Genomic DNA, 103,284 nt, shown 5'->3' on the forward strand with positions numbered 1-103,284 from the left:
GCAACTGGTTTCAACTAAACTGCAATTTGTAAAGAATTTTTAGATGTGTGTAAAATGTGTATACGGTTTTCAAGTGACTGAGAAAGCAGGAAAGTTATAACACGAGAGAAAAGTAACTGAATGAACACCCAGAACATTGCCTACAGACTTCATATTTCACTACAAAATGACTATAAGTCTCTATATATAAGGTCTATTGACGTATGCCAATCATCATATCTGGGGAAATACCAGCAGAGGCAGACATTAACATGCACTGTGGTTGTTTGCAGCTCTTTCAATGCACTACTTCACATTTGTTATATTGCTTCTTAGCTGAAATCTTCTTCACCACTGACTTCGGTTTCTGCGGTAGAAACCACATATCAGCAGAGGGAGCCTTGAATGGTAGGGTCTCTGGGGATCCGAGGGCGGAGGTGGTGAAGCCCAACAACAGAGAGTCAGCAACTCATTACTGCGAAAATGCAGCACCCACAGCAGCCGAATCAAGACATCACAGAGTTTTTCCGCAGCTCTGGCAATCAATTATTTATCACATTGGACCTCAGCATTAAGTGCAAACTCTGCTCTCATGAGTATGAATATTCTCTGTGGTTTCTGTATGTAGGGAAAGGGCCTACACAATGCACTCTGGAGCGCCTCAAAGATAACATCATTTATCATTAGTCTAGAACCCATCTTAAATGATCTAAAGACTACAAGAACTACCTAAAATCGAACAATACCTGCCCAATCTCTCTCTATATATATAATTACATATAGCTTGGTCTCTCTATTCTCATAACCAAGATTATAATCTTGTAGTAAACCATCTTAGGCCATTTTGGTGCATTGATATATTTATGGTAGGCCATTATTCTTTGCCTATTTTATATCCTCAATAATTGTTTTAAATTATTTCTCCATTTCTTTTGTCTTCTATAAAGTTGTATTACATAGCTTAAGTTTATGACTGCATCTCAACAGTTTGTTTTGGTGCAGCTTTGATTGGACCTGGATGAATCTCTGATTGATTACTTCAGATTTTGTAGTTTCACGATAGTTTGCTACTGGCACTGGCCCTTGTGTGGTCACAGAATTGTTCCACTTTACTGGCTGCAATCTAGACATTATAATATATACAGGTATTGGGCATGAGCCCTGCCTCTTCAGGGAATTGTACTAGGCTCTTGATTTCATCTTTGACTTGCTTTTACAGTTAAACGCTTCCCTTTAAATTCCCCATTACATTTCTGTGTTAAACAGGTGTGAACTAGGTAATTGTTTAATCTCAAATACAAAGTACTATAGTACAGAGCCAACAGCTGTCATTTGTGTCCAATTACACACAGACATTTTGATAGTTATAGGACTTATGGGGAAGTTTTAATCAATCCTGAGGGACTACGGCAAAATCACAAGCAGAATGTCTGACAATTTATATTCTCTGTAATCACTCTGCAGTCTCTGACTGAAATGTCCCATCTTTTAAATAAGCCTAACATTGTTCCGTAAACAGGGAATTATACGTCTGTATTATAACCCTCTAATAGCCTACATAATTTCTACTCCTACTTCTACTTATTCCAGAGTACAACATGGAAACAGGCAAATAAAGGGGCATCCATTTCACAGTTCTTACAAGATCTATGTTAGTGATCATGACTGCCTACAGTGACAGCTTCTCTTTTTGGCCACATCAAAAAGGGTTTGTTTAACAGCACTCTTTGAGCCTGTTTGACATTAACATGTATTTTCTATCCAGGTCTACTTTGAATCTACCGGATTCTGTTCACAGAAAGGAGGAGCTACTAACGTCTAGAACAAATTATTAGAAAAACAGGTGAATAACAATGTAAGTACAGTGGCAAGGCTGGCTGGAGAACAATGGAGCAATGATGTATATTGGCATTGAAATGCACCATCACTTCCTGTTAGTAGAAAACGTGTTAGTGTGTTAATATTTGTGTGTTCTAACTTGCCAAACTCACACTGTTAAGATTAGTACATAGTCTGTATTTTATAGTATTAGTGTGTAGTATGCAATGAGGACACAGCCTGAGATCCACAGTAAAATTGTAATTACAATGTTTTTAAAAATAGCTGTTAAAGTTTCAGAGACAAACTGCTAGTGGAAAGACAAATAAATCCTAACCAAACACACCTCTTTACTGTGAAAACAGATTTCTATAAAGTAATGTCAATAAAATAAAATAAAAAATCTAATGTAAAATAAGTGATTGCATAAATACCCCCCCCCCCCCCCCCCCTTAAAAAAAGTTAATTCAGCGGAGGTCCAGGCAATTGGTACTAGTAGTCTCACAGCACTGAATGTGTCTCATGTGACTGTAGTATAAAGACACCTGTCTGAAAGGTCCAGTCACTGGTTAATTAGTATTGCTGGCTACAAATGAAGACACCATGAAGACAAAATATCACCCACTTAACTCAGAGAAAAGACCATTAAGGAGTGTAAGTCAGGGGATGCATGGAACAAACATTGGAACAAAAAATCAAAAGTAATTGAACATCCCCTGGAATTCAGTTAATTCCATCATTAGGAAACTGGTCATCTAGGTCATCTAAACTAGGTCATCCTCACAAATTGAGAGAATGTGCAAGAAGGAGACTAGTGAAGGAAGCCACCTATGACACCTATGACTTCTCTAAAGGAGTTGAAAGGCTCAGCAGCTAAGGTGGGAGAGACACTGCGTAGGACAATTATTGCCTGGGTTCTTCACCAGTCAGAGATTTACTACAGTTGACCCAAGCGTGTGTGGGAGACTCAATGGTCAATAGGAAGAATGTTCCTTGGTCTGACGAGACCAAAATGGAGCTCTTTGGCTATCAGACTAGATGCTTTGTTTCGTGGACACCAAACACTGCACATAACCACAAACACACCATCCATTATTTACACTAATATTGAACTGTTGTGTAACACTTTGACAGTAAAGAGTTTATTTTTGATAAGTCGCTCTTGATAAATTGCTAAATGCCATAAATGTAAATGTAATCAATCAACAGGAATAGTCCACAGCTACATAGAGAGGGTGATTAGTCATGGTAAGGTTTCTTTGTCATGTGCACATCATGTCGGGACTAGAAATGCACTGACACAGATTCATGAACTTTGTGTATAAAAAGGAGCTAGCAGCTCCTCCTTTCTCTGTACTCCTTATATGGAAGGCGAGAGCACCACACTTCTTGTTTGTTATGATATGTGTATCACGTCTGTAAGTTACTCTGAGTCTATACTCAGAGTAACTTACTCCTGAGTTATGAAGCCTAGGATACCAGTGGTGCCAGAATCGGGTTCTGTGAATGGATCTGTCCTGCGGACTAATTATCCGATACCCGATCCAGCAAATTTTATTAGTATTGGGACCGATATCCGATCCTAGTATTGGATCTGTGCATCCTTATTCAGGACATTAATGCACTGAAATGCTTGCGGCGAGGCTCTACAGTGGGACAGCACTAAATATACCAACTATACAGAAAAATTGTCCTATGTATGGAATCCTATGCTATGTACACAAGCTATTAGACAATCAGCCCATTATTACAGCTCTACTCCCCATATAGGAGCACTTCGTAGTTCTGTAATCACAGACTGTAGTTAGCCTCCTTTCACCCTGTTTTTCAATGGTCAGGACCCCACAGGACCACCACAGAGCAGCTGTTATTTAGGTGGTGGGTCAGTCTCAGCATTGCAGTGACACGGACATGATTGTAGTGTGTTAGTAGTGTGTGTTGCACTGGTGGTTTGAGTGGATCAGACACAGCAGTGCTGCTGGAGTTTTTAAACACTGTATTTGTCCATTCATTGTCCACTCTACTGGACACTCCTACCTAGTTGGTCCACCTTGTAGATGAAAAGTCAGAGACAGAAGCTCATCTGTTGCTCTACAGTTTGCATTGGTCCTCTAGTCCTTCATCAGTGTTCATAAAACGCTGCCCACATTACACTGTTGGCTAGATATTTCTGGTTGATGGACTGTTCTCAGTTCAGCAGAGACGCTGAGGGGTTTAGTCCACTCATACCAGCTCAACACACACTAACACACCTCCACCACCGCATCAATGTCACTGCAGTGCTGAGAATGACCCACGACCCAAATAACAGCTGCTCTGTGGTGGTCCTGTGGGATCCTGACCATTGTAGAACAGGGTGAAAGGAGGCAAACAAAGCATGCAGAGAAGGAGATGGACTACGAATTGTACTTACTACACAGAAAGGGAGCCTAAGCAGTAGTTTGGGGACAGTCATTGTGTTACCATGTTAGTGCAGAGAGAGGACTAGTGTATTTTTAATTTATATAGTATACTTATGGTATACTATAATGTATAGTATGTTATAGTGACATTATAGTGTTATGGCCATTGATACGACGAACCGGGATTCTGGGTGGGCCAATGGACTAAGCACTAAGGTGCTGTCACCATGATAAGAGGATTGCTGGTTCGAATACCGGTCAAGCTTCTAGACAATAGAGCACTTCTTTGGAGGGTGACAGGGGCATGGCATGCAAGGGGGGTGGGGGGAATTATGTACAGACACAAATTAACCAGAAGATTCCCTTTACCTGTGTCTTTGATGGTAGACATCGTTCTAGACTAGCAGATAATTCAGCACCGTTACTGCAACAAACAACCAATTACTTTCATAAGTAGGCAGATTCCAGGGTCAGTGCTCATGGAAGAATTTCCTTCTGTGGTCATTTTCATCAAGGTCAATAAGGTAATCTGCCAGTGCAGCTCTCCTATCAGTTTTAAACTGATAAATACACATAGTTTATTACTGTAAACTATTAAAAACACACACACAATCACTTGAAAAAAGCTCAGAAACTATAAAGATCATGTACCTCTTTGAGGCTTATGAGTCTTGAAAATCTTATCAGTTCAGGCACATCAGTTGTGAGGTCTCTTAATCTCAGCGCAATTTGTATAGCTGCTCCACATCAGCACCCAAGTGACCAATTCTAAAGATTATCTTTTTTAAATGAGTTTTCAGAAATCAGACAACCATATAAATCTTTTAGCCATAAATTGATTCCTTAATTTATGCATTGGTTTATATAAGGGCTTGCTTGATGAGATAAACAAAAACATTTACATATACATAACATATATTCATTTCAAACCTTTTAATCTGTAACAAATGCAAATGCTGAGTAAAATGTTTTGTACATACATATATATACAGTGCATCCAGAAAGTATTCACAGCGCTTCACTTTTTCCACATTTTGTTAGGTTATAGCCTTATTCCAAATTGTATTAAATTAATCTCTTTCCTCAAAATTCTACACAAAATACCCCATTATGACCATGTGAAAAAGGTTTTCTTGAGAGTTCTGAAAATTTATTAAAAATCTAAAACTAAGAAATCACATTTACGTAAGTATTCACAGCCTTCGCAATGAAGCTCAAAATTGAGCTCAGGTGCATCCTGTTTCCACTGATCATCCTTGTGATGTTTCTACAGCTTAAATGGAGTCCCCCTGTGGTAAATCCAGTTGATTGGACATGATTTGGAAAGGCACACACCTGTCTATATAAGGTCCCACAGTTGACTGCATGTCAGAGCGCAAACACCAAGCATGAAGTCAAAGGAATTGTCTGTAGACCTCCGAGACAAAATAGTCTCGAGGCACAAATCTGGGGAAGGATACAGAAAAATTTCTGCTGCTTTGAAGGTCCCAATGAGCACAGTGGCCTCCATCATCCGTAAATGGAAGAAGTTTGGAACCACCAGGACTCTTCCTAGAGCTGGCCGGCCATCTAAATTGAGCGATCGGGGGAGAAGGGCCTTGGTCAGGGAGGTGACCAAGAACCCGATGGTCACTCTGTCAGAGCTCCAGCGTTCCTCCGTGGAGAGAGGAGAACCTTGCAGAAGGACAACCATCTCTGCAGCAATCCACCAATCAGGCCTGTATGGCAGAGTGGCCAGGCGAAAGCCACTCCTTAGTAAAAGGCACAAGGCAGCCCGTCTAGAATTTGCCAAAAGGCACCTGAAGGACTCTCAGACCATGAGAAACAAAATTCTCTGGTCTGATGAGACAAAGATTGAACTCTTTGGTGTGAATGCCAGGCATCATGTTTGGAGGAAACCAGGCACTGCTCATCACGAGGCCAATACCATCCCTACAGTCAAGCATGGTGGTGGCAGCATCATGCTATGGGGATGTTTTTCAGCAGCAGGAACTGCCAGACTAGTCAGGATAGAGGGAAAGATGAATGCAGCAATGTACAGAGACATCCTGGATGAAAACCTACTCCATAGCGCTCTTGACCTCAGACTGGGGCGACGGTTCATTTTTCAGCAGGACAACGATCCGAAGCACACAGCCAAGATCTCAAAGGAGTGGCTTCAGGACCACTCTGTAAATGTCCTGGAGTGGCCCAGCCAGAGCCCAGACTTGAATCCGATTGAACATCTCTGGAGAGATCTGAAAATGGCTGTGCACAGACGTCTCCCATCCAACCTGATGGAGCTTCAGAGGTACTGCAAAGAAGAATGGGCAAAACTGCCTAAAGAGAGGTGTGCCAAGCTTGTGGCATCATATTCAAAAAGACTTGAGGCTGTAGTTGCTGCCAAGGGTGGTTCTACAAAGTATTAAGCAAAGGCTGTGAATACTTATGTAAATATGATTTCTTTGTTTTTTAATTTTAATAAATTTTCAGAACTCTCAAGAAAACTTTTTTCACATGGTCATAATGGGGTATTTTGTGTAGAATTTTGAGGAAAGAGATTAATTTAATACAATTTGGAATAAGGCTGTAACCTAACAAAATGTGGAAAAAGTGAAGCGCTGTGAATACTTTCCGGATGCACTGTATATATATTTCATTTAAACAATGTATTGTCCATTTCATTCCAGGCATTTCATCAAACAAAGCTGAGTTACCTGAATTTGCAGACTATAAATGGCATAAAGTCACTCAACAGCAATGCGAAAGACAGGTGGAGAGCCTGCCAAGACATGAAAGCTGTAATTCTTTGCATAATAATTATTACAATTTCTTTGCATTCTTTGAGCAATTGTTTTTGAGCAGTTGTCATTTCTGCTAATAAATGCTCTAAATAGCAATATGTTTATTTGGAATTTGGAGATACATTTTGTCATGTCCATGGTTTATGAAATACAATGCAAATGTTAATCTTAATTATTTCTGGAGCTGTGTATATACACACGTGGACAAAATTGTTTGTACCCCTCGGTTATTGAAAGAAAAACACACAATGGTCACAGAAATAACTTGAATCTGACAAAAGTAATAATAAATAAAAATTCTATAAAAATGAACAAATGAAAATCTGACATTGATTTTGAACCATGCTTCAACAGAATTATTTTAAAAAGTAAACTCATTAAACAGGCCTGGACAAAAATGATGCTACCCCTGAAAATAATGTGACCAACGGGACATGTTAAATCAAGGTGTGTCCACTAATTAGCATCACAGGTGTCTACAGGTATCTGATAAGAACTCTCAAAACTATCAAGAGATTCTAGAGAGAAATGTGCTGCCCAGTGTCAGAAAACTTGGTCCCAGTTGCAGGTCATGGGTCTTGCAACAGGATAATGACCCAAATCACACAGCTAAAAACACCCAAGAATGGCTAAGAGGAAAACATTGGACTATTCTGAAGTGGCCTTCCATGAGCCCTGACGTAAATTCTATTGAGCATCGTTGGAAGGAGCTGAAACATGCTGACAGGAGCTGAAACACACAACGTCTGGAAAAGACACCCTTCAAACCTGAGACAACTGGAGCAGTTGTCTCAACATGAGGAGTGGGCCAAAATACCTGCTGAGAGGTGCAGAAGTCTCACTGACAGTTGTGAGACTTCTGCAATCATTTCTATCCAGGCCTATTTCATGAGTTTTTTTTTTAAATAATTCCGTTAAAGCATGGTTGAAAAGCAATATCTGACTTTCACTTTTTTATGATGATAAAAAAAAAAAATTAATTAGCATTTGTATTTATTACTTTTGTCAGATTCAAGTAATTTTGTCTGTGTGTGTGTGCATATATATATGCAGACAAAATTACTTGAATCTGACAAAAGATATATATATATATATATATATATATATATATATATATATATATATATATATAAAAAAGATTAGTGCAATTCTCTCTTTTTAATAATCTTCCACATAGTTGCATTTGGTAATCCCAATGTTTGACCAACATCTCCAATGCAGGCCATCAGCAGTGGAAGTCTTTATTGGCCTACCGGTCCCATTGCGACAAAAGAGCTCACCAGTGCTGTTTCTTCTGAATGATCTACAAAGTTGCTTTTGGAAATAGCAAAATCTGACTGATGTCTCTAATGCAAGGTTAGTAAGGATTGTTCTGCCATCAGCAGTGGAGGTCTTCCTTGGTCTCTTTGAGATTAATGAGCTCACTAGTGCATTCTTTCTTCTTAATGATCTTACCCACAGTTGCTTTTCGTGATCCCAAGGTTTCACCAATGTCTCTAATAGAAGGTTAGAAAGGATTGCAGTAAAGGTCATCACCAGTATAGGCCTTCCTTGGCCTACTAGTGGGCAGTAGTGGCTCAGCGGTTAGAGCGCCGGGATATCGATAACAGGGTTGTGGGTTTGATTCCCGGGCTCGGCAAGCTGCCACTGTTGGGCCCTTGAGCAAGGCCCTTTACCCTCTCTGCTCCCCGGGCGCTGGAGTAGGCTGCCCACCGCTCTGGGTGTGTGTGTGTACTCACTGCCCCTAACACGTGTGTGTGTGTTCACTACCAGATGGGTTAAATGCGGAGGACACATTTCGCTGTACAGTGACAAATATGTGCACCTTTACCTTTAATCCCATTGCGATTAATGACCTTACCAGTGCATTCTTCATTCTACTTAATGATCTTTTTCTTCTTAATGATTTGGGTAATCTTAAAGTTTGACCAATGTCTCTAGTTTTTGTATTCTTGTTTTCCAGCCTTTCAGCCTAGCCAACTAAACAATGGCAACTACAGACTCCAAAGGTGTTTGAAAGGTTAGGAACCAAGCTCAGGTGTCTTACGCTTGCACTAATGAATGGAACACACCTGTGAAGACAAATGTCTCAAACATTATGGCCCCCTGAAATGAGGGGGACTGTATAAGCAAGGAAAAGTCTTTGTTCAAAACATTATGAATGGCACTGTAAAAGTCTCATCTAAGGCCAATGCTAAGTAAATGTAATGCATACAAATCATGTTGTTTTTTTCTAAAAAATACTTTAATTAAACAAAAAAAATAAGAGAAACCTTTAGAGTTCACACACAAACTGTTGAAAAACTGTTCAGTAGATCTGTTACAACATTACAACGGGGAAACCCACAATCATGTAGTCCATTCAGCTTTAAAGTCCTTGTAATTTGCTGTAAAAAGAAACGCAAAAAGGAGACCAGTCATTAATAAATAATTACACCCCAAAGACTCCCCCCCCCTAACAGCTGAAGTTCACTGCTTTGTAAAAGTAAACTCGCTTTGCAGACAGATTTGCTTAATGCTTTAACAGATCTTTGCAAATGCTGCAAATAGCAATTTACTGACGCTACCTCTGCCGTGCCCTACTAGTTTGCTCAACTTTACTATATGCGAGGATTACGTGATATTGAACATGAACCACATTATGCAAACCACTGAACGAATGACTGCCACCTCACCCTGTGCCAAGTATTTAACAATAATATAAGTGTAAATCAGAAGCAGACCCATAGAGCACAGTCATAAATTAACCAAGCTTTTCTCTCCTACTGGACACTAGATTGAAAGATGGCTGTGTCCGAAACTGTCACAGCAAAATCAAGGCAGTTTAAATAACCACGGCAGAAATTAAGGCAGGCAAATAACCACTTTCCTACACCTGGTTCCATAACACACTCTGCTGTCTATGTTTTCATGCTAGTAAGTTTCTCTCTCTCCTCTCTTCTGTGTGTGTGCACACAAGGCAATAAGAGATATAAGAGAAGTATTGTTATTAGTATTGTTAAGTATTGATATAAGATAAGTATTTTAAAACTAAAGCTAAACAAAGTAAGCTGATTATTTAAGCTTAATTTTATTCAAGTATCAAACAAAGAAGCCTGGTACCTGTCCTCCACGGTTCTGTTTGATGGGTAGTAAACTTTGAAGGAAAAGCCACTTCTTGGAAAAGAGCCCTGTAGCAGTACAACACAGTAAAATAGTTTTCAATGTCAGATTACTTGGTTAATCGTTAGAAGTTTCCAGTAATGCAGTAGCTTATACACTCACTGAGCACTTTCGTCTTACCACTGGCACACTGCTTCGCATTCATGCAATCATTTAATCATAGCAGCAGTGCAATGTGGGTCCAGCAGCTTCAGGTTATGTTCACATCAACCATCGGAATGAGGAAATATCTTGTTGATGAGAGACTTTAACACAGAATGGTCAGACTGGTACGAGCTGACAGAAACACTACAGTATCTCAGATTACCACTATGTATAGCTACAATGAGCAGATGAGCATTTCGGAACGCTACAACACTTTCAGGTTCATTAGCTACAACAGCAGAACCTGTTGAGTTCCATTTCTGTCAGCCAATAACAGAAAGCTGAGGCTGCAGTGGCCAAGGGTTCACCAAAAGTGAACAGTTGACTGAAAAAGCATAGCCTGGTCTGGCGATTCTTGGTATATGCCGAGGCACACAGACAGGTCAAGGTCAGAACTTGATGCCAGCAGCATAATTGCATGGACCTCCATGGTTCGTGTCAACAGTCCAGGCTGGGGGAGGTAGTGAAATGGTGCTGGGAATTTCAAAATACTTTGGGTCTGTCAATACCAAGCATTCAAGCTTAAATGTCACAGGCTAATTAAGGCGCTGACCATGTGCTGAACTTGTTCTTATGGTCTTCTAGTCTTGAGGAACTCAAGCCATCAAGACTTGTTTAGAGGGCAAGGGGAGCCATACCCAGTATTAGTGCAGTGTTCCTAATAGTGCTAAGTGAGTGAGTAAGTTATTAGCATTTATGGCCATCACTCCTTCAATTTTTATTCTTATTCATAATTACAGAGTTGTATTGTAGATCACTGTAGACAGTGCTACACATCTCCTTAATGTAATTTAGTAAGTTAGAACATTCACATGCACTGAAAAAGCAAACAGTAGGTGAGATACCGGATTGATGGAGAGGCATTCCGAGTTAGAGACATTGAAGGGGTCATATTTATCAGCGAAGATGATAACGTCAGGCACAGGATAGACCCTTAAGGAATAGTCATATGCCCAGAACACCGGACTGACATAAAGTGGTAGTGGAGTCAGATGGCCCTGAGACAAGATGGTCTTCACAAACTATAGAAAACAAAGACGAAAAAAAAATTAGTGAAGGGCAAATACAATATAAAAATGTAGATGTGGGCAGAAATACTTCAAACAGAACTTCAGATATTCCCTTTCTGAGTCACTGAGGACAATAACAAACTGTAATTTATTAAATCAAATAAGTCTGACCAGAAGCAGCTTAGCTCAAAGCACAAATGGGTGGGTAACTTGAGGCTCCTGCAGATGCTGTTGCACACAGATGATCGGGCTCTAAATACCTGTGGGGTGTGCAGAATCATTGATTGAGAAGAGGTGGTACAGTGCAGTGAATGTCTTGTTCAATATGTGGTAAATGGGTCAAAAACCAGATGTTAATGACTGGCAAAAATGAATGATTGCATTTGGGCATTCCAAAGACCATAGTGTAAGGGAGGTAGCTTAATATGCAGGTGTATCAAAGTGTTTGGTCATATGGGTCTACCAGCAGCGTTTTACTGCTTGTGAGTAAAAGTTGTTTCGCTTCCAGGCAAGAATTCCTTCTAGAATCCAATGCAGGTCCTTCACAACCAATATCTGAAAGAACACTCCACAAGGAACTGCATTTTTATTCACAAGCCATGAAACCAGCCAGCAGTCCCTCAAGTCAGGTCAGGTTCAGAGGACACTGTGGAGCGTAATTATGCTCCTCCAGGACCAATGGTGCAACATGGAACAGAAACAGGTCTGTCAGTTTTGGCTTTCGGGCACAATTCTGACAAGAATTTTCTTTAGACTGGGATTTTTGCCACTGCTGGTAAACCTGCATGACCATACACTCTGATGCACCTGCAGATTTAGCTACTTACTTTATACTACAGTCTTTGGCACAACCAAATGCAATCACTTCTTTTTGTCAATCATTAACATCTGATTCACAAATCATTATTCACCCATCCAACAAGGCATTCACTGCACTTTACCATCTCTCTTCAATCTATGAATCCCTTCACTCACCCGGCAGGAGCCTGAAGTTACTACCATCTAAAACTATCTTTAATAGAAATAAGTGCATACGTTTTTCTTTTATTCTTTTTATTTACTTTATTTACTTAAGACTTTATTCATTTAGTGGTGCTGACCGTTACAAAATGTCTAACTTGCCAAGGCCTCTTATTTTCCTTTTAGATCCTATCCTATTAACTATGATTAACGACAACTGGTAGCTTCTCTGCACCCACATAAAAAAGGCTTGTTTGACAGCACTCATTAGATTGACCAACACACAGTACACTTGAAAAGTTCTCAGAGCTCAGTGCTAAAGGTCTCCATGCCTGTACACCTCTACTGAACTAGAAGCAGAAGAAAAGTTGGCTCCAATCTGATAAAAGCCAGATAAATACTACTGAAGAATGAAGCATATGCTGAAAAGATTACCCCGCTACAGTGAAGAATATTGGTAAACTGGAGGCCATTGCCAATGGGAAAGGGGCTAGGATGCATCAGGAATGCTGCCAGAAGCTGGTCTCTAGCTTTGCAGCACATTTCCAGGGTTGCAGTTGTTCATTAAAAATGCTATTTAGCGATTAATTAAATGAAAACACTTGTTTAATTAGTTGTGTTGAGATATTTAAATAGGTCCTGTTTGATTGGTTTATGGCAAACACCTGCACATTTGTACGTTTCGCCATTTAACCACATTTACAATGAGAGGTGAATCATTTGTAATGAGTATATGTGAACATGCATCCTGAACTGTAAGTATTATCAAGGTTATTTGAACTGTTTATAAGAAACATGCGCATACACGGTAGAGCCGCCTCCCCCAAAAGAAAACAAAAACATGGGTCGGGTCTTGGCTTCTGAAGTACCGATCCACTTCCAATCCTTTGGTTTGCCGTAACCCCAATTTGGTGTCCTCTAGCTGCCATCAATAGACATGATTCCTAGCTGCTGCAGGCAAACTTCTCATTTTTTGGAAAGCTACCCAGACAGAGTTCATCTGGGCGCTTTTTTCGGTGAGGAAAACAGTTTATCTGAACCGATAAGTGCGACAACGTTAGTTTCTTAGGCTAACTCTGCATTCCACCTTAAATAGTGCCGCAGTTCCATTAAGTCAATTTCAACATCAGAGTGTCACTGCTGCATTATTTAAGGTGGAACAATAAGTTCGGGGAAGAGTAAAAACTTTAGCTTAGAGTTCGCTCAGCGACTCGCATCTGGTAAAGAGTTTGTTAGCTGGTTTTGTCTGCGCTGCCAAAAACCACCCAGTTTCTTGTAGTTCTGCAACGACACAGATATTTTAACCCATTAGATCCATTTGGAAAGATCTAGCGTTCCCGTCATTACTCTTAAATTCCACCTAGATAGAAATCAGACTCAGAAATGCTCTGCTCTACCTCCTATACCAAAGAAAGGAGGAGGCTAATACTAATGCAGACACACACTAAGTGATCTGACTGCAGAGTTGTAAAGGAGCTGGGAGCTGAATGGTCAGGTAAATCTTACTGAACTGTAAGATATTAAACACTACAGAGTTTTAAAACAGTTTAAAAAGTCGCTCCACACAAAGTAGATCAGATTACAATTTAGTCTGATTACAGTACTGGTACTAAGAATAGTGATTTTACTGCTGTTTACTAGCTTGGATTAGCACAGATTACCTAAATTGTGGGGCTGTATTATTTACAGAAACACAAAGATCAGATTGGAATTGGCCTTTAAGAGGCTTGAATCTCAGGGAGTAAAAAACCTTGATTGGGACATCCCTAGTTTTAATTAATGAATTAATAAAATTACATATGAAAGCAGTAATATTACTACTGATAACCATCATAGTAACAAAACATCAAATGACACATTAGGAGGCTCCATGTGGTCTACTGTGCTAAATACATACACACATGGTCACGTTGGTACCCCCCGGTTAATGAAAGAAAAAGCCACAATGGGCACTGAAATAACTTGAATCTGACAAAAGCAATAAATAAAAATTCAATAAAAATGAACAAATGAAAATCCGATCTGATTTTGGACCATGCTTCAACAGAATTATTTTAAAAAGTAAACTCATTAAACAGGCCTGGACAAAAATGATGGCAACCCTAAAAAAATGTGACCAAAGGGACATGTTAAATCAAGGTGTGTCCACTAATTAGCATCACAGGTGTCTACAATCTTGTAATCAGTCAGTGGGCCTATATATAGGGCTACAGGTAGTCACTGTGCTGTTTGGTGACATGGTGTGTACCACACTCAATATGGACCAGAGGAAGCAAAGGAAAGAGTTGTCTCAGGCGATCAGAAAGAAAATTATAGACAAGCATGTTAAAGGTAAAGGTTATAAGACCATCTCAAAGAAGCTTGATGTTCCTGTGACTACAGCTGCACATATTATTCAGAAATTTCAGATCCATGGAACTGTAGCCAACCTCCCTGGACGTGGCCGCAGAAGGAAAATTGCTGACAAATCAAAGAGATGGATAATATGAATGGTAACAAAAGAGCCCAGAAAAACCTCTAAAGAGATTAAAGGTGAACTTCAAGCTCAAGGAACATCAGTGTCAGATCGCACCATCCGTCGTTGTTTGAGGCAAAGTGGACTTCATGGGAGACGACCAAGGAGGAAACCATTGTTGAAAACAAATCATAAAAAAGCCAGACTAGAATTTGCCAAACTACATGTTGACCAGCCCCAAAGCTTCTAGGAGAATGGCCTATGGACAGATGAGACAAAAATGGAACTTTTTGCCAAGGCACATCAGTTCCATGTTCACAGATGGAAAAATGAAGCATATCAAAAAAAGAACAGCTTTGCTGCATCTGGCACAGGGTGTCTTCAATCTGTGCAGGGTACAATGAAATCTCAAGACTGTCAAGGGATTCTAGAGAGAAATGTGCTGCCCAGTGTCAGAAAGCTTGGTCTCAGTTGCAGGTCATGGGTCTTGCAACAGGATAATGACCCAAAACACACAGCTAAAAACACCCAAGAATGGCTAAGAGGGAAACATTGGACTATTCTGAAGTGGCCTTCTTTGAGCCCTGACATAAGTCCTATTGAGCATCTTTGGAAGGAGCTGAAAAATGCCGTGTGGAAAAGGCACCCTTCAAACCTGAGACAACTGGAGCAGTTTGCCAAAATACCTGCTGAGAGGTGCAGAAGTCTCACTGACAGTTACAGAAATCTCAAAAGGTTGTGCAACACAATATTAAGTTAATGGTACCATCATTTCTGTCCAGGCCTGTTTCATAAGGTTTTTTTTTTTTTTTTTTTTTTATAATTCTGTTGAAGCATTGTTGGAAAGCAATGTCTGACTTTCACTGGTTAATTTTCATAGCATTTTTATTTAAAGACATTCTGAATTCTCAATTCTATTTATTATTTATTCTAAGACTGGTCTTTTCTGGGGAAACTCACTCCAGAAGAGGTCACTGTGGTTTTGGAGTTAAAACTGATTCTGACGGTCTTTTAGCCACTTAAAGCAAAACCAACTCACATGGTTCGGAATGTCAATATTGCCACTGGGGAGTCTTACGCAGTTGCGACACATCTTGTTGACCAAGTCCTCTCGGATCACAACTATCTCCTGACTGCAGTACTGAATCCTTTAAAAATAAATAAAATTTGTCATGGGGACATAAAAACACTTATCAACCAGTAACAGAGGAATGATTAGGGGAAAAAAAAAACAAAAAAAAAAACAATCATCAGATCCTACACGTTATACCTGCATGGGTTGGTGGTGAACACAGAGAAAGGCACACGTTGTTTAAACTCCTCAGTGATGTATTCAGCAAGGGGAGGTCTGGAGATGTAAATACCAAACATTATCCTTGCAAGCTTGTTCACTTCAAAGTAACAAAATACAAAGCACATCCATGGGTCACCTCAAAGTCACCCCTTATGAAAGAAATGGTAACCAATCTATCTGAATTTTATTTGGGCATTTTTGATCATTTGTTTCATAGCAGAAGGGATGGTGACTGCTTTTCCTACCCTTGTGACTTCAAACAATAACAAGTGAATATTTTTTTAAATATTTTTAACTTACCTAGGTAAAATGGTGCTGGGTCCGGGGTCCTCAGGACCAGGAACAAACACAAAGCGACTGCTACAGTGACAAAAGACATTACAGCACAGGACACAAATGTTAACCAGTAACTATAAAGCAAAGCTGATGTATGATTTATATTTCCTAAAATGTATATTTTCTGCTTATATGGCCCCCTGGAAGTGCCCTCCATAAAGTTTGGGACAAAGACACATTTTTCTTTGATATGCTCCTCTGCTTCACTGTTTAAGATTAAAATCAAACCAATCAGACATGACTAAAGTACACATTCCAGACTAGGGATGTCACAAGAATCGATACTTTGGCGCCAAGTCAAAACCAGGCATTTTTGAAGGTCTTTTGCATTTGAGTTGGATAATCAGGAAGAAGTTATACCAAAAGCCAGTATGCCAATGGGGTTTACCAGGGTTGACAATTATTGAATTATGCAGTAATTGGACACAAAGATGTGTACTGTCAGGTCATAATACAAGAGGTGTCATTTAAACATGTTGAAACTAAAATGAAGTCATGAATAAATATTTTAATGGCGTCTGGTTGGTTTGAGTTTACAACTGTAAAGCAGAGGGGGGGTATTAAGGGCAAATGTGGCTTTGTCCCAAAGATGGAGGGCAATGTATATGCCTGCTGTGGAGAACGCTACTGTGGTTCTTGCGGAGATCAGAAATCCATCTAAACTCAATCTAAAAATTACACAGAAATTGGTTAATGGGTTTATTATGGCCCATTGTGTTGAAAATGAACTTGGCAAAGACAAAGGCAAAGACATTGTACAATTTAAGCTCATCTTAGAAATAAATAAATAAATACATAAATAAATATATAAAAAATACTTAGGCTGATATTAATGTGACTTTAGCTGCCAACCAGAAAAGCCATCTTTGAAAATGGGCCAAGGAGACAAGAAGAGCAACAGTACACAGAAAGTCACAGTTTAATACAGAAGGAAAAAAAGCAAAGGAACCTTCAAATGCCACCATTTTGAAGTCATTATTTTTAGATAAAAATGCTACAGAATTAGAGGTGGGAGATCTGGTAAAAATGTGATATAAAATATTTTCTTAAAAACTTGTATTCAGTTACTCTACCATTCTGAGTACAGTGATTTCTATTCAACATCCGCTGCTCTTTATCTAATTAAACCAGTCTAATGACACTGTTTGTAATGAAACCTGCAGCTGATCAATGTTCTTAAACCACTAACAGTATCCTCTTAGAAAAGCATATTGTGTGCCAAAATAACATCATAATTTATCACGCCATATTACCCAGCTCTACGCTGAATGTTGCTTTAAAAAGTAAAGAATCAGTTAGTTTAGAAACCTTTGGGGGGGGGGGGGGGGGGGGGGGGGGGGCTATGCATCTTACCTGTTGTGGATGCTTGGATGTTCACAAATTAAATCAGCTAGGGCTTTGAGAGACTCTGAAACAAATATTATCTACATCATGACATGGCCATAAACGTATCAACTGAGACACTTCTATGAAGCGACCGGGAAAAGAATTTGCAATTCTCTTACCTTTAAGTGACTTGACCTGATTTTTGCCATAGGGGGCAGAAGAGAAGTTGCCGCAGAATATGAAGCATGTGGGGGGCGCTGCTGAATAGCCTGGAGGGTGGAAAAAAGGTCTTCAAATTATTTTTTTGGAAGGCATGTTTACTGCGTCTGTGGGTCTTTGCACAACTAGAGACTTCAGACCTGAAAACATGGCCTGAATCTTTTCCAGGACCTCCACACTGTCCAGCCATACATCAGAAACGACAACAAACATAGCATCTTCGTTCTCCTCCTCCAGCTGTTTCAGCTTGGCTGAGGCCTTTACAGAGGTGGTACATGGTCCACCGAAGAAATTGATATTCCCATAATATGCCCTGATAAAGGAAAGCAAATGTCTTCATTAAACCAAGTGCTTTGTTTTGTAAATGTATGCAGACTGAATGTACACAACAATACACTCAGGTTCTAAAACTGACCTGGTTGTAGAGGAGGGCTCAATCGGAGGGAATCCGAAGGCATTGACGTGGAAGACCGAGTCCTCATACCATCCTGTGGGAGACAGTACATGGCTGAGTCAAGTTAAGGTTTATTTGTCCCTTCCACAACATGTCAACACACTCAACACTAAATGTAATGCGCTTGTGATGAGATAATTTCAGGTCATCTTAAATTGAGGGGTGAAATAAGTATCGGACAGTCAAGCTCTTAAAAAAATATTCAAAACTCATTAGTCATGTGTCATCATGACAAGACAACCATAGCTACCATGCGGACATTACTCGGATAACAATGCAGTTAGCACCTCACCCTCAGCCAGGACAAAGCAGGATTCTGTGTAAAGTCCGCTGTGGAACTGGTGAGGAATAGAGTTAAGGTTCGGAGGTTTGCTATTTTATGAAATGAAACCACAGATGAATTCCCTTTTTTGCAATTGCAGCATAAGGATATTGCCTTGGAAAGATTCAACTGCACAGAGCCAGTCAGGTCTTCTAGGAAAAACTTTCCCTGGGGGGCAATTGAGGAACAGAATCAGTGCATCTGCTGCATTCAAGTCACAAATTCTTCAAGTAAAAAAAAAAACCCAAAAAAAAACCCAGAACTCAGCAATCCCTAAACCCCCATTAAGATGAAACGCTGGAATAAATAGAGAAGTAGAGAGTTGCACACTTGCCTCTTTAAGTTGTGTGACCATGCCAAGAACAATAACTTCTCCCAGTTTAGCTGTGCTTCCTAAAAGGGCCTCCACAGTCTTTAACTACAAGGGAACATGCAGAACCACAACAAAAGTAAACTATAGAAACGCACACACCCGGCCCTGGTGCACACCCTTAAATAAGTAGTGCTGCCTTACCTGGAATTTATTTCTCCCTTCATCTGAAGCTGCGCCGATCACAGGAGCAGTGAAAAGTTCATGCCTATGAGTCCGCTAAAAGGTAAAATAGCATTTAAAGATAAACCTCACTTTTTTTATTGTGATTGTTTTAAAGGAGCTAAAACTTAGCTAAATTCAGGGGCTGACCTGCTGCAAGATGGTGTAGCGCTCCCGGAAGAGTTCTGCCTTGTCTCTGGCCTGGCCGCATATAGTGGGTGTAGGATGACTGGTCATACTAATACTGCGAATTAAAAAATATACTGTGATGGTCATTCTTGGATGAATTTCACATACAACAATGTTACTTTACAACACTGATCAGTGGTAAAAATGCACTGTTGCAAAGTAAAAAACTAGCAGGACAAAAAAAAAAAAAAAGGTTTCTTACGGTACAAATTTCTTCCTTTCTGTGCTGTAGATGAATCTAGGTATGTTGAAAGCTCCAATAATGTTGAAGACATTGTCTCTAGAAACCAATGACCAACAGTTAGATCACAGTTCTCGCCCAAGAGAGTCAGTGACCTGTCACCATATGTAAAGAGGTGGAATCTGGGTACTTACATGGTTTCATCACATGACTGACTGCAGTCTTGCACAGCCGTCTCAGCTATGGAGAGCTCGATCATGCTTGACACCACTGTGAAACGAACGCAACAACGTGATTCATGAGAGCATTTTTAGTAGGGCTGCACCAATCCATCTTTGTCTGTTCCAATACAGATACCGATACAAGAACTTTGCGTATCTGCGGATACACATCAGGCTAATTATCCGATACCCAATCCAGCTAAATTTGTTATTATCGGGACCGATATCCGATCCTAGCATTGGATTGGCGCATCCCTAATTTTTAATAATAATTGAAAATTCAGTATTAGCAGAGACTCACAGGGCTGTTTTTCAACCGCGTCCAAGATCTTCTCAAGGACATCGTCCAGCTCAACTTCACTGACAGACTCCAACACCTCCACCAGATACCTGCTAGCTTCACTGTGAAGGAGACATCAACATGTTCATTATCTTAAAGTGTCAGTGGCTGCGGTTTTAAAGGGACTGGAGTATTTTAAGAGACATTTCGGTCGCGTCAGATTCATTGAATGATCTTCAACGAACTTCCTTTCTTATTTGCTTTCGTCCATGGCGACAGAAGACACAGTGGCAATCATGGCTAAGCTGACAGATCTGACCATACTCTAGTGTAGTAGACATATACGTGTAATAAACAAAACTGATGCTAGGTAGCACCTAACGTGGCTATGGCACTAGCTACAGTTGTCGGGACTTATGGTGAGCGAAATCCTCAGCAAGTCAGTAGCGTGTTTTGGTACACTCTCATAACGCGTCGTCATGCTGCTTTATTGACCCAAACAAAACTCTTTTAATAACGAAATCATAGCCTACGGTCGGAGCATCAATCCGCGCATCTTGAAACCAGCGGACACTTTTGTTTTCAGTCTCCGTACATCCATCTTCTCTCCCTCCGTTGGCGCAAAATTTCGGCTTCCGCGCGCCTTCCGTCCAAAACTTCCCTTACGAAAACGCTGCTCCGCCCCAGCGCTTCAAAATAAAAGCCAAGTGGACTACGACTCCCACAACTGCCGCTTTAAATACGTTGCAAACGATCACGGAATACAGCTAGAAACTCAGACTAAACTACCTAAACTAAAATAAGCGTCATTTGCTGTGAGCAATCAAAGGAGCAATATTAGATCTTTAGTATTATGAAAAAGTAAAGGAGAACCCCGACAACGTGGTTCTGTCGCCCTCACGGCGTGCCAGGCCCCGCCCCCTCAACCCAGCTCAGTTATCAGCTAAGTGGTAAACAGTCTAAGGGAGTGCAGAAATAGCAAAGAGGTTCTGGTGACAAATATTACTGAAACGCGATGGCGTCAAATGCCCCTTGCCGGACAGAGACTCTGGCATGGGAAAGGAGCGGACACACGGCCGTGGTGTTAGATAATGTCTTGTTTGTGTGGGGAGGCTATGTGGTAAGCAGAACCCGCAAGTGCCCGCTGGGGACCGCTTTTATGAGACCTTGCACACGTACCCATGCGTTGTTGTTATTATTCATTATTATATTATTAATGATTGAAATATGTACAAATAAATAAACAAAAACTTATGTTGGTCACAAAAATCTGGGACTGGATTCAGAAAAGCTTATTTTAATAATTATTAACTGTCTTTTATGTGTTTGACATTTTCATTTATATCAACAGTGCAAAATAAAAATGTTTATTTTACAGTATTCAGCTAAATCCGTGCTGTTGGAGAGCATCATGGAGGAAAAACAGAAGCAAACTAAGTGTTCAAACATTTTCTGTAAACAAGAACTGGAAGCTGAAATTTCCTCATGTAGAAACTAACAGTACTGTAAGAACAAGATCCACTTTTAAATCTTTAAATCCTTTATCCTACCACTAATTCAAGAATATGGAAAGAATCTGGATCGGAAACCCGACTAGGTATTTTCTAACACCTAAAATAAGAGCAAACAAATTGGGCACCACCAGCCAAGCTGGAGGATGTGTGCAAGTACGGAGGCAGAGCATACCCACATCTTTTGTGAATAAACTTGGTATAATAATAAACTGCAGTCTTTTAGGGAGAGAATATATGATGGTATCAAAGAAATATTGTGTATTCAATCCCCAAACAATGCAAAGTATATCTTGGGGATATAAATAACTTTGTCTTTGTGATAGATATTTAACAAAAAATATGTTGATGGCAAGTAAAATAATATATATATTTGTTATTATATATTTTTTATGTATTTATTTTAAAATAATTTTTCTCTATTATACTTATTTTAGTAATACCATGTTCATTTTCAGTATTAATGTTAAAGATATTGTTATTATTAGTTTTATTATTTGCTATTTCTTTTATAATGGTGTCATGATTGTTATTTTCTTTCTGTATGCACTTACTTTGTGGAAACATAAGATAAATAAACATTTAAGTATATAAAAATAATTTGACATTGATTCTAGTAATTAAATTAATTAAAACAATTTTAGGCTTACTATCTGAACTAAGATAAGTGTGAGGCGGTCGTAACATTAAGAAAATATTTTATTTTTAATTTTAAAGTAAAAAAAAGGAAGAAGTTTTGAAACATAACAATCATCTTAATGTAAACATGAAGTTAATAAAAGAAAGGCACATCTAGAAAGAATTTCTGTCGTAAGACACTTTTGTGAATCTGGCCCTTCTTAATTAATCTACTTAAAGTTGGAAGATGAAAAATACGCAGTGAAAAATAGACTGCCCTCACTACCTTGGAATTTGACTGATTTGGTGTTTTCTACCGTCATGGGGTGTAAAACATTATGCATACTGCATATAATTATTGCATATTTATGAATGTTGAACTGGTCCTCCCATCATTCTGCTCGACAGTGTCTACATTACTTAATCCATTCAGAGATGTGATGTGATGGTGAATCCAACTCTGGTGTGCTCTGCCATCTGAACCCCACATGCATTCAGCGCTGAGCTTCGTGCAGCAGTAAACAGCGCATGGTGGCAGATGTGCAGGGTCACACAGATATTTTGAACGTTTGACAAGACAAACTAGCCTTTCATTCAGGTTGGAGGGACGTCTAGATATGTTAACTGTCCTCCTGTTGGCTGGGCTGAAGCCCAGTGAACATTTTTGAGAGAGGTTGAACACTGGAGGGCGCTCTGTGTATCTGTAGCCAAGCCAGCTAAGCAAAGGCTAGCTTAGCGAGTGGGAAAAAACACTATCAAAATTAGAGAACAGCGATGAGTGTAGCACAGAGAAAGATTACAACAAAATTTTCTGAAGTTTACAACAGTCACCAGTCAGTAGGAAGTGTACAGGCCTTTGCAACAACAACTTGCAGGTGTCTGATCAAATTTTGATCAGTGTTCTTTTTCAAATACCTCATTTTAGTTTTTTATACTGTCATTTAGAATATATGCAACTCATGAAATATGTTTAAAATACTGCTCTTTAACTCCTGTTAGGATAATTTTACATAGGACTACATAGTGACCTTGACATTTAGGAAATTGTGTGTTGTTCTCTAATTTTGATCTCCAGTGTATATATCTATTTGTCCATAGCAACACCCTAGCAATCATCAGACATAGCAGATCAACTTGTCACCAGCACCTTACCAGCTACCTAGTATCATTCTATTAACCACCAGGGACAGCATATACACTGCTTAGCATCAGCATAGCAAACACCTGGAATATCCTAGCAAGTACGTAGCACCCACTTAACAGTACTTTGGGCTGCTGTAGCAACTGCTTAGCAACAGGATAGCCACCACTTGGTACAGCATAGCGACAACCTAGCAATCACATAGCAACCACCTGGGGCACTATTGCAACTGCTTAGTAATAAAATACCAACCACTTGTAAGAGCATAGCACCAACTTAACAACCGCATAGCAACCACTTAAAAGGACATATCAAAAACCTAGTAACACTCTTGCTCGGTTTTTGCATGGCTGTCTGATAAGCTTTTTAAGATCTTTTGTTTGGTTTCTGCATCATTTTTTTGCCACCTCGGACACTACCGCAAACGCCTAGCAATGGCATAACAACCACCTGGGACACCATAGCAATCAACATAGCTTGGAATTGCATAGCATCTGCCTACCAACCGTATAGCAACTACCTGGGATGCCATAGCAACTGTTAAGTGACAGCATAGCAACAGCTCCTAACAGTTACCTAAAATATGATTGCAACCACTTATCAAGAGCATAGCAGCCACTTTTAAAAGCATAGCAGCTGTCTAGCATCCATCTAGCAACCTCATAACAACCACCTGGGAATTGCACAATCATTCTCTTGCATGTATCTAGTTCTCAGTGTTATTATTCTTTATTCATTGTTCCTCAGTCAGTTGCTGATCGTGAAGTTTTCCTACCAAATGATGAAATATGGCTGTATGACCTGGAGAGTGGTTTATGGTAAGAATTAAACATGGAAATGTTTTTTGTGTGTAAATATCAGGCTGTCCTGTACATGCAGTTACACATATCAATTACAAGCATCACAATCTTATGTGAGTGTTATTAAATATTATAGGTGTTGGTTACAGTGTTGTTGTTAAACATTCTTTAGAGGAAATTTCTCAAGTTTTAACAAAACGTTCCTTATTTGGGATTTGTTCAGTTTCCAAAAACGAAGGAATCCAATGGCATAGCCACGAACAGTTCTGCTCAGAATCTGGCATGGATGTTTGTTAGGACTTTCTTCAAGAACAGGACCAATGAGGCCTGTTTTTGAGGAAAAGTATAAGATCTTTGAGGATCTTTTTAGGGGTCCTTCAATTTAAAACTGTGGAGGAACTGGCATGAAAAAGTTTCTAGAAGAAAAAGTAGGGATGCACCAATCCATCTTTTTCTGTTCTAATAGAGATACCGATGAACTTGAACATGAACTTTGCGTATAGGTCGATAGCCAGTACCAGTCCGATATCATTGTTGAATTAATAAACCATATACCTGACCATCTGGGAGAGACATAAGGCATCAGGGTTTTTTCTGAAAGCCGAAATCTTTGAGTCTAAAGAGGAGCTAGCAGCTCCTCGCTTCTCAGTTCTCCTTACATGGAAGACAAGCTGGATTACTTGCTGATTGTTGATGATGGGTCGAGGGCACCGTTTAGATAGGGTTAGATAGGGGGAATCCTGCTGTTTGCTATGATATGTGTATGATGTCTGTAGGTTAATCTGATCCTGGGTTATGAAGCCTAGACAATTCAGCTGTGAGAGAATTGGCTTCCGTGAATGGATCGGTCCTTTGGATCAGTTATCCCTTACCCGATTCAGCTAATTTTGTAAGTTTCGGGGCCGATATCTGATCCTAGTTTCGGATCGGTGCATCCCTAAGAAAAAGGTTTTTTGAAGCATCTTAAGAGGTTCCTCCACAGTTTCACATTGAAAAACCCTGAAAAATCCTTAGGGAACTTCTACCTTTAACAGACCACAATGATTAGCACCTCTTCATTTAGTACTTTGTACTGTCTACTGTTGCAAAGGTAACAGCTCTGCGTCTTCTCCTACGATGCTTAAAGACACTGGAAAACACAAGGCAAGGGCATTCCAATTTCTGAGGGCCACACTTGTGAACTCTCCTCTTTGGCTCATTCCCTAGATGTTCTGTGGGTTAAAGGTCAGAGGGCGGAGATGGCAGTGGCAACACCTTGTTTGTAGTGTTGATTTTGAGGTATTCTTTAGATCATTATCTTGTTGGAAGATTTGTCCATAGGCAAGTTTAAGCTTCCTCTGGTTTTGATTTAATATCTGCAGGAACTTGATGAAGTCCATGATGCTATGTTTCAAACTTGTTGCAAAGGGTCTGTGGGAGAAAATCAGCCCACTTTGCTGCATGGCTACTTTTGTGTGTATACCAGACCCACCTCTGCTGTTTGTTGCAAGAAAGCTTTGTTTTGGTGTCGTCTGGCTATAGAACAATGTCCCCCAAATAATTCCAGTAGGTGCTTGAGGGCTTTGATGGGCTAGTCCATCTATGCAGTGAAGTGTCATGGCGATGATGTCCAGCAGGACGAATTCTGAGGAACAATACTTTCTGCCCGGATTTACTCAAATGCCCCAAAACTAATAGGCTGACACTGCCAGTAAAATGGGGTCACTGTGTTAACTGATGATAGTTAACACAGTGACCCCGTTTTACTGGCAGCTATTCATGCCCATGCCATTACAGCGACTATAGCAAGTTTACAGTTGGTGTGAAAAGCTTCAAACCATCTGTCCAAGCACTTTTTCCCCAGAACTGATATTTTCTTTTAGCTGAAACTGATCCTTCTTAAGTGTTACCTCTATTAAATTGCCTCGATTGTAGGCTTTGACTGTAGACAGTGATGTTCCTGCTTTCTAGAGAGTGTTTTTGATCAGGTGTTGTGAAAGAGTTATTCATCAAGGGAAAAAATGAACTAGTAAAAGGATAAACATGTTACAATATAAAGCTAGCTAAGACATAGAGCGCATAGCTTTACATCAAGTGCAGAGACAGTACAGTATGTGTGAATCTACTGCATGAAATCCACCATGTATTCATATTGTGTTTATGTACAGGGAAAGGTTTGATATGAGTGGTGAAATTCCTCCTTCTATGTCAGGGACATGTGGCTGCATCCTGAATGAACACATGTATATATTTGGAGGTTGTGGAGATGATGGCCAGACCAATGAGGTAGTCTTAGTTTATCAACCTTAGTTAACAAACCACAGAGTGACATTTGTGCATGTATGAATTTTGCGGCATTTCCCTTTAGCACTATTTGGTCAATCTCCATGATGGGAGGTACTTCTGGAAGAAGATAAGACATCACTCAGGGTTACTCCCCTCCCCACGCGATAAGCTTTCCTGTTGGGTTTACAAAGGCAGGTAAGAGAGTGTGTTTGCAGTGTATGTTCTGTATGTTAAAATGTATTTCTGCTGAATTCATAATAATTCCAGTTTAGATTCTGTTCATACATGTTGATCAGGTGTGTTTTGACAGGATTATTTATTTTGGCGGATATGGTCACAAACTGCTCAGCGAAATCGATAACCCTAGGACCTTTATTGTGGATGAGGCTTCTTGGGTAACTTTTTTTTTTTTTAATTTCAACTTTAAATTGAACTCAAGTTGCTTTGAATGTTTAGAAAATGTTTCGACTGTTTTTACCTTTTTTAAGGCAGAGGACATATTTTGGGGATGGAATAATGAAGTCCATGTGTTTGATTCTGAAACCAAAAGTTGGAATGATCCAAAAACATTTGTAAGACATTCATTTAATTAATTTATTCCACTTAATAAACATGTTCTAAATGTTTGCCTTATAAATATTCTGCATGTTTATTAGGGCTGGGCAGTATGACAGTAGTTTATTTGTATTGTCACAGTTCGTTTCTAGTCTCTTGTGGATATTGCTATTAGTCAACTGCATTTTATTAAAAAGAACATCATTAGTTTTGTTTAACAGGAACTAAACGTTTGTTAAATGTTAAGTAAAAATCTTTAAAAGTGGATTTTAGAATTTTTATTAGGATTTTTTTAGGTCTGCTCCTCTTATCAAACATCAGAAAAACTGACCGTCCACAGTGTAGTTTTGCCACATCCCCCGCTATTAACCCCTTAAATCCTTAATACAGCAAGGCTACAAGGGTACAAACTGGTGGGGCTATTCTTTGGCAAAAGAAGTTTGGGCATAGGCTGTTTAAGAGGTTAATGTGTGTTCCACTTACTGTCATGCACTGTTCACACATTGCAGGCTTTAAACACCAGCCATCTTCATACACTATGTGTGACAAACATGTTCTGACATTTATTTTAATGACTATTATTTGATATAGGGACAAGCCCCTGCCCCACGGGCTGCCCATGCCAGTGCCACTATAAGCAGTAAAGGCTATGTCTGTGGTGGAAGAAAAATGGTAAGTCTCCTGCAAACGTCCGTACTATACTTACGTACGTAAACATGTAAAAAAGGAAGACATTTTAATATCACGTTTTAATGATGTGTCGACAGGAGACGAGAACAAGTGATATTCATTGTCTGGATCTGGACACATGGACGTGGTCGGAAATGTATGATTGTATTGTACAAGCCATGGATCTTTATCACTGCTGTCACTAATTATTTTCTATTAGTGCTGTGTGGTGTACACAGGGGCCAATTCTAATGGTCTAATTCTAAATTATTAATCAAGATTTTGGAAAAATATTGTGAAGCACAGTGTAATATACTTCCATGGGCACCATAATCACCCCTCATTGGAACACTCATTGGAACCATATATAGTCTTATGCAAAAGTTGGGTGCTCCTGGTCAGTAAAAATAAGTGAATCAGCCCTTAAAATATATATTAAATTAATGTGAACTCATTAACTTTTAGAAAAATAAGAACACATGTCATTTGGCCAGGGGCGCCCAGACTTAAGATAAGACTTTGCACTTTCTCATGCTTTCCTGTGCTTCCTGTTACTTTTCAGCATACCTACGACAACGGTGCCTTTGGGCCGTTCATGGCATACACTAACAGCAGTGTCAGACAACTCATTCTTTCTCTTTGGTGGACTCAGCATGGATTGCAGACCCATGAGTAAGACATGATGACCTCTATTTCAAGTTGTTGCTCCAGAGCCGTACTGAATTTCACTGATTATTGGTCACTTGCACTGTAGGGGACACATTTTATCAGTGACCCCCTATACCACGTTTGGGTGTCCCTGATTCATCTGATTGCTTGATTAAGTGAAAAAAGTACACATCCTCTACATGGAACACACGTCTCCATATTATAATGCACAATTATTGTTTATCTGTTGAACATATTAGAAACCAATATAGATGATGGCACATTTTATTGTGTTATGTTTACTTAATAACATAACAATATAAGAATTATTAATTGCTATTAATAAAAATATTAATAGCAAATACACACATGGACAAAATTGTTGGTACCCCTCAGTTAATTAAAGAAAAACCCACAATGGGCACAGAAATAACTTGAATCTGACAAAAGTAATAATAAATAAAAATTCTATGAAAATGAACAAATGAAAATCTGACATTGATTTTGGACCATGCTTCAACAGCATTATTTTAAGAAATAAAATCATGAAACAGGTCTGGACAAAAATGATGGTACCCCTGAAAAAAATGTGACCAAAGGGACATAAATCAAGGTGTGTCCACTAATTAGCATCACAGGTGTCTACAATCTTGTAATCAGTCAGCAGGACTATATATAGGGCTACAGGTAGTCACTGTGCTGTTTAGTGACATGGTGTGTACCACACTCAACATGGACCAGAGGAAGCGAAGAAAAGAGTTGTCTCAGGAGATTAGTAAGATAATTATAGACAAGCATGTTAAAGGTAAAGGTTATAAGACCATCTCCAAGCGGCTTGATGTTCCTGTGACTACAGCTGCACATATTATTCAGAAATTTAGGATCCATGGGACTGTAGCCAACCTCCCTGGACGTGGCCGCAGGAGGAAAATTGATGACCAATCAAAGAGACGGATAATACGAATGGTAACAAAAGAGATTAAAGGTGAACTTCAAGCTCAAGGAACATCAGTGTCAGATCGCACCATCCGTCGTTGTTTGAACCAAAGTGGACTTCATGAGAAACGACCAAGGAGGACACCATTGTTGAAAACAAATCATAAAAAAGCCAGACTGGAATTTGCCAAACTACATGTTGACAAGCCCCGAAGCTTCTGGGAGAATGTCCTATGGACAGATGAAACAAAAATGGAAGTTTTTGCCAAGGCACATCAGCTCTATGTTCACATAGGAGGCTCTGTTATGTTCTGGGGCTGCTTTGCTGCATCTGGCACAGAGTGTCTTGAATCTGTGCAGGGTACAATGAAATCTCAAGACTATCAAGAAATTCTAGAGAAAAATGTGCTGCCCAGTGTCAGAAAGCTTGGTCTCAGTCGCAGGTCATGGGTCTTGCAACAGGGTAATGACCCAAAACACACAGCTAAAAACACCCAAGAATGGCTAAGAGGAAAACATTGGACTATTCTGAAGTGGCCTTTTATGAGCCCTGACCTAAATCCTATTGAGCATCTTTGGAAGGAGCTGAAACATGCTGTCTGGAAAAGGCACCCTTCAAACCTGAGACAACTGGAACAGTTTGCTCATTAGGAGTGTGCCAAAATACCTGCTGAGAAGTGCAGAAGTCTCTTTGACAGTTACAGGAATTGTTTGATTGCAGTGATTGCCTCAAAAGGTTGTGCAACAAAATATTAAGTTAAGGGTACCATCATTTCTGTTTCATGAGTTTATTTTTTTTAATAATTCTGTTGAAGCATAGTTGAAAAGCAATGTCTGACTTTCATTGGTTAATTTTCATAGCATTTTTTTTTAATTATTACTTTTGTCTGATTGAAGTTATTTATGTGCCCATTGGGCTTTTCTTTCATTAACCGAGGGGTACCAACAATTTTGTCCACGTGTGTAAATGGGATCAGGCACAGCAACAAAAAGTGTTGTGGTCTGAAACTGATCACTGATGACTGCCACAAAATATCTTACTGTACACTTTGGAGGGCCAGTGCTCAGGCCAGCTAAGGCTAGATCTGATTAATCGTATCCCCTGACATGAATATGATCTCTTTTTTTTTTTTGTAGGTGACGGTTGGTGGTTTGATCTAAAGACAAAAGTATGGACAGAGATGAAGCATTTAGGCATGGATAAACCCCGGTAAGAGAATAGAAGCTGACTTACAAAGAGTATAGCTTCAAAAATATATAAAATTAAAAAAAACCTGTACATCCACCAGGAGGTGTATTAGCTTTTGGAAGCATGATTTAGTGTTGATCTGTGCGGTATTACAAACAATGACACATCTTTCTACTATTTCTTTTATTATTTGTTTTTAGACTCTGGCACACAGCTTGTCTTGGGAGAGATTCCGATGTCATAGTGTTTGGAGGAAGCCATGATTATATCATTTTGGTGGACAGTGTAAGTTTGTGTACTAACCCACCCCATCTGCCCATATATTGTAGTATATATCATGCCCTAATATCATATCTGTTCAGCAAAGCACAGTGTGTACTCTATATATATCTTTGCATTTGCAGGGTCATTGCAATGACATTTTGGTATTCCAGACCCACCCTTACTCCCTTGTACGGTAAAGGATTCTTCATTTCATACGCTTCTTTTGGTGTGATCCTTTTTAGAGAGGTTAAACACTCATCAGACTCTCAGTATCATCTCAACAACATCTCAGAGATGTAGCAGCATCTGACTGTTCGGTAGATAATCAGCAGACTGTTACTGAAGACGTCTACTGAATTCAGCTATTCTTCACTTTATTTAGAGAGTCCATGTTCAGATCTGTAGATGTTCACCTGAGAAATCACTGATCATCCAACAACTCTAATACAGACCATCTCACCATCCTCAACCAGCTGTTATAGACCTGCTGCTCACATCACTCTGGAACTGGATCTTAACTGGATTAGACTGAGATTAAGGGAACAGGGTGAGGACTGGGTTAGGATTAGGTTTTAGGTTGAGGTTAAAATTAAGATTAGAGCCACAATGAAGGATTTGGGTTGAGGTTAAGGTTAAGGTTAAGGTTATGATTAGGTTTAGGATGAGGGTTAGGATTATATTTTGGGTTGAGGTTATATTTAGGATTAGGACCAGGATGAAGGTTAGGATTAGGATTTGGGTTGAGGTTAAGGTTATGATTAGGTTTAGGATGAGGGTTAGGATTAGGTTTTGGGATGAGGTTATATTCAGAATTCAGACCAGAATGAGGGTTAGGTTTTGGGTTGAGTTCAAGGTCAAGAATATGGCCAGGTTGAAGGTTAGGATTAGGGCCAGGATAATGGCTAGGGTTAGGATTTGGTTTTGGTTAAGAATAGCACCAGGATAAAGAATTTGGGCTAAGGGTAAAGTTAGGATTAGGTTAGGATGGGGGTTAGGGTTAGGATTTAGGTTGAGGGCAAGGTAAAGGGTTAGGTGTTGGGATGTAATACAAGTAGTAACGCAAGCTATCTCACCAATTACAGCCTAGTGTTTGTGAAGCAAATCATACTATTGCCTTTTTAAAATTAAATTATTAAATGTTTGCATCTGTTATATCCATACAGGTTATGTGAAGACTTCATTGCAAGCCATACCATTTTCCAGACACAGTTGACATGTTTACCACCCAAAATAAGGCTGGTTGTGGAAAAAAGGACAACTTTTTTCGAGCCAAAGAGAAACTCACAGAAGGTTTTCAGAACTATGAAGTGATTCTTCAGGAGAAACATTAAAGTGTAATGTGATTGTAATATGGTGCTGCTGGACTGACTTATCAACAAGTCTACTTGCTTTATATCACCGAGCACAGAGGTAATATTATTAAAGCTGTGCTATGCTTTATTTTGTGCTCTTTTATTCGTGATGGACTTGTGTTAAAATCTCTGCCATGTTCAGTAAACACAGGAATACGGCTTAATCCTGTAAGAGCAAATGCTTTGTTATTCCGCTGAAGAACTATAATGTTAAACATGAGCACAAGGAGAGAAATTACAACCTCTGAATTCAAAGACAAAAAAGCAGCTAAATAAAATCTGATGATTCATGTCACAAGATTGAACAATGGTAGAAAACACAGTACATATTTTAATGACATCATTGTCTGCAAACATGCCCATTCATTTCTTCTATTTCTTAATATTATTATAATTATTATTAAATAAATAATATGTATGTGTTGCAGGTACATTAAAATGACAGTAGCTCCAAATACCCTATCCAACTTCTCTTGTAGAGCCACCCATTGGGCACTTTAAGAAAGTGACCAAGCTAATTTTCACCCTCACACACACACACATTGCCATGGTCCTACAACTTTCAAGGCCTACTTGAAACACCATATTCATGACATCCAAACTATGATGGATACCCGTGCGCTCCCAATGTCCAAAAAAACTAAAATATGGTCACCCCAGCATTTGGATCAGATGCTGATGATGAACTAGGTGTGTCCAAATGTTTGACTGGTACTGTATATAATTTCATATCACATTTGATACATCTGGAATTTGTTGAAATCTGTAGGTGTATATTCCACCAGGAGGAAAATGTATCTGATCATATACTCTTATTTATGTCATTAATTAGGGTTTTATTAATATTATCTTTTATTTTATTTATCCTTTATGTTTTTATTTACATATTATTTAATAATGATTTAAGATATATAAATATATTATTGTCACACTGATGTTGCTTAAAAACAAAAAACAAAACAAAAGAAAACTTAAGTATCAAATATTAGACTCTTGGCTATACCTCGATGCATTGCGCCCCCTGTCGCAAATCTACCATCACAGCAACAGGGTTAAAATGACACGTTACCATGGCAACGTCAACACGGAAGGGACGGCTTCACATCCTAAACTTTGCCTCAGTTAGCTAGCTAGCTAATATTTCTCCCTTAAAATTATTAAACATAGCCATAATATTATAAACCCCTACCTTAATTGTCTTTTGGAGTATCGAAGGTATTTGGCATAGCTCCTCCGTGGATAAACTAATTAACTAAACTAGCTAGCGCTGGCTAACGCAGTTCCAGGCTTGGAATTCAGCATGGATTTTCGGAGCGGACTGGAAGAACTGGAGCTGACGACGGACGAAATAACCCGTCTCAGCAAAGCCCTCAAGAATGAGAAGTTCCGTGAGATGCTACGCGAATATACCGAGGAGATATCAAACCCCGAGAACAAGAAGCGGTATGAGGAGGAAATCACGCAGCTGGAGCAAGAGAGAGGCGTGGACGTGCGGTTCGTCCACCCCAAACCACACCACGTCTTGAAGACGAGCGTGAACGGGAAAGAGAAGTGCTTCATCAATATCTGCTCCAACGACCTGATCAACAAGCCTACTTGTGAGCCTGGAAGAGGACGGGACGGCGGGGTGGGTCAGCATTGGTCGCTGCCATACAGTCTGGCTGCAGGGAGATCGGATAGAGATGCCAAGGGGAACAAGTGCACGGTATACGACGTGGTTTTCCACCCGGACACTCTGCATATAGCTGGGAAGGACCCCAGGTTTTTGGAGCTGGTTAACAGCACTGCCTTCCAAGGGGTGGAAGATGCCTTTAAAGTCAGCCTGGACAAGATGAATGTAAAGGTGCTCAAAATGCAATACAAAGGGGTGCCTCACCCAGCCGTCATACGTAAGCTGATTTCTGGCCACCCGGGGAAAGAAAAAGCGTTACCTGATGAGGAACCTTTCCCCATTTGCTCCCCATACGTGGATGCAAGTGAAAACCCTACAGCAAAACCCACTACTGGACCCTTCCTGTTTAGAGAGCGCTCATCAGAACCCCAACAGCCCACAAAACCCCACTACACCGTAAAATACAGATCAGTTGTTGATATGCAGGACTACAGATGTTCCAGGGATTCTGCGCCAGGTCCACGACCCAAAGAGATAGTTGTCACCATTGATTTGCCTCTCATCAGATCTGCTGGAGACATTGACCTGGATGTGACCCAAAGGCGTCTTGTGCTCGAGTCTCAAAAGCCGGCCTACAAGCTGGAGTTGCAGTTGTCCTATCCGGTGGATGACAACAAAGGAGACGCCAAATTCGGCAAGGCTAAAAAACAGCTCACGGTAACTTTACCAGTGTTGGCAGCAAAGGGGCCGGCTGGGGTTCATGCTGAGGGAAAGAAGCTTGTAAAGGATGAGAAGGAGAGTGCAGACAAAGTTGAAGAAGTGGTGTGTGAAACACAAGAAGCAGCCTCTGTGGAAAATGATGAACAGAAAAGTAGGAACCTCTCTGATGTTCAGGTGCAGGAGGAAGAACGAGAGCTTGGATGCTCTCATGGCAGCGCAGCCCATCAACCAGACAGTTCGGAACCTTACTGTGGTCCCTCACAGTCACGCAAAGCAGAAGATGCACTGCTCGCCTATGAAGGAACTGACACTGAGACGTCCACATTGGAAGAGAATGGCACAGACTCCTGGTCTAATTATTGCACTTCAGATATGCCCTCCGAACATCACAGCTACAGGTTTCGAGAGGAGGTAAGAGATGTGACGTGGATTAATGTGTAATCATCACAGATGTACGGCTGTACATCTGCCTTGCCTTTAGGCCAACGCTGAACTGATTCTCACCAAAGTCTTGTTTTGCAGGGGGAATATCTCTCAGATGTTGAATCCTCGGCATGTTCCACTGTGGCACCTGTTGCTGCACTTGACAACGGCCCATTAGCCAGACAGCGTCCTCCTCCTGTGCCACATTCACAAAAGGCATACCACGGAATTCCAAATGACCCTATGAGCCCATCCCAACGGCCCATTGGAAAATCTGCAGCAGAGCTTCCAGCAGTCAGTGTAGGGTTTTCCGATCAGAGTTCTACACTGGATGAAGGTACCACAGAGACTGAAGACACTGCAGTGCTGTATAAAGAGCAAGTGGTGAACCGTGGTTCCACCGAACACAACAGCCTTATGCTAGAAGACAAGGACATCCAGCGTGCACCTCTTATAGAGGAAATCAATGTGCCATTGAAAGAGCAAGAGGACAGGGCACTGGAGTCATCTGAACAGAGCCGAAGAGACTTCAGTATCCTGAAAGAGATAAACCCTCAGGATGACAGTGAGGTTGTTATTAGTGATCATGGTACGTCAGCAGCGCTCTCCTTCCAGAATTCTCTGTGGTTTGAACTGGACTAGTAAAGTGCCTTGCTTATCTTGCCAAATGTCTGGCCCGGGGGGGCAGACATTTGGCAAGATGTCCCCAAGATGTCTCCTTAGATGTTTCCCCCCTTCTATTTCCTTTACAAATAGAAACATGATGGCTTATTTGAAATGAATTTACAAAATTACATTAAAAAATGATCAATAATAAAAAAAGTGATTGATTGCTATTATAAATATTGACCTCCTTTAAAGTGACAGGCCTAATTCAACAGAGATTACTAGCAATACTGGCAATTAATGTCTCACAGTTGAAATGGAGATCACCCGAGTGGAGTCAATGTGTCCCACCTGTCTGGAAGGTCCAGTCAATGGTTATTCCGTATTGGCCCCCTAGTCCATGTAAAACTTGCATGCTTGACCACGGATGGTAGCCTGGGCTTTATTTTCCCCTCTGTGTTGCTTGTGACACAGTGTGCTGGGAAGGATAAATCTGTTCAAACTGCTCCAGTTTGCTTTAATACTTTGGCCACATATCAGCTGACCAAAGAACCTTAACTTCATACAGGCTTCGAGTGTCCTACTAATTTACTCATCTGCAAGCTATGAAACGAAAATTTTTTACCATTAACATCAGCCTGCTAGTTTGCTAATCAGTCTAATGGTAAAGATAGACTTGTGTTATAGTAAATGTTATAGTGTGCAGCTTTATTACTATAAACACTGCTACTGTTCTAAAATTACAGAGCCTGGAAACAGCACTTTTAGGTCTCCTGCCCCAAAGATTAGATTAGATTATCATAAATTATAATTAATCCATATATTCAAAAGGTGCCCAACCTTAGTGTTTATTTTCCCCCAGCATCTTCAGCAAATGTGGGGCTGTATTTAAAACCCATTCTTTTAAAAATGTCTCGAGGTCCACTAACCATGTCTTTGGTGGAATAAGACCAATGGCAAATTACACTGCCCACAACAGCGACATTAGGCCAATGAAAACGCTGATGGACGAGCACCTTTGTGGTTCCCCTATTGTTAACCTCAAGATGTAAGGTGGAGCAATTTCAGAGACTCATGGTTCAGTTTTTAAATCAGTTTAATTTATTTATTGCTTAACAACACATAAGTACTACAAATGCTGAAGGGAAGAGCTCACTGCAATGTTCAGTCCAAGTGTCAATGGAAAAGGAAAAAAAAATAAAATAAACGCAAGCCTTGCAAACACATTTCAAACAAAGCCATTTCTCACAAAATTAGGTTTCTTGGCCAACACTGATGTATCGCTACTGCAGTGGTGAATTGCTGCTGTCGCCACAGCAGCACAAACGGCCATGACACACTTAGGCAGCTGATAAATCAGGAACCCAGAACATGGTTTGTAACAAAGGGTTTACTGCAGTGTCAACAAAGCAATCATTGCTACGGGCAATAATGTCTGTAGGAAGAAATCCTGCTCATCTCGTGCCTCTCTGCACACAACCGTCCAAGAACTCGCAGTAACACATGAGGGAGCAGAAATGACGCTGCACAGGAGCCTCTGTACCACCCATGTCGTCCACCAACACCACAGTGTGAGAGACAAGGTGCAGGTTCATATTAACTGACGTCTGGATGTAGGAGTTCAAGCAGGCTTGGCCACAGTCACAGAACTTCGCAAACTCCAGCTCGTGGCACAAGTGGAATGGAATGAGATGAGGTCCATAGGCAAGTCTATTGAGATGGAAATATACAAGATCTATCAGGAATTCTGTTGTGCAGGCATAACACTACTTATCTTTCACCTCAGTGCACAAATGAATGACATTACATTGGATTTAAATATTTAAAGCTTTTAAGCAATGCCAAACAAACAAACAAAAAAAAAGTAACAGTGGGTGCTCACCTGAAGTTAAGCACAGCTCTTGAGGCCAGTTCCAGTAATTTCAGAGGGAATGCAAGGTGGATGGTGTGGTCCAGAGGGTTTGGCTGGGTGAATGGATTGCCGAACAGGTCCAGGTTCTCCAATGACAGCTTCCTGAAGTCTCCAGGGAGCACAGTCAGCTGATTGTGCGCAGCAGAAAGAAAGCGCATTTTGGCAAGCTGCCCAATGCGAAAGGGAAGCCGCAGGAGCTTGTTATCATCCAGCTTCAGATTCACCAGCTCACGCAGCTGGCAAAACTGGGGAGGAAGGACCTTAAGGTGGTTTTGGCTCAAGTCCAGGTGTTGCAGAGAACGCTGGAGTGTGGAAAGGCACAGCGCTTCACTGAAGCTCTCCAGATGGTTGTTGTGGAGAACAAGTTCCGCCAGACAACTGAGGTCACCAATGGTAGCTGGGAGTTTCTTGATATGGTTGTTGCTGAGGTCCAGCCTTCGGAGTGCTTTGAGGGACAACATGCGCATGTCAACTCTGGACAGCATGCAGTAGGACACCTGGAGCTGTTCCAGAGAATAAGGGAAGTTGGAGGTGAGGGGATAGTCCTTTTTGGACATGATAGTGAGCTTCTTCTTGGGTTTCTCCACATCTCGGGCACGGACAGGGGTAAGAGTGGAAAGGGGAAGGCTGTCCGTGTCAGATCCCCTGTGTGCAAGGCGAGCAGCAGAAAGAAAGTTTTTTAAGCTGTTGGCATCTGCCTGCAAAATTCACAAAAACAAGAGAAACTGCTTACACACAGACACTGGTAAACAAAAACAACTGCAATAGTGTTTTATTCATTTATGGCTTTGATCTAGCTACCACAACGCTGAATTACATATAATAAGCAAAAGATAAGTGTGAATTGACATTTGATAATGACATTATAAAAACTACAGCAATGAATGAATGAATGAATGAATAATTAAGGGGGGGGGGGACGACGACACAACAACAACTCCCCCCCACTCAGGCTCGGGGCACTGGTATATGCACTATGTAACTTTGGAGAATAGTGCAGGGCAACGCTCGCGCAAACTGCACAACGCTGCAGTTGTTCCTCTACTGGCTCAGTCCACATGCTTCTTTCATTTTCTCCTTTTATAAAGATTGGAGTGAAATAAATGATAATTGGGTAGATACAATCATTCTCTGGTAGATTGCTAATAAAAAATAAGAACCGTGTGAAGCTGTAACATTGAACTGAATTTGCCTTACAAAACACAGCACGTCCCACTAGTGTTGCACCGATACGGATACTGTTTTGGTATCAGAAAGAGAGAGCACCAATACCATGAAGCTTACTAACGCCCAAATCTATAAAATAAAAATAAAATGTTCAATGAATCAGTAAAAAGCCAGTCAACTTGTTATTACCATTAAACAGACATTTATGTACTTTTTGCTGTTTTTTGGGTTCTGACACCAAAGGTTCAGCCTGTTATAGCAACACAAACTTATACTTACATTAGAGTTGGGCAACATGACAATATTTTATTGTATCAGAATAAATTATGTTATCGTGATTAAATGCTTTTCTAAGCATATCGAGGATAACGTAAGTGCTTAAAGAACACTGGTCAGCTGCAGGTTTCATTACCAACAGTGTAATTAGACTGGTTTAATTAGTTGAAGAGCAGATTATGTTGAGTATAAATCACTGTACTCAGTACAGCAGAGTATCTGAATAGCAGTTTTAAAGAACCTGTTGCTACTGATGTCTGTGATTACATGCATTGTGATCAATACTGTGTATCGAGAAAAAAAAAAAAAAAGAAAAAAAAGTCATATCACTGCTGTCCAATGAAAACCATGTCTCTCAATTTTTTTTTTGATTCACTGTGTGAATAATTCTGGATGAATGGACCAAAAGAAACGCTCGAAATTACTTGAAATAAACTATTATTTTACATCAACTTACATCAATTTACATAAAATTTTCCTGTTCAGTCACCATTTTGGAGATGTTTTTTTTCCATTAGACAGCGATGATTTTGCCACCATTTGACATTTAGTTCCAAGTGTGTTGTAATACCATAGCTTACAAGGAACATAACAGAGTTTGAAGAAAAAAAAAAAGTTAGCAATTAGTAATGGAATACTAAGAGTAACTAATCCAACACTGTTGGAGGAAGTTAAACTCCATGCCAGTAGCTGAGCAGGGGAACTTCTTGGATAAAGTGGTATTACAGCAATCTTGGAGCAAGAGAGCTCCCTGATGCAATAGGTTTCTAAAACACTTTGTAGTCTTCGTACAGCTGCCCGTCACTTTTTCCGTAGGTCAACTCATCCAACCAGTCATGTTAGCTTCCAGTGGGTGCGTTCTTAGGCTGCACAACCAGCACTTCCTAAAGATGCACTTATTACTTACGCTGTTGTGTTGGTTATATTTCTTAATCCTTTTCTTCAGAACTTTCTGGATTTTTAAAACATGGCACAATTAGGTTACCAATTGGGTAGGGATGGGAAGGTGATGTCTCTACCAATATCCAGCAACTACTGAATTGTTCCAAGCAATAATTTTGATGTCCATCAGTGTCACTGTCACTGTATTTGGTACACAAAAGGTTCATCTCGCTTTCTATTACAAGGTCCGCCTCCCTAACAGGACTGGCTTTGTCATTTCTTGCTAACTTGACAGGCTGTGGTTGTAGGATGCACCAAAGCTCTGTCTACTACATGTGCACGTAGGTAGAGTGAGAGACACCATCCAACAGCTGTGTGCACAAAAATCACATCTCTCATTCAGTAATACAGTGCATTATATTTTTGAATGAGGAACAATTCTGTAGGCTATTATAAGGAACTGGTGGCAACCCTAAACAATGTGTGTGGCAATTAGCCTAATCTGGTGATTAGGCTCAGTCAGGATGGTAGCCAGAACAAGAAAGGTGTACATTAGGAGCTAGTTTACAAAATCTCAGTACAGTCAGCAGTGTAGAGTCAGCAATAATGGTAATAATAATTCTCAACAAAGCCATAAACATTTTTGCTCTCTGTTTATATGGCTGCATCAGTAGGTTATTTTGTCAGGTGACAGAAACAACCTGACCGTGTAGTTGCTCAGACAGAGGACAGACAAGTAGGGTCACAAGTTGAATAATGACTTGGCAACACATTGAGAGATTCAGTATTGTGACAGATGTTAGGCTGATGGATCACATCATCAGATGAATGTACATCATTGGAACTGCAGTCAGAAGTTATAATCATAAATTCAGAAAGCCTCAGCTCCCAAGCACCCCCCCCCTTCCGTGGAGCGCTTTCATGTCCCCATCAATGTCAAAATCCTACAAAATCAAATCAACTTTGGGACTTTAAGATTGTGCTTTTTTATAGTGCAGAGTTATTAGTAAATTAAAATAAAAACACCGGTCATACAAACTCTGGAAATGTACAAAGATTCAGATCCTGACCTTATCCAGAGTTACCCTTTCATGTGTAGCATACGAACAGAGATTTTTGAAAAATTGTGGGCAGACCTTAAACAAGCTTTGCATGCAAAGCGATTCAAGAAGAGTGACTCTTAGCATCAACAACAACAACAAAAAAAAACAAAAGCAGAATAACTGTGCACCAGGGTTTGCTGCTGTTCTGTGTTTGGGTGAGGAGAGAAGGATTTCCCTCTTAGAATTCTCTGCTGGCAGCAGACCTTCCCTTTCCAAAATGTTATAAACACATGAAATACATACGATTCACATAAATGGAATATTTATCATTGAAAACACTGAATTTGCATGCAAAGTTTGTTTCCAGTGCACAGGTAGTCTTGACATGTCTTTTAAAAGCAAATCTTTTCAAAAGGCCAACATGTCACCTGCAGTCACCAGAACAAGATGCCTGTACGCCACTGCAATCGCTTTATCACTATTTAAAAATAGCGATACCTCAAGGAGCACAGAGAAAGTGGGCCAATGACTCAGTCTAAAAATTAGGGTGAAACTTCAGAATTAGGTCAGAAAGATGTAGGTCTGTAGCCTCAGAGAAATAAAACCCATAAAAGAGGGGGGTGCACACTAAGCAGTGTGTGGCTTACCAGACCAACAAGTACAGAACCCATAACAGTATCCTTCTGATCCCTCTGACAATATCCTGCACACCCTCTCTATTGTTTTACCAACTATGGGAAGTAGGTGAAATGTCACTACGACCGAAACCCTCAGACTCTACATTTACATTTACATTTATGGCATTTAGCAGACGCTCTTATCCAGAGCGACTTACAAGGTTCTTGTATTACAGAGGTGGGCCAATGTAGTGTTAGGAGTCTTGCCCAAGGACGCTATTGGTGTAGCACAGCAGAGTCACCCAGACTGGGAATCGAACCCCAGTCTCCCACGTGGTGTGGTAGCTCACAGGCAGGTAGTGGTGTTATCTGTTGCGCCAAACCAACCACGACTCTACTCACAACGAAAAACAAAACCAGTGTTAGCCAGACTTTCTGTGCACTGCAAAACACTCATGCAAGAAATACACAATGAAAGCAAGCTGTGCCCAGATTAATTTTCTCAGCACATTTTATTAAATTCTGACACCAATTCAGCATTTAGTTTTTAAACACAAACCCTTGTATACTATATATTGTTTTTCAATAAAGAGTCTGTCCACAAATGGTCTATGATGAGGACAGTGTCATTCCGAAAGCATAAGTTTGTCTCTTTTCAGGTAGTCCCTGGTGGAATTGGAGGCAAGTTCTTGCAAACTGTCCTGTAGAGAGAATCCATCCCATCCATGCAATCATGACAGAAGGACTGCATGGTAAGTGAGCCTAGATTTCTCCAAGGCAATGCAAGAGTGTTTACCAGAGTTATGTCTATAAGCACTGCATGTTAATACTAACATCCAGTGTGGAAAGATCTACTGAAATACCAAAACACAGGCCTGAATCAAGACTTCCACAGAGTGTAAAATCAAAAACAAGCACAATCGCTACTTGCTTTGCTTCTTTAAGCCTCAAGTGCTTCAAGACCTCAAGTGCAGAGCTTACCTTGCTCAAACAGATGTCCACAGCAGGTTCCTTCAGCCGCACTGTGGCTTTACCCTCCTCAACAAACCAAGTGAAGAACTTCTCGATATTCTCCTTCAGCTTTAAAGAGTGACAAAGAAGGATGACAGCCAGTCATAGTCATGCTGAGAGTCTAATAAGTCATTGCAAACTAGTCACAACCTGCATTTACTTTCGTAAACAAGAATGTCAATGCCAGTCTTATCCTAGGAATAAACATAAGACATAGAGAGTTATGAGACTGCAGGAAGACACGCACCTTATATTTGGAGCCAGACCGATCTTTCGCAGTACAGATCAGTAAACAGACACTGCTTCGCTTGGTGGTTTTATCCACATGCTTTCCGATGGACAACACGGCCCTGGTTCCTTTCCCTTTGCCTTTAAGCCCAAATGTTGGCAGCATCCGATTTATAACCTCGACGTCGCACTGCAACTTCATCGCTGCTCAGCGTCCAAGATCACCCACAACGGAGCAGAAGCGTTAAACAGAAAGCGGGGATTGTTCAGCTCCAACCAGAGGAAACACCCACTTACGTGTGATTTACTCCACCACCACGAACAGCTGTAGTTCCAAGCTTAGCTGGCTAAGTTTCCACTTGCATATCAACAGCTAAGTTACCACCAAGCCTCTCCAACACATAAGAGCCGCTGGGCAGTGTGCATCAAAAGTTGGCTTGCTAGTTAGCTAACGTTAGCGACCACTAGTCTCGTTAAATACGCCTAAACATGCTTATGTCCCGGGGAAGGTTAAACGCATCCAACGTTCAAAACAACGAAAAATGTGGTCTGAGTAAATAAGCAACCTCGCTAACTAGCTAGCTTTAGCTTACCTAACGCGAGCTAAAGTTCGCGCGTCAAGGCACAGCAGCGTTAAGAAACAAATGGGCTTCAAAAAGGCGTGATGTTTTCCGAAAAGCGTACGTACATAAACGATTTCCCAGTATAGTATAGCAACGTAAACATGACGATGCAGCTAATTATATTATATTAGCTAAATAAAGAAATGCAAGTAAAAAGGAAAAAAAAACACAGCACAGTACCAAGCTAGTATTTTCATGAGGCAGCCAACCAGCCCGCGTTTGTATGCGCACGCGCGGCTCTTGAGCCAAACTGACCTTACCAACATGGCGGCGTGCTGTTGCCGGAAACCGCTTCTCGCCAGGCCGTTCACAACAGCGTTGCTGTGAAAAACTTCCGTTGAACAGGGACGGGAGAGTCGGCTCTTTTGATTGAACCGAGTCGTTTGACCTCGCAGTCGTTTGTATTAATCGGACGTTTCTGATGACTCAGTTTACATTGTTTCACAAGTCAAGTGAACTTTATTTAATTATTAATTATATTAATAACGATCATTACGTTTAGGTGAGAGAGTCTAATCTCCACTAGCTAAGCTAGCTAGCTAGCTAGCTAGATATCCAGTGATTAAACTCAAAGGGGTTGTAAATATTTGAACTGCTGCTTTGCTGCTTTTCCCTCTTTTTAGTGCAGCGGACGTTTTACAGCTATAGCTTGATTTTGTAGCTCACATATTATTTGATGTGGAAATATATTAGATGTGTTAGATCAAAAACATTTTTATTTAAAAATAACTAAAGAAAATATGAGTAGATTCATAGAGGTTTATCTTAATATGTGACAGTGAAAAATTGTGAAATTCAGAGCTAATTCAAACTGATCAGTGCACCACTGATCAGCCTATAACACGGATGGAAGTTTATGTAAATGATCCAAACTGTCTAAATAGGCGAATCAGTTAGACCGGTTTTTCGAAATGAACCAGTTATAATAACCGATTCATTCACGAGTCGGATCATTGCTAGTATTTGTGGTAGCTACATTCTAGTGCCTTTAAAAGTCCACCAAAGTAGCTATTCCCGTGAGTATATGTTTTTCCAGTGCTGTCTGAGTGATCCTAGAAGATGACGCCGGCAAAATCGGATTGACAACTTTGGTCTGAGGCTGTGCACACGAATTACTGCAGGAAGTCGCTGTTAGTTGCAGCAATAACAACCTGTCTGAAGGGATTCAGCGCGGTAAACAAGAAGCGGTTAATTGTGCAACTAAATCGCACACGAGGTTGTTTGTTATTTCGTATCTCATTTCACCATGAGAGACGAACCTGCGTTTCTCCTTAAAGCGATGCTACTTAACAGCTAACTAGCATTTCTGTGTGGAGTCCGCTGTTCGAGCAGTTTGGAAGAGATCCGAAAACCAGTCGCTCGGTCTTTGCTCCTTGTAGCTATACGAAAATGGCAGATATGGAGAACGACGGTAATCTTCAAGATATTCGAGATGGAGACGACGATGAGTCCGATCAGGAAGAAGAGGATTTCGAATGGGATGCGCAGGAAGATGTGAGAGACTTCGACTGGGTCGAGGAGGCAGAGGTCATTCTGGACACTGACACCTCCAAGTCCTTTCCCATTGACACTCCAGCAGAGAGGAGTGGACATATCGCTGTGGTCGATAGAAACTGCATGTACGTCTGGGGAGGGTACAAGGTGAGCATAGTAGAAGTATGTACTGTTAGAACCTCCGTGTTGTATTCATTTGGCAACTAAAGCTAAAAAAAAATGTTTCTTTTTCCAGAATGCTGAGGCAACAGCGTTCTTCGACTTGTATTTGCCAAAGAATGAAGTCTGGATATACAACATGGAAACTGGCAGATGGTAAATCCTAGTGATGCACTGATTCGTCTGATCCCCCTGAAGGGACATTGTGTGTGTGTATGTATATGTGTGTGTGTGTGTGTGTGTGTGTGTATATATATATATATATATATATATATATATATATATATATATATATATATTAAATACACACACACACACAAAATGTTCATCCAAGCTATTGGCAAAGAGAGAGTGCGGAAATGTGTAATATGCAGAAGTGGCCGATATTCGGGAAGGCCGTTATGGGACTATTTCTCCCTATGCCGATACAGAAGCACAAAATTTTGAAAGTGGGACTTGATCCACATGACTGAGCATTATAGTATATAACACACACATGTCCACTCTTTTTTGGCTCTTTATTCAAACTTGTATTGAAATATTTGTAGCAAACCAAAAACATGGTTTGCTACACACAGATTAATACTTATCTGCATTTGGCAGGAGAATGCAGCTTTCGAAAGGAGACCTCCCCGCCTCTATGTCAGGAAGCTGTGGAGTGTGCGTAGATGGGGTTCTGTATGTCTTTGGAGGCCATCATGCTAGAGGCAACACTAATTTGGTGAGGTTTTGCTTCAGCTAGCGTTGTCGAATACTGCATTACTTTCCCCAGGGCAGTTAAAGTTGACAGTGCAGTGGCTGTGAGGGAGGTTCATGGCTCATGTTGGTTCTCTGTCATATTGTTCAGGTTTATCGTCTGCCTTTGAGGTCATCTTCGTTCTTCTGGGAGAGGATGAAGGACCTAAAGGGCTTGGCTCCCACGTGTAAAGACAAACTGGGCTGTTGGGTGTACAAAAACAAGTTAGTGGTCCTTCAGGAACGTATGTTTTTGGAGCCAAGCACTGAAATGTGCAGTGGTGCCAGTAGAGTTTGCTTTGACGTTTGACGCACAGGTTTTTTGTGTTAAAGTTGTTCCAATAATTCTTGGCTTTATGTTCACAGGTTGGCGTATTTTGGGGGTTATGGCTATGTGGCACAAGCAGGTCATCAGGGCACGTTTGAGTTGGATGAAAATTCACTCGTGGTGAGCAGCAAATCTGTACTTTATAGCTTAGCTTAGAGTAGTGCAGTGCTTTATAGTTAATGTGGTGGCAGACAGTTTACTTGTGCATCTCAAAAAATGAAAATGTCGTCAAAAGGTACATTCTTGTTCGTTATTTAACTCTGTCATATTTTATATTCATTACATAGTGAGATTTCAAGCTTAAATGTTTGTGTTAAAGTCCAGTATCTCAAATGATTGCAATATTTAATTTGCAATTTGAGTAAATTACTATTTAAACAGTGTAAATAGTCTGTGTATCTTAGTCTAGCTCGGCACACACAGCCACAGGGTAAAAACTGCTGACTTGTCAGTTAATTGTCGACACCCTCCACAAGGAGGATAAGTGCATAGACAACAAGAATGCAGCCTTGAGAGGATTGTCAAGAAGAGTCTAATCAAGGATTTGGACTGAGACGAGTCAGTGCATCAGAGCCACGATGCATAGACGTCTTCAGGAAAAGGGGCTACTTTCCTGCTGCTTTCCCAATTTTAAGCCAATCCTGAACCAGAGACTGAGAGTGTCAGAAGTGTCTATTCTGGACAAAGGAGAAAAAGAACTGGACTGGCCTGTAGTCCTCTTTTCAGATCAAAGTAAATTCAAAGTGTTGGAAGTCCGGTGTTCCCACAGTCTGAGATGGTTTGGGCTGCCATGCCATCTGCTGGTGGTCCACTGGTGTCCAAAGTCAGTACATCTGTCTTCCAGGAGATTTAAGAGCACCTCAGGCTTCACCTTCTAAGTATTTAGAAACATGAACAAACATACTTGTCAGAAGTTGGACATTTCTGTGTTGTACATTTTTTGAGATCCTAATAATCGAAATTGAAATTAATCGAAATTGAAATCGAAAAAAATGATTCTCTTCCAGGGTAACCACGCAGGACGGGGCTGGAACAATCACATTCACATTCTCAATCTTGAAATATTAACCTGGAGTCAACCCACCACAAAGGTAGCCAACACTGTGGTTTGTTTGCCCATGTGGTGTATCAACTCTACATCTGTTGCTTGCTCTCAAAACACGAATTTAGTAGTTTGTGTATTTCTTGTCATTTGGCATGTGCTCTTATCCAGCTTGGTTTACAGTTTTTTTTAGGGTACAGAGGTAGGTGATTGTGATGTGACTGTGGAGACCTCTTTGGTATAGCATGGTGCCCTCACCCAGGGCAGCAGTCTTACCTGCTATTCTATACTAACCCCTACATTTGTCTTACAATACTCTTGTCTCATGTATTGCAGGGAAATGCTCCAACCCCTCGAGCAGCCCATGCTTGTGCCACTATGGGGAACCGTGGTTATGTCTTTGGAGGACGGCACATGGTGGGCAACAGTTCTTTTTTCCTTTTTTTAGCTTAAAGTTGTAGGTAAAATCAATGCATTATCATGTAATTTTTACATTATCTTATGCATCTTTCTGAACAGGATCATCGCCTGAACGACCTATACTACATCAACATGGACTCCTGGGAATGGTGTGAAATGTGAGCACAACAACATCGGACAGTTTACAGTAACAAACTTTGGGGAAAAAGTCTTTCCGTCAGCATTCACGTTGGTTTACGCTTTCAGGTCTGTGCCACAGCATGGTCCAGTTGGCCGCTCCTGGCATTCTTTCATACCTGTATCAACTGACCACATCTTCTTGTTTGGTGGCTTTACGACCAACAGAGAAACACTTAGTAAGTAAGATGTAAACAGTTAGCCCAATGGCCTTTATTTGTCTTAAATATTAAATATTCTTTACTGGATTTACTGGAGTGCTTGTCTCATGTAGGTGACGCATGGCTGTATTGTGTGAGTACAAATGAGTGGAGACCATTTGAACACAACCACACAGAAAGTCCCAGGTGCGTTGACTGTCCCTGTACTATTGATTTGAGGGTGAATTTGTTTTATATCATTAATGGTATTTGTGCGTATGTGTGTGTGTGTGCGTGCGTGCGTGTGTATAAAGACTCTGGCACACAGCATGCTCAAGTCTAGATGGGGAAGTATTTGTGTTTGGAGGCTGTGCCAATAACCTGCTGTCACACCAGCGAGCGGTGAGTAGTCAGTCTATAACAGGGGTGCACAACTCCAGTCCCGGAAGGCCGGTCTCTTGAAAATGTGAAAGCTGCCCTACTCAGTCAGTCACTTTGCGTCGTAATTGCGTGGTGAGTTGAATCAGGTGTGTTTAAACAGGGCAACTATCAAACATTGCTGGAGACGGGCCCTCCACGATTGAAGTTGTGCACCCCTGATTTGGAACCTACACAAATTAAAAAGTGACACAGAAGCTAGGGGCATGGCAATGCATAGAATTTTGCTACCCAGTGGCATCAGTCAGCATACAGTTTGGGTGTCCATAATAGGAATGGGCAATATGGTAACAATATTATCATGACATTTAAAGACAATTATATCATGAAACACAATATTTTATCACCACTTTAACTTGCAGACGAAATGCATCAGTAGTGACAGATTCCTAAAAACTGCTATACAAATACTCTCCTATACTATATAGTCCTATACTTAGTCAAAATCTGCTGCACTTCATCCAGTAAAACAGCACTAATTACACACTCTGGAATTAAATGTGGTTGGTTGGTTCTTTAAGTACTGATGATATCCAACCAAACTATCAGAGAGACAGCAGAAACTTAAAAAAATAAGGGAATGCACTGGTGAGTAGAGAAGAAAAAACACTTCATGACATCTAGGCAAGTGAAGAACATTATCGAGGAGGTAGGCATATCATTGTCAGAGTCTAGAATAAAAGGCTTTATCTCAAAATGACCGCCACTAGTAACACCCAAGAACAGAAAGACCAGATTAGACCTGCCCCATGCTAGAATAATATTCTTTAAACCAATAAAACCAAGATTCACTTGAGAAGAAAAGGAAGGGTTTATGATTAGAAGCATACCATATATGGTGAAATCGGAGTTAAGGCATGGGCATGCATGGCTGCCAGTGAAATGTTATGTTATATAAATGCTTTGTTAAAAATAGGAATTATATACATTTTATATAATCTATACACACACACAAAAAATGAACTATAGGTGGGTTATTTTTTTACCACTATTGTGGTAATGTACAGAGACCAAATTAAACTGTCCCTTTGTAAATATGAACCTGACTCTACATAAACTGATAGTGAAGATTTGAAATGTGTGTGTGAAGAACTGTAATTCCAAAGCATAAACGGACATAAAATCATCACACAAAATGTGCTTCACAAAACCATATTCAAATCTGAACATCAGTTGTGGGCACTTATCCTAAAAACCTTAATATGTTTTTGGTCTTGTTTGTTTATTCTCAACAGGCCCACAGCAATGAATTATTAATTTTCATGGTTCAGCCCAAATCACTGCTTCGGTGAGTGCTATCACACTTGCATTGAATTGCAGACTTTTATCTGAGGTAGCTGTTTGGAGTTACGTCTGCGGTTTGTGTTTGCATAGGTCTTGTATAGAAGTTGTTGTGCAGCACAGACAGCAGCTGGAGAGCTTGTGGGACTGCCTGCCCAAACATCTCCTGCATCACATCAAACAGAAAATCGGTACCACCAACACAGGAGGTTCCTAGAGCCAGCTGCACACATGCACACTTGAGCATCATTATGAGGCAGAACAGCTTTGCCTAAACTGCCAGGGTTTTTGTTTCTTTTGAGGAGAAGAACAGTGCCAGGATGCAGATGGTGTGAGTAGGTTAAAGGACCGTTCTTGTTCTTTTTGTTGTTGTTTCTTCTGCTCTGATGCCATTCTTAGAGTTTTGAACCGGAAAACAACATTTGATAAATTGAACTTATGTACATTTGCCTATTAAACCTCTCACCTGTATTGTCCCTGTCCAATAATAATAAAAAAAAAAAAGTATCTCCAGAAAAAATGCTCTTAACTGAATGGACATCAATGTAAAATAACAGTTTAGTCCAAGTCATTTAGAGCATTTTTATTGGTCCATTCATTCAGATTAATTTACACAATGAGCATCTACAGGGCTCAAACCATGGAGAAAACTAAAAACAGACAACAATGGAGACATGGTTTTCATTGGACAGCAGCACAACAGAATCAAGTGCAGTAGGTAATCAGATAATATATGCCATCTTGTAAACTTTGGCTTGTATTTTGCCGCTAGATAAACAAGCTCTGTGCTGCATTTTGGCAGAATCAGACAAGGTGGTACAATTTAAAATTCTGCCACCCAGGCAGAAGCATGTTTCATTCATATGAGACCCATCGAACTGCATGCTTATCCATCTCTAAACCAAGATGCAGCTTAGTGCTAATTTAACACAATTCACGATTCACTTATATTCACTCGATAAAGTATGCTAAGGTTGTTTTTTGTTGTTTTATTTTTATTAAGAAATACCCCTGATAGGAATAATTCATCACAAAGATCCAAGGTTAAAATGTTTTTTATACAGACATTCAAGTTCAAAATTGTAAATACATGTATATGTTGAATTTTAGCTGTCTATTTTTGAGTTGATTTAGTTGTTTGTTTTTTGAGTTGCTATACATAAGTATTACAACATTTGCAGTAGGCTTCATCAGGACCCAAAGAAAACTGCTATTGCAATGTATAAAAGGTTTCGTTGTGTATCAGGTAGACAGTATGATCGTGTCATTTTTCTGTAAATATTTAGGTAAAATATTCTGTAAATGTTTCATTTGAGTGAAAAAATAATAATAAACCGAGTACAAAAGGGTCTTTTCTCATTAACCAGAATGATGTCCTTTTTATTTAGAATGTTTAAAAAAAAACAAAAAAACAGATGGTTTATGAAATTCACATTCTGTACATTGTGAAATGTGAACGTTCTACGGTTGCCCTGTGTTCCTTATCAAATACGTTTTTGTTTTGTTTTTTTGCCATTTGTCTTAAGACATAGCATTATTCAACAATTCAGATGAATCCAGTCTATTTTTATTTTCAAGACTGTGGTGCATATAAGCTGTAGATGAGGTACTTGATCACTTTATATACTTTGGTTCTAAAACCTTTCCTGATCCTACCATTTACCATTTAAAGAATATCCAATGATTTTCAGATGCAATCTCCTCCTAAATATCCTCAGCAATTTAACGGCAGTCTTCCGAAAGAATCATTTTTTCTTGGCTGCCAGCAGGTTTGGAGCTGATACTTTCATTTTTCCAGGCATGTTTCTTGACAGATCTGTGTCCTAGCCATAAAAATACAAAGGATGGTAATAAATAAATAAAAATATATATACATAAATAAATAGACATCATTCAGATTTAACCGCTAAGCAGTGTACATATTACACTTGCATACAGAAGATATTAGGGTGTCTTATACACACATACCTTAACGCTGCGTAAAAGGTCTTTCTCTCTGGTGCTTGTTTCCTTCGCACGCATGAAGCTTAGCACTGCAGTTCGGGCAGCTGAGAGAATCCAAAATTCAGATGTAAGAAGTGATGCAAGTTTCATATCAGCAAGTAAAGTAACTTTAGTCTTTACCTTTCCCCTTTTTCTGTGTGCCAGGAGTCAGTTTCACTTTGTGCCTGGGGAGAACGAGACATGTTTTCAGAATATTTAGTATTAAGAATTCTGTTTTTGCAGCATGTGACTAAAATGAGTAGATTCTCAGTTTTTTTTGAAGGAGTGATCATGTAGTTATTGCACGTATGAGCAACAATTCACTGAAATATGTCAAAATTGCTGTAGACTAGGCACACGAACTCTAAGCTTCTTTGACTACAAGCATGACATTTACATGCAGGTATGTGGTTATAGGTGAATAGAACATGGGAAACATACTTGTAGTTTGAGAGGGCTGTGTAGGGTGCACATACAGGGACGGCAAACAGCAGCACGTCTTCCGGGTGTGGCTGGCCAGTCAGAGAGTCGAGGAAGTTTTCCCCTTCCTATGAAATAGTCAACATATATTCATTACATTACAAATGACAACAGAGGTAACACAGCATAACTACAAGACTAGACAGCTAAATATATTTGTATGGTATACAATATTTATTGCAATATTTTGTCATGTAAACAAAATGCACCAGCAGCGTAATATTTTTTTTTAAACTGCTATTCAAATACTCTGCCATACTGAGTACCGTGATTGTTACGAATCACTCGACACTACACTTCGCCGAAGGACTCTTGGGAGAGGTGGGTCTTCGATTGGCATTTGAAGACAGCAAGTGACTCTGCTGTTCAGACACCTAGGAGAAGTTCATTCCACCACTTCGGTGCCAGGACAGAAAAAAAGTCTGAATGCTTGTCTTCTGTGGATCTTAAAAGGATGGCGGGTCGGTAATTTCCCGACCTAATGTACAACAGTCTAGAGTCTAGAGGGTAGAAAGAGGGTAGAAAGGATAACCAGACTGGTTCTAGCTGACAGAAAGCCTATGGTATCTTAGATATCCACTCTGTACAATTGTTGTGAGTGGAAAAAGAATCTCAGAATGCACAACATCAAACTTTGTGGTGGAGGGTCTGCAACAGCAGAAAAAAAGCATTTTGGTCTGGTGAATCCCTGTTTCTGCTGCTTGCGTCAACACTCCAGGCTGGTGGAAGTGGTGTAATGTTGTGGGGAATGCTTTTTTGGAACACTTTGGACCTGATAACAACAATCAATCATTGGTTGCCACAAATGCCACTGCCAATTTTACAATTGTTGCTGACCATGTGCGTCCCTTCATTATCACAATTGAACTTTTTTTGGCTACAACCATGATAATACATGAATATGTCTAACACCATGGTGTAATACCATGGCGAATGGAGAAAGCAGACGTTCCACTGTCCAGAAAATAATTTACAACTGCCAACATGGCCAGGTCTGAGCATCCTAGTAAGTTCGGCCCAAGAGCAGTCCACAAGAAAACTCCAACAATACTAAAGTGTTATCATGGGATCTACTATGTGCTCTTGCCACTATTGATGTCAAATACTTGCATGTACCATCAGAAGGAGACTGCATGTTTTATTTGCATGTAAGGTGTGCAAAAAGGAAGCATCAGGGAAAGACTTAAGTTTACAAGAAAACATCTAGACAAAGACCAGGACTTCTGGAACAATGTGCTTTGGACAGATTAATCCAAAGTTGAAATATTTAGGTTCAGTAATAAAAGACATGCTTGGCGCAAACCAAACAACATTTTAGCATAAGAACTTCTTACTATAAAGATAAAAATCATTTGGAACTGCTTTGCCTCAGCATTGTATTAGAAAGTGCCTGAAGGAAATGTGACGCCATCTGGCCAAAAAACTTGAAGCTAAAGCTGAGGTGGACCATGCAACATGACAATGACCAAAAACATTCCAGGACATCCACCAAAAATGGCTCAAAGGAAAGAAAGTTCTGGAAGGGCCAAGTCAAAGCCCAGACCTTAATCCAAATGAGATGCTGTGTTATGACCTGCATGCAAGAAACATCTCAAGCATCACAGGTTATTTCAGCCATCTATTAGGATATAGGGTGTCCTAATATTTTTTCACACACAAATTTTGCATTTCTATTAACTGGATTTTATATTAGAAAATTAAGACATTTATTTTTATTTGTTTAGTTGTATTACTTCCATCTGCCAATATAGTTACAACAAAGCTCAAATGTCCATATGTTTAAATTTATTTTCAAGGTTTGAAATGTTTAAGTAATAAAAATCAAGAAACCAAAAATGGCCCCAGCACAATACAAAGATGCTGAGAGTAAGTTACTCTTGTCCTTCATGTATATTACAGACTTATGGATGGTACTTTCAGGTGCACAAGGTATAGAGATTGCCTACCTCTGCCCCAGGATTCTCCTGGTCCAAGTCATCAGCCTCCTGGAGAAAAGTCAATAAGGAAATCATAAACACTGACGACGTGTTTAATTTCAAATGTACATTTTATACGGTTTCTGATGCTGGATAACATACTGTAATCTATAAAAAAGGACAAAGGTATAATGCATAAATTGTTTCGTCAGCCATCCTGAAGTCAGAAACATCCACAAACTAATTTACATAGTTTCAAAATGCCTTAATAGCTTTGAAAATGCAATTGATTGTGCACATAGGGCATACAAGTTTATATAAGGCTGCATTATTTTTTAGCTAAGCTCTCATTAACTTTGAGTGTAATACTCAGGAAGCAATATTTAAACACTAAAATATCAATTAGTCTCACTGACAGACTGCACAGAGAAAATAGTATAAATTTGATTCCTTAAAAACTTGATTGGTTGTGAAGGACCTGCATTGACTTCTAGAAGCAATTCTTGCCTGGAAGCAAAGCGACTTTCATTCGCCCATGCTGCAGGTATTATAGCCCGATTATCCTTGTGCAACGACATCTGCAGAAGCCTAAAGTTACTACCACCTTAAACAAGCTGCTGTGTTATCAACAAGGTGTCAACAACAGACAAATAATAATAAAAACAAACCTTGTCTTCCTGTTCAGTGGTTCCTTCTCCTCCAGGGCCATTTTCCTCAGCCCCCTCAGCCTTATTCCCCACATTCCTAGCTTCTCTGTGCTTCTGCTGAGGTTTCTGGGGCACTCGTTTTACTGGTTCCTCTTTTCCTTTTCCTTTCTTCCCCTTCTTTCCTTTCTCGTCCTTAATGGAACCTGCAGACTGTGGAAAAAGGATTTCAGTTGCTGGTGAATAAAGAGGAAACTTCCCTAATAAACCAGATCAGTAGTTTGCAAACCTGGCCCTTGAGTACCTCTATCCTGCATATCTTAACTAAGTTTAAGTGGGTGTGTTAGATTAGAGACAACATTCTAGGGTTCTCCTGGTCCAAGTCAAGGGCCTTCTTAAAAAAAAAAACAACAACTCATCAACCCCAGGCAGAGCGCTTGGAACCACTAGGTAAACAGCAAGTAGTACTGACCCCAAGCAGTTTCATCATCAGCTCTCGGTCCTCCTCATCTTGATCTTTGTATTTGTCTTTGATTTTCTTCAGTTTGTTCTAAATAGAGGGGCACAGCCATCATGAGATCATAACACCAATGTCTTTTGGCAATTTGGCCCTAAAGTCAAGCTTTAGATAAGCAGGCAGTTCATGTTTTTATATAGAGATTACGCAAGATTCATTAGCATGCTGTGAAAGTAGAAATGATAGTCAGGCTTAACCTTCTGCCCCCTCTTTAGAGTCTGCAGAGGAGCCCCTGCAGTCTTAGAGCTCTGGTTGGTTGCAGAGGAGCCCTGATCCTCCTCTCTTTTGGTCTCTGCTTCTTCATGATGCTCATCGCTTTCCTGTTTTTGTTTCTTCTTTATATCTCTTGAAACCAAGACACATCCATGCCATTTAGACAGGTGCTATACTAGGTTAAGAGCATTTTACAAATCTGAAGCATTTTTACCTTCTCTGCTTAGCGCTCAAGTACTTTTTGCCTTGTGGCTCTGTGCTGTCCTGTCAGAAGGAAACATGTAATTAGGTAGGTGACGTGGGGTATCTTGATATTGAGTATTTGTTGTGTGGTCTTTGTCTAATAGGACACTTCACATGTATATAGTATAGCTCTCCTTTGTGATATACCTGTTTTGAAACTTCTTGCTTGAAACCAGCTTTTGCAATTCCCCTGTGATGTAAAGATATACATTTAATAGCACACAGACACCTTATTTATCTTGTTAAAATTTTAATCAGTGGGTCTGTGGGATGTTTATGTAGACAAGCTTTATGAAAAACAGTTTCAAAACCAACTAAAACTGCTCAAGAACTGCCCATTTCTCATTAAATACCATCCAAAAAGTGAAGTATGGGGGTGACAGCATGTTGTGGGAGTGCTGAGTGTCGAGTTCCTCAACAGTTGACTAGTTGTATTTGAAATTAAATTAGATTTGGAGGATGGATGTATGGATGGTACAACATACAGGAACAAGATTAAATTGAGATTGAATACTTATGCAAGCAAGAAATCTCAGCTTTTAGAAGACTTACAATAACAGAACTGGCTTGAACAACCTCTATAAGTCTTGTTTTGTAATCCAATGACATTTGTTGACTTTTAACTTAGGTTGTTGTATCTGTATAGGTTGTATATATGGTGGTTTGTTGCCTGATTGGAATTAGAATAAGCTAATGAAAAGTATTACCTGTTTGACTGAAGGTGTGTAAGTGAGATAGTGGTGTCTGGAAAACTGAGGTCTGTACTCTCTTCGTCAACCTCTTTTTCTTCCTTGTGTCCTCCCTCGTCTTGCTGCTGTGGCTTTTCAGCCTCAAGCTGTGTCTGGCCTGATGTCTCCTGGGTTTCTGTAAATTCCTCTGCTTGTTCCCTTTTTAAGATATTGTCTTCTCCTCTTTCCATCGTACCATCCTCTTCACCTACATCTTCTCCCTCAGCCTCTCCCTCATTTGCGCTGTCTTCTCCTGAAGAAAACATTGTAATTTGGAAGCAAAAATATACAATTAAGGCTGACACTGTCTTATTTCAATGACCAAAATAAGTTGCCAGAGTTTTATTCCAAAAAGGAAGAGTATTTAGATAAATACTTGTATATACTATAATATATACTATAATTATATGTATGTATGTTCAAAAATACTTTTAAATATATTATATAAAACATTCAACAGCCAACATCAGACGTAAAAATATAGCTGCAAATGTCAATACGCAGGGTCAAGCATGAGGGGCTAATACAAGTTTAATTTTCTTGGGGGATGTTCAAGGACAAAAACTTGCTGTCAAAAAACATCAGAGCAAGCCTGGCAAGCTTTCCATCATAAAATCTACTATGGAATTTTATTGTATCCAAAAGTATTGGTTAAATAACTAAATAGTTTTTGTATTTTTGCAAATAAAAAGTCAATGCAGTTCCTTCACCTGTATATGACCTTTGTTTTTTATAGTAATCCTCCTTTAAAACACTGTTTAAAAAGTATACACTATATTGCATTTATGTGTGTACCTAAATACCTAATAGCTCCTCTCCTTCTTCTAGAAGGTCCGCAGTACTGGACGTCACATCCTCCACATCTTCCTCCAGCATTTTAACCTTCCTCTCCCCCCGATGTCTAAACACAAACTGCTCATCCACCTACAATCATAAAACATTTACACCAATTTAATCAATTTCATACCAGACACGCTTTCTCAAAATGATTGGCAGACACATCACAAGGGTCATTATTTAGCAAATCTAGACTATAATGATTAAATTGCTCTTATTGATATAGAGACTGAGCAGGCTGACTATGCTAATGTCACTAAATGTTGTTAATAACTGTATACAATGTGTGTGTTTTGGTTGCAAATAACAATTGCTGATGTTATGCCAACATTGTTTTTTGAATGCCACGGAAAAGTACAAATATAGCTCAAATTTGAGCAATGTGGCAAATTCAGCCACAAATACATAATTAATTACCTTGAAGAGAAAACTGAAGCCCATAATGAGATAAGAGGGAGGTAAGAAATTCTTCTTTCCTAAAGAAAGACAAAAGGAAAAGCTTCAGCAGCGAAATAACATTTGATTATCTTGTTTATTTACTGAACAATTGTTGAGGATAGAAACCCTGTATAAATCACAGATATTCAAAAGGTAATTTAGTTGTACCAAAAACTATTGTCCCAACTGTGTTGAGAACCCATTTCTGTTTCTGCATTTAGAAAGCTGCCAAACTCAGATTAACACGGACATATTTTAATTTGTACCTCTAATCATGAAGCTTCCTGTTGTTAAATACTCTCCAGTCGGTGCAGTCTTGGACACCTAAAGAAGGGAACACATGAGCATGATGACAACTGTTACTTATAAAACTAAGGTTATATTTTAAGGCAGTCACATTAAAACATGGCAACCTCTTACCTGGTTATGGTGGACCCACCAAGCGCTGGTAATCACTTTGGCATCCCATGCAGCGCTGTAGCACACAGCCATTGTCCCAGCCTCAGTTAGTGTACGGGGAGGGATAGGCTCACCTGCAAAACAGTGGAGAACTCAGCAATGAGATCAACTGATTGTGTTCTTCAATATGACTTTGTGTATACTATGAAGGTGTGTAGTAAGTAGTTACATTTACCTCAAAATACAATAATGTTAATGGATTATGCGTTTTTCTGAATATTTTTAAATGATAGTACTTTTAATTCCTCTCATATCTATAAGCAAAGTAATCTACTTTTTATTTGGTTACAGTTCAGTCATTACTATTTAGTTATTAGCTTATTTTTTTTGTGTTTGATGTTGGTGATATCATCATTGCTTTGCTATCAGTCATACCTCTCACTTTTGTAGTTAATTATTAAATTTTACACCAAACATGCATCACAGGGACACATAATGAGGCTCACATGACAACCTCATAATGTGATCAGTGACATCACAGGGACTGAACCTTTAACCTTTAACATGAAGACCTAACCTTTAACATGAAGATGACATAATACAACACACCTTTTAATTATTAGGAAAAAGAATAAAAAATAAACTAAAGCCACACAGAATACTTGGTAGTCAAATCTCCTGTGTATACTTTTTAAAACTTTTCTTTCTTAAGAAGCGTTAATGCACAATTACATCGGTCAGTATAGCGCTAGTTAACTGAAACTACCTTAGAATATATTTAAAATCTTAAAATAATAAACAAAAAATGGCTATTAGCTGATTATTGATCAGAATGTCATTAAAAGCATTATTAGGCACTAAATTATGATATTAATTGATCTCTACTATGATGTTTTGCTGCCGTTCTAAGATACTACACTCTGACATGTAGTATGACTATCATTGGCAGATCCCATGGGAATGATGAGAAACTCAATGAGATTGACTGTAAAGGTACGATTTGTGGCAGTGTCAGATTATTTGTGCCTTGCTCACCTTTAATAACATGATTTAATGACAATTCAATATTTTGGGAGCTTTTCTTTGCTACTATTATTTTACTTCCATTAATCTACATCCATGCCTGCTCTGAAGTTGGTAGCAATTTTTACTACAATAACAAATCATAACTGCTGACTTTGCTGGTGTGTGAGTACTTTCTTACAAAAACAAATTATGTAATTGGTCAGCCAACAAATCAGGCAAGGAGTAGATGATTCAAAAGACAGCTATCATTAGCTTATTCTTCATCTAACCACTGGAAAATAAACATCTTCAAAGCTTAAAAATAAAAAAAAATAAAAAAAATAATACCAGAAGGATTCTTGATGACGCAGCTTGTGGCTCCATGGAGGTCAGCATGGACATAGATGTCCCCTAAGAAAATATTTTTAATGTGTTTTTTGCATGAGGTTTAAAGTGAAAAGACGAACACAATGGAAAAAACAAACACAGGAAAAAAAAAACTGTACCTGCTCGAAGGTAACGTTTGACTATCATCTCATTCTGCTGCTGATCTCGTCCAGCAATGATGAGGTAGTTCTCAGAGCTGATGAACCAAAGAAACTTCTCAAACCTGGCACCAAAGCAAGAAATTGTCAGAATTGCTTAGGATAAATAAAAGGTAGAACAGTAGGATCAGGTTAATGTGTCAGATAATGGGGCAGTTGTGTCTCACCAGTAGACCTTCCTTGCTTTCTGAATTGTTGTAACTGTCTGGACCTCCTTAAGGGTCTGTTTAGTCTTCTTCTCAGCAGATTTAAAGGCCTAGCGCAAACACATTGCAATATAAACGCAATGCTTTTTATAAAAACATTTACATTCAATATTAAATTTGGAGTTGCAATATCGTTTTACCTTTTCTGCTGCCTCAACAGTTTTCTGTTCCTTTTTGGCAGCACTCCGCTTGTGGTCATAATACCTAAGAGGGCATTACATTCACATTACATTCATATTAAAGTGACAGATTAAACAATGACTATGTACAATAAATAGTCCTGTGATGATCAAATATTTTTTTAATCTTGCATTTATATTAATAATCAGTCTATTAATATTAATACTAATCTAATCCAGATCCAATCTAGATTTTCAGTGTACAGTGATTGAAAAACAAAAACGCTAAAACTAAATCTCATCACAAAAATAAATATTTTTCTCAAAGATGTGTCTCATTATTGTTTGGACCCCCAGAAATTCTCAGTAAAAACTGTATATTTTATTTCTTATTTCAAAAATATGTGCAACATAGTTCATGGACCATAGACACAAGGTTATGCCAGGGTCATCACAGTCCTAATCCCCACAGAAAACCTGTGGGATGAGCTCAAGAGGTGATTCCACAAGTTTGGCCCTCAGACTCTGAATGACCTAGGGAGATTCTGCATGGAGGAATGGTTTGTATGGATTCCTTGCCATGTATTCTTTAATGAAGCATCATCGGAGAAGACTATATTCATGTCATATTTACAGAGGGAGACTGCTCGTATGCATAAAATGAAGGGGTGGCAACAATTGTGGGACATATATTTTTAAGAAAAAATATTCATTTAATGAGATTTCTATATTTATTTCAATCACTCTTGTTAATATTTGGAATTAAAGTTCAAAAGGATAAGTAATAAATTATTTTTACAGGCGCCTACACGGTCAGATGCTGTAACACGTAACATGTAAATCATAAGCCTCAACGCACTTCTTTGCATTGGCATGAGCAGACAAACTGAGGTCTACATCCACCAGGATAGGTTTGTTCTTCTGGATCTTGCCCTTCTGTCCTTTATCCTTATTCCTATTCTTCTTCCCCTTTTGTTGCTCTAAGCCCCCAGTCGTGTCCATTGAAGACTCTTCCTCCACTGCCTCTCCGTCTTCTGAACCAGTATATGGATTCCTGTGGAGAAAGATGTTCCTAATTCCTCTTAGTCTTAAATATTTCAAACTTGCTCTCCCTTCAAAAGAAACACAAGGCTCTTACTTCAGTAGCATAGTGATGTGATTGGTTTGTAGTTTTAGCTCTTTGATGGCACAAGCCACAGGGTCCCCAGCTGCCTGAGCTTCTTTGACGATGAGACCGATTTCTGCCCAGTCCACTTGATTGGCAAGAGCACTTCTTACCACCTGCAGTGCTCTCTCCACGATGGGCAGATTCATCTCCACCAGCTCCCCCTTCAAACGGTCCACCTCCTACAAAACAAGGAGCCATTCCCCAATCTTAGAAACATAAAAATAAGCTTTCATAGAATGTCAAGGGTTAACATAGTGGGCAATTCACTTCCCTTTGCTCCAATTTTTTGTACTATAAGCAGAGCTGTGTTTTCGGAGCACCAGCACGAAGACAAAAATCTGTGATGCCACAGGACAATTTTTAAAGATACAAATTTGCCTACGTAGCCCACTGCTTGCCTAACTAACTGAAAATTAAACATTAAGATTGAGCAAGTGTCATCATCCTCTCTGACTGAGGGTAGAAATAAAAAAAAAAGTGACTAACAAGTTCATATTAAGTCTGGTCTGCAAAATAAGGCAAAAAAGCTTATTACAGAACAATGAATGCATAATGTGTGCAGTAAAATATTGGTATTTCAGTAAAATAATGACTCAAGAAGTGTACATACTAAAAAACACTTGAGAAGAAGCTCAAAAATAGCTTTACAAAAATTTACAAAAGATTTACAAAAGCTTTTCTAATGAACAAAACTAAGAAACTAAGAAGGAGATAAACACCAAGTAGTTAAATATAAAAAAAGTTCTCAAAACAGGAAAGTCTCAAGAAAAGTCCTAATTATGTTCTTAAGAGCTTCTTAAGACACTCCTCATTAGTTTATTATTTAGGCCAATTGTAAAATATTTGAAGCTGCATTTCACAGCTAATGAATCCAATATTTATTTAAATCTGTGCAGTGGAGAGCAAAATAGAGGAAAACACAGAATCAAACAGAATCATACGAGAGCTAGAAGTGAATTTTCCATATGCAGAAACGCATATGCAGAATCTTCACCTTTAATCCTGTTAAAATAGACATTATTCTGTAATTTAATCATTTAAACAGATAATCTTAGAGGCGCATCTTCTGACCTCCATACACTCCTTACACTCCATACACATATGGACCCACCACGTATATCACACTTCTTAGAAATATTGTTGCTACACTAAAAGTTTGGTAGGTCAGTCACTCCTGGGAAGATTCAGGCCTGTTTCATGATTTCTCTATTTGGAGATAAGGGTGCCCACTTTGGTTCGTTTCAGTCCTAAAGCCTAAGAAATTGCTTTGTTATTCTTTTCAGACTGATTATATTTCAATAACTTGCTTTTTTATCTCTTTCAAAAAAAACAATCAGGTTTTAAGGGTTATAATCAGTTTTTATTTTAGATTTAGTTTAGATTTAAACAGAGCTGCCAGTAATCGAGCACTGGTGTGTCTAGTTTTGATCCCAATTATCAAAATTGTTTAGTTATTATTAACTAAATTAGAATAATTAAGGAGATAATTACTTTTTCACACAAGACTAATATGGTGGGTGACTTTTTTCCTTCAATAAATAATTTAAAACACATATTATGTGACTACTTTCTTACTTGAAAACACTCAAAAAAGTACAAATCCATAAACATTTTTATTTTATACATGAAACTGAGCAAAGTTACTGTCCACTACTGCACAACACTCCTAGAATCAGCTCCCCGGATAAAGACATATGAAAAATACAGCACTGAATAAAGATCTGTTAAAAGTTTATTAAAAATATTTGTTTTATGGTGTGTTCTAGACAAGTAAAAATAAGCAGAATTCTAAGTTATGTATGATGTTATGTATGGTGTTTCGTAGTATGATTGTCTCTACAGCTAAAAGGAGGAATGCCTGTTTATGTGCATTGTGTTTATATCATATTGTTAATGTGTTCATTTTTGGACCAGGCATGTATGCACACACTCTTTGGGCTTTATGGTGCACATTTTCAGGTTCTGTATCATTTTCAGATTTTAAAATTCAACATGATTTGGTAAAAATGTAAAAAAAAAAAAAAATCTACAGAGCTCTAATATTCCACAAAGATGTATTTATATACTTAAAAAGAACATGCTGAGCTGTTCTTTAAAATATTCATATCATAATGCAAAAATTGTAGCACATCATCTCAACAGGATGAAGATCCAGGCTTTGACTTCCAGAACTCTCAATGTTTTTCATTTGAGCCATATTTAGGTGAATTTAGGGTCACTGTCATGTTGCATGGTCCACCTCAGCTTCAGTTTTAGTTTTTGGACAGCCTCACATTTGCCCTGGGTACACTTTAATACAATAAAGAATTGATTGTGGATTTCTCAACAAATTGTATGTATTGCATGTATTTTGACAACTGTGGCAAGAGTTACCAGAAGGTCCTGTGATGACAGTTGGAGACTTTTTTACTCATCTTGTGCACTGCTTTTAAGCTGTGGACTTACAGTCCAAGGACTAGGACAGCCTGACCTGGCCATGTTCACAGTATTTTCATCTGTAAATTATTTTGCAGAAAGTGGAAATGCTTGCATCTACAACCTTACTGAAGGCCTCATATAGCTCTTTGGATCTCGCCATGGTGATACCACTGACTTTAACAATAAAGAGCAAACCAAACTTAATGTCTGAGATTTAAATAAGACAGGCTACCCCAAAGTCTAATGAGCTGTAACCGATTCTAATTTTAGGCACTTTATGTAGTAATGTGGTGGTGTTCAAACTGTCTTTCTTCAATTATATTCTAAGTTATATTACATCCACATCTCAATATTGTTAAAATAAAGACCAAATCGATATGTTTAAACATGTTTAAAAAAAAAAAAAAAAAAAAAAGAATAAAATACTTAAGTGGTGTCCTAATTTTCTCACATGACTCTGTAGTCTGAGCAAAAAACAGTTCAGTCTAAGATCATACCTGGGCTTGATGTAGTGCCTCCAACCGTTGCTCATGGTCCTTTTTGACATTCTCCAGTTTCTTCAGGGCTTGTTTCTCCTGCTGCAGGGCTTTAATGTCAATCTTTTGACTCTCCATCTTAGAAAAAAACTCATCGACAGCCTGAAAGCAGAATATTAAGAAGAATTATGAAGGCATTGTTTTGGATGTTAAATAGATACATTCACTTATCCAATTTAGAATAATGAGCGCATGTAGAAATGAAGCACAAACCTTATTAAAAGACTCAAATTCAACATATGGGTTCTTCGAGTGCTGGGAGAAAAGGAATGGGTGAAACTCCTCATACCTATCAAGTCAAAAAGGGTTATATGTTTTTAAAAATATATTTTGATATTTTTTAAAGACATAAGAACAAAATTAACTGATGACCATACGTTAGCAATTCCTCATGTGGCTTGTCTGGAGTCATACTTGGCTTCTTTTCAGTTTTCTGAATTATGTAACCCTTAAAGAATAGGCAGACAGAATTATGTCATTACCATTCCAATTCTAATGTCCATTCAAATTCTGTGATTCCCATAAGTCTTACCAACCTTTCCATTAAAGCTTCCTGCTTGTTCCATGTAGCTCTCTGCCATCTGCAAAGCTTCCAAAATTTTTGGTCCAACTGCAAGTTATAAGTTATAAGTTTTATGCCGTTCCTATTGTGAACTTTTATCCAAGGCATTAATAAAATATGATATAAATACAGTTGCAATTGAAATGATTCAACCTCCACTGCAAATTAGGTTAATTAGCAAAATTTCAGCTGTTTGCCATAAACCAATCAAACAAAAACAATTTAGCTCCTAATCCTCACCTAATAGAACAAAAGCTATCTCCAGAGCTGATTTTAACACAGTATAACACTTTTAATGAACCACTGCAGACTTAGAATTATTCAACTTCTGAATAGAATTCCTCATAAGAGCACACATTTGCAAATCAAGGGCTTCATTAGTGGTATCAGGTTTTCTTGAGATAAAAGACATCAAATACTTGGTCTGGTTTGAGGTTTGTTGACTGTGACATTTGACTACATGCCTGCAGAAATATAAGTCAAATATTGAAAATAAGTCAAATATTGTCAAAAATGTTGTCAGAGAAGAGATCCCTGCTTTGCACCATGGGGAATAGGACAGCAATAAAGCAAAGGCATTGAATGTTCATATAGAGATACAGCTGGAAGCACAGTCCACAGGTTTAAAGGAACACTGGCTACGCTACCTGGGTGTGGCAGAAAAAGAAAGCTATCACCAGCAGCAAGATTTTGTGGCAGCAGGCACTGAGGTTTCAGTTTAAACAGTAAGGCGCTGAAGGTTTCCATGGCTGTACACCTCTACTGACCCAAAAGCAGAAGAAAAGTCTGCTTTAATCTGCTCAAAACCACATGAATAAGCCACAGAAGATTCTGTTTTGTGGAAGGAAACAAAACTGGAACTTTTCAGGTCTATGGATTAGTGGTATGTCTGGAGGAGGAAGAATGAAGCATAGCTGAAAATAACACCCTGCCTACAGTGAAGCATGGCGGTGGCTCGGTGATGCTCCAGGGCTAATTTGCTTCCTCTGGCAGTGGAAACCTGCAGTGTGTGGAAGGGCAAGATGGATTTAATCAAGTTTCAGGAAATCCTAGGAGAAAACATTATGCCTTCTGTGAGCCTTCTGTGTCATTGGGCCTTCCAAGTGGCAGTCACAATCAACTTTCTTGAACCCCATAAGCATGCAAACCCAAACATATCTGTGAACTGGAGAAGATTCCTGAGGAAAGCTGCCAGAAGCTGGTGTCTGGCTATGCAACATGTTTGCAGCAGTTAACAACAGCACAAGGGAGCTCTACCAAGTACTAAAGACCCTTGCCATGAAGTGGTTGAATAATTCTGAGACTACAATCGTCTTTAAAAAATGTTATTGTGTGTTGAATGCGGAGAAAGCAGTTGTTCCATGAGTTGTGTTGAGCTATTTAAATTGGTCTTGTTTGATTGGTTTACTGCAAATGTTTGTTGAATGTTTGTACATTTTGCTAATAAGCAATATGCAATGAGGGTGAATAATTTAGATTGCAACAATCACTGTCATAGACATACTGAATTATTACAACTAGGAGAAAACAAACCATTTGCGATGCTAGACTGACTGTCAATTTTCAGGAGACCAGGAAGACCGGCTTCTATAAGGCAATGTTCAATAAGAGTGCCTCCGTATGCTATGGGGATACAGACATAGAGAAAAATATAAATATCACAAATATATGGTATACGACTATTAAACAATACGTAAAGGATCATCTTATCTTAAAAAAAATACTCTGAACGCTACATTAAAGTAAAACTTACGGAGATGGGGATTTAGAATCCTTTTGACTTGCTCTCCGTCATTAGCTTTGGATACAATCTCTGTGAGCCTACACACAACACATCATTAACACATTATGGTTGACACACAAAAATGTCAACCAGATCATTTTCTTAAAAAAAAAAAGTAAAGTATAAAAGTACAGTAATGGAGAATAACTACTATTGTAGAGCATGTTCAGCATGTTCTGGTTTGCCTGACTCTCTCTCTCACAAACTCTAAATGTGGCTTTAACAAGAAACCGAAGACAAATGCAATGGTGCCAAGACCTGCAATAAATGGTCCCCTATTATTTGATTTACCATGGAACAACCAAATTACCTGTCCAGGCTGAGAAGGGCTTCAGGGGGCCTGGCATTCTCTACAGGATAACGTTCCCTCACTGCAATCTTCACGTCTTCTGCCTCAGCAGTGCGAAAGCGCAACAGGTTCAGTATGGTGTACTCGTGATCTGTTAGGATTATGTTTCCCTGCAAACGCAAACCGTACAAGTTAAACTGCATCTCAATACAAAATAAAAAAGCTCACATTTCTGTTCACACAATGTAAAGTGTGGTTGTGTCTTTTATTTTATGGACACTGACATCTAGAAACCACAAGCTCTCTTACCCTGTCATACAACTCAACTATAAGATGGTAGGCAGCCTCTTCTGATCCAAACTGAATGTCCAAAATCCTGTCTACACCAAGTTGCTTCACGTGCACCAGTCTCCTGGACTTCAAGTGCTTTCGGCACTAAAAAACAATAACGTTTAAAACAAATGTGATGCACTCCATTTGTATCACAAAGGACAAACAGATGATCCATGCATTAAAATGTGACATGCTTACTTTCATGGCAAAACCGGAAGGCATGACATTCTTGGGCCATTCAAACTCTGTGGAGTGAATCCGTATGCCGGACTCAATCAGTAATACTGCTTTGCTGTCCGGCCTGGAAAAGTAAATTGGAAATAATCATCTGAAGAAAACTTCAAGCAACAACAAGGTCTTGACGTTGCCTGAGGTAGCCCTTTAACTCTTGTAAGAGCCTGTCAAAGGAACCTAAGCATTTAGACATTTACAGTAGATACTGAAACACTTACTTTTGGAGCCGTATGAGATAGGTCTTGTTGTCAATGTCATAGATATTGTACACTCGCATCCCAACATAGCTGCAGAACACATGCAGAAAAGAGGAAGATACATCTTTAGGGGGTCTTTTTAAACATACCAACTGCCCATTCGAGTCATTATAAGGATTATGATTGCAGGTGTGATGCTGCGCAATGTGAATGTTGTTCTGCTAGACATTAGTTATTGCTTGGCCCTGTGTGCTTAGTGATATACCTTTACCAAACGCTTGCAGTGCATCTTGTTTATACAAGATGCACTGCATCCGTTCCATTCAAGCCATTTGAACGCTCTGAAGAAACTACTGCATGTCAGTGGGTGAATTTAATGACAGACTTGCATGGAGATTTATGAGCCCAAACAGGCACCTGTTCTTCACCTATTGTACTAAAGGTGACTAAGTGAAGAACAGGTAGCTGTTTGGGCTCGTGGATTACATTAACATGAGCATGGTTAACAGAAATTCTGAATTTGTGCATATCAAAACGACAAGCTAGCATTTTCTACAAACATGCGCCAGCAAGATCGTATAGCTAGTAAGAAGTCACGATCTTCATACATAATCTTAATAATGCATGCCATGTTATTTACCATACCCTATACAACTAAACATTCCTTCACATCCTTATTACACACTGCTCTCTCTTCTAACTTTCATATGCATTATTAGAAAATACACGCAACACCAACATCAAATTCAAGAATTGCTCGAAAATCTTCCTGATTCAGTGGAAGATGACCTTTCCCTGTCAGAAATGATCGCTAGGTATTATGGCCTTTCAGAAACGTGGTCTTGATATCGTGTTGTCCCCCAAAGTCATATGAAAACAACTCGGTTGATGGAGCAACACATGCACTGCGGTTTTGACTGTTGGCTAACTTAGCAATGTCCAGATCCTTCACGATCACTATCTGTTGTGCACAGAAGCAGAAGTCAGTCCTTACTTGGCATTAATCTCGGCAATCGCTGCCCTAATATCCACTGTGTTAAACCTGCTTTTCATCGTGTTGGGAAAAAAACCCAAGTTATACTTTTAGTCTACTCTCCTTCGGAGACGAAGCTCCGCTAACCACCAAACATACAAAACTAGCAGTGCGCATGTGCGTCATATTCTACGGAAGCCTGTTTGTTTCTGCTTCCACATGTGGTCCAAAAAAAAAAAAAGTCGAAGCGCGTTTGGGATTATGTGGAACTAGGCGGTGTGGTCATTTCACGATGCTGTGGACCATATTAACCGCCGAGGAATCACAAGCCGTGTTTTAAGAAGACGTAGCTCTGCCTTTGCCGCAGTATAGGTTTTAATATTTGAGACTGAGGTTTTATATTTGAACTTTGGTTACTGCCATGTTGTTAGAAGCTTGGCAATTACTTTCAAGATTGCTGGCGAAGCAGAAGAAACGTTCCTTATTTGCCGCCCTTAAACTGCAAGGTTAAAAAATATGATAGTGCTCCGGCCACTACAACAAAGGCCGTTCGTTGAGATGGAGGGTCGAAACTGAAAAGTTGACATTTCCCCCAAAACCGCTTGATTGCAAGCTTCTTTTTATACGCTTTTACCACAGACATGCAAAGGTAAAAAAACGGCCCATTTGGTAATTTAGGCACGTCTGCGATGCATCCAATGGACACCGAAAAGAAGCGGTGGGAGCCTGAACTGGCGCTCAGCAACTATCTCACTAAGAAAGGTGAGTCGCTATACGAACAGTTGCCCTGGGTTAAAAGAGGCGTCTTTTTTAAGATGCTCCCGGAGATGCAGCGTGGCCTGGTGGCGTCCTGTGGGCCTAGACGAAACGTTCAGCACAGAGATACGACCGAGAACAGCCGCCGTGTTGTGCGGGAAAGACGTCCGCGTGAGTCGACTTTTCTGGCTCGGCTCACCTCAGGTCAAAGTGGAGGCCGGGCGCGTGCCCCGTTACCAGGGCGACAGTAGCCACCTAGCTAAGCTAACATGGCGGCGCTGGGGAGCCAGTGCGCACTGGTGCGGGGAACTTGTTTGGCTCGTCCGAGTGTTTTTAGCTACTAATGTCTGCTGAGGTGGAATACACAGTGTGTGACCGTCGTTATGTGTGCGCTAAGAAACCTTTATCATTTTTTGTATCTGGTTCTCCGACCCGGGTCGACGCTTAAGAATGGATAGTAAGTCAAAAGTGTTCAAGCAAATGAACCAAATAAAAAGTGTTCGAGGCAGACGAGCCGTGACTACTTTCGCTAGCCCTCTTTTTAGCTAGTCGTGCTGGATATAGCTAGCTATATAGCTATATATATATATTTGATTAAAAATGCAATGGCACTGTGTGGAACATAGGTAGCCTATCTAGTGAATACAGAAGAGTTGGGGGGGGGGGTCGTTCAACGCTCGTTAAGTGCACCCCAGTCCTGGCAGGTGCAGACTTTACGATGCCCTTGTGTTTCTGCTCGTTGCAGGTTACAGAATCATCAAGAAGATCGGGGAGGGGACGTTTTCTGAAGTGGTGAAAGTGCAGAATATCATAAATGGGAAGCACTACGCCTGTAAGACAATGAAGCAGAGCATTAACAGGTAAGCATGGGGAGAAGATGCAGTCGATGGCAGCAGACAGAAGCAGGTGGCAGTTGGATTTGGCCAGACTTTATTGTCTCGTGCGAAAAGCGCAGCAGTAGCCGGCAGTAGCAGGTCTAGTTCCAGTCACAACAGCCGTGACGTGTGCATCTCAGGCTGGCTAGCCCTCTAGCTGAAAAAAAAACAGTCAAAAATTAAAATAACCCAGGGGGAAGAGTAACAACACTTTTATTGAAGACTAGTGAAAAAGAAAACACCACACAACATTTGCACAATGTTTTAGGACTGCATTAGATTAGTAAATTAATTTGCAAAGCCAAGGCGACAACAAAGCAGGTAGTTGTTAAATCCTTTAGTATGTGTGTGTGTGTATACTATATATATATGTGTGTGTGTGTATATATATATATATATATATATATATATATATATACATACACACATATATATGTATAATATAATAATATATATAATATATATACATACATACATATATAATGTCACACTAATAATAACAAGTAGATGCACAACGTTTCTGAACTTAACATCTACACTGACTTGAACAAAATGTTTTAGTGCACTTGACTTGGAAGCATCAAAAACCTATTTTACTGCAAATAACAGAATCAACCCCCAATTTTTGTATATTATATATATATATATATATATATATATATATATATATATATATATATATATAATACTGTATATAATACTACTATGTGGAACTACTATTATTTACTATACTATTATTACCATTACTATTATAATACTATACGTGCATAGAAATAAAGTATTCACCCACTTAGATGTTTTCCTTTTATTGCTTTTAGAAATTCACTTTTGGCCAATATAATGGCTTTAAATAAAAAACTTTTAAATTTTAAAGTGACAACAGATTTCTACAAAGTTATGTCAATTAAATAAAAATACATCATATAAAATAAGGGATTACATAAATAATCATCCGTCCTCAAGTCAGTATTTAATAAATGCACCTTTGACTGCAGTCATGGTCTGTGTGAATAGGTCCCAATCAGGTTTACACATATCGACAATGCTCCATTTATTCCATTTCTCTATGCAAAACTGCTCAAACTTTGTCAGGTTGCATGGGGATCAGGCATGGACAGCCCTTTTCAAGCCCAGCCACAAACTATCTATAGGATTGAGGTCTGGGCTTTGACTGGGCCACTCCAGACCATTTACAATTTCTGTGTAGCCTTTATTGTATGCTTTGGGCCATTGTCCGACATTGACCAGGCATATTTGAATGGATCAGTTCAGTGTCTTTGTTTAGCCACTGTGTTCATGTAAACAGTCAGTTCTTGAAACTGATGTTAACAGCAAGAAAGATGGGCAGACCACAGACCAGATTGCGATGGCTAGATGACTGGATTAGAACATCTCCAAAACATCAAACAAGTCTTGTGGGTATTTCTCTGGTATGCTGTGATCAGTACCTACCAAAAGTGCTCCAGGAAAGGACAAATGGTGAGCCGATGGACAGAATCATGAACACCTAAGGCTCATCTCATTGATGCAACTCATCAACCTACTCAGTATTCGGTGTGTAGGTGTATATATATATATATATATATATATATATATATATATATATATATATATATAATATATATATATATATATATATATATATATATATATATATATATATATATAATGTATTTTCCTCAGATGATGTGATGTGCTCTGCGTCTTGTGGGGGGTTGTGGGGTGTCCAGTGTAGTATCTTTTCATGGGGCCCAAAATTCCTGGCAGCGTCTCTGGTCGTAGGTCCATTATTTTTGGACTTGATCCAAGTAATGAACCAACAAAATAGATCTGAGGTTAGGTGTGTTAAGAGCTTCTTCTACATGCAGGACAGTCGCCAGTGCTCGAGGTGGAAAAATAGGTTGAAGGTTATGTAATTATTATGGTGATAATAATGACTACATTATAAAATAATGATAGTAATGATGATGATCATCACATGCCTACACATGATCTGTACACTCCAGACCTCTACACAGGTTGTGTCTGTCTGGAATACAATGATGCATATGACTGGATGAATGATTGGATTTGTCAGTTTGTACATTTGTTTAAATGCTCTGCTCCTCTGTACCCCCTAAAATGAATAATGCTTACAAGCCTCACAACTCACATACTGAACAAAAGTGACAGATGTATGTCCCCCATTCAGCCTGGAACAGGCACACAACCTCCGTGAAGTTCAAGCAATGAAGAGACTGAGTCCACACCCTAATATACTGCAGCTTCATGAGCTAATATTGTAAGTATACTACAACTTCTAGAGGAAATTACCAGATTACCAGTGATCTACTAATACAAATGTCCCCACAACTCTATTGTGCAGAAAAGTGATGCCAGTTAAATGCCTTTTTATTTCAGTGACCATGACAGAAGGACCTTGTCCTTAATATGTGAACTAATGGAGATGAACATCTATGAGTTGACTAGAGGTAAATTACTAGCGTCCCCTGATATTTTCTGTATTTACTGTTCACCTTTACCTTCAAGTGAAGCTCTTTCGATTATGCTTACCCTGTGTGATTTTAAAATGTAATAGTACATGATGGTTAACGTTGGCTGTTCTGCGACCAAAATGGCTCCCTATTTACAGCGAGTGTCTGAATCGCGAAGTGGAAGGCTAAATGGGAGGCTAACTGATTCGTTAACAGTGTACTTACTCAGAATTAATTTTGCATATATAAGGAGCTTTAACAGCTCAGCCATGGCTCATGTGTTTGTTAATGTGACGCATGATGAAGATGAGGAATCTGAATTTACTTAGTGCTGTATATATCACAATACTAATGAGTAGGGATCCATTTCTGCCGCAGCCACTGTCTTCAGTTGTAGTTTACACATTTGGTAACTGTATAATATTTATGTAAATGTAGGTAGGCAGTATCCCTTGGCCGAAAGCAAAGTCAAACAGTATATGTATCAGCTTTGTAAAGCTCTGGATCATATGCACAGGTATGTTCTATTATTTACTCTTGATTTAAATGATGCCTGCTTTTATATTTCAACCCACAGCACAAAATTGAAAGGGCCACTATTATAATGTAAAGACAGCATTTACTCAGTGTAATTGTAATTAGGGCTGCACAATATTGGAAAAACTGACATTGTTATTGTAAATAGGCTTTGTTCTGCATTAATCTGCAATTTTCACCAGATTCCACCAGAAGTCAATGACGCAACATGGCATGGTAAAAAATTGATAATGCACTCAGGGTATCCAAGACTAGAGTAAAGCAAATATTTTTTTAAAATTCTGATTATCTCCCCAAGTTGGATTGCCAATTACCCAACCCATACATATTCTCACCATTACATGCAATGCTCCCGACACTAGGATGGAGAAGGCCGGCACACCTCCTCCGACACATGCGCAGTCAGCCAGCGCCTCTTTTTCCGAAGTCACCGAGCCACCAACGTTGGGATGTGTACCCAGCTCTGATGTATCGGCCAGCAGACTCCAGTGTCAGCCAGTATTGCACCTGTGATGTGGGGAGAAAGTGCCATTCCGGAAAGAGCAAGGCCAATTGTGCTCTGCCGATGACTATCAGCATGATTGTAATTTAAACCAGTGATCTGTCATCTGGTCATAGTCACAGCCCCTGGTTCTGCTGGCCCACTCAGGGCCCTGCAGATTTCCCTTTTGTACAAGTAGCAAAAATGTTGTGGCATGACTTATTTGATGTAGTTTAACAGGGCACCTGACATGATGTGGACAACCTGCACAACCTTTGATGTGGCTTTTGTATATGCTCATGTTGCGATTGCGATACTGAAACGATGCAGTCCTAAAGTAATGATCAAATCAGTGTAATTCGTTTTTGATTACATGGTGGGTTATGTGTGTACAAATTAGCATGAAACGTGAGTGGGAATGAAAATAATTTTACTTCAAAATATACCACTTGTACTAACTGATCAGACTGTGTTTTTTTTAAGCAATGGGATTTTCCACAGAGACGTGAAACCAGAGAATATCTTGATCAAGGTAAGTAAGCTTCATTAACTGTTTACTTGTAAATGCAAACCACCAATATGCAGCGCTGTGGAGAGCAAAAGACAACAAAAAAGTGAAGCGGCAGTTACGACCTTACCTATGGCCCGTTTTCTTCATAGCATGACGTCTTGAAGCTGGCAGACTTTGGCTCCTGCAGGAGTGTGTATTCCAAACCTCCTCACACAGAATACATCTCCACACGGTGGTACCGAGCTCCAGAATGTCTATTGACAGATGGCTACTACTCCCTCAAAATGGACATATGGAGTGCAGGCTGTGTCTTCTTTGAAATCATGAGGTATCTCTGCTGAATTATAGGATGTTCTGTGTTTAAAACATCATTCTGAATACCTTTGTGCTTTTTCTTTTTGTTTTCTGATCAGTCCCTTTATTTCACTGTTATCCAGCTTGAACCCCTTGTTTCCAGGAAGTAACGAGGTGGACCAGGTGTCCAAGATTCATGATGTTTTGGGAACACCAGAGAGCACAGTCCTCCAAAAATTTAAGCAGTGAGTTTGCATTGGCATTACTTACCTATCCTGACCAGCTGCACAAGTACAGAGATGCACTCAATGCTTCGTATTTCTCCTCCATTATTAGCAGAGGTAGTGGTAAGTCCAGAATTTTTTCTTCCATAAGCAACATTCTTAAGCTATGTAAAGCACCCACCCCTGTCTCTCAAGCTCAATGTGTGTCTTTCCTTGACCTTGAGAGCAATTTATTAGCACTTTCTTGTACTCATCACTTAGTCTAACCCCTGCTTTAGCCTCTCTTGTTAAGGCATGCTGCTCTAGTATCTTCTGCCTCATTGCCACCCTATTAAAAATATTTTAAAAGTGCAACTTTCTCTATACCAACCAGGTCTGTGATCATCAGTCCGGGATCTTTCTGGTTGATTTCAGTTTGTATCTGTAGGTAATCATTTATCCTATACTGTCAGTGCAAAACAAGGAGTCACTCGTGGATCAGTACTCGGCTCTCTCAGTTTTACCAAAACAGTCAAGTGAAAACATCAGGACACCCCATTAATCCACTTTCTTTCAAATTTCACAAAATATCTGTAAATAAATAGAAAACAAACAATGAGACCATTTTTTTAACCAAAAAAAGTTAGGATACCATATGGCCTAATAGCTGGTATTTCTCCCATTGGCTGAGATAACCTGCGTACTCTATAAACGCCTTTTGTTAATAGGCCAAATTATTTAACTTTGGATTCGTCTGTTTAAAGCACCAGAAGTATTTTAGTCCTAGTGTTTAGGTGTTCTCGGACAAATGTTAGTTTTTTGTTTTTTTGTTGTTGTTGTTGTTGTTTTTTGATAGCAAGGGTTGCCTCCTTGCACACCTCCCACAAAAATCAAACGTGTGCAGTGAGTGTCTTTCCAATAGTAGATTTATGTACTGCAACATCAACTGTGGCTACCTGTAAAGAGCTACCTTTAGGTCTCGTGATTGACAAGATTGACATCTTTCCGCATGTTACTCAGTGTTGGTTTCCACTGTTATGCAGGTGATTCACAGATTTACTTCAGTACTAGGTCTATCACAGCACTCCCTCTTTGCATGTGAAAATGACCTGAAATTATGGATGAACTCCAACTTTCTTAAGTTAAATGAACTTTTACTTGTTGGCCCAAAGCTTGATACTCTTACTTCTAAACTCTTGCTCAAGCTTTCATAACCTCAAGCCTAGACTACTGTAACTTCCTCTTCTTTGGCATTCCATGGAAAACTGCAGTTTATTTAAAACTCAGCTCACCTAAGCTCTCAACACACATCACACCCATTCTGTGTCATTTACACTGCCTTTCCCTTTAAAGCAAATTAAAGCTACCCATCTCTCTGAAGAAGCACTAAATGGCCTCGCCCACCTTACATTTTTGAGCTTTTCAGCTCTGTACACATTGTAGCCCTACCACGTCCACCAATACTGGTCTACTGGACACTTAGATGCTCATACTTTTTCTCTCCGAATATTTACAGTGAGGAAAATAAGTATTTGAACACCCTGCGACTTTGCAAGTTCTCCCACTTAGAAATTATGGAGGGGTCTGAAATTTTCATCTTAGGTGAATGTCCACTGTGAGAGACATAATCTAAAATAAAATGCTGCAAATTAGTATTTGAACACCTGTGAAAATCAATGTTAATATTTGGTACAGTAGCCTTTGTTTGCAATTACAGAGGTCAAACGTTTCCTGTAGTTTTTCACCAGGTTTGCACACACTGCAGCAGGGATTTTGGCCCATTCCTCCACACAGATCTTCTCCAGATCATCCAGATTTATGGGCTGTCGCTGAGAAACACAGAGTTTGAGCTCCTTCCAAAGACTTTCTATAGGGTTTAGGTCTGCAGACTGGCTAGGCCAATCCAGAACCTTGATATGCTTCTTACGGAGCCACTCCATGGTTATCCTGGCTGTGTGCTTTGGGCCTTGTGGAGCCTTGTGGAGGTCTACAATTTTGTCTCTGGTGTCTTTGGACAGCTCTTTGGTCTTAGCCATGTTAGTAGTTGGAGTCTTACTGATTGTGTGGGGTGGACAGGTGTCTGTATGCAGCTAACGACCTCAAACAGGTGCTTCTAATTTAGAATAATAAGTGGAGTGGAGGTGGACTTTTTAGAGGCGGACTAACAGGTCTTTGAGGGCCAGACTTTATGCTGATTGGAAACTTATTTGCAGCAGTAACACACAAATAAATTCTTTTTAAAAATCATACATTGTGATTTCCGGATTTTTTTTTATAGATTATGTCTCTCACAGTGGACATGCACCTAAGATGAAAATTTCAGACCCCGCCATGATTTCTAAGTGGGAGAACTTGCAAAGTCGCAGGGTGTTCAAATACTTATTTTCCTCACTGTATGTCTTATTCATAGAACTCTTGTTTTTTGTGTGTATGTTTCATAACTGTGTTTGCAAAGCAGTTTTTTATTATTAATATTGCTATTTGTAACTTTGTGTGTCACCACACAAAAACAAGTTTGTTTTTGTGGGTGAGCCCACTTAATTTATTTTGTTTAGGTTAGATTGTTGGTGCTGAGATGGGAGTGCTGGACAAAGTGGTGTCAATCGAAATTGATTAATAATATTAAAATATTTGGACCACTTGTATATTAGGGTAGATAGACCTTAGTGTTTTTAGGTTTAGTTTTTTTTATTAATTCCTTGCTGTATAAAAATGTCAGGATATAAAAGTAAAATCATATTTTTTCCCCTGAAACTGAACAGCCTAATAGAAAATACATTTGTAATACCATTTGTGACACAGATGGAATTTGCCATTCGCCTTTTACCCATCCATGCAGTAAACACACACACAGTGAACAGGGAGCTGTGTATATCCACAGTCTGAAAAACAACATCTAGTATTACAGTAAATTACAGAATGAAGATCTGTACAGTTGCGCAGAAGGGCATTTATGGCATAGAGTGGAGTCCTGGGCCACAGTACAGAGGGGACTGTAAGATACCTCTTAAAGTCTGATAAACTGATGAGTTGTTCTAGCTGTTAGTAAAAGTATTTGCTGGCTTTAATAGTCCTGAGTCTTCTACCAGAGGGAATGTGGTTGAAAGAGGTGATGTTAAACAGATTATTTTTTCAACATCAAACTCAGTTAGGTCTTTACGGACTACGTTTTGTGCTCAGGGGGGATGAAACGGTAAAATATGTCCTCCCAAAGTACACGGTTTTCTATAAAGTTGTTATATGCGGTAGCATTTATATTTCCCTTTACTGGAACCATGGGAAAACAGCCATAGACCATTATTCCTCCTCCACCAAGCTTTACAGGTGCACTGTGCAGTGGGTCTGATTCTCCTGGAATCCTGTAGTCATCGGTTAGACTGGCAGATGGTGAAGCATAAACATAAGTGGGCTGTGAAACTTTATGTAAAGCTGCACAAATTATGTATTGCAAGAGTAAACCAATCAAACATCAGTTCGATACAACATGTTCAAGTAACAGTCAGTTAGCTAACGATGATGATGCTGTTCCACAGAAAAAGAAAAAAATTACCAGTAGATGCAATTCATACCTCATTAAATGGATTTTCTGAAGTATAAGCAGATAACACAATTAAGAAGACTAAAAGAAAAAGAACATTTAAAAAAGTATATAAATTAATAAAAGAGTTTTCCTTTGGGCCATCATTCTTTCTAGGTGCAAAAAGGTTGGTCTTCATATTATAAAGGCTTGAGAAGCCCTACACCACTGCAGCCACTGCTTGGCATATTTCATGGTGTTGCACCTGAGAACAGCACCTCAGTCCTGTTCTGTGAGCCTGTGGGGACTACTGTTTAGTAGCTAAGCTGTTATTGTGCCTGTGCACGTCACAATAACAGTTGACCAGGGCAGCTTTAGCTCTGTGACATTGCCATGGTGAAAGTCACTGAACTCTTCAGTGTGACCTATTTTACTGCCAGTGCTTGTTTGTGGAGATGACCTGTCTAGATGCCTGGTTTGATGCACCTGTTAGCAATTGGACTGAAATGGCGAAATCCACAAATTAGAATTCACATATGATTATAGTGTCATTTGTTTTAAGTTGAGCACTACAATGAACTCATGATATTTTCTGTGATTGATTAAGTGGTATGTGTCTCCCATGTAACTAAGGTCTCGTGCGATGCACTTCGATTTTTTGCCTCGGAAAGGTTGTGGGCTCTCTCAACTGATCCCTCGGTGCTCGGCTCCTAGTCTTTCTCTGCTCTACCAAATGTTGGCCTACGATCCAGATGAACGCATAAGTGCCCGTGTAGCAATGCAGCACACCTGCTTCAGAGAACTGCGGTAAGCTAAGACTAACACACACATGCACACACACACAACTCTAGTGACAGGAAAATTAGTGCAAGATTCAAGTTCTTAGATTTATCACAGCTTCTGTCGCCTGTTGAGAAAGAAGATTAAATTATCTAATTGAATAAATAGATATATGGAATTTGGTCTAACATGGGCACAGAACCGTTCAGTGGGAGGGCATAATTGCTTAGGGACGGCTAGGGGACATGAACATGGAGCCACCAATTGGCTCCATATTCACGTCAACTTTGTGCCGCATGATCCTGGGTCTTTATATTTCCAGTCCACAAAATGGCAGAGAATAGTCCATTTTAACTCTCTTCAGGTGCACTGATCATTACTGTGGCGACAAGTACTCTTTAGTGCACTGTAGCATAATAATGTTTAGCATACTTGAGTCGGTTGTGGCGTCATCCAGCATCGCTAAGGCAGCGTTAACGTGACCGATTTCGTCCAACCTCGCTGTTGGCACAACCCCCCTGCCGGGCTCATCCAATATCAGTACTGCAGCGTTAGCACGGCCCAGCTCGCTTAGTTACATCTGGTATTATCTTTGCAAGGCAAACACTTAGTCAAACTGCAGGGTTTTTATATTAAAAGTTGATGTTGTACAGCAGTGCTGGACTATGCTCATGATTTTGTGACCTTATAGTCATATAGTCTTTTATGCCAGGACCACAGCTATCCGTTAGCATAGTGCTAACTGAATGCTGATCAGCATCGCATCAGCTACAGTGCTGCTAGAACATGGATGCAGTGTTGCCAACTCCTCAGTAAGGAAAGTAGCTATTGGCTGTCCTAAAAGTCGCAAGAAGTCATTAAATGACGCCAACGCCTAATTTGCTTGTATTTAAAGCTGTAGAATAAACGAAAAACGCAGGGAGAAAAAAGTAAGTAAAAATGCCCTAAATATGTTAAAACTACAAATGAACTCTGAATAATTTTTTTTACTTTGAAATACGCAGTCACTTCTCAAACTAACATCATGACTTTAATGCTTTGTCTAGATCCACATTAAATGAATCAACTTTGTCCTGTGTTGTTAAATGTTAGCATATCACATTTTATTACAAGACTGTTATCCTCCCTAAATAGGGGGTGGAGTCACTGTCAAAGTCTAGTCTTCACCACATAGGTTTTTGGAAGGTCTATTGAGATGTGCCATGCCTCAAACAAAGGAGCTTTCCTGACTTCAGGAAAAGCATGATCGAAGTTTACCAGGTTGGTTGGAAAGGATTACGAAACCATTCTGAAAGAGTTTGGCCTCTGCCAATCCATTGAGCAGATGATGTACAAATGGAGGAAATGAAGCACCCCTGTTACTGTCCCATGGACTGGACATTCAGCAAAGATCACTCTAGTGTTATAAAGAACTCCAGAGTAACATCTAAAGCTCTACAGCCCTCTGTTGCACTTGCTAATATGTTGAGTCCACCATCAGGCAAACACTGAAGAAGAAAGCTGTGCATAGTAGGACAGCTTGGAGGAAACCTCTACTCTCTAAAATCAACAGTGCTGTCCATTTTTGTGAAATACCACATGGATGCAAGAGGTCTACAAAATCTTTTGGTTTAAATGAAAAGTGCTATGTTTGGAAAAAAACAAACATTGCCTTTTAAAATAAGAACATCACCCCAGCTGTTGGGGAATGGGGGTGGCAGGATCATGGTTACCGGGTGTTTTGCTGACTTGGATTCATGATGACTTCCATTAATAATGGCTCTATGAATTCTGGATTGCACCAGCAAATTTTACAGGAAATTGTCAGGGTGTCTGTGAATTGAAGCTAAACCGTAGGTAAGACAGTGACCCTCAGCACACAAGTGAGTCTATAAAGAAATAGTTAAAGCAGAAGAAATTGAACATTTTTGAATGGCCATGTCAAAGCCAAGACCTTGAATAGGAGTGGCACAATACCACTTTATCATGTCTGATACTGTTATCGAGGTGTATATTGCAATCTTGAGTATCTGCCGATACCAATAAAAGTCTGATACCTTCTTTCCCCTCTCCTAACCCTTAGACCCCAGGCCAATTTTGCATTTGCATGAGTTTGTGATAGGTTGATTTAACTTTTTTCTGCAAAATAAATCCAAAGAATTTATAAGAGACAGTGACACATGCATGTTATTTTCAGAAGATATGTCTAAATTTGAGATGTGAATATAAACAGAATTTAGATATTTGTACAAATTTGACCATGTTTTGATCATAAATTCACCTTATGCCTGCAATGGGAGTTGTAAAGAGTTGCTTGTAAAGACTATAAAAACATGGTTCTATAGTCTAGGGTAATGGATAGGATTATATATATTTTTTTCCAATACTGAATATCAGATCGGCGCACCCCTAACCTTAATCCAACAAATTAAGCAGTTTTGTAAGGAGTAATGGGCAAAAAGACTCCAACCCGTTGTGTAGAATGGATTACTAGTTTTGAAAAAATTTGGTTGAAGTTAATGCTACTTAAAGGAGTCACACCGGTTACAAAAGGAAACACACTTTTTTAATCATATATAATGTTGGATAAACTATAGTGTTTTTCTAGTCTTAGAACTAATAAAGATATAACCATGTCCTGATATTTAAAACACACTTAGCCTTAAAGGGTAGAATATTTGGATGGAGCAAGTGTGGCAGTAGAATGTGTTTACATGTAAACCCTATTAAAAATATTACTACAGCCAAAACAGCCAAAGAGGCTATAAGCGATCAGGCACAGTGAACATTGTCCTAGTAAATCATGTTACCCCATTTTTATGTTGCTTATATTAGCATTGTAGGGGTAAAGCCATTATCATCTGTTAAAAATATTGGGACACTTGCTCATTCATTGTTCCTTCTGAAAACAAGGGAATTAAAAAGGAGCTTATCCTACTTCTGTTGTAATAACTGTCTCTACTCTCAAGGAAAGACTTTCTGCTAGATTTTGGAGGAGCATTGACGTGAGGATTTGATTGCATTCAGCAATAAGACTGTTAGTGATGTCAGTATGTTTAAAGATCACCTATCCACCTAATCTACAACTCCTTAACTCATCCTAAAAGTATTGCTGCAATCGCCTTCCTCAAATCTCACCAAATATTGTTTATGGGGTCAAGTCAGGTGACTGTAACGACCACTCAGCAATCTTCCAAGACTTCAGAAACCTTCTTCTGGACTTTGAGGTATGCTGGGGATCATTGTCCTGTTGAAAGGTCCAATGACACCTGAGCTTCAGTTTTCCACAGAAGGCCTGATGTTTTCCCCTAGGATTTCCTGATCCTTGATTGATCTTGCCTTTCCACACTGCAGGTTTCCACTGCCAGAGTAAGCAAATCAGCCCCGGAGCATCACTGAGCCACCGGTATGCTTCACTGTAGGCAGGGTGTTCTTTTCAGTGTAGGCTTCATTCTTCCTCCTTCAGACATACCACTGATCCATAGACCTGAAAAGTTCCTGTTTCCACATCGCTCCACAGAACAGATTCCCAAATCTTCTGTGGTTTATCCATATAGTTTTAAGCAGATTGGAGCCGACTTGGGGCAGTAGAGGTGTACAGGAATGGTGACCTTCAGCGCTTAGTATGTTTCTTACTGTGCAAACTAATACCTGCTGCCACCAAATTAGGAATCTGGTGGCAGCAACTTTCTCCCTTATCCAGAACTGGTGAACTATGCTTCCAACTGTATCTCTAGGAACATTCAGAGTCTTTGCTCTCTCTCTGTATCCTCTTCCTTGTTAATGCAAAGCAGTGATCTTGTCTCTAAACTTTTTGGACAATTCTCTTGACTTAGCCATATTTCTAACATGGATTCAAACATTATGGTATACAAACCCCCGAGCCAGCACAGGTATTTGATGTGTACCTCAAGCTCATCTGATGCCACTAATGACGCCCTTGATTTGTCACCTGATTTGCAAATGTGTGCTTTTATGAGGGATTCTATTTAGGGAGACTGCAGTAGTTCGTTAAAAGTGACATTTGTGTTGGATTTGGAGAAAACACTAGTTGTATTAAGCTATTTCAATTGGTCTTGTTTCATTGGTTTATTGTAAACAGTTGAAAGTTTGTAAATCTGCTAATAAACCTAATTTGCACTGGGGGTTGAATGATTTCGATTGAAACTGTTGAAATGTCCATCATCTACTCAGCATTATTTGTGAAGTTGTTGTCTGTAGGCTGGCGGAAAGGAGAGCAGTGGGTCTGCAAAGGACCATTGGGACTGTGGAGGCAGAGGTCAGCGCTACTCCCAGCTCTGTGGAGCACCTGTGGCGAATCGCACGCCAGGGTAGACGACAGGTACAGTAACCAACCAACCAACCAGTCTATCTTTACTACACTAGCACAGATGCTAGAATACTGATAGACACAATACAGAGTTAAAGAACTGGAGAATCATTGTCGACTTTCTTCCTGCTCGGCAGCAGCTCAAGCATATCGCTGACCCCCTCAGCAGACGCATGCTCCATTATCCCATGGAGCTGCCTAAACTGAACGTGGTATTGCCTGCCCCGAAAATCCCCTATCCGGTACCCAGTTTTCCAGCTCTTACCATACCACATCGGGGGTCTTTGCCAGCCATCAGTTCCAAAAAGTGCCATTCTCGCTCGACCAAGGTAATAGCAAGCACTTAATACCTCCTAAATTAGCTATAGTAAATGTTAGTTTGGCTCTATGCTCATTGTTGAATGTGAATGTGTATTTCTCATACCTAATGTGAAATTTACAATATTTATATTTAGAGATTAATTAAATTGCACAGAATGTTTGAATACCTCACAATTTAAAACTCAGTAGTTTAACTTTACTACCGTACTTCAAATAACAGCACTTAGAATGGTCATCAGGCACCTAGGCATGTTTATATAAGCTAAAGGATTAAGAATAGTCCACTGCTAGAGCAAATAACTTTCCTTGTGTCATTGCTTATTTATTTAGGTACTTATATAGTTAAACTGATCTGAACTTGTTTCCTAACTCTGCAGCCCAGGGAAGATGCACACTGTTCAGCTTTGAAGAGCTTCTACATGCCCCCTCTGGAGAGGAAAGGAGAAGACTACTGAAGTTCAGCTTTTGTTTGCAGGACAGGCTGTATTAACAACTGGAAGGGTGGGCAGGAAAAAGCAAGGGTGACGTTTAAAGCTGACGTGCCTCCACACTGTGCAAACTTATGGTAACTTGCTTATAAAGAAAATAAAGAACTGATTTTTTTCTCACTTCTTAGTACACCACAGCTAAAATGCTGGATTTGAGGGGTAATTTGGAAACAATGCTAAAGAAAAATGTCAGACAAAACCAGACAGTGGTCCTGTATTTGACATATAAACCAACTACTCTGTCTAGAATAGCACTTCATAGAGAAAACAAGTTATCGGTTACATTATTGGTTGGAGTTACACTTTAAAGGCGTGATGTAAAGCAATGTCAAAATAAAGGCTCTGGTGTCTTTTTTTTAACACACAATGGGCCTCATTTATAAAACCCTGTTAAAACTCAAGCTAACAAGTAAATTACGAGAATTAAATGGAAAATTAAAATGGACCTTCCTGAAAATCTGCAATTCTTCTAATTTACAATCACCATTACCATAATCCATGCCCATGAATTACAAATGACCACTATATAATGAAGCCCTTGGACTGAGGGTCACAAACAAGCAAAGGACCTACTCGGATGAAAATAAACATTTTATTGTATGAAGTGCGTCCAAATCAACACTTTTCATTTTCATTTTGTAGATTTGTTGCTCTCTTAGGGGAACTTGATATGGCGAGGTATTAGCCAGATCATACAGTCTGACTGCAGCGTCAGATCAGAGACATTAAAAATGAGGAGACGGCCACTGGTTGAAATGAATGTGAGGTCTCATAACTCTCAACAAGCGTCTGTTTACGGATAACGTCCCACCTTTCTACAAAATGAGCCAATCGGTTTGCTGGTTGCGCCGTGAGCAAAGGAACTCCCCTCGATGTAGAGATCTACACACGCACAGTAGCCAGAACAAGCCGAAAAATTCATGTTTTTGAGAATTATTGAGCCGAAAGATACAAACTATTTATGGGGTTTTAGTCAGAATGTATTAGTGATTTAAAAAAAATGCAATATATAAAATTTTTTAACTGTAATTTGACCTTCAGTTTCCAGTATTTTGGTCTGTCCCCATGCAGAGAGATAGAAGCTTGGTCTTACATGGCTGGCAGTAACTGCCCAGCAGTGCTGCAAATATGCCCCCCGAATGAATAGACTTGCCTAAAGACTTTATGAAACCTGTCAATGTGTTTTGAGCAATTGGACAATCACTATGGTCTCTCATAGATGGATCATACAAATGTCTGTACATCTATACCTCCAAGTGCAAGTTAAAAATTGACGTGTGGGGTGCAAGCACCGCAACTGAGTCAGTTTTGTCAGTTGCAATGCATGAAGTATAAACACAGCTCAAAACGTCTGAGATAATGTCAGGATGATCGAGGGCTAGGAAATTCCAGATCTGTCAGCAAGCTCTCACTGGAATGTTCCAGTATTCAAGGAGCCAAACAGACAGCACCTGTACAGGTACGAGAATAGCGTGGGATCTGTTGGACTCCTTTCTGAATGCTGGCTCTGAAATGTTGACTAAAAACAGCAACTAACACTTGGAGCAGGTGTGAATGTTGTTCATAAACTTGAATAAATCGAGACATTTACGAAACAATTAGATTTTCTCACAAATTCGCCTGCTCGTGTTTCTTCAACTCTCTCCATCAAGCTAGCTAGTCTTTTCTTAAAGAATATGATTCCAGAAATTTACTCAAAAGGAGCGTGACATAATGCCAAACTTCTCTGAGAACAAAGGACGTCTGTTTCACTGATATAGCCATACAGTATAAATAGTGTCTAGTTCAGCACCCCCCCCCCCCCAAAAAAAAAAAAAAGAGGTTTAACACGTCTGCAAACTAGTCAGTCATTTTATCGGGTCTTTATGAAGCTGTTGAAGCTTAATGAAGCTAGTAGGAAGAAGCTGAACTTTAATAATTATCCAAACAAACACGCACATGGCAGAGCTGTGAGACTACAGATGATACATTTGCAAGATAACCTGTTTTAGTGAAACCACAAAGGTTCTTTAAAGAACACCTTCAAATAAATCAAATGCCAGTCAACACAAGTGAAAACACTGGAAAACAACCATCCTCGGCTTGAAGTTGGAGAAAGAATACAAACCCTGTCAACATGAAATTATAATTTATAGCACATGCCGTTACAAAGGAGTCAAGGCATCCAACCCATGTTATTGCTCAGCATGGATTAGTCTAGCCAACTCATCTGAGGTCAGCTCTAGCTCTGACACACACTGCAGATGCACGAATGAGGCCTGGGTTGATATCATTCAAGCATTCAAAGCATGTTTTGCGCACAAGATATTGAACACTAAACTACAGAAATCAAATATTGCTGGGCCATAAATGTTGAGACAGCTTAACACAGTGATTAACTTTAAACTAAAGTTTGCTATTAGTTATAAGTATGAATGAAAAATTAACACATGGTACCAATTCATTTAGTATCAGCAAGCAGGAGCTCAAAAACACCTTTTGAAAATAAGGACAGTTCTAGTGTTTTTGAGCGAGTGGAGGGTTGGGGGGGGGGGGGGGGGGGGGGGTGTTACACAGTCACCAAATCTGCCCAGACAAATAATGATCCTTGTATACAACTCTTTGGTCTTGTACTATGTGAAGTCTGTGTTTGGGTAAGTAGGTTACATTTTATTGAAATTATCTGTGGTGGGTGTAGGTGAATCAGGCTAACTTTTAAATCCACTGAAGAAACAAAAGCTTAAGGAGAACAAACGTATGAGCTTCCACACCAGCAATTAAAGTCTCTAGAATCACATAACTGATCTCTCACTGTTCAAGCCTTCCAGCTTGCCGTGTCCCTCAGTCACAACTAAACACATTAGCATGTGGGTGAAGAAACACACACCAAACATGCAGACTGTGTTGTAGATCACATCACAATGTCCAATTAGGCTCATGGTCACTTTACTCCAGCACATGCCTCTAGAAAATGCACACACCTGGACTAAATAAATATATATATTTTAGTATTACGTTTATGCCTCATTACTGCATATTTTGCCTTTGCAGTTTCTTGAGTTCCCAGTACACACTACATAAAAAGCTGATCAAGGATTGACAGTTGATTTAAAGCAGAGAATGCAGATGCCTTAGTCCTGTAGTCCTTCTCCCAGTCCACACTTTAGCGACCACAGTGTGTAGAATGAGTCGATAGAGACCTTCAGGGCACGTGGTAAGGAAAAAAAAAAAAAGTGCATTGATGGAACAGACTAGTCCTGAATCTCAGACAGCTCCCCATTCTCTATATGTTTATATAACCCTATATATGCTTCTACATTGACATAGTGACATACTATGTATATATGTAAAAATAAATTCTTAAAAAATCTGACAATGTGATTTTCAGAATTTGTTTTCTCATTTTGTCTCTCATAGTTCAGGTCTACCTATGATGTCAATTACAGGCCTCTCTAATTTTTTTTAAGTGGGAGAACATGCACAATTGGTGACTGACTAAATACCCCCCCCCCCCACTGTGTGTGTGTGTGTGTGTGTGTGTGTGTGTGTGTGTGTATATATATATTTATTTATTTATTTATTTATGTGTCGTAAGTACATTCATGAGGTCATTAAGTGGAAAGCAACGTCAGTGCTTAAACAGTAATGCTAGCACTGCACCACACAGAACCTGTTTGCTGTAAAAAAAAAAAAAAAAAAAAAAAAAAAAAAAAAAACTATTAACTTTGCTGATTAAAAAAGGAAATTTCTGCAAATGTCAAAATACTGGCCAGACTCTGGTCAGATGAGCCAGACACACTTCGCTAGGTTGCTATGTCAACTTTTCTTTGCCGATTTGTTTTGACCCAAAGAGCAAGACTGCAGGAAGGCATTTCGCTAAAGCTGGGTGGATGAGTGCAACAGGTCACATTAGCCTTGTGAGTGATGTGGGTAAAACTTGGCCACACTTTACACAATGGCAATGGACTGTGTGCATGACTTATTACCCATTAAAATGCACATCACATACCTAAAAACAACTGCACGCTACCGTAAGCCTGAATTTTGTTTGGGAAATTGTACATCTTAGCTGACAAATTTGAGTTAAGGAGACTTAAGTATGTGGCCTATTGTAGTGTTCTAAACTTCATTTTACACCATTTTAATTCATCATGTTCGAAATTATATAAATAAATTAAAAAAAGAAGGAAAAAAAAAAAAAAAAAAAAAAAAGGTAATTTCATTCAGCTGTAATCACAAAACGATAAGTGACAAAGCACAAGGCCAAATATCTATGTTTCTTTTTTAATAAGCAGAAGGTGAACTGTTAAATGTTAACGACATAAAACTGTGACCTCGGCAGCTGGTTACTGCCGATTCACTGAATGTTTCATTAACAATGATTGATAGTCACAAAAAAAGTACATATTGCAATGTTCAATAGGGTCAACATGGTCATGTCCAGCCCCAAACCTACTGCCGTTGTTCTTAGCGGGTGTAATTAGTAGTATTACGTAGAACAGCACTGCTGCTGGTTAGCTTAATATGAACTCGTAGCTTGTGAGAGACTTTTTTTCCTAGTCTGCCTGACTTCCTGAGCTTCAAACGTTAAAGTTCCCGAGTTTAGCTGCTCTGCTGCCAGACAACATAGCATTTTCTAAATTTGTAACATTAAGCATGATGGCTCGAAAACTGAAAACTCAAAGCCTTTTGATACATAAATCTCCTATATCAAAATACATCTGGATTCATTTAGTACAAGACAAAAGAACAAAAAAAATAAAATAAACAGAAGCCTGCGTATTCAAGATTTTTTTTAATATTATTAATATGTATAATTTTCTGCTTTAGAAATCACTATTTCCTTTAATGATGACAAAACGTCCACTAGAGTAGTACTGATCATTTGCTTTTGCCCCATTAATCACTGAATTACAATATTATACATATAATACAAAGCAGATTTTTAATCTGAAACAATATTAAAATAAATGCTCAATAGATACAAAGGTTTTTTTTAATCATTTCATATTTCTCCACCTTATACCAGTCTGTGAGTCCTTGCACACAAAATGTAAAGCCATTCTCATTCTCTAATAAACTATTAAGTGCAAACAAATTTTCTTTAATAAAAAAAAAAAAAAAAAAAAAAAAAAAAAAAAACTGATTGCAGCATCCAGCTTTTTCAGATTCAAATTTCAAGACAGAGGATATTAAAGCCGAGTGCATCAAGGCCATCCCCAAACCTTTCTTCTTTTTTGTCTTTTTTATCCTTTAAAGTAAAGTAGTTACAAAACAGACAACCAAAATAAAAATCAGTGCAAAGTTCTTAATGGGGGAGAATCTATTCCATACAAAGGAGAAAACAAAAATCTCAGGAAAAGGAATTTGGATGGAAGCAAGTCCTTGGATTCTCTTTGCCCCTGGTTTCAACCTCAGGCCCACCTCACCCCCCCACTCAATTTACTAAGGTCAAAGGCTGGTCTGAGGCTTAACTTATTTCCTCACTATAGCCAAGCTCCAAAGCAAAATAGTAAAATGGGTGTGTGAAGAAAAAAATAAATACATTTCTTCTCAAAAAAAAAAAAAAAAATCAAATAAAATAATAATAAAAAATTGGGGCAAAAAGAAATTTCACCACCATGGCCACAGTTCATCATTGCACCACACCATTTCCATTTGTGCACAGTAATTAGCAAGTCCACCATGCAAGTAGACCATGTGAGGCAACCAATAACAAGAATTTAAGAACTGAAAAGGGGGCGCAGGGCAAATAAACAAACAATGAAGTGAAGATGAAGTGAAGAGCAGCACAGGGCTCTCTATGTGACAGCGGTGTGATGCAGGGTTCTTAGCAGCAGAAATATTGTGGCTATACTACTGTTCCACTGGGAGAGCTGGCTTGGTTTTGGGATGACAATAAACCCTGAAAAGGAAGACAAAAATTTATTCGGGAGCATTTCCAAAGTGTTTTTTTTTTTTAGTTTGGAAAAAAAAGCAACATCAATGCAGTAATTATACATTTTACAAATATATTTACAAATCATTGCTAATGAAAGTACCTTTTTTACATTCAAAATATTACATGAATCCTAGAAATGTCAAACTTATGTTTTTAAATAGTCCCATTGGGAAATATACAAGTAAAAGATACACTTTACCCTTAGCGCTCAGCATGTTTGGTCACATGGAGTCTAACCAAAGAATCATGCAGAAGTAAATTACATGCCCAATACCGCTACTCAGACATGTAATATTCATGTAAACTTATGAAAAAGTATTTAGGATATTTAAATCACAGGTCATAGGTGATCCTGTCAAAGTCTGCCACAAAGCAAAATTTTATATGTTGCTTTGCATTCAGCACACAATAACTTTAAAACAAATGTTAAAAAATACCCTATGTTTGTCATTAGAATATTAAAATGCAACATTAGTAATAATTTAATTAAGTGCTTTATTTATCATCATCATCAAATGTTCTTAATGCTGAAATGTTATAGAATTTTTTATAATTGTATATATTTTTATAATTTTGCCATTAAAGTGACTGTTGACACAAAAGAAAGGATTCTCAGACCAAAGTGACTTTAAACAAATAGCCAGGACCAAGACACAGAACATCTTGTTCTTGTTTAACATTTTAAAGAATACGAGGTAAAACAGTGATACACCACCAAATATCCAGACAGTAACCTTTAGAAGGAAGCAGCTAAATCTTTGGGATCTATACGTTAAGTGCCTAAAGAAGAGTTAGATGCCTTCTATTTACCAAAAACTAAAGGGAATAAATGAATTAAAATGCTACTGTAGCATCTGGGTCATTCTCAAGCTCATTAAAACAGATGTGCATGCTCCATAAACTTATAAAATAATAAGGTAGCTCACATAACTTACTTTATATGGAACAGGCACATATGTAGAAGCAGCTAGAAGTTTATTTTTGTTTAATCATTACCCTAATTTGTCCTGGTGATATTTAAAAAAAGAAAAGAAAATGAAAATAAATAATAATTAAAAAAAAAAAAAAAAAAAAAAAAAAAAAAATCACATTACAATTGTTCACAATTAAATATTTATGAATACTAATATTTATAATTTTATGAATTAAGCAAAACCGATTTGTAGGGGTGGAATATAGGTACCTCAGAGCTGTGGCGCCATTATAAAACACTGCCTACACCCCCCCACCAGTTTTCATAAGTGATTTCAGACCAGATTTTGGTCTTGTTGTAGGGGATAGCTTGCTGACAACCAGACGACTATCAAGCAACTGATGCCAAAGCATCCACCCAACCCAGAAAAGGGAATTCCGCACTCCATCAAAAGTTTTATTGTCAAAGACTTGCATAATGTGTTTCTATGCGAGCCTGGCGTTTTTACCTTTGCCAGGGACAAAGGAAGACTAACTCAAAAAGCCAAAGTAAACCACTCAATATTTATTTTGTTCACAAGACCATCATTGAATTAAATTAGTGTGGTTTTATTCTGATGCAAAATAAAGAGTGTTTTTTTAGGCATGTTAAACCATGGGCAAGGGTTCGGGAAAAACTTTAAATACACAATAAATGCATTCTATGGTTCTATGGCACCTTTTAAAAGGTTTTACAATCCTACCCTCCGTGACTGGCCAGCCCAGCTACTAATGCTTAGTTTTTTTTTATTACAGCATAATTTTATTAAATTTTATAGTAATAAATTCACTTATGGTGGCAATTTGCTACATTAGCCTTTTTAATTCTTACTTAAACTTAATGCTGTTTATCTTGCATATAATTATTTAAAAATTCAGTTTACAAAATACTAGTGGCTGGCTACTATCGTTCATTATTTGTTAACTGCATTATCCTCATATCTCCATGAGAAAACTAAAGAAATAACATCTGAACACCAAACAAGTCTCAAATGAACAGATTTTAGATATATAAAAAATAAATGTTGTATTTTTGTTCAAATTAAATGTTAAGACAGAAGTTATTTTGTCTACCACGCATCCTGTTCATATGTAATCTGTTCGATAGTGTCATTACTTTGGGTTTGGGTCAATGATTAAGTAGATTTAATGAGTTAGATTTTATATCAGAATTATATGTTCATCCTAAATTATGTGGTGTATTACCATAAAATTAGAATTTTAATTTATTTAAATATTTAACGCACAAGAGGAAACCGCATTTTCTTATTTAAGTATGTCTTTAAAACCACCCCAAAGGTTATGGTAATCAGATAAATACAAAGGTAATAGAACAAATGAATGATCTAATGATGTATTAACTGTATTCTTGTACGGTTACATGTATTCTAATCTTTGATCCAAAGAATGACCCATATGTACTAGTACAGCTAACAGTAATGCTGGCCAATCTACAGATGTTTGCTGAAAAAACCTTCCATTATTTATTACTTTGACTCAACACACTGCATGAATGCACAGGAGTCAAAATAGTATATTCGGAGACATTTCACCAGAATACTCATAAGACGTGCAAATGCATATAGTTCATGACACTGCAGTTTTGCTTCTTTTTTTACAAAACGAAAAGTAATAATTAGAACAATGCAGAGCGATAATTTGGCTGTGTCTAATTTGTATGAGGACATGGTGTGCATTTGTTTATGGCATTTGAGCCTTTATAAAGCTTCGTTGTTGTTTTTTCTGTATTTTTATTTATGCAAATTGATGGAAGTAAGATAATACCACTGTTAATAAGTTAACAAAACAGTTACAAAATAACTAGATTAATTTTTATTATCCATTCCTGAAAAAGTATTTTGATCAGATCTGCAATGATGCAATGAAAAATAATATAATCTTATTGGTTTTTCAGACAACCAACCATTTCCTGAATGTACAATGCTGCGCTGTGGCACAATAGTCACGTATGTGTCGCCATGCACCAATATACCATAAAAATATATATTCTCCAAGGTTAGCAAATTCTTACATGGATTCAAGGTAACAGCCCATGAGTCAAACAAAACGTTGTGGGTGTAGCTAACGAGAGCGTAATTACACTTTAAGAAATTCCATCTCCATTTCTGTTTACCTGGCAGGGGGAGGAAAAAAATTGTCACTCAAACTTACTCACTTGACACCACTACAGATACAGGCACGATACCTAACTGTTTACGAGACGGTGTAGTATTTTGAGTGCAGAGGAAGACCAATTTTGCAGGCATTTTGGATTCAAAATGAACTTACCACTTTGCCAGGCCTCGCCCATGTGCAAATAAATCCCTCCTGACAAGCGGTGACTATACAGTCCTCTAGAAAGATGAGAACAGTGAGTCTCTCGTGTGCTATCTTTTTGCAGATGAGCGGCTCAAGCAGGGGTACATCCTCCATGCGTGGGCACAGCAAAGTGCCCAGCGTCTTGGCTGGGTCCGTTTTGGTTTTGGTGAGCAGGTTGAGCTTGTCGCTGCTCTTGCTGCTGATGTGGCCCATGCTGTGGTTGCGCTTGTGGTCCTTTTCGTGGTGGCGCTCTTTACGGTCATGCAGCGAAAGCGTGGCAAACTTGCTGACACCCGAAGCAATGGCGTTGTCCATTACGCTGCTTTTGCTGCCTGTGGTGGCAGCCGCAGAGTGCGGTAGGCTGTTGGAGCGTGGCAGCGGTGTGGGCAGAGAGTTCCCTGGCGTGTTCGTGCCACTGTTGTTGCTGCCATTCGTGCTGGGATTGTTTGTCGTCGTGACAACAGTGCTGCTCCCACCTCCTCCACTTCCTGTGGCTGGGGGACTGGTAGCATTCATGACGTTGGTGTGGGTCCTGGTTCGCGACAAGGGGAGGTGGGGGAACAGGATGTCCTCTGTGAGGTCCCACAGGCATAGTTGAGTGTCCTGGCCCACCGAGCCGAAGCGATAAGTGACACTGACCGGTCGGCTGTCCGTAGAGTTGCGCTTGGAGAGACGTGACTGCGTGCTGTTGGCCCGGTCACGCCCGAAGTGGATCTGATCCTGGAAGTCCTCGTCGCTCCCACTGAACTCCATGGGGTCACTTTCCTCCACACTGGTGGTGTAGTGGTCAAAAGCCACTACGCTCACCCACGACTTGTGGCCATGGCCCCGTGCAATGACTCGACAGTCCACAAAGGACCACACGGTCACTAGATCGTCCTCCCCACCTGCGACAATGTACTTCCCATCAGGGCTCCAACAGACACAAAGCAGTCCCCCAAAGTAACTTTTCATGGTCCCGTGCAACTCCACAGCATCGAAGTTAAACACGCGAAGGAAGCCATCCTGGCTAACACAGGCTAAGAACTTCCCATCTGGGGAAAAGGCGAATTCGTTCAGCGCCCCCTCACCTACCATCCACTTTAACAGAGGATTGCGTGTGGATTTGCTCTTGCACGTGTGCACAGCATAGTTCTCACCCTGCTTGAGCAGCTGGTAGTGAGGGGCTGTCGTGCCGCATGTATGCTCCACGTTATACAAGTACATGTTTCCACTGGAATGAGCTACAAGGAAGAGACTCTCAGAGCCTGGCACCCATTTTACACAAGTCACTCTAGATTTATCTATTAGTCTCTGAGAACGTGGTTTTAAGGAGGGTTTGTAGAAGGATGGAAGAAAGTGATGGTACAGGATAAGAAGGGGGGAGGGGGGAGAGAGAACATTGGTTAGATAAAGTCAACAACAAAATGAACAGTACATTGCTAAGAACTTTAGGTTTACAGTGCTGTGAAAGTGTCTGCACCCTGTCTGAATCTGTGCACATTTTTACATTTTAATTAAGCTGTTTATATTGTGGGTTGTAGTAGTGTATAGGTTGATTACGACAGGAAAATTGACACAAATGTTTGGCACATTCATGTCTTTTGTGTGCATGGTATTAATTATGCAAAATATTTAGTTGAGGAAAGGTGTTAGCCCCTGCCTAGTGCAACCAAACTGAAGATTTATTTAGAATCAGTGATTGGTACCTAGAAAGACTTCAGTTAACCAGCTTTGAGCAGTACACAGGTTGCCCAGTCAGGTACATAATGCCATTTAAAGGTTCAGGCTCTGCCCAACTACAATCAGTGCTAATGTCCAAATGGAAAAAGAAGAGCCATATGGCAGGAAAAGTCTCTGCGCGCTGTGATTGATAAAGCAGACTGAAGGGAAACTGCCACATGCAGACTTGCGTACTACAGGAAATTTGCACTCCACCTGTAACCACGCTGCTCTGCAGCCAGAGGCTGTGGGCAGGCTGGGGTCTTCGTCTCACAATTTAAGGAAAGTGGATCCCGCTTTTGTTAGAGTAACTGTCCCTACTGTCTAGAGGATTTCTACGATTCTGGAGCATCCCTATGAGGATTTAATTGCATTCACAGACAAAAAGGTTGGGGAGGTCCAAAAGGCATGTAAAACTAATTTAATCAGAAAATGGCTTCAGTTGAAATAACACCTTGCAGCCATAGCAAGCTCTCTAAAGTAAATCCAGATGGTTCACACACACACTTGCAGTGATCAGGCTTAATAATACTTGCACTGATGGTTGCATGGTTTGTTTAGCTTTTATTTCAATACTTGTTGAAGAAAAACATGTTTTTCTTAAATATGTTGTTTCTATTAACATATTAAGTAAGGAGCAATAAAGGTAGTCTTTAAAAGAGTAAGGATGTATAACATAATTTTGGAAGGGTGCAAAATGTCATTGATTTATCAACAAAATCCCCCCAAAATAGTGAGATATCATTTTGCAAATATCGCACAGCCCTGAGCTTGGGCACAACCTCAGGAATTCAGGTTAAACACTTCCACAGCATTGTACCTTTTACAGCAACATATGCATTTCATATCACAAGACACCATATACTGTGCAAAATATATGATTGATGTTAAATTATGTGGAAACTCAAAAACTGAAGAAGAGAAATTAAACGGTGTTGCTCAAAATCGTTTTGTTGACCAGACTAGTCGGTAGTGGTGAAAAAAGGGTCACAGACTCAGATTGCATCATAATTCAATATTGTATACTGGCTTAATGCACCTGCATTAAGTAAAGAGACAATGAACTGGTCCCCAAATTTAGAGGAAACATTCATTTCAAAATGTTAAGCAAGATTAGTGCATTGTCTGTGATTGAAGGGGGGGGGGCTGCTTCACCTGTGCTAGGATTTGAATATCAACAACGTTTTTGGTTAAATACCAGCAAATTCCTGGAAGCCAACGTCACACTGTCAGTAAAAATATCTGTTGATGAAGAGGGGAGACTTCTATGGCAGGACAGTGATCCTCACCATACCTCAAAATTCACACTGGATATTAGAGGTGCAAGCTCAAGTACTTAAAGCTACCTGACTGCAAAATCATTGAAATGCTGTGGATTGATCCAACAACAGCAGCGCATGCATGACAGCCCTAGAACCTCACAGAATTAAAAGCCTCTTGCAAGGAAGAATGGGTGAAAATCAATATATATAAAAAACTGGCTGCAAAGATGTTTACAAGCTGTGATGCCTAATCTTGCTTAAAATGAAAGAAATGAAGGATCTTTTGGTTGCCCAAATTTTTGCATGCCACTGTACTTCCTGTCTAATACACCAAAAGCAGCAGACCTTTTTCACAAACACTTACTTCTTCATTGAAGAGCTTGCTTGTCTCCTTCTTGATAGGGTCAATGAGCTGCACTTGGCCGGCTGAGAAACCCACCAACAGAGATACACTCTCAGCCGTGGCAGTAAGGTGGTTAAAGTCATGGCAGGTGGGCTGCGTTCCCTTGTATATCCTCTTGTCTATTGGCTTGCTTAGGTCTGCAGCCTACAGAAATTAAACAGATTGATGAGTATAATGATTATTTGCCTCCTCAAAAACATTTCCTAGAACAGAGTGTAAACATAAGCATTGTAACACAGAAGACGGACATTTCCTCATATAATCTAAAATGATATCCAGGTATATCTGGGGAAAAAAAACACAACACCCCCCACCATTTTAACCAGTATGGTGACCAAAACATGTAAAAAGGATTAAAAAAAACAAACGCTTTTATAACTGTGAATAGCACTGGTCAGAGTAATGGTGGCTGGACTGGTTATTAAATAAATAAATAAATAGATAGATAAATGATGCTGGGCTAATATTAAAAATAAGCCACATCCACTGACTTGTATATGTGGAGATTCATAAAGTTGCATCCATTCTTTTGGGTGTTCAAATACACTTGTGTTTTGTGCCAATTCTCAAAATTTACATAGAGGTTGCAACAACTAATCAACACCATTTGTGTTGGTCAGATGAAATTTGGCCTGCGTCTTTAACCCATCCGTGCAGTGAACACACAGATCCACACTAGAGAGCAAAAACACAGTGACACCATGAGCACACGTGAGTGGAGAGCCAATCGCCACAGTGGGTTTAAGGGCCTTGCTCATGGTCCCAACAGCGACAGCTTAGCGAACCCAGGGGTCGAACCCACAACCCTGTCATCGATAACCCAGCTCTCTAAGCATGGAGCCGCCACTGATCCCTGAAATTATACCATCAAGTTCGTTACCTAGCCTCACCCCATACCAGTTTGGAAAATCTCTTTTTAAGGTGCCATCTCTAGAAAACACTGACAAGCAATAATACAGTTTGAAGGGTGTTATCTAAAGCAAACTATAACCTCTGTAGCTTGTGAGTCATATACTGTACATTTACTGTCTAAATTATGATGGCATCCAAAACCTAGACACTGTGCAAGTCTTGTTCTGTGTGAAATGCAACATCAAAAAACTTCAGCAACGGGGAAAATAAAAATAAAATCCCTCGTTAGAGCACACTTTTTTAAAATCAGGTGGCAAATCAAGGGTTTTGTTAGCTGAACTGATGCAAAACAATTCTATGATGCATCTTGATGCAGATGGGGAGAATTCTGAATCAATTCACAAATGCCAAAAATATTTTTTTATTATGTGGCATGCACATAACAGAGGCACAAAGGTGAGCAAGTAAACCGACTGGCATTCTGTGCATTATAAGCTAGCGTATTGAAGCACTTTGGCTATGGTTGGCAAAAACCACAACCAGTTATTTTTTTGTGCTGCCAACTACTGGACAATTAAGCAAGTTGGAAAAAACTGCTGAAGAAAATCACTATTGCAGCATTTATTACCAATGATCTGCATCCGTATTCAGTAATTGACAACCAGGACTTTCGTGCCGTGTTTTCCACTTTGAAGCCAAGATACAGCAGGGTCCCATCTCTATATTTCTCTATTATAACTATATTTCAGGGTCACAGAGACCTCCAAACTCCTAAAGCGAGACAAAAACTGAATTATGGGTAAGCTGGATCAGGTGTTGCGTGGACATCCATTGCCACAGAATAGCTAGCAGCTCAAGTGCTCCATACAAGAGCAGCGAACGATAGCCACAAAGGTGCAGATATGGCTAAGCTGTGCATGGCTAAGCAGAGGAACAGCAGATCAGATTTAGTTTCAATTACCGATAACGCCCCAACATGGTTGCTGCTGCCGTTGTACTGACCGAAAAGCAGAAGGAAAGTAGGCTCCAGTCTGATCGAAACCATGTAAATAAGCCACAGAAGATTTGGAACTCCGTTCTGTGGAGCGATGTGGAAACAAAACTGAACATTTTTAGGCCTATGGATCAGTGGTGCGTTTGGAGGAGGAAGAATGAAGCATACGCAGAAAAGAACACCCTGCCTACAGTGAAATTTGACGGTGGCTTGCTGATGTTCTGGGGCTGCTTTGCTTCTTAGCCGGCACCTGAAGCCTGCACCTTCCAACAGGACAATGATCTCAAGTCTACCAAGGCTTGGTTTAGGAAGAAGAGTGGCAGACAGTCATCTGACTTGAACCCCATAGAAATCTTTGGTAGGATTTGAAGAAGGTGGTTGCAGCAGCAACCCAAGAACATTCATGAACTAGAGGCCACTGCCCATGAGGTATGGGCCAAGATTCCTCAGGAACACTGCCAGAAGCTGGTGTCTGGCTATGCATCACCTTTGCAGCAGGTCATAACAGCAAATAGGTGCTTTGGCCTAAAGTAACTGAATAATTCTGAAACTGTAGTAGTTATTAGTACCTGTTTAATTGCCTGACAGTTTGTACATTTTGCTAAACAACCCAATTCACGCTGGGGTTGAATATTTTTTAATACAACTGTATTTATGAGCCAGATTTGAACATGGGGGGGAAAAAAAAAAAACCCAAACACGCTCATTTTCAATTTTTCAGTTCATTTTTAAATTCAAAGCTGCACTAAGCCTTACTCCCAAGTCTGGTACGAATTTGACCACTGACACAGCAGCATGTGATAATGGTTCCTGTTACTCATATAGCACTGTGTGGCAGAGGATCCTTTTATTGAGATATCAGTGCGATATTGTAGTGTGTGGCACAGAAGTGCTGGTTCCAGAATCTGGCAGTACTGTTTAAATCACAGGTTCTTGGTCTTTCTGGAAAGTTGTATCACTTAAGAGTGGTCCTATTTCCTCCAATAGGATGCAATAAAAGGATAAGACAAATACATCCTTTGAGAGCCATATTTGCAGACACAGGCAGTCAACTTCAGATCCTAACAACCAAGAACAGATCTATTTTGACTCTCCGCTTTAATTCTTGTATATTTCTGTATCAGTGGCCCAGTATAAACTATGAATCATTCAGTGCTGCATATTCTTCTAGATGTAATTTTAAAAAAAAAATAGAAAATAAATGTATAGCCATGGAGAACTTGTGTGATCACATGGATAGTGGATTCAACTCCAGCCCAACATGTGTTTACTGACCACTTTTGACAAAACCATCTTTGGAGTGGCAAACAGATTAGTAAAATGACAGCCAAATCAACTTCCTTCCACAGTATAAGGCGTTTCAACAACGGTGCAGCTACCGAGCACTGCGATGAGACAGAATTATGTAAAATTAAAATCAATGCAATCATTAATACATAAAAATAAAACACTGGTCCTGTAGGAACAAACATTGCTGCTACAGACAGATCCCGAAATCTGAGACCATCAACACTTGGTTTTGACAGAATGGTGCTCTGAAAAGTGTGGCTGTATCCGGCCCTGTTTTGTCCCAGACAAAACTTTTTAAACTTCCATTCCTAAAAACTGTTGTTGTGCATTTATGGAAAATGAAAGATGGAGAACATATGATGCAACCTATCACACCCCCAATGCAATGGCATTTGGACAGTGAGGTAATTTTGCCCAACTGCTTCCAAACGCACCACTCGTTTAACGTCCATAGAGCAGCTCCCTTACTCAGCACTTGAAACGACACGTAATCCACATTAAACGACTGGCGAGATCAGTCTCCGTCAGCAGTATCGAACACACACACACACACACACACACACACACACACACACAAATCCTGAATACGGTGGTTAAAAGTTACAGTAAGCCATCCCTAGATGGAATACTGGAAATCACAACATTAAAAAGACGTCATGTCAGACTTTTAACCCCACCGTCATGTCCCTCCTTGTCTCGTGCCAATGTACGCAGACGTTAACATTCGACTCATAAACAAGCATTCACCGGCGTGCGTGACAACTCAGAAAGAGTTCAAGAAGACGAGTCCTCGATTAAACACGACCTGTGATCTCCATCGCAGTTGAGTCATTCGCTTGAGCCAAGTTGCAGCTAAGTTACCTAGCTAGCTTAGCTCACAGTGGACGACCCCGATATGTGCCAACATGAACGCGGCTAATGTTAATCCCCACACGGCAAGCGGGTAATTAAGCCAGCTAAAAGCCAAACATGGGTTCTCGGTGACTCGTAGGGATAAAGAGGGAACGGAAAGTGTTGGTCCTACGGTGTCCATGACAGGTGTACCTGACGTTAGGCCCAAACTGACAGCTTGTCGGTCGGCTCCAAGAGCTAAATTAGCTAAAGCAAGCTAACGTTAGCAAACGGTCCACGCAAAAAAAAAACCCCGCTGAGGAAAAGCAGCCAAACAACGACCTCGGCATTTCACTTGACTTTCACCAACTTCCGCTTTTTACTAAAGCCAGTCACTTTAATCGCACCCGCGAGAGAGAAACCAGTAAGAACCGACGCGTTGTTTACCTTTCGGACGCCTTTGTAGATGTAGAAATAGAGCTCCCGGCCCACATTGAAGCAGATTCGGTCGCCGTTGCCGGACTGGTCGTTCACGTTGACAAACGAAACCTTAACGGGATTGGAGCCCTGCGAGTTAAAAGGCACCCGGTTGGGGCGGCTGTACTCGGAGTGCGTGAGGAGTTTGTATGCGCCTTCTCTAGTCGTGAACTGAGTTTTGATCTCGTTCATCTCCTTCCCTCCTCCCTCCGCCGCCATCTTTGAAATTTGCATTCATCCTGGCCCAAGCCCGGATCTTACGCGCTGCGCATGCGCAATGCCGAAAACACAGGCTACTGCGGTTATTTAACGGAATGTTCGAACAGATAAAGGCAACGAGGAGGATCCCTTTATACTGTAATCATTTAATTTTATAGTAATAATCTTTTTTTCATAAATAACAACTACATTTAAACAGCTGTAAAACGAATAAAAAAAAACACAAAAACAACACCACAGAAACCATGCTTAGTTGATGCAGAGGATGACATGATGTTTATGTTTTCGCTAATTAATCTAACCACTACTTACAACGAGTATTACCATATAAAACATTCTTGTTGTAAATAAAATAATAAAACGACAACTAAACAATATTATTATAAATAAAACAATAAAATAAAACACAATTCTTATTATAAATGAAAGACAGGCATCAAGTGTGTAAAAATGATTCTGTTTAAATACCAGCGTCCACACGCCACATGCTCATATACAGGGTGAAAATATAAAATCAAATTTTATACATATTTTGTTTGTTTATTTTTTGTTTATTAATAATTTATTTTTATATGCTAGCAGGTCTCCTCCCGTATTTCTGTCTAAAATGTCGTATTTGCGAAATGGGCGCACATGAACGCCACAATCTCGTATTTACTAGTGAAAAACGTTATTTTAGTCATTCAGCCTCAACACATGAACACGTGTAGGCCATAATCGCTTTGGCTTAACCTCGCGCTCACGCCAGAAAACCAGATGTGCGTATCTGCTAGAGCTGCCTCGATGTTTCAGTAAGTGAAACATCGCTTTTCTAAGGCGTTCATGTTGTTTCCGATCAAAACCCACTTTACCACAAATCACGTCACACACGTCTTAAGTAGGATGACCTGAAGGCACCTTCAACCTCGGTGATCCTTAAATTTGCCCGAAGACGCTGGGTTCAGGCCCTTTATGGACCACAATGCCGACCAAACAATTACGACGACGAGGACATGCTGCAACAGGTAGAAGGCCTCCAGCATAAGCCAGAAAAGGCCTTCAAAAGCATTACTGAATAATAAATAATTAGAAGAGTCGTGTAGTGTTATCATGATGGATGTTCCTAACATTCAGTCTCAATGGGTTTGCTAATACAAGTTGTACTCACAGGTGGTTATGGCCAAAGACTTGATCAGAGGGAACCTTACACTGTGGACAGGCTGGCATTCAAATACATGGTAGGGCTGAAGACATTTTTGTCAATTTGTGCTGAATATATATATATATATATATATATATATATATATATATATATATATAATACACTTTAGTAAAAAGCAAGCGTACACTGACTGTTTTGGGTTGTCAGGAGATGTGCAAAGTGGATTCAAGCTCAGACTCCGAGTCAGACACAAGTCCTCGATGGTCCGATGCCAGCAGTAAGGTACTGACCCCAATAGTGACCACTTCGTTGCAGGGAGCAATACAGTAGACTGACGTTAGGCCCATGTATCTGAGAACGGTACCTTCAAACCATGTCCCTCTAGATTTGAATGTAGGATGTGAGAAATTGTATGTTCTGAGACTTGAACAAGACACAGCAGTTACAGATTTTCTATATTGTGTAATATATGCTCATTGCTGCTGTTGTATGCACGTGACTGAAGAGTAGGAACTGTTGGTTTGGTTAACTACTTCATTCATGCTCTCCTGAAAGTCTTTACAGGGTTGCACAGGCCTCAAGAGGCCTACTTTACCGCAGAAGGCATTTGGACGACACTGCCAACAGGTGAGTGGGGGGGGGGTTCTGGAATCGGAGTGGGATTTCACTTCTATGCACTACAGTATATATTCACTGTATTTCAAAATGGACTAGTTACTGTTGTGTACATATTTTTGCTCTTTTTTGCATTAGGCTGCTGGTAGTAGGTAATTGGGTGCATACCTAACAAATTGTAACAGAAAACAAGAACATAGGGCCAAACAATCTTTCATAAAATAATTTGACACTTTTACTTGTGATTGGCTGTTTACATACAAGTGTAGGTCCTTACACCAAAAACAAGGAAGAACACCGGTGGAAGTAATTATGGGACTTTTAGTATAATGATGGGTTCAGAATGCACTAAACCAATAGTTAGCCAATATTGTGAAAGAAGCAATTGAGTCCCAAGTCTTTTATCATCCATTACCTTATTTCTTTCCCGTTTGTGATTGTTTCAATTTTAGGGGGCTAGTTTTGCATTTAAGATAAAAAAAAAACAATAATACAAATGCATTGAATTATTGAATCAGTCAATAAAATGATTTGAATTCATGCTTTTGTACTGTAGCTGAAGTGAGGAATTCACTGCCAGGGAAAATGTGCCATGGTATAAGTATATATTTTTAAAGTATTTAGTAAGCAATTCAATATGGCTGTTCA

At 39.5% G+C, this 103,284-nt stretch overlaps 8 protein-coding genes across 13 annotated transcripts; 4 read left to right on the forward strand and 4 right to left on the reverse strand.

Moving 5' to 3' along the window:
- Positions 1-9,122: 9,122 nt before the first annotated feature.
- Positions 9,123-20,716, reverse strand: pole2 (polymerase (DNA directed), epsilon 2). Its single transcript, XM_072689835.1, has 19 exons — positions 20,601-20,716; positions 20,089-20,189; positions 19,761-19,836; positions 19,588-19,665; positions 19,347-19,440; positions 19,179-19,253; positions 18,999-19,082; positions 18,776-18,832; positions 18,635-18,683; positions 18,304-18,376; positions 18,029-18,201; positions 17,849-17,938; positions 17,697-17,751; positions 16,308-16,367; positions 15,984-16,061; positions 15,753-15,861; positions 11,134-11,310; positions 10,085-10,152; positions 9,123-9,369 (listed from the first exon to the last, which is right to left on the reverse strand). Exons 1-19 carry the CDS (start codon positions 20,666-20,668, stop codon positions 9,351-9,353), a joined length of 1,584 nt encoding a protein of 527 aa, XP_072545936.1. The 5' UTR covers positions 20,669-20,716; the 3' UTR covers positions 9,123-9,350.
- A 294-nt stretch (positions 20,717-21,010) lies between these two features.
- Positions 21,011-32,141, forward strand: LOC140564847 (kelch domain-containing protein 1). 3 transcript variants are annotated; one of them, XM_072690514.1, is made up of 13 exons: positions 21,011-21,187; positions 24,085-24,155; positions 26,285-26,402; positions 26,485-26,597; positions 26,713-26,797; positions 26,891-26,974; positions 27,549-27,629; positions 27,725-27,783; positions 28,189-28,298; positions 30,348-30,420; positions 30,600-30,684; positions 30,804-30,856; positions 31,827-32,141. In XM_072690514.1, the coding sequence occupies exons 1-13, from the start codon at positions 21,083-21,085 to the stop codon at positions 31,972-31,974; spliced, it is 1,185 nt and encodes a 394-aa protein (XP_072546615.1). In that variant the 5' UTR covers positions 21,011-21,082; the 3' UTR covers positions 31,975-32,141. The 3 variants fall into 3 exon arrangements, with proteins under 3 accessions (XP_072546615.1, XP_072546613.1, XP_072546616.1); XM_072690512.1 differs by having other exon boundaries at positions 26,713-26,974; XM_072690515.1 differs by lacking the exon at positions 26,891-26,974.
- A 972-nt stretch (positions 32,142-33,113) lies between these two features.
- On the forward strand, positions 33,114-35,713 carry dnaaf2 (dynein axonemal assembly factor 2). The gene is made up of 2 exons (XM_072689836.1): positions 33,114-34,758; positions 34,870-35,713. Exons 1-2 carry the CDS (start codon positions 33,316-33,318, stop codon positions 35,410-35,412), a joined length of 1,986 nt encoding a protein of 661 aa, XP_072545937.1. The 5' UTR covers positions 33,114-33,315; the 3' UTR covers positions 35,413-35,713.
- Positions 35,714-36,454: 741 nt separating this feature from the next.
- Positions 36,455-43,355, reverse strand: lrr1 (leucine rich repeat protein 1). Its single transcript, XM_072689837.1, has 4 exons — positions 42,532-43,355; positions 42,255-42,353; positions 37,259-37,986; positions 36,455-37,086 (listed from the first exon to the last, which is right to left on the reverse strand). The coding sequence occupies exons 1-4, from the start codon at positions 42,712-42,714 to the stop codon at positions 36,831-36,833; spliced, it is 1,266 nt and encodes a 421-aa protein (XP_072545938.1). The 5' UTR covers positions 42,715-43,355; the 3' UTR covers positions 36,455-36,830.
- A 724-nt stretch (positions 43,356-44,079) lies between these two features.
- klhdc2 (kelch domain containing 2) lies at positions 44,080-50,695 on the forward strand. The gene is made up of 13 exons (XM_072689847.1): positions 44,080-44,776; positions 44,865-44,944; positions 45,392-45,509; positions 45,636-45,748; positions 45,890-45,971; positions 46,859-46,942; positions 47,230-47,310; positions 47,413-47,471; positions 47,560-47,669; positions 47,765-47,837; positions 47,945-48,032; positions 49,304-49,356; positions 49,443-50,695. The coding sequence occupies exons 1-13, from the start codon at positions 44,525-44,527 to the stop codon at positions 49,564-49,566; spliced, it is 1,317 nt and encodes a 438-aa protein (XP_072545948.1). The 5' UTR covers positions 44,080-44,524; the 3' UTR covers positions 49,567-50,695.
- Positions 50,696-50,698: 3 nt separating this feature from the next.
- Positions 50,699-68,291, reverse strand: LOC140564412 (ribosome quality control complex subunit NEMF). Of its 2 annotated transcripts, none has more exons than XM_072689845.1 (32): positions 68,137-68,291; positions 67,164-67,232; positions 66,910-67,012; positions 66,688-66,813; positions 66,400-66,548; positions 66,060-66,127; positions 65,840-65,929; positions 64,281-64,354; positions 64,122-64,192; positions 63,958-64,033; positions 63,706-63,846; positions 60,761-60,969; positions 60,482-60,676; positions 59,644-59,707; positions 59,465-59,553; positions 59,259-59,335; positions 59,101-59,163; positions 57,769-57,881; positions 57,615-57,672; positions 57,328-57,386; positions 56,877-56,997; positions 56,053-56,326; positions 55,493-55,535; positions 55,317-55,366; positions 55,087-55,234; positions 54,845-54,922; positions 54,397-54,585; positions 53,759-53,797; positions 51,774-51,880; positions 51,474-51,517; positions 51,318-51,397; positions 50,699-51,172 (listed from the first exon to the last, which is right to left on the reverse strand). In XM_072689845.1, exons 1-32 carry the CDS (start codon positions 68,193-68,195, stop codon positions 51,095-51,097), a joined length of 3,204 nt encoding a protein of 1,067 aa, XP_072545946.1. In that variant the 5' UTR covers positions 68,196-68,291; the 3' UTR covers positions 50,699-51,094. The 2 variants fall into 2 exon arrangements, with proteins under 2 accessions (XP_072545946.1, XP_072545945.1); XM_072689844.1 differs by having other exon boundaries at positions 59,259-59,362.
- Positions 68,292-68,381: 90 nt separating this feature from the next.
- Positions 68,382-84,118, forward strand: LOC140564408 (MAPK/MAK/MRK overlapping kinase-like). 3 transcript variants are annotated; one of them, XM_072689838.1, is made up of 12 exons: positions 68,382-68,877; positions 69,617-69,731; positions 71,938-72,027; positions 72,147-72,217; positions 72,659-72,737; positions 73,722-73,770; positions 73,899-74,077; positions 74,187-74,288; positions 78,397-78,570; positions 82,744-82,864; positions 82,990-83,181; positions 83,551-84,118. In XM_072689838.1, the coding sequence occupies exons 1-12, from the start codon at positions 68,805-68,807 to the stop codon at positions 83,626-83,628; spliced, it is 1,323 nt and encodes a 440-aa protein (XP_072545939.1). In that variant the 5' UTR covers positions 68,382-68,804; the 3' UTR covers positions 83,629-84,118. The 3 variants fall into 3 exon arrangements, with proteins under 3 accessions (XP_072545939.1, XP_072545940.1, XP_072545941.1); XM_072689839.1 differs by having other exon boundaries at positions 82,993-83,181; XM_072689840.1 differs by lacking the exon at positions 68,382-68,877 and adding an exon at positions 69,149-69,328.
- A 4,302-nt stretch (positions 84,119-88,420) lies between these two features.
- On the reverse strand, positions 88,421-100,895 carry wdr20a (WD repeat domain 20a). The gene is made up of 4 exons (XM_072689841.1): positions 100,632-100,895; positions 96,179-96,361; positions 92,822-94,144; positions 88,421-89,545 (listed from the first exon to the last, which is right to left on the reverse strand). Exons 1-4 carry the CDS (start codon positions 100,893-100,895, stop codon positions 89,492-89,494), a joined length of 1,824 nt encoding a protein of 607 aa, XP_072545942.1. The 3' UTR covers positions 88,421-89,491.
- Between the last annotated feature and the right edge of the window lie 2,389 nt (positions 100,896-103,284).

Source organism: Salminus brasiliensis, chromosome 10 (genome assembly GCF_030463535.1).
Source record: "Salminus brasiliensis chromosome 10, fSalBra1.hap2, whole genome shotgun sequence".
In the NCBI taxonomy this organism is placed as follows: domain Eukaryota; kingdom Metazoa; phylum Chordata; class Actinopteri; order Characiformes; family Bryconidae; genus Salminus; species Salminus brasiliensis.

Coding starts and splice junctions, on each gene's coding strand:
- LOC140564408 (XM_072689838.1), top strand. CDS start 68,805: ATGCATCCAATGGACACCGAAAAGAAGCGGTGGGAGCCTGAACTGGCG. Junction 72,028..72,146: donor CAGCTTCATGAGCTAATATT/GTAAGTATACTA, acceptor TTTTTATTTCAG/TGACCATGACAGAAGGACCT. Junction 82,865..82,989: donor CACGCCAGGGTAGACGACAG/GTACAGTAACCA, acceptor CCTGCTCGGCAG/CAGCTCAAGCATATCGCTGA.
- LOC140564847 (XM_072690512.1), top strand. CDS start 21,083: ATGGCGTCAAATGCCCCTTGCCGGACAGAGACTCTGGCATGGGAAAGG. Junction 26,403..26,484: donor ATGATGGCCAGACCAATGAG/GTAGTCTTAGTT, acceptor ATTTCCCTTTAG/CACTATTTGGTCAATCTCCA. Junction 27,784..28,188: donor ACATGGACGTGGTCGGAAAT/GTATGATTGTAT, acceptor GTTACTTTTCAG/CATACCTACGACAACGGTGC.
- dnaaf2 (XM_072689836.1), top strand. CDS start 33,316: ATGGATTTTCGGAGCGGACTGGAAGAACTGGAGCTGACGACGGACGAA. Junction 34,759..34,869: donor GCTACAGGTTTCGAGAGGAG/GTAAGAGATGTG, acceptor CTTGTTTTGCAG/GGGGAATATCTCTCAGATGT.
- lrr1 (XM_072689837.1), bottom strand. CDS start 42,714: ATGAAGTTGCAGTGCGACGTCGAGGTTATAAATCGGATGCTGCCAACA. Junction 42,354..42,531: donor GGTCTGGCTCCAAATATAAG/GTGCGTGTCTTC, acceptor CACTCTTTAAAG/CTGAAGGAGAATATCGAGAA. Junction 37,987..42,254: donor TGGACATCTGTTTGAGCAAG/GTAAGCTCTGCA, acceptor TGAATTTTGCAG/GCAGATGCCAACAGCTTAAA.
- wdr20a (XM_072689841.1), bottom strand. CDS start 100,895: ATGCAAATTTCAAAGATGGCGGCGGAGGGAGGAGGGAAGGAGATGAAC. Junction 96,362..100,631: donor TCTACAAAGGCGTCCGAAAG/GTAAACAACGCG, acceptor TAATTTCTGTAG/GCTGCAGACCTAAGCAAGCC. Junction 89,546..92,821: donor GGGCGAGGCCTGGCAAAGTG/GTAAGTTCATTT, acceptor CTTCCTTTTCAG/GGTTTATTGTCATCCCAAAA.
- LOC140564412 (XM_072689844.1), bottom strand. CDS start 68,195: ATGAAAAGCAGGTTTAACACAGTGGATATTAGGGCAGCGATTGCCGAG. Junction 63,847..63,957: donor AATTTGAGTCTTTTAATAAG/GTTTGTGCTTCA, acceptor TTCTGCTTTCAG/GCTGTCGATGAGTTTTTTTC. Junction 51,173..51,317: donor ACCTTTTACGCAGCGTTAAG/GTATGTGTGTAT, acceptor TTTTATGGCTAG/GACACAGATCTGTCAAGAAA.
- pole2 (XM_072689835.1), bottom strand. CDS start 20,668: ATGGATGTACGGAGACTGAAAACAAAAGTGTCCGCTGGTTTCAAGATG. Junction 18,377..18,634: donor CTGCTTTGTCCTGGCTGAGG/GTGAGGTGCTAA, acceptor TGTCTCCCACAG/GATGGTATGAGGACTCGGTC. Junction 18,202..18,303: donor GAGCCCTCCTCTACAACCAG/GTCAGTTTTAGA, acceptor TTCCTTTATCAG/GGCATATTATGGGAATATCA.
- klhdc2 (XM_072689847.1), top strand. CDS start 44,525: ATGGCAGATATGGAGAACGACGGTAATCTTCAAGATATTCGAGATGGA. Junction 47,311..47,412: donor TCTTTGGAGGACGGCACATG/GTGGGCAACAGT, acceptor CTTTCTGAACAG/GATCATCGCCTGAACGACCT. Junction 48,033..49,303: donor TGCTGTCACACCAGCGAGCG/GTGAGTAGTCAG, acceptor TATTCTCAACAG/GCCCACAGCAATGAATTATT.